General features: G+C 38.2%; 5 protein-coding genes and 2 non-coding genes across 7 annotated transcripts; 2 read left to right on the forward strand and 5 right to left on the reverse strand.

The window, feature by feature from the left end:
• Positions 1-28,607: 28,607 nt before the first annotated feature.
• Trnae-cuc lies at positions 28,608-28,679 on the reverse strand. The gene has a single exon. It is a non-coding gene; the product is annotated as a tRNA-Glu (tRNA).
• Positions 28,680-31,935: 3,256 nt separating this feature from the next.
• Trnae-cuc lies at positions 31,936-32,007 on the reverse strand. Its single transcript has one exon. It is a non-coding gene; the product is annotated as a tRNA-Glu (tRNA).
• Positions 32,008-42,318: 10,311 nt separating this feature from the next.
• LOC124169837 (pre-rRNA-processing protein TSR2 homolog) lies at positions 42,319-50,963 on the reverse strand. Its single transcript, XM_046548624.1, has 4 exons — positions 50,737-50,963; positions 50,569-50,659; positions 49,451-49,680; positions 42,319-42,635 (listed from the first exon to the last, which is right to left on the reverse strand). Exons 1-4 carry the CDS (start codon positions 50,809-50,811, stop codon positions 42,507-42,509), a joined length of 525 nt encoding a protein of 174 aa, XP_046404580.1. The 5' UTR covers positions 50,812-50,963; the 3' UTR covers positions 42,319-42,506.
• Positions 50,964-51,048: 85 nt separating this feature from the next.
• LOC124169835 (maspardin-like) lies at positions 51,049-58,197 on the forward strand. Its single transcript, XM_046548622.1, has 7 exons — positions 51,049-51,500; positions 51,579-51,713; positions 51,897-52,002; positions 52,078-52,198; positions 52,580-52,688; positions 57,039-57,287; positions 57,690-58,197. The coding sequence occupies exons 1-7, from the start codon at positions 51,402-51,404 to the stop codon at positions 57,753-57,755; spliced, it is 885 nt and encodes a 294-aa protein (XP_046404578.1). The 5' UTR covers positions 51,049-51,401; the 3' UTR covers positions 57,756-58,197.
• On the reverse strand, positions 57,001-71,540 carry LOC124169834 (stomatin-like protein 2, mitochondrial). The gene is made up of 10 exons (XM_046548621.1): positions 71,408-71,540; positions 71,131-71,250; positions 70,899-71,046; positions 70,639-70,759; positions 65,326-65,453; positions 65,084-65,239; positions 61,683-61,798; positions 58,588-58,716; positions 58,294-58,456; positions 57,001-57,463 (listed from the first exon to the last, which is right to left on the reverse strand). Exons 1-10 carry the CDS (start codon positions 71,453-71,455, stop codon positions 57,423-57,425), a joined length of 1,170 nt encoding a protein of 389 aa, XP_046404577.1. The 5' UTR covers positions 71,456-71,540; the 3' UTR covers positions 57,001-57,422.
• Positions 71,541-71,623: 83 nt separating this feature from the next.
• LOC124169836 (outer dense fiber protein 3-B) lies at positions 71,624-77,274 on the forward strand. The gene is made up of 4 exons (XM_046548623.1): positions 71,624-71,839; positions 72,054-72,272; positions 75,391-75,586; positions 76,866-77,274. Exons 1-4 carry the CDS (start codon positions 71,824-71,826, stop codon positions 77,125-77,127), a joined length of 693 nt encoding a protein of 230 aa, XP_046404579.1. The 5' UTR covers positions 71,624-71,823; the 3' UTR covers positions 77,128-77,274.
• Positions 77,275-94,620: 17,346 nt separating this feature from the next.
• LOC124168667 (transient receptor potential cation channel trpm) lies at positions 94,621-141,697 on the reverse strand. Its single transcript, XM_046546931.1, has 20 exons — positions 141,669-141,697; positions 137,915-138,110; positions 135,752-135,965; positions 133,553-133,712; positions 131,805-132,098; positions 130,866-131,013; positions 129,271-129,457; positions 124,789-124,919; positions 124,536-124,663; positions 123,652-123,847; positions 122,791-122,980; positions 121,792-122,003; positions 120,590-120,781; positions 118,215-118,271; positions 113,146-113,343; positions 107,123-107,280; positions 106,243-106,531; positions 104,590-105,290; positions 101,905-102,568; positions 94,621-97,680 (listed from the first exon to the last, which is right to left on the reverse strand). The coding sequence occupies exons 1-20, from the start codon at positions 141,695-141,697 to the stop codon at positions 96,433-96,435; spliced, it is 5,592 nt and encodes a 1,863-aa protein (XP_046402887.1). The 3' UTR covers positions 94,621-96,432.
• Positions 141,698-144,179: the final 2,482 nt, after the last annotated feature.

A 144,179-nucleotide genomic window follows, 5' to 3' on the forward strand; every position in this document is an offset into this window, starting at 1 on the left:
ATGGTGCTCCGCCCACTTTCGGCTCTATGGATGTGGGCAAAGAAGGCTTCAGACTTGTGTTCCATTGGGAGTGGGAGGGGAAGCTAAGATAGTATTCATGTCCCCCGCCTCCTACAAAGGCTTCCGAAGCTACCATCTACTCTTACTGCCCACCCCCAACCCCCATTATCACCCCCCGCTTTTCACCCACGAAGTCTTCCTTCCATTTCGCGTCCCTATTTCTCTCTTCTCGTCTCCTCCCACCCTGCGCTGCCATTACGATGTCTTTGAAGACACCGAATGGGCCTAGATCAGTGGAGATGGACGCTGCGAATACGAACGATCGGGACGGGTGCCGAGCTTTTCCACAAAATAACCCCAATGGGTGCAATTCTAGTTTGGTTACATTAGTTCATTATTTAAAGACAGTTTGCATCGTAATTTAGTGGAAAATGTTCATATATATCCGGCCTCGGCGGTAACGTCCTCGCCTGCCAAACAGGGGGTCACGGGTTCGAGTCCCGCCTGCGTAGATTTCCCCTATCCAGGTCATGATTGTTCGTGTACGTTTAATTACAGTTCAATTTGATGAATACCCCGATATTAAATGGCCAACATGAGCTGTATTCGGTGGTTTGAGAATAATTTTTTTTTAAATAAAATAACATATATAACGTAATGAAACCACACTTCTTTAATGCAATGTAAGATTTCACACTTCGCCGGTGAACAGAATATTCTAACTTTTATCGCGATTCCCTGCCGGTAAGATTTTCCAAGAACGCCGAGGTTTCGGGTAAAATAAAAAAATATATCCAAATATTCATTCAGTGGCTGTGGGAATGGGTAACGAATCGGAACCCGAAGTTCTACAGTTTGGTTACATTAGTTAATTATTTATAGACAGTTTACATCGTAATCTAGTGCAAAATTTTCCTATATAACGTAATGAAACCACACTTACTTTTCCACACTTCTTTTTATTCGATTTCCCTTTTCTTCGGTTTTGGGGACATAATAATAAATTGTTTGTTTGTTTGTTTATTACTCCAAAAAAATATAAAAAGTACAGAATAGAATTACTTACATAAAATGGAGTAACTTTAGGTAGCCATTAAGGACAACCTGATTTTTGGCTACCATCATTTACATAGATGGATCATTTGGCTACCATCATTTACATGATTTACATAGACTGACATATAAACATTTTAAGCACAACATTTGAATTGAAGCTAGTACGTTGCATGGTATTATATCATATGTATTACATGGTATTATATCATAGAAGAAAATCCTCCACACTTTGCATTCTAAATAACCAAGACTGAATATTTTTCATAATTACGTTATTATTTTCTGCTTTCAGACATGAATCAGGAAATAAGTTGTACACTTTTGAGCCTATAAACAAGAAACAACGTTTATACAGCGTAAGATTAGTCCTTGGTAAAGTAATACGTGATCTTCGTAGGGTGAAGGAAGGACGGTTGTATAATAATAACCCCGTATTTCCACTTATCATGAAAAATCGATGTAAAACCTTGTAAATAAAAAGATGTCTCAAGGGAAGCAAGCCTATACTATGAAATAAAGGAAAGGAACATGATGCAAAGTAAGATTTTACACTTTCCAAGCGAACAGAATATTTAAACTTTACTCGGGATTCCGCGCGGGTAAGGCCGTGTTCCAATCCACCGTAAATGCGCTCTTGCGCTCTTACCCGCACTTTTGGATCGTCACATTTCGGAAGTGACGTCACGTAGTGCGATTCCAATCCGCTCTACGTTCTGCTCTGAAGAGCGCATAGTCGAAGAGCACGAGAGAGCGCATGGATCCACCCTTACTCGCTCTTCAGCCCTTCGTCTACCGCCGTTGAGGTGGAATTTTCGTGGATTCGGATGGGATTTTCGGAGCAATGATTCGGTTCTCTAAATCGTTTATAAGGAATCGAGTGAATATCGAATCCGAATGAATCTTGAATAGATGCGAATTTAAGGGTGTCCAGCGACCGAGAAAGTCGGAAATTATGCATGAATTTTTGATCCAACCCGGGACTGTAGAAACGTTTATATCAAATTCATTTCACGGATAATTTTTCCAGTTCAACGCCCATTATCTGGTTAAAATGTAATTGTTGTAGATTTAGGTGCAATAGCTAAGAAGAGTTTTTTCAGCCGCAACGAAACGTGCAATGTCAGACGAGACAACAGAACCGAAATAGACTAATATATGTACTCTATCTGAATGAATGTAAATATCTAACTATGTACTCAAGTAAGACTCAAAAGAATGCCAGGTGACGTCGACATCTAGTTACGAGTTTGAAGCAGCTCGTCAGGCTTGCTTTGAATAATGCCAATGCTAACAAACGGATTTCTTTTCCTTGTAAATATATTAATATGATATAACATGAAATCACTTCAATGGTTTAAAAATCATGTAAGAGATTCGGGTGTATTAAAATTCGAATATATCGCAGTAATCACGTAAGATTAATCTGGGAATTTGTAAAATTTCCCTGGAGAAGCTGGAATTATGCATGAAGTTTTCTGCTTTGGCTGGATGCCCTAAATCTGCCGTATTTCAAATATTATGACGGGTACCTATTTACAGTGATAATTTTTCATTTTAACGACATCTTTAATAAATTGTTTTCAGATATAAAAACCACTTAAATTTGTCTGAATGTACGAAATTGGTTGCCTACACGAAATTAGTAGCCTACAATTGATAAATCTCGCCTATGCCGTATTTTATTCGTTTTAACTTCTGCAATTCCATTTATAAGTACATGTAAGCATATATATAAGTACATATGTTTATAAGGCATTAAATCATTGCAACACTCACTCCATAACAACAACAACATTGCACTATTTTCTTACCCTCCAAATTTGTTACTCAACTTTTTTCAGTTTCGAAATCTGCCACTTGACAGTAGTGGCACTACTTGCAATAAGAGCAGGACAAGGTCGGTAAAAGGCTTTTACCGACCTTGGAGCAGGAAAGAGCGAAAGAGCCGTTTAGAGCGTAAGAGCGCAAGAGCGTAGAGTGCACCCTATGGATTGGAACACGGCCTAAGATTCTCTAAGAACGCCGACGTTTCGGGTTAAATAAAAGAAAAACATTCAAATAGTGCGAAAAATCCACAGAGGAAAAATCATTCGCCTTGACCGGGATCCCGGTCAAGGCGAATGATTTTTCCTCTGTGGATTTTTCGCACTATTTGTGCATTGCGGGTGACTCCGTAAAAAGTTATCACCGTGGCTAGTCCCGGTATGCTTAAATAAAACATTCAAATATTCATTCCGTATCCGTGAGAATGGGTAACGAGTCGGAACCCGAAATTCTACAGCTTGGTTACATTAGTTGATTATTTAAAGACAGTTTACGCCGTAATTCGGTGGCAAATTTTCATAGTATATAACGTAATGAAGCCATACTTCTATTTCCAAACTTCTTTTAGTTCGATTTCGTTTTTCTTCGGTTTCGGCACTTAATTCTAGGTAAGACTTTACAATTTCCCAGCGAACAGAATATTAAAACATTTTTTGGGATTCCACGCGGGTAAGATTTTCTGAGAGCGCCAACGTTTCGGGTAAAATTTAAAAAAAAAATCAAATATTCATTAAGTAGCCGTGAGAATAGGTAACGAGTCGGAACCCGAAACGTCGGCGTTATTAGAAAATCTTGCCCGCGCGGAATCCCGACTAAAGGTAAAATACATGATGCAATTTTCAAGGAAAATTTATTTTATGTCAAAATCTGGGTCGGTGGAAAATTAGAAGCATGGAAATAGCAAAGTGCTTCCATTATTTTAAATATATAAGATTTCCACTGAATTGTGCTGGAAACCATCTTTCAATAATAAACTTATATAAATAAACTAGAATTTTTCGGCACGTGATGCCTTTTTTGAAGAAAAGGAAGAAAAAAATGGTGTATGAACTCTGAACGAGTATTCACTTGGAAGTGGACGCGTCAAGCTGTGATACTCCGTTTTATATGTTATTATTCGTAAATATTTCAATGGAAATTTTCTTGGCTTCTTTTAATTCTAAATGGGTTGACCTAACTGTACGTTTAACCTCCCCAAAGATAAGTTAATGTGGGTTATCCCTATTAACCTTTTAGGTCTTCTCTCCAGCTTATAATTAATTTTTCAAGACACGTTTTAAAACGCCCGGGTTAATTCTACAGTCATTTATCTAGAGTTTTAATGTGACATTTTTACAACTTTCCAAATAATCCTATGATTTGTTGCTGCCATACACCCAGAATTCAATTCTCAATTTCAACATTTGCTCATAGAAACTTTAATTCGCAACCGAGTTTGATCAAATGCGTTTTAAAACGTTCGGTTTGATGATACAATTATTTCTTTAAAGTTTCAATGCGAAATTCCTTCAACTTTTCAAAATAATCTTTGATTTGTGCCAGTCATACACCTATAAATCACTTCTCAATTTGAACATTTGCTCGTAGAAACTGTAATTCCCAGCCGATTTGGATCAGATACGTTTTAAAACGTTTGGTTTGATGGTAAAATTATTTCTGTACAGTTTCAGTGCGACATTCCCACTACCTTACAGAATAATCCATGATTTATGGCTGCCATACACCCAAAATTCACTTCTCAATTTTACAATTTGCTCATAGAAACTGTATTCTCAACCGATTTCGATGACATACGTTTTGAAACGATTGGATTATTAATCCAAATGTTTCTCTGAAGTTTCATTGTAAAATTCTTACCACTAGTGGCGCCGACTCCATGGGGCCTGAGGGGGTCCGGGCCCCCTCAAAAATTCGTTACAGATGTGAGGAAAAAATGTGTCAGGCTTGTCGATTTTCCCCGGAGTGTCCAGATATCGAGATTCGAGTGATCAGGGTTCTAATGTTGATCAGATGACTCTTCTAAAATGCTTAAGAAACTTAAAATTCACTACTTATAAAACTTACCGGGGCAAGGTCCCCGATTTGGGACCCCCCAATATTGTTTGTCAGTTGGCACCCCTGCTTACCACTAATAAGTAACCTCCTAGTAATTTCTAACCTCCTTTTATCCCGTAATAAAATTGCAGAGGCTTTGAAGCCACCAAATATCTGTCCAAGATCAGTGGAGAGAGACGCTGCAAATTCGGACAATTTGGATGGGCGCCAAGTTGTCCCAAGTAACCTCTCGAGTGGGTGCAGTTCGGTGGTTAGATTATTTTCGTCAAATAATTTTGATCCTCGCTCTATTCCGATGATTTCCTAATAAATGCCACTGAGTATATCCTTTCATGTTTTTACATTCGCGGGAATTTTCTTCATGCGACTAGCCGAGGTATATTATCCTAAACAAAGCGTTTATTTGAATCAGAAATATACAACCCTTAAATTCGTAGGGCTGCGAGTATAAATTAGCATGGTTACTTTGGATGCAGCATTGTTGTTTGAATTGTATTTTTGTAAATAAATCATGAATTAATTAATTAAAATTAAGTTTTACACTTGGTCATTGAGCATTCATTTGCGCTATTAAAGTAGCTGAAATATTTGTTATTATAGACGCTCGAAACATTTTCTACTTCATTATGCAATTAAATTGCCGAAATTCATCGGTGAGCCTACAGCTGATGGGCAATAATCTTCAAAAATCTTCATCGACTGTTGAAGATCAAATGGAGGTCAATGATCGTCGATTTGCATGGTTAACTGTTGGTGATAGTCTTCGATTACTCAACAATAGTCGGAAAAACATTGACGTTCGGTTGATCCATCGACCTATGGAATTGTTGCTAAGTTGGTAGTTGTTCATTCGGAAGTGACCAGGCATTGCATTATATCTTATGACTTGTGTCTCCCCTGGGTGTTTATTTATTTCCACACCACCGAAAAAAGTACATTTTGGCATTGTACATCGGTTTTCACTACAAACTTAACAAGTACACGTGCACGAACAACAATGCCGTGGATAGAGACAACCTGCCAAGGCGGGAATCGAACCTGAAACCTCTTGTTTGGCAGGCGAGGACTTTGCACCTTTAGATCAGTGTTTTACAACAGCGAAATTCATATTCTAGTGGTTATTTACATTTCTGTACCGCTATGGAAGCCTGCGAAGGAAATTCATTTTCTTTTTTTGGTGCAGTTTCCAATAAGCAGAAGAGAAAGCCCAATTTTTACACACTTCCCCTGCATCTCCCTGTTTCCTGGGGGGCTAGCCCCCATTAACCCCTCTCATCCCCCCCCAAAGCCCGATCATCCCCCCCAAAGCATATTCCTAGTTACGCCACTGCTCCTACTTATCCGCTAACCTTTTTATAGCGACGTATTTTACGTCCCTTCTGTTTTAAACCATTTAAAACGTGTCCTATGAAACTCATTCAGGGCCGTCCCCTGCACTTTCTCCTTTCCAATTGTCCTTCAACGATTGTCTTTATCAGGTCTCATGCGTCATAATGTAGCCAACTAAGATGTCCGTCTTCTGCTTAAGGTTTTTAGAAGACTTCTCCTTTCTCCCACTCTCCTTAGCACTTCCTCGTAACCGGTCGATCCATTTTACCAGGGCCTGCCCTAGCAGGTGCGGGGCTAGGGGCGAACCTTCAGTGCGGGGCCCTTCACTTAAAATATTAAACTCTATACCCCATCTACAAACTCGATCATTTTGAATCCCTACCACTCTATGGCTAAGTATGTGTTCCCCTCCCAAATTCAGACTTCGTAATTACGCTGTTATGATACCATCACGCAGTTGAGTTCAAAATAGTATAATACAAATAAAATTTATATTTATATTTATTCATAAAATTATAACGTAAAATAAACACAAAAAGCGCGTTTTTTCAATAGGTACGTATTTTTATAAGTTAGATTATGAAAGTTAATTATTTGTAAGCCTAAAGCAATTACTTAGTTTAGTTTACAAAAACGCTTACTGACAAACGCAATTGCACAATAAAAATTACTGCATTATTATTCCTTTTTCATAATATTATTTTTTGTCTAGCACGGACTTAGCAATACAGTAATAGTTGAAATTGCGTTTTCAAAACTATCGTATATTTTTTTTCACGAACGCGGGGCCCGGGGCGGTCGCCCCGCCCTAAGGCCGGCTCTGCATTTTATCTTCGGTAGCATCACATTTCGAATGCTTCCACTCTTGACTTCTCTGCAACTATTCCATGTTTCATAGAGAAACATATTCCGTTTGTTGGTGTGGTATGGTATTTGGAGGAGACGACCGACAGCTGCGCAGACACTCTGGAGATAAACTCTGGGTCGAAACGGAATCGGAGTCAAAACTACTTCGGATCGGAACTTAACTAAAACTCTGGGACGAAACGAAACGCAGAAAATGTTTCGTACCGGAAAGACCACATGCTTCACCTTCGAACGGTTTAGTTTCGAACCACACGCCGAGTACGAGGTATGATTGAATAAATGGCGGTAGGCTCGACCTACCGCCATTAGATGCATGGGGCACTCATATTTTTACCACTAACAGGAGAACGGTGAACGCAAACTGGCCATTCGATTTTTAAGCTCAATTTTATAACCTTTCTACACGTTTGTCACACGTAATGAGTCGAAACTATTCCCTCTCATTCCCCTTCACTCAGCTTTTGGGATCGAAACTTAACTATGAGCAGAGGAGTTTCGATTAATTTAGTTTCATTCCTGGGAGTAAAGTTTCGTCCCGGGTCGAAACTAAACTTCTTGGTGATTTTAATTTCGTGCGGGAACGAAACTAAACCTAGGCCTCGTATTTTTGTCTCCCTCCGGTTCGCAACGAAACGTTTTCGTTTCGTTTCACTTGCAATCCTAGCTTATCCCATCCCAAACATCCCTTCCCCATCCCACTGCTTTTCAACCTTGCCACCCTACCGCCACATGCTTCCCACTCCACTCCTCGGACCTTTTAACTCCACCCACGCCTTCGGAGTGTCGCTTGTCTGGCATATTTACTTCTCGGGAAATACGGTGCGTTACCAGGGATTTTAGGCGCGGTACCAGCAGGTTATGCCTTGTTCAGATTACGATTGTTCCAGCAATCGTTGGAACTGCATCGTGCATTTATACAACGATGGTTAAAATCTGTGCTGTCCACTAGTGAACGAGAAATTGACGGTTAGCAAAGCTGTTGAGGTATGCAGGGCCAAGATATAACTGTGCTCAGCGTGTATTTAACGAATAATTTTTCTCCCGCCCATATTCTTCCTCGCTTGGACAAATCCATGAATAAAAAATATCGCGAAGGGAGCTTCACGAACTATTCGTCCTTCTCTTGCAGTGGCGCCAACTCCATGGGGCCTGAGGGGGCTCGAGCCCCCTCAAATATTCGTTGCGGGTGTGAGGAAAAAATGTGTCAGGCTTGTCGATTTTCCCCGGAATGTCCAGATATCGAGATTCGAGTTATCAGGGTTCTAATGTTGATCATATGACTCTTCTAAAATGCCAAAAAAACCTAAACCCCACTACTTATAAAATTTCACCGGGCAAAATCCCCGGTTTGAGCCCCCCCAATATTTTTCGTAAGTCGGCATCCCTGTTCTTTTGTCACTTCCTTTTCCGATTTCGCAGCGCCTAACCATCGTAAAGTGGCAACGTTCGGAACTACGGTAACTATTGTGAGGACATGCACTCACTCTGCTAGTTCGGCCAACTATCGTTTGGACGATCGTTCGGACAATCGTAATCTGAACAGGGCATTACCGCGGTGGTGAAGGGCCCTCGGCCTGTGCCTTCTGCCACATGCCAAGTTCTAGAAGGCAATGCATCATTTATAGGAAGGAGCTTCTGAGAGGTTCGCTATGTAGGAATTTAAAGAATAGGTTTGTGAAAACACTGATCTGGAATGTAGCGCTTTACGGAGCGGAAACGTGGACACTTACTGTCTGTAAAAGAAAGCAAGATACCCGAGTTTGAGGAGCTCTAGTAAGAAGGAGGACGATAAAAGGCTGGAGGCATTCGAGAATTGGGTGTGGCGAAGAATGGAGACGGTGAAATGGACGGAGAGGAGGAGGAACAACGAACTACTGGACATGGTGGGCGAGGAGAGGATGCTTTCAGATGAGATACGGAGGAGACAGAAGGTAGGTATGAATAGAGCGAGTACTTAGCGGGGAGGAAATGTTTAAAACAGTGTTAGAGGGTAGAATGTTAGGTAAACGAAGGAGGGGAAGGAAGAGAATATGATTTTTAGATAGATTGAAAGAAAGAAGGCCTTATTGTGAATTGAAGAGGGAAGTGGTTGATGGTGAGGGAGGATCTCAGAATTCTTCTCAAGTACTCCACGGAAATCTACCTTAATCGGTAGAATACTTTAATAATAATGTATAATTTAGACGTTCACGAAAGGGGTGGAACTCATTAGTTACCTTTTATTTTAATAGAAATATAATGCTTAGTAATCCTTAGTAATATAATCCTTAGCAAGAATTTTCTGTAAAAAGTTCACGATCGACTATTGTAGGCAGAAGGAGAACAGGTGCCTCATTAAAATGAGTGCATTTTGCACTTGTCAACGATTAGAGTTAGTCGTTCTTCGCGAGTGGGTCTTCATACTACCTTATTTTCTTTCATAGATGCATCCTGGAGTCGGAAGAGCATTTCAACTATTTGAGAAGCACCTTAGAGGAAAACGGATGTAGCAGTAACGACATCAGGAAGAGAATTGCCTGAGCAAAGGAGGCGTTGATGAACAGGATGGATCTTGTGAGAGGATCGTTATGTAAGAATTTGAAAAATGGCTAGTTCACTCTTCACGAAGAGTTTGATCTGGAGTGTGCGGAAACGAAGACACTCAGGAAGGAGGACAAGAACATTACTTTCGCCCAAATACGGAATTATCAAACTTACGTAGGAATCCGGATTTTCAATGGATTCAACGGGAAGGTTAAGCCTGAATCACACGATCATTTTTTTCGTCGCGAAAGTGATCACTATCGCGATGACTAGAGTGATCACTCGCAAAATGATCGTCGCCGGCAATTGTTTTTCGCGATCGCGATGAGGATTCCCATCGCTATTTTTCATCACTCGTCCTGTCGCTTTTTCCGTCGCTAAAACCGTCCCTAAATCCCCATCTCAGCCAATCGGAACGCATGACTGCATGGTGTGATTGCAGCGCAGCGGTTGACAATTGTGGGAACGACATAGACAAACAAACACGCTACATATTTTCGTGATGCGGGTCCTATGACAACGAGCTGTGATATTGGAAATGATGCGAAAAGCGACGGCGAGAGTGACCGTGTGATTTCGAAAAATGATCACTAGAGCGATCCCTTTTCGCGACGGGAAAAGTGATCGCGATAGTGATAACTTTCGCGACGAAAATAAATGATCGTGTGATTCAGGCTTTAGTTAATCAGTTGTTTTATTTTTCAGATGCTAATAGGGTAGTTTCCTTCGTCAAAGAAAACGAAAGGCATTGATTGCGATTCGTTACCCACCATTAGTGTATTCATAATACACAAATTATTTGGTTTTTGAAATACCGGTTTTGACGAATGGCAAGGGTCAATTTTTATCCTCATTTGAAAAAGGCCAGATTGGCGCCCATGCGATTCCACTCCACGTGACGTCACAGGGACCTAGTTTCTACAGGAGAGGATAGGAGTTATACATCGTCTGAGGTTACCAATGCATGCATGAGGCACAGAGCTCAGGGAAACATGTCTTAATAATCACCTATTAAAACTGGCTTAGGTCGGAAAGTTTCCTTCGTTTGATAAGGTATTAATAAACCTTTTTTAAGCCAAGCGCTACCAGCCAGCAAGGTACTCAGCTACCCGCTAGCATCCTGCGTCCGATCAGCGCTCAGAGCCTCGATCAAGGTCACCTCACAAGGCGGGAGGGGGAACCAGAAATGCGTCGCACGGACTTTTTCCCATCATTCCAACTTACGCGTCGCGTTTTCGCGCGCTTGAAAATTTTCACTTTTCATTTAATAGCGAAAAATAGGTATCGTCATTTAAAAATCTAAAAACGTGAAATACGTACTCCAGGAGAAATAATGTTTCGATTTAGGCAATAAAAAAATAATAGGAAACCACCCTATTGTAACCATACCTGGCAACCTTGCTTCACAGAGGATTCCGCGGGAAGCATTCATAATCTTGGACCCATTTTTATTTTCCGGTGTAATGAAAAATTCAATAGTAGAACACGCCATCGCTACACGTCGCTGGAGCTTCTCAGCCAGGGGAAAATATGATTAGGTGGGTTATTTTTCGCCCCCGGGCCATGGAATGATTGGAAGGCGGCCTCCCGCGCTTTATGGCATCTCGAGCCATCGTTATCACATCCAGGGGGGTCTCATCCATAAAATCCTCCTCTTCCCTTCCTAGTCATAAAACAACGGTTGCCATGGCAAACTAGAGGATAGGGACGAGGGGAGATAGAATAGGGTAGTTTCCTTCATCAAAGAAAACGAAAGGCATCGATTGCGATTCGTTACTCACCAATAGTGTATTCATAATATAAAAATTATTTCGTTTTAGAAATCCCAGTTTAGACGAATGTTCATTTTTAACCTTATTTCAAAAAGTCCAGATAGGTGCCCATACGATGCCACACCACGTGACGTCACCGGGACCTACTACGGTGGCAACCACGCGCCTCTTTTCGCCTCCCCCTCCCACGACGGAGCTGCCGGTACGCGCATAGAAACATCTAGATAAATAATAAGTGATATTGACGTTATTATTGATATTTAATATACATTTCATATGTGCTTGCATTACTAACATTCTACGGAAGACAACAGTACCAATCAATTTTCAATTGACTCACTGGTTTTGAAGTTAGCAGAGGTTTGCGTTGTTTACAACAACTCCGTTAATTTTTGTGGCATAAACAATTTGTTTTCGGTAAACTGCTAGTAATAGATGTGGCTTCTTTATATCAAATTTTCAAGTTATAGGAACAAAAACTACGGGAATGCCAAGCGCTCAAAGTTGGGCACCTTGATTTTACGCGCAAAAAACGGGTACATTTTTGAGAAAAAATGAAGTACAGGAAATACTATTTAGCCGAAGAATTTTTAAAGTACATGATATAACGTAGAACTAAATTTTCTTTCGTATGCTTTTTATTGCATTTAAATCGATTGCTTTGTTTAGACGCTAGAGCTCCTCAAACTCGAGTATCTTGCTTTTTTTTACAGACAGTAGATGCTATACGAGTAGATAAGAGTTTTACATCGTCTGAGATTACCAATGCACGCATGAGGCACAGAGCTGAGAGGCTCCCCGGGAGCCTCTGGCGAGTTCTGGGTTGTTTAAATATCTTTAAATAATATCTAAACAAGCAAAGAGCTGCACAATCAAACATATTGTATTTTAGACTAAAATATTACCTTAAGTTGTTATTACATTACACTGAAAAATTGGCTTAAATGCAAAATTTATGCATTTTTAATGATCATGATCTTGCGCGATCAGAAAATAATTCTTTAAAAAAATAATGCGTATAATGTATAAAATATATATCTACAGTTTGTTATCATATCCTGTTGTAGTGTAAAAAATATACACTTTTAAGCTTCTGTTTCTAATACGAAAAAAAATAATTTCATCATTTCAGGGGGGCTTAAAACTCTAGATCCCGCTTTCCCCTCGCTCGACATAGCCTCGAAATAGGGACTCTACAGTTTTTTTTATTACTTCTCCACTTAGAAAATCACGTTTAACGAAATAAAATTGAAACAAATGTGACTTTTTATTTCTTTGCTATCATAGAGCCCTTCCTCTACGTCACGTCAAATGCATTGGACGAGTCTACAAGTTTCACTCCATTGTTGAACAATACTACTTTTGATGACTACTGATGCACGTGCACTAAAGGGAAACATTTACTCTCGGTAAATATGTTTTCTGAGTTGAAAATGAAATCACTGTAAATCGAATTCTAAGCTCGATTACTGGAAGTTCCTCGGAAAGTCAGAAATACAAGGGCCTTTTTTATCAACCTGGGTCATGAATAGAAGGCGAAGTGATTGATTAAAAAATATTTCATTGCTAAATGTTGAGCACACTTCTGGTATCCTTTTAACATAATCGCCTCGGTGATTGAGGAATTAGTCGTGCCTGTGGACAAGCTGTTGTTTTGTAAGATTTGAGAGAGCAATTCTCATATGAACACTGTAATATGATTTCATTAATTGGTGTCCTCTATCGGTAGCCGTGTGTGGTTTTGTATTATGGTGTGTGTTTTGTTACCGATAGTGTACTCATATGATGCTAAGGTGTCCTCCATTTTGTGGGTTCAAGCGAGTGAAATATAAAAGATCAAAAAAATACTTAAAACACTTTTATTTTCAACCTGACCCTTAAAAAAACAAGCTTTACCATACCTTCTTCGTAGGATGTTGCTGCCAATGATTTACAATGAGTTTTGCCTTTTTTCTGAAGCTCAACGCCCGTTTAAAAATGCTTCCCTCCCAGCCGCATCGTCATTTCAGCGTAAAGATGGAAGTCCCCCGACACTAGGCCGGCATTGCACGACGGGTGATGAAAAAAATGTTCCGTTGAAATTGCTCAAGGAGCATTTGGGCTCCTTGGACAATGCGTTGCATCAGCGCTGAGATGACGGGCGTTGTCATGGATCAGAACACTTCCAGAAGTCAGCATATCCCCTCTTTTGTTTTGAATGCGAACGGAAGTAATGTTTATCACTGTTTCACACTCTATCCGCATTGCATCAAAGTAAAATTCTATTTTATCGCCATAAATGTGAATACAAGTCAATGCTGAAGCTATTCGGCGAGTTTTCTGGCTGTTGCTACGCAGTGCACACTTGGCGGGAGAATCAATAGGGTGGTTTCCTTCATCAAAGAAAACGAAAGGCATTAATTGCGATTCATTACCCACCATTAGTGTATTCATAATAAACAAAATTATTTGGTTTTTGAAATACCGGTTTAGACGAATGGCAAGGGTCAAATTTTATCCTCATTTGAAAAAGGCCAGATTGGCGCCCATGCGATTCCACTCCGCATGACGTCACAGGGACCTAGTTTCTACACGAGAGGATAGGAGTTATACATCGTCTGAGGTTACCAATGCATGCATGAGGCACAGAGCTCAGGGAAACATGTCTTAATAATCACCTATTAAAACTGGCTAAAGTCGGAAAGTTTTCTTCGTTTGATAAGGTATTAATAAACCTTTTTTAAGCCAAGCGCTACCTTTCAGCAAGGTACTCAGCTTTCCGCTAGCATCCTGCGACGTATCAGCGCTAAGCCTCGCCTCAAGGTCACCTCACCGGACGGGAGGGGGAACCAGAAATACGACGTACGGGGATATTTCCCGACATTCATACTTAAGCGTCGCGTTTTCGCGCGCTTGAAAATTTTCACTTTTCATTTAATCGCGAAAAATAGATGTTGTCGTTTAAAAATCTAAAACCGTGAAATATGTACTCCAGGAGTAATAATCTTTCGATTAAAGCAATAAAAAAATAATAGGAAACCACCCTATTGAGGCAGAGTAGTTAATGAGATTGCTACCAACCTTTAACTAACAACTTACGAAAGTTGATGGTTTGAGGCGTTACTGAGTGGAACTTACTCATGATGAATAAAAAAATTTAAACTTTGTTTTTCCACAGAATATATTTATAATTACACGACAATGGTTTCGACGCTCCGCGTCATTCTCGGCTTGACGCTCGCGACGCATTTTTTAAATATATTCTGTGGAAAAACAAAGTTTAAATTTTTTATTCATAACAACTTGCGGTCAGAAACTACTTTAGCGTGTGATGCGGAGGGCGCGCAGCTGCCCTATCAGCACAGTAACCGCCTCTCACTTGTTGGCTGTTTTTGCTGAGCTATCGGGAGTTGAAAAAAAAACTCTCTCGTAACTTAAAGAGGCAGATGATTTCGAGTCAAATAAATCATTCGGCAGGATACTGATAACTTTTTGGGAAAACTTGTTCGTAAAAGAAATTGAGGCAGATGAGATGTAGTGGAATGGCATCCTAACTTAATGAAAAAGAGAGACGGCAATTTTCCACAAATTTATTTAATGATTTACGACGCGTTTTGACCGTCATGTCATTCTTAAGCACGATGCATAAAAAATCATGAATTTTTTTTCACATTGTATTTGAGAATGACCAGACAATCAAAACACGTGGTAGTTTATTTAAAAAAATGCGTAAATTTGCCATCTCTCTTTTTCATGAAATCAAAACCTGTTGGAAATAAAGGAATATTACAGAAAAGTTTCTCGGGTTTTCCACCGGTTGATGTCGTCCATGTCTCCCGACGTTTCGATCCGCGACTTGCTGATCATCCTCAGGGGATCTTCCGAAGATCAGCAAGTCGCGGATCGAAACGTCGGGAGACATGGACGACATCAACCGGTGGAAAACCCGAGAAACATTTCTGCAACTGATACGCCGGGAAAACCTAAGATCATACATAAAGGAATATTACTTTGTAAGACTCACTTACATTAGTATGGGCACGACCCGGGTTTCGTAACGTAGTTAAATCTTCAGGTGACTTTTGTCGGCTCTGCCGTACTGGCTTACAAAATATAACTGATAACTTTAGGATTGACTTTGTGAAACCTCTCCATATTGGAAATAAAATAATAAAACTTTGTAAGGTTCACTATTATATTAATATGGGTACGAGCCGGTTTTCGTAACGTAGTTAAATCTTCAGGTGACTTTTGCCTGCTCTGCTGTACTGGCCTCCAAAATGTAACTGATAACTTCAAACTTGACTCTGTGAAAACTCTCCATTTTAGAAATAAATGAATAAAAATTTGTAAGGTTAACTATTATATTAATATGGGCACGACCCGAGTTTCGTAACGTCGTTACATCTTCAGGTGTTCTTACACTAATCGAATATTTTTAACCATAGACATTTGAGTCGTCAAACATGCGAATTAATGAAAATAAATATTTAAGAACGGCTCGGTTTCCATCTGCATCTTGCACGATCTGAGTATTCCGAACAAAAATATCGATGTGAAACATCGAAGTGAGTTTAACCCCTGAACACCGGTACCAAGTCCATCGACTTTCTTTATCGGCTTCGCCCCTTCTCCACGTACCCCACCCCAACCACCCGTATCAGCCAATCACAGTCCAGTACCCCATCCCTTATTCGCAATAGCGCATGCATGAAAATTCCCCTCTCCCATACCTCCGCCTGAGAAGAGTATCATCTCCTTCGTATACGCAACTCATCCCATACCGGCCCCCCATCCCATCCCAGCCCCTGAGCCCCTAGGGCATAAAAAGGGTACGCCATCACGTCCCTACTCAATGCCTTGCGCCCCCTGGCTTATTTCCACTTTACCCCTACCACGCTCAATACCCCCACACGATACCCCGACAATGCCCTCCCCTTACACCACGGAAATCTTGCCGACACTTCCCCATTCCACGAGATCTCCCCTTCTCTGACCCTTAAAAAAATAAACACCCTTATTCTCCCGCCCTTAACACTCCAGAACTTCACCCCCCCTTCCCCTAGCTCCCCGCCGACCTAATCGTATCACAATTGCTCCCGAGGGAACCGCCTACTCTTCGAATTAAATCTGGCCCCAGCACCAGACCCTGACGTACCCCTATTTCCCTTCCCCTCTTTATTTAATCTTTCCTCCGCTACCGCACCCCTGTCTCGCCCCGGTTCTATTACACCCTAATCTTCCCCTCTGGCAGTTTTACCCCCTCCTTCTCCATCCGAATATCAGATATTCTTTCCTTCTCTTTTCATCCTCATCTTCCGCTCTTCATTACGCGTCTTCAGTTCGCCATCCGTTTATCACTACTCCGACGAACGCTTTTACGCGGACAGGAGATTGTTACCGGTCTTCAAGAATGGTTTCCTTGTTTCCAAGCCATGATCCGGTAATAACTCCGGTAAAAAAAAGATATCCCCAACTTTCCGCTCAGATTCTATGAAACAAGCGCGTTGACCCTTTATAACCCAATGTTGCTTTAAAGCAGCATCAAAAATGTTTAAACTTTCAGCTCCATTTAGGAGATATCTAAACTACCTATTATTTTAGTGTAAATAGTGTAAATTTTTATGAAGAAATATTTTGCTGTCAGGATAATGTGTTCAAAATGAAAAATCTTGAAATTTGATATTTCCCAGAATCAGCTCTGGTTTAGAAAGGGTTAATGATGCTTAACTATTTATTTTCGAGACAGGAAACCCGTTAATTCCAGCAATAGTAGCTAATGGTGACAAGGCCGGATACAGGATTTTTTTCTGGGGGGGTTCACTAGGGTCTGACAGGCAAACGGTCTTCTCACATTTGGAATTAAAAAATACATGCAACAATTACTGTATGAAATATACTCTTGATTTTAATAGAAAAGTTATTGTTATGTAAATATTTATAACTATTATATTAAAATAAAAATTTATTAATAATTGCATTAAAAATCTCGTATATTTTTTAACCGCCTGGGGGGCATGTGCCCCTTTTCTCCCCCCCAAAATCCGCCAATGGTTTGTGATGTTTTTTCGCTTGTTTCCCACATACTTTTCGGTTGTTTTCCCGTTATTTTGTGGTCGTTTCAAGTCACTTTTTCTTATGGAATTTTATTATCTTGATTCCGGTTCTTTGCACCCTAATCTTCCCCTCTGGCTGTTTTACCCCTTCCTTCAACATCCGAATATCAGATATTCTTTCCTTCTCTTTTCATACTCATCTTATGCTCTTCATTACGTGTCTTCAGTTCGCCATCTGTTTATCACTACTCCGACGAACGCTTTTACGCGGACAGGAGATTGTTACCGGTCTTCAAGAATGGTTTCCAAGCCATGATCCGTTAATAACTCTAAAAAAAAGACATCCCCAACTTTCCGCTCTGATACTATGAAACAAGCCAGTTAATGATGCTTTAAAGCCTGGTTACACGATACATTAACACGTACGAGTTAATGTCTGTTTGCGTGAATATATTTTTGTCAGCATATATTTTTGTAATTATAATAAAACAAAACTAAGTGTAAGCAACATGTTGTTAGGTTCACAGGTTGAGCAACTTACTTGTATTATATTTTCATAGATAAAGTTTTAAATATATATATATGGTAATTTAATTCCATTGTTTTAAAATTAAATATGTAAAAAAACAACTCATATTTTAATATAATATTGCTTCTTTAAAACACACATGTTTAACTTAAACCGTCTGTAAAATGTGCTTCCATATTAAATAAATTGATTTTCCCTTGAATCCAAGTCTTTATCTGACCCTAGCTATTCTTACAACGCTTTTACGTGGGTAAAACCATCTTGGGCCGATGTAACTCGAGGGTAACATTGCCCCAAGTAAAAATATTTTTTTTAAGATTCAGTTTAAAACGATTCAGATACTGTACTAAAGACATTCTATACGGGTTAAAATGTTTTAAAAGCCTAAAAAGGTAAGGCAGAAAATAATATGAGAAGAATCTTTTAAAAATGTGTGAAAGTGGGGCAAAGTATCCCTCACCTACCTCACCTATGTATTTTTTAGAGTCCAGTGGTAGACACGGCTATCACCACTGTATTTTCCGTAAATAACAACCTCTCTCTCCGGGATTTGGAAGTGAGCCACCGATGCCCTTATCCTCCAACCCAAATCCCTAATCACACCTTCTGACTCTTTTCGACCTCTTCTCTCTACTTCATCCAATATACTATATAATCCTATCCCCTAAAATGAAGGAATCTAACGCTTCACCTTTCTTGGAGCTCAAATAATTACGCCTTCATCTGATCCCAGTACCCCCATCCCTCTTGCTATAACTCGGCTGCGTTTACAGCCGATTAGTTTTTAATTATACTTCGAGGGAGTGGGAAGAGAAAAGCTTTGGGGAAAGAGATGAAATCCTCGCGCAGCGTCGCACAAGGCGTGATGGTATTCGCGGACCACTTTTAAAGGCCTTCCCTCCGCCGGCAAGCGTAAATGCGCTGGCGGCGGAGAGTAAAGAATTGATGGGCCGAACGGAAGGAATGATGTGGAGCCTTAATCATCCTTTCAGGCGAGGGAAGTAAAATTTTTAATGAGCATTAAGCTTTAATCCACCTGGGAAATTCGAGAGGCGGCGGAAAATATTATAAGGGCGGGAAGGGAGCGGGGAATTCTGGGTAACGCGGGTCGAATGGGGGCGTTCTGAAGGGGTCGAATGGAGAAATCCGAGGTAACCAACGCCTCCCACAGTGCTCGGGCGTTTTCTACAATGAAATTGTGTGTGGTGTTGGGAATGAGTGGAAAGAAAAGAAAACCAGAAAGAAGGGTATTATGGTATTTCTGGTACTCAGTTGGTCTCATATTTCGTTGGTCGGTGTTCTTGGTAGTGATATTAGCTGGATAACCTGTCAACGAAGGAATATTTAAAAATGAATATTTACTCAATTACGATCTGGAACACCAATGTCGTCGACTTATTTCGGATATGTACTTCTTTTCGTCTACGTTTTGCCTCTGAATCAAAAAATAACACCAGATATCACTATTACATTAACTTTTTAAGCAGCATGATACCCTCTCATTTTCCATGGCCAATACAATTCATCGGTAGTGATGATTCAAATAGCTGTTGTAGTTTTCCACACAACTTTAATTGCACAATCGGTTTCACTTACCAATTTCAATTAATCGGTTTACCCGTCATTATCAAGAGCGGTCTCTATATTATGACGTGGTAGTAACGATGGTGCCGATAATAGTGTGAAAAATAACTATAGCTGTTTATATCATTACTATAGATGATTTTCCACAAAAAGGGCTCGTCAACAATCGATCCAACACAATACCTGCTCACAAAAGAAAAAATACCAAATTTAATGCTAAAAATGGATATTTTTAATACGAGGCATGTTTTTAGGGTAAGTACCGTTTTGACGTAAAAAAAAAACACAAGTAAATTTTTTTCAAAAATAATTTATTCACTTGAAAGGCCATACTTTACTCTACTTTTCTACATAATTCCCATTACTATTGAGGCATTTATCGTATCTTGGGACCAGCTTTTGTATGCCATCGTCAAAGAAGCTTGCCGCCTGATTAAACAACCACTGCTTCACGGTCGTTTTCACTTCGTCATCATCGGAATGGCGCTGTCCCGCCATTAAGGGTGTGTTGCTGGTCGATTTTTTGACTTGCGGCGACACAATCAATGCAACAGCGTACTGTGCGACTTTACAAAAACTGCGCCGCGCTATTCAAAACAAAAGGCGTGGCATGCTGAGTGCAGGTGTCGTTTTGCTCCACGATAATGCCCGTCCACACACAGCAAATCGAACACAAGACCTTATCACTTCTTTTGGCTGGGAACAATTAAACCACCCTCCATACAGTCCCGATCTAGCGCCGAGCGACTACCATTTGTTTATGCACTTGAAGAAGCATCTGTCGGGTCAGCGCCATTCCGATGATGACGAAGTGAAAACGACCGTGAAGCAGTGGTTGTCTAATCAGGCGGCAAGCTTCTTTGACGATGGCATACAAAAGCTGATCCCAAGATACGATAAATGCCTCAATAGTAATGGGAATTATGTAGAAAAGTAGAGTAAAGTATGGCCTTTCAAGTGAATAAATTATTTTTGAAAAAAATTTACTTGTTGTTTTTTTATGTAAAGACGGTACTTACTTTAAAAACATGCCTCGTATGTCTATTTGTGGTTATTTTACGGTACGGAAAATTGGATGCTGAGGAAGGATGACGAGAAAAGACTGAAAGTTTTCGGGAAGATTATTAGGTGTGAAGGAAGACGGAGAATGGGAGGTGAATGGGAAGGAGGAGAACAATGAAGTGCTAAAGGATTTGGTGCTTTCCCGGCGAATCTTGCTGATGAAATCTTCTCGGGATATCAGCCGGGTCAGGATGGACATCGCTGCCAACGTTTCGACGGCCTTCTCAGCCATCGTCATCAGGGCGAATGATGGGCCTGATTTGATGCCGGGCTTATATACACAGTTAGGGCGGACCTATCACAGAAGACTTGACCGCCCCAACTGTTTATATAAGCCCGGCACCAAACCAGGCCCATCATTCGCCCCGATTTCGATGGTTGAGAAGGCCGTCGAAACGTTGGCAGTAATGTCCATCCTGACCCGGCTGATATCCCGAGAAGACTTCATCAACAATGAAGTGCTAGACATGGCAGGCGAGGATACGTGTAGGATCACTCACAATCAGTGATCTAACGCGAAGGTTGGGTAGAACAAGTGAGGGTAGAGCTCATCCCAGACTAAACCGCGGGTGTTTTAATATTTTATGCACAGGTGCGTGAAGTTGGTTTTAATCCATCCCAAACGCTGATTAGGTGAGGGTGGAGCTCATTCCTCAGGCATGCGATTACCACGAATCCACCTATGTAGGATATGCGTTGGAAACGGAGGGCTTGAATGAAGCGAGTGCTGAGCTGGGAGATGTTGTAAAAACCATTTTAGAGGAAAAAAATTCAGGTGCAGTATTTTCCACACTAATTGAGATTTCTTGAACAAAGAACGTGGAACAAGTCGTCTTGAACGCTAAAATGATATTCGAGACCATTCGAGATGCTATTTAAAGTTTGATTCTTCAATATATCTTGGATCAAGTTTAACGGACTTTCAGACTGCTGTAGAAAGCATGAACTGAATTGAAAAACGATAGTAAAAATTTTCGACAAAGAAGCAATATAAAGCGTGACCGAGACAATGGTAATCATTATTTTACTCACAACCAACAAATCTGTAGCAATTTGTTGGAGATCCGAACTTCTCTTCTGGTTCGTATGGTAGTCTGGGGAGCGCACTTCATTCAAACACCTTTGCTCCGCGCAAAAGTCAATGAGAATTTCAACGGCGTTTCTCTCCCAAGCAGCCATGATGTCAATACTCAACCATCTCCATGGTAGAGCGGGGAAGCTTGGAAAACCTTCACTGATTTATGGAAACGATTCAACAGCACTCGAAAGCCAATAGAAATTAGAATTGTTCAATACAGGAAGAATTTGATGGAAGCAAAGAGATTCAAGAACATTCAAGACAAGATTTTCGCAGCCATGGCGATTGAGATGACGTCATATACATTCGAGGAAGATTGTTCAACGGAATTAACAGTATTCAAGTTCAACTGAATGGACGGAATTTGACAGTAAAAACAACAACCTTAAGCGAGAAAGGGGGAGAAAGGGAAAAGGACCCTGAAAGCTGTCGTTTAACGTTTTCGGCAGAATGAAACCGCGATATAAGATAACTAAATTCACTAATACGTTCTACAATGACAATTTATTACCGATATTGTATACTACTGCATCCATTTTACATTTCGGCGGTATATTAGTGAAATTTAAATACTACTTTTTTTTAAACGAATGTCATCAATGTAAGCGTTGATAATGATATAGGTGTCGAAACTATGGTCGATAATAAATAGTGCGGGCTGTGGATGGTTCAAAGTGAATTTCGTTTTCTAAAGACGTTATGGGAGTGTGGCTCTCTAGCGGGGAAATCACTTGCCTTTTAACTGAAGGGTCCTGGGTTATAATCCTGGGTGAAGACGTGTGACACCCCTAAAAAATCTCTGAGTGCGAGGTGTACCTGGGAAAGAAACTGGCTACCATCCTGAATTTGTGTCATTCACATGTCTGAGGCTTAATCCAGGTTGATATCTACGCTCACCTAATCAGCCTTTGTGCTGGTTTGAAACCAATCCTCCGCAATTGCGTGTAAAATATTAAAACACCCGCGGCTTAGTCTGGGATGAGCTCTGCCCTCACTTGACCAAACCAACCTTCGCGTTTGATCACTGGGTGAGCGATCATTTTAATATTTACACATTGTTTAATCCACATCAAAAGTACGTTGTTATAATTAAACCCCCCCGAAAATATAAATTTTTAATCGAAGTGGAGGTGTCGTCCTCAGCGACTCTTATAACATCTTTGTTAAAATGCAAACATTTAAGCATTATGATGTTTTTTCCCAATTTCCTAATAGGGTAGTTCCCTTCATCAAAAAAAAAGAAAAAGATTGATTGCGATTCGTTACCCACCATTCGTGTATTCATAATATACAAATTATTTGGTTTTAGAAATCCCAGTTTAATGGTCAATTTTAACCTCATTTGGAAAAGGCCAGATTGCCGCCCATACGATGCCAGTTCAAGTGACGTCACAGGGGCCTAGATGCTAAGCGAGTTATCAGGAGTTTTACATCGTCTGATATTACCAATGCATGCATGAGGCACAGAGCTCAGGGAAGTATCTCTTAATAATCACCTATTAAAATTGCCTAAGGTCGGAAAGTTTCCTTCGTTTGATACGGTATTGATAATCCTTATTTAACCCGAGCGCTACCTGAAAGCAACCTGCATCGTAGCGGCGCTCATAGCCTCGCACCAAGGTCGCCTCATAAAGTGGAAGCCGGATCCAGAATGACGTCACACCGGCTTTTCCCAGCATTCATACTTAGCCGTCGCGTTTTCGCGCGCTGAAAATTTTTCGCTTTTTATTTAAATGCCAAAAATAGATATCGTCATTAAAAATCTAAAAGCGCGAAATGCGTACTCCGCGAGCAATAATCTTTCAATTTAGGTAGTAAAAAGAAAAGAGGAAACCACCCTATTTAAGGACGCTTAATTTATGCATTTAATTGTTGAGGCCTTAACCTTATATAATTCCATTTAAGGTACAGAAAAATTACAAACTTTGCTTTCTACAACTCAACCTTTAATCGTCGACTTGTTTCGATGAATTGTATTATATTCAAGACTCGTTGTATAGTCTTGATACTAGTGGTATAGTCTTGAAACTAGTCAACGAATAAAGCTCACGTTGAAGACAGCAAAGCTTGTTATTTTTCCTACCTTAATGCTTGTTAGAATAGAATTTTTTCGACTCCCAGTATATTTCTAATCGAATTTTTGTAATATTATTCATTATATGCACTTTTTTCATGCGGTATGCATTTCACCTTAATATTGCGAAGTAATTCTCTCATATGATTAGGCAATTCATAAAGGCTCAAAAAGTTTCAAGCAAAATATCGATGGTTAAGTTCTAACAACACGTATCTAAAAAGTAGCAACTTTTCAAGAGAGCGGAAGAAACGATTCATATTTTTAATTGTTCACTGAATTTAAAAACCAAAAATTCATAAAAATGAAACATACATTTGCAAATAAAGAGTTGTTTTTTGCTTGAAATATATTTTTTTAACGTCGTTACACTTTCTTTAAAATACCTATCTCAAGCTGGCCAAATTTTGAGATACGTGTTGTTAGAACTTAGCCATCGATATGTGAATATTAACATTTTAAAAGTATTTCAACATACCACGTAATCTCGGAGTAGCGTTCTTAATCAATGTTTTTTCATGTTAGAGTACGCAATAGAACAGTGAGCATAGTTTTGAGAGAAGTTCGTGAAGGGAGGGCAAGCTACTCGGCCCGTTCCTTCGATCGCGCCCTGTTTCGCGGCAGGAGGAAAAGGTCGGGGCGAGAAAAAAATATTTAAGCGTATCCTAGGGTACGTGGAGGGGTTAAATTGGAAAGGGGGGACGCGGAGGGGCGAACAGGGGTGTAGGGGAAGGGTGAGGAGATGAAAAGCGATGGGGAATAAGGCCCGGGTCCCAGGGTCTCATCATCTCGCCCTATGATGCTCAATTATTAAACAATAATCCGGGGCGTAATGCCGCCGTCCTCCGCCGAGGCCGCCACTTACCTACTTTTCCTCACTGCTCCCTCCCCTCCCAACTTCCCCTCCTTTCCTCATCCTATCCTCTTCCCTTCCCCTCTCCTACTCTAAAATCCTCTCCCTCTCCTTTTACCTCCCCTCCTTTGACTCAACCAGGGCGATACGTTACGACATCGATTCTTGTATCGGCCCCTGATTAATTTTATTTAGTCTTCATTTCCATGCATGAACGAAACGAAACGGACGAACGGAAGGAAAGATGGCCGTTGAAATTCAGTGGTTAATGAATAGCAATAATATACTAATTTTAAAATTCCGGGTATCGCAAATGTATGTCTATCATTCCATCCGGTTATTTCAATAATGCCAATATATATTAAATTAATAATGAAATTAATTCAATTGTGTCAGGCGAAACATGATGGAACTCCTTCATGATGTATCAGACTGTAGAACAGCCCAAATGAATAGCGTGGTTTTAACGCTTTATAACAATTATTGCCTACACTAAAATTAAACTGCAGCTAAAAGTGATACAACAAGTGAAGGAACGACTCAAATAGTTTTTTTTGTTGGCAACAATGCATCCAATTTTTCCGCCTCCATCCGTAAAGGCAGTTTAACACGGTGCACGTAACTGCGCAGGTTGTAACTGCATTAATTTCTAAAATGGCGTGGAATTGCGCGAATGCAGGAACGAAATTAGGACAGGGGCTATTTTGCCATATCACGTGCATGCATTTTCGCATGCGTTCTGGCAATTCACCGCTTTACGCGACGCAATTTTGTCTGCGCATTCGTACTCACGTCATGTTGTGGAATTATGTGTACCCGTGTAAAACGGCTTTCAGAAAGCGCTTGCAGGAAAGATGGCGACTATTGGATAGAAATATTTTTGTGTTGTACGGTTTGCAAAGACTCAATCTGTAGTTGCTGTGCAACGTGAATTCCGCATTAAGTTCTGTTGTGATCCTCCAGGTGATAATGTCTTTGATGACCTTTCCAAATTAAGAAACAGCATTGAAGCAGCTATTGCAACAATTACTAAAAAGCGCATATTGTGTTGACGTGTGCCGTGCGACGAATGATACATTGATCACTGTAAAACTGTTGAAGCTGATATTTCATTTTATGAATGATTTACAGAGAAAATAAGCATATTATGCTGCTAATTACCGACCAGGTGTAATAAAAAATCCCCTCACGGGGAATCTGTAGGATATTCAGTCCAAACTCAAAATATCGGTTGTGAGGGATAAAAAATAAAACCACGCCATTATTAAATCGTTTCCAGGTTGTTGTTCAAGTGAAACAAAAACGAATCACTTTATTCGTTACAAAAAAAAACATAATCATAACCCCTTACACAATAATTACACGCCACACTATCATGCATTCAAAAGTAATTGAGTTCGTTTATCCAACACCTCGCCTCGATCACAAATAATTTACAAATACAAAAAAAAGGAACACTTCACTGACACAAACAAAAAAAATTAATCAGAAGGCAATTCTCTTAATCCTAATTTGGGAATTACTTCCTTTATCCTTGGCCCAGTTAAAACTTTGGTTAGGATATCAGCTAAATTATCTCTAGATGAACAATAAACAAATTCCACATCTCCCTGTTCCACAGCATCTTTCAAAAACATACAATCCTTATTTACAAGTACATGCTTGGTTCTTTTGGATACCATTTCACGTTTTGTCTGACTAATAGCGCCAGTATTGTCAGCAAAAATCCTACATGGCTAAGGCAAAAACCTATCTTGTCCGATCTCAACAAGCAAACTAGTCAGCCAATTAACTTCCTTGGTTGCCTCTATCATGGCCATTGACTCTGCTTCCACTGTGGACGCAGCTACTCTACCTTGTTTATAAGTATAACTTACAGCACCACCCGCCAGGATTACAACATAACCACTGAAAGATCTTCTATCGATTCTATTGTTGGCCCAATCAGCATCAACATATACTTCAATAGTGCAAAACTATAATAATAGTACTTCCGGGAATAGTGCAATGCCAAGCGCTCGGTAGCAAAAAAAAACACCATTCGAAAGTAATTGAGATCGTATAACCAACAGAATCGAACCCGGGCCTCTCGGGTGAGAGCCAGGTGTCCTAATGACTATACAATACATAACATGCTGGAATATGGAAGAAAAACTAAATTTACTCGCAGTTTATGGTTTCAAAATCCCTCTTTATTGTGTTAGTGAGATTCAGGCGCAAATGCTTTCTTTAAATAGTCTTTTTTCATTTTAGCCTCATAAATGACGTTACTTGATATCCTTACAGCAAGTTAATTGTAATTGCAGTTAGTACTCTTGGGTATCCTTTAAATAAACTCGATTGTTTCTGGCTTTACTTTGTGAAAATCCATTCTTAATAATAAAACGTTATTGTAAAGTTATTGTATCGTGTGGAAAAGTACAATAACGTTTTATTATATCCTTTAAATGTTAAAGAATCCACTTAAATTCTTATAACATTGTTCCTAATCTCCATAAAAACCCGTTATTCATTTTAAACGCCCAGTATTAAAAGCAGTAGTTTCTTTCACCAGTGGATCACATGCATTTACATACCACCCCACAAGCTGACTCAATAGCTTTTTCGGGCATACAGACAGCATTACCCAGAAAGACTTAATCGGCAAACTGAATAAAATAGGAAGGAAGGCTGCGCGGTTCGTCAAAAACTGCTAGGGGCGTACAGACAGCGTTACCGAGATGTTAAGCGAATTAGGCTGGGAGCCGCTGGAGACTCGGAGGCTGCGCGCTAGGCTTAGATTTCTTGAAAAATTGAGAATGAATATCTTTGAGAGCGACACGGAGAACATAATTATTAGAGCCCCACTATATTTCCAGGTCCAATGGAAGCGATAAATTAAGAGAGATATTTAGCCGAACGCTACATATTGGAATTCGTTTTTCCCCCGAACCATAAAAACATAAAAAGAAAATTCTCTAACGAAATGACTTATCATAAAGGACTTTAATAAATGCCATTCGTAATTTCGTAAGAGAATTTCCTTTTTATGTTTTTTTCCTAAAACCCCCTGCCCCCTTCCTTTTAGGCAGCTTGCTGGGTAGTACGTAGATGTAGATGAATGGCGGTGTGGTAGGGGGCGTTAGAAAAGTAGCCGTTCACAAAAAAATAGAAAGAGAAGATCAGGCACGCGCACTGTGTCTTTTCTGACATTTATTAAATACCTATATCATTTGGGTACAAAAGCCATCCATCAGATCATAAAAATAATTTGAGGAGATAGATTTGAGAACAGATTTTTTCCGCGATAGATAGAAGGTTTTAACGGCAGCGTTAGGGCTTAGAAATTGGATAGTTGACCGGTTGAGTAGCTTACTAACTCACGTACTCCTTACCAGGGCCGCAGCTAGGAATTAAGGCTGGGGGGGTTTAGGTGGAAGGTGGGTACAACTAATACCGGGGAGTATGGGGTTATGGAATACCCACCAGGATGAGGTAGGTGCTAGATTAATAACTAGCGGAATTTTAAGATAAGCGGTTCAAAATGGTAAGTTTTACGGCTTTCAGAGGATATTTTATTATTGCTTACACTATTCTATTAGTAATATCAATCCAATTAAATAAAATGGATTTATCTTTTAAAAAAATTTAAACTCCGAGCTCTGGGGGGGGGGGGGGGTTTAATCCCCAAAATCCCCCTTGCTGCGCCATTGATCCTTAATACATGTTTCTGTATCTTAATGCGTGTTCGTAGAATTAAATTTCAATCCTGTGGCGAATGTTGGTGATGGTTCAATCCCTGCCATACATCTCTGTAGGTGTATGGCTGGATAATATGTAGGTGTAGAAAAAATAACTCTCTTAATTTATGGTTGTCATCCCACCAAGAAATTTAGAAGTTTGAGCGTTCACTTATTTCGGCAATATACATCGCCGTGAGTAAATAAACATATTTAGCTACTTATTACCGACCTGATGTAAAAAGATTTCCCGTACCGGGAATCGAACCCGGGCCTCCCGGGTGAGAGCCGGGTATCCTAACCACTAGACAATACGGGAGTTATCAGATGCTGGAAGCAATTTACTTGTAATACCGTAGTTTCCTTCATCAAAGAAAACGAAATGCATTGAATGCGATTGCTTACCCACCATTAGTTTATTCATAATATACAAATTATTTGGTTTAAGAAATCCCATTTTAGACGAATGGCAATGGCCAATTTTAACCGCATTTGAAAAAGGCCAGATTGGCGCCCAATGCATTCGGCATTAGCCTTCTGTTAACTAAAGGCGCCGAGGTGACCACGGCTTAACGTCCCATCCGACGGACTGAGTGCTGTACTTGTGAGTGCACTGTTAAGTGCTCTCGACAAAGCACCTAAGTACAGATCGGGCAGTCTCTGAAAAGTATATGCCACCACCGGGATTTGAAGCCGGGCAAACTGGGTGGGAAGCCAACACTCTAGTCACCACATCAACTCTATGACCCTTGACCCCCATTATGGCCTTCAGAGGCCAAAAAATCAACAATACGGATCTATGAACTGCAAAACCAACTGGGGCATCCTTAAAAACCTATGGTTCGACACGTTGGTCGTCCCGATATCCCGGCGTTCAACTCTATGACCTTTTACCCCCATTATGACCTTCGGAGGTCAAAAAATCAACAATACGGATCCATAAACTGCAAACCTGACTTGGGCACCTTTTAAAGCTTATGGTTCGACACGTTGCTTGTCGCGATGACCCGACGTTTATCTCTATGGCCTTTGACCTCCACATTTACCTTGGAGGTCAAAATAGTGGATAATACGGGTATAAGAACAATACCATCGACTTGGGCACCCTTTGAAACCCATGGATCGACACCTTTGTTGGTATGCTATTATTTTTGCCATTATGACCTTGATTGTGACCTTCCTTGGTCATCGGTAGAATTTTCGTAAATAAAAGTGTTATTTTCGGTTTTCTCGTGTCCTAAAATCTTAGAATTGACATCTCGGTCGATGAAATTCCAACTTTTTCCTATCTCGATTTATTTTAACATTGTAACCCCATAAGGCAAATTCAAATTTTTCGTGTGGACCCACATTAATTGTGAGGTCAAAAGATCAAACTTTTAAAATTTTGCTCACACTCAACAAAATTTGGGACCTTTCCCCATGAGTATGCAAATTTTCATGAATATTTCTCGATGCAAAGTTACTAAAATTAGAGGTCAAAAATGAAACACGACCTGTGGGACAATCCTTGTATGTAATGTAGCCAAAATACCCATCATGTAATAACATCGTGTTAATTAACCTTATTAAGAAACCCGATGGATATCGCGTCTACTAACTACTCGGGTAGGCTCGAACTCAGTTCACAATTCTCCCCAGACAGGAATCGAGCACGCGTCCTTCAGCTAGTAAGGAGAAAGTTTAACCACGTCGCCATCGAGGTCAACTGAAGTTATATGTGTTTATTTGTGTTCGTTGTCGGCGTCTTACGCGAAAGAATCTAGTTGCGTCAATCAAAGTAAAATTATCTCATTATTTACTGTTTACCTCGTACAAAGAACACATTTTCTCTCGGCGTTCTAATTTTATTCATTAGGGATTGAGTGTCACCACAAAACCGCACGAGTCATACGCTCTATAATGCTGCCATCGGTCAAGTTTTCTTAATGTGGCAGTAATTACTTTTTGCTACAAATATAACCACAGACGGATGAAGCGCGGTGGAAAAGCAAGTTTGCTTTTACAGAAGCATTTCAAATTATAAATCAGCCGAATTGACCTAATCTACAGTTTTAAAACGAATTAGTCAAAGTTAAAAATACAGGAAAAAACTGACTAATTTTTTTCAGATGTCCTCAGACGTTGTTCGAGAGCCCATGAGAATCGACATTTACAACACATTGTATTCAGTATTAGCAAATAGTTCATACAGTGTGAAAAAAGCTTGAGAAACTTATATTTTGTACATTGTATCTGTATGAAAACTAAGATATCTTAAAAAATATAACCTGCCTCGTTAGTTAGTTAGTATGTTATGGATAGTTGCAAAGAAGAAGAAAACGATTATAATGAAAGCGAAGTAATGTCGCCAGCATAATGTTACAAAGGTGTTATCAGAACTGCTTAAAAATTGAATTGGATGGATGAGGCAGATACTTTGTGGAGATCCATTATGAGATATGAAGTGAAACACTTTGCACTTTCCACATAAAAAAAATAATTTATTACACTAGAGTCGACATTTTTCGCTGCACTGCAGCATTATCAAGACTCAAGAAATAGGGTCTTGATAATGCTGCAGTGCAGCGAAACATGTCGACTCTAGAGTAATAAATTATTTTTCTATGTGGAAAGTGCAAAGTGTTTCACTTCATATCTGCTTAAAAATTATTTTACAAATATATGTTTTTATTTTTGAATGGGAAAATATCAAAAACCTGTATTTGATATCCAAATACAAATTACAAATGTACTTCAAACACGTATTTTAAAATACTTGTATTTGAAATACTACCCAGCCCTGCCTATCAATACTATTATCACAGAGTATATATACTTTATGCTAATACAATGTGTTCACTTTGTGATTGAAAATTGAACGTGCTCGATTCAAGTTTATAATTTTAACCGCAATCAGGTAACCACGATTGACGAGGCACGCGTTATTTTCTCGTAATAAGAGCCCCAAGCATGTGGCTGCGGTCAATAGAATATTCACTTTTTCTTCCTCTCATAGGCACGTGAACGGTTGAATTCTATAATTTTTATTCCATGGAAAGATAGTTACACTAAGCGCTTTCTTTGAAGTAAAGATCGACTTATGACATGCAAGGGGAATAATCGACTTCCGTGAAGAGTCCAAATAGAAATGGCAATCAGAGATCACGTGATGTATCTGATGGGCCTGATTGGCTTACAACGACGATAACGTTTGCATTCTTGATGTTGATTTCAAATGAAAATTTTGTCTCTCATAAATTTTATGCTGACCAAGAAGTATCAGAATTTTGGTAGCGACTGTATATACATATTTCATTTGCCAACTAGGGCCATTCTCAATCCTGAAGTTAGGATTACAATGATGGCCTATTTTCACCTATTATCGCCTAAATTTTGCGGCGTATTGTGTAGGACTGTCTGGGTCGGCCAGGGAAACAGGAGTTGAGGTTGACACTTTAATTAATTGCAACCTTTCTAACGTATTGATAAAAGAATATTAGACATTTGTCGAAAAATATTACAGTTAAACAAACTACTGCATAATAAAAACATGTACTACAAAAAAAACTACCAATACCCATAGAAAAAAAGATTTCCCGTACCGGGAATCGAACCCGGGCCTCCCGGGTGAGAGCCGGGTATCCTAACCACTAGACAATACGGGAGTTGAGAAGACGAGTTTCTAATATACATTAAATACAAAGGAAGTAACAAAACTCAAACGAATGATTGCTTTTCGTATTTTGGTTAATTTTAGAGAGTTTATTCACGCTTGATGTTGTGAAATTCTAACATTACGTGCATTTGAGAAATTACTTAAAATTTTGTTCACACGACCGGTTTCAGTACCTTCATATTTTCGTCAATTGACTTTCTCGAAATGAGTCATGCCGGGTGTTTAAACCTTGTGTTTCGTCAACAGACGTTAATACGAATTGTTCTGATATCGGTGGCGTGATTAATATTGTTTGTGGAAAAATGATGTTAAGTTTCTAATTTCGGCGAATCCTGATTTGAATAAATTGACCCAGTGAAGTGTTGCGTGAAGCGCGTTTTAAAGGAATTTAAAAAATACAAAGTGGGCAACTACACTTTTTAATGAATGACCATTTAGTTGTAAGTTATATTTATGATGTGAAAACTCAAAATTGTTAGCGACCAAAACTAAATCGAGCGTGGTCTATGGGTTCAAAATCCCCCACCAATGTTTTGGAAATATTCGTACACTTTCTGCTGTGACCTCCGACGCCTTGCTGTCTGCTGTCTTTAAATAATTTGGCAATGAAAGGTTTTATTGATTGTTTTCACACGAGTGAGTGAGTGTTGATGTTTCTTTTTCGCTGAAGGCCTTTAAAGACCAGGAAAACACTTTAAGTGTGGATCATAGTGCGGGGAACAGTATAGCCATATTGTTTGTGCAGAACGAAGTTATTTTGCCGCGAGTGAGCGTTCTTTTCAAAATGTCAACTTGGGGTGATTCTGTACTTGACAACTTGAGAGGAGCGTTTAATTGATTAAATAAAAGTTAAACGGCATAATTCTACTTTAATATAAGTAGAGATAAGCTGTTGTTGCCTTTAATCCTAGCTATAACTGGATTGAAGATAGATATCTATTTCGAACTACCTAGCCACAGACCTGGACATAGGCGGATCAAGGGGGGGGGTACGGAGGGATGTGCCCCCCTCCCCCAGACCCTTAAAAATATGCAAGATTTTTATTACGGTCCCATTATCATTGCGTTCGTTTTCTATTACGAGATATCCTTGTGCCCCCCAAAAAAAATCCTGGATACGGCCTGTTTGTGCCCCCACCCAGAAAGAAATCCTAGATCCGCCCCTGGACCTGGATACTATTGGAAGTGCCCAGATATCGAGTTAATGGCTGATTTACGGTCTAGGTCAGCGTTTCCCAACCAGTGGATCGCGGGCGGAATTTAAGTGGGTCGCGGCGTGGCTCTTGAAAATGTACCAAATTTAACTGATTCACCAGATAATTTTAATTTTATGTATGTGTCATTTTTATTATTTTTTTAACGTAAAACATCTTGGTGCAACGCTTGCCTATTACATTGAAACGAAAACAATAGCGAATATAAATGTATACAAATACCAATTAAGTGTACATTATGCATACATACGTATTTGCATGTGTGTGTGTAATCATGGGTGGGGTAGGGGTGGGTCGCGAAAATGGAAAAAATTATGAGGTGGGTCGCTAGACATAAAGGGTTGGGAAACTGGTCTAGGCTATGGAATTCTTGGTAAAAATGAATACTTTTTGGTGTGGGCATTATACAAAATGAAAACAGTCCACGTCCAGTCAAGATGACGCGCATCTCTCTCTCTTTCTCTCTCTCTCTCCCTCTCTCTACCGGGTTCGCCTATTTAGCCTTTTACTGTGAGCATTTCTTGTTTAAAACTTAAGCTATCGTTTTGGCTTTGCTAGGCAGTAGAGAGTAAACCTCTGCCAACATAAGTCTGTATCTTGCTTACATCCAGGGGTGGTCTGGGAAGGTCGGCGATCGCCGAGGGCCCCGAGCTTAATATAATAGGGTGGTTTCCTATTATTTTTTTATTGCCTAAATCGAAAGATTATTACTCCTGGAGTACGCATTTCACGCTTTTAGATTTTTAAATGACGATATCTATTTTTCGATATTAAATGAAAAGTGAAAAATTTCAAGCGCGCGAAAACGCGACGGGTAAGTATGAATGTCGGGAAATCTCTCCGTGTGACGTATTTCTGGTTCCCGCTGCCGCCTTGTGAGGTGACCTTGAGGCGAGGCTTAGCGCTGATACGACGCAGGCTGCTAGCGGGTAGCTGAGTACCCTGCTGGCTGGTAGCGCTTGGCTTAAATAAGGATTATTAATACCTTATCAAACGAAGAAAACTTTCCGACCTTAGCCAGTTTTAATAGGTGATTATTAACACATGTTTCCCTGAGCTCTGCACCTCATGCATGCATTGGTAATCTTAGACGATGTATAACTCCTATCTTCTCGTATAGAAACTAGGTCCCTGTGACGTCACGTGGAGTGGCATCGCATGGGCGCCAATCTGGCCCTTTTCAAATGAGGATAAAAATGGATCATTGCCATTCGTCTAAACCGGTATTTCTAAAACGAAATAATTTGTATATTATGAATACAGTAATGGTGGGTAATGAATCGCAATCAATGCCTTTCGTTTTCTTTGATGAAGGAAACTACTCTATTATAATACAATATATTTATGGTATTCAAAGGTACATCCTTCGGTATTAAAAGGTATGTCCATATAAAAATAAAATACAATAAAAAATATATAAACAAGAAAATCAATTAAAATTCCCAGCCAAGACTTGTTGATCATGAGGAAAAAGCTTGACTATCAGCAATACATTCCTTTAGGGGGTCCAGATTTGTTGAACCAAACTTTTTGTTTGATATTATAAAACTCACTTTCATTAATGCTTTATTTACAGCAAACTAAGGGTAAATTATGTAAAAAGTTAATAAAATTAAGGTGTTAGAAACAGTGGCAGATACATATGCACGTGCCCCCCCATTCCGGGGCCGACCGCATTGCCTCACATTGCAGAACCACGTGCATGTAAAGTTTTTATATCATCAAATGGAACTGTCTTGTATAAGTGTATTATCAGTTAAAACTTTCTTAACCTTTGCATGTACCTTGATTATTTTTCATTACGATAAAAGTATAGGTAGCTCAAAATATCTTTTGCGCCCCCCCCCCCCCCAAGTTTTTTAAGATTATAGTGCAATTAAAAAGACCAAATTCACTGGATAGATAGTAGAACCAGGGATGCTGACTAACAAAAAACATTGGGGGGCCAAACTGGGGATCTTGCCCCGGGAAATTTTATAAGTGGTAAGTTTTAAGTTTTTTTAAGCATTTAGGAAGAGTCATATGATCAACATATGATCATCATGAACCCAGATAACTCGAATCTCGATACCGGACATTCCAGGGAAAATCGATAAGCCTGACAAATTTCTTCCTCGCATCCGTAGCGAATAGGGTGGTTTCCCATTATTTTTTTATTGCCTAAATCGAAATATTATTACTCCTGGAGTACGTATTTCACGATTTTAGATTTTTAAATGACGATATCTATTTTTCGCTACTAAATGAAAAGTGAAATTTTTCAAGCGCGCGAAAACGCAACGCGTAAGTATGAATGCCGGGAAATCTCTCCGTGTGACGTATTTCTGGTTCCCGCTGCCGCCCTGTTAGGTGACCTTGAGGCGAGGCTTGGCGCTGATACGACGCAGGCTGCTAGCGGGTAGCTGAGTACCCTGCTGGCTGGTAGCGCTTGGCTTAAATAAGGATTATTAATACCTTATCAAATGAAGAAAACTTTCCGACCTTAGCCATTTTTAATAAGTGATTATTAAGGCATATTGCCCTGAGCTCTGCACCTCATGCATGCATTGGTTATCTCAGACGATGTATAACTCCTATCTTCTCGTATAGAAACTAGGTCCCTGTGACGTCACGTGGAGTGGCATCGCATGGGCGCCAATCTGGCCCTTTTCAAATGAGGATAAAAATGGACCATTGCCATTCGTCTAAACCGGCATTTCTAAAACGAAATAATTTGTATATTATGAATACACTAATGGTGGGTAACGAATCGCAATCAATGCGTTTCGTTTTCTTTGATGAAGGAAACTACCCTATCCTTGAGGGGGCTTGTGCCCCCTCAGGCCCCATGGAGTCAGCGCCACTGAGTAGAACCACATTGCATCATTATAGTTTTTAAGCTGTGATATTCTCAATTTTGATAGCATTATTTTTTAACTTTTATCTAGTTTTTTTAAGAGCCAGAATAGCGTCAAAACCTATTTCCGGGCAAGCAATCTCCAAACATTTACCAGGGGAGGACCCCCCATCATAAGCCCCACTCAAGGGCCCCCAATCATCCCAGACCACCCCTGCTTAAATCGATTTCAAATTTGAGAAAATACTAAAGTTAAAATTTCTTAATTTGAGATACGGAAAAATGCTGACAAGGCAGTAGTGTAACTATGGAAGGATGAGGGGATAGATCCCTCCCCCCAAAGCCTCAGAAAATTTTATAGTATACTGTTTTCCCTGCTGTGATGATTGCTCAAAGAATAGGGTGGTTTCCTATTATTTTTTTATTGCCTAAATCGAAAGATTATTACTCCTGGAGTACGTATTTAACGCTTTTACATTTTTAAATGACGATATCTATTTTTCGCGATCAAATGAAAAGTGAAAAATTTCAAGCGCGCGAAAACGCGACGCGTAAGTAGGAATGAAGGGAAAAAGTCCGTGCGACGAATTTCTGGTTCCCCCTCCCGCCTGGTAGGTGACCTTGATCGAGGCTCTGAGCGCTGATAGGACACAGGATACTAACGGGTAGCTGAGTACCTTCCTGTCTGGTAGCGCATGGCTTAAAAAAGGTTTATTAATACCTTATCAAGCGAAGAAAACTTTCCGAACTTAGCCAGTTTTAATAGGTGATTATTAAGACATGTTTCCCTGAGCTCTGTTCCTCATGCATGCATTGGTAGCCTCTGACGATGCATAACTCCTATCCTCTCGTGTAGAAACTAGGTCCCTGTGACGTCACGTGGAGTGGCATCGCATGGGCGCCAATCTGGCCTTTTTCAAATGAGGTTAAAATTTGACCCTTGCCATTCGTCTAAACCGGTATTTCAAAAACCAAATAATTTGTGTATTATGAATACACTAATGGTGGGTAACGAATCGCCATCAATGCCTTTTGTTTTCTTTGATGAAGGAAACTACCCTATTACGAGTAAGAGACAAATTTTGAGTGCCTAAATGGTAAAATTGGTGGTTTGAAGCGCGACTTAGTGAAACTGATTCATGTTAAATGAAAAAACTTGTAAAGTTTGCCGCTTTGCCGTTCGGCAACAAATGCCAAAATGGAGTTACATGTATTTCCAGGCATGCCAGTTTTCAAAAAAAATTTCAAAAATTTCAAAGGGGATCCCCTTCCCCAACCCCCGAAGCATATTCCTTGTTACGCCACCGTGACAAGGTAGACTACATATCGAAGACTAAGTTCTACCAACACGTATCTCAATAAGTTCTTATAAAAAAAATTTTTTTTTAAACCAGCCTTTATATTTAGATTACAGGGGATGAGCAACGTTTATATATGACACAAAGCAAAAAAACTCAGTGACCCCGAAAAACCAAAAGTGACGTATTAAAAAAGTCACTATATTTATTAAATTTTCAGTGAATGGTAAGCCCCCTATGTTTCAAAATGCCACCCCTATGCTTTTAAATGCCTACTATGTGGATATGCCTAAAGTGGATAACTTTTACTGTGGTCGCAAAACACGAAAATCGACCATTTGGAACTTCTTAGATCAAAAACATGTTTTGGGGGGCTATAGGTTGACTGGGGGGTGGTTAAAGGGGGGTTGGAGAGAAAAAGTTATATTTTCATGTATTGTCATCGGAAATGAAGAAGTGTGCAAAATTTCAGCGTTTTTGCTTCACAGGAAGTGAGTCAAATTTGAGTTACAAGATTTGTACCAGACAAACAAACAGACAGGTTGGTGAGTTGATATAAAGGCTGGAAAAATAGCAACTTTTCAGGGGAGCAAAAGAAACGATTTATATTTTTAATGGTACACTGAAATTAAAAACAAAAAATTCATAAAGCTGAAAGAGAACCATACATTTTAAAACATAGAGTTGTTTTTTCCTTGAATTTTATTTTTTTAATGTCATTCTTTTTGTTTAAGATACCTGTCTCTGACCGGCCAAATTTTGAGATACGTGTTATTAGAACTTGGCTATCGATCTACCCTGAAAAAAGATGGTAAAGCTAATTTATTAAGCAGTCATACTTAAAAAATATAAACAATCGAGCGCGAGTGATGCTTCGTTTTTAGTTCATTTAAACCGGGTTAAACGGCGGAAAGAGTAACTTTGTTATGTGCGAACAATACGGCTGAAATTTTCTCTCCACATAAAATGCTTTTCTCCTCTTAAAAGTCAATAACAAATAGGATAAAAAGAGTCAACATAAACACTCTCATTTAAACATCAGTATCCTATCATTGGCAAGTTTATTGAAGCACAGTATACATCAAGGCGAGGAGGTACACGAAGTACAGAGATACAGCTATATATCGTGGGATTAAATAATTAAAAGCACGTATCACTTCCGTTCTACCGGTCTGTTTTGGTGACGTAATATTCATATAAAAATTATGCTACCAGGTGGGCATTTTTATGGTATACGAAGAAGAAAGCTAAACTTTGATCGTGATATTTATTTAAAAAATTTTTTGTTGCAATGTATTATTCGCAAAATATTTTACGCTGATAAAATATATCGTTTTTGACTAAGAAAAATGGAGACCCAGAGAGCATTCATATTATTCAATGCTACGAGAACCTTGTCAAAATTTACCTGTCTCAATTTTAAAACTTTCACCTTTCAATTAAAGTATTATTTTCTCCAATATTGTGCGTGCATACAGTCAAAGGCGGATTTAGAGGGGGTACAGGGGCATGTCCCCCCATCAGACGCTTAAAAAGATTTTTTATACGGTCTTGTTATCATTACGCTCGTTTTGTGTAATCAGTAATAGAGTAAAATGTAGAGGGTACTTGAAAAGCTTTCCTTTCGTACGTAAATTCTGGTATCAAAAGTTAGGTATACCTACCCTACTGAAATAAACATATAAGATTGTGAACCGAGATAATATGAAGTGAAAGTCAAAAAATCATCTCGACCACAAGAGCGCATGCCATGCAAAGGTGGAAATAATCTGCACTGATTTATCCGCTATTGATCGCGAGTTAATAATAATAATATACACCGTCTGAAGGAGACATAACAGAAACCTGTCGTCATTATACGTGTAACATATTGATATTTTCATATAAATAACTTTTATATTAAAATGAAAGGTATGTTGTTCGTGTTATTAAATATTTCGTGCAGTAATTCATGCATATCGCTTTTAAATTTTGGGAAAACCGTTGGCCTGTCACACCTTTGTGCCCACCTAGAAAAAAACTTGGATACGCCCTTACATACAGTTTTTATATTGAGATGCAGGTAATTGCGAACAAACGTTTTCTGTATGATCTGTAAATTTCTAGATGATTACGTAAATTTTAAACGAGTAACGCATAGCGAAAAATACAAAATGCGACCGTTAGAAAGAGTGATACGTCCTCTTAAGGTGAGCTTATACGGCAGACTTCAAAATTCCGCGCAAATTCCCCAAGCTCGTTCAGTTGAGGTGATTGACATGTTTTCAAGACCGAAATTAGACTGTCATCATTCATCGAGAAGATATGTTAATGGTCAATTTCTTGGCATGTAAGCCTGTTTATTCTGTCCGCTAGTAAAGCTCTCTTCTAGTACTAGCTAGTTGGTAGCAGTTTGGCTGCAAGCAAATTCTTGTAGTGGGAGGAAGTTAATGGAGCTTGGACATCGTTGTTCCATATTGCGGGAAGAGTGCGCCCTGCGGCAAAAATACCCCGTTTCCTCGTGACCTGAACATTTCCAAGTCACAAATAGTGAGATTAACGTGTCTATTTTCCTGCTTATGAGTGTGTTATACATTGGGTTTCCTCACTCAGATTTACCATTTTGTTAAATGCTGCTCACTCTCTTTAGCCCTTAATTGCATTTTGTATCACATATGATACCTACACTACACTCATTGTCGGTTATTTTTGTAGGGCACAATAGGGTGGTTTCTTTCTATTTTTTTATTGCCTAAATCGAAAAATTATTACTCCAGGAGTACGTATTTCACGCTTTTAGATTTTTAAATGACAATATCTATTTTTCGCGATTTAATGAAAAGCGAAAATTTTCAAGCACGCGAAAACGCGACGGCTAAGTACGAATGCTGGGAAAATCCCGCGTGACGTCTGGCTGCTGCTGTGAGAGACCACCTCGGTGCGAGGCTATGGACTCCACTACGTTGCCGGCGGACAAATATATGCTCTGCTGTATTAATTAAAAGTAGGATTAAGAAAAAAGAATCAATAGATTTAACTCTTCCATTGATAACAGGCCAATTTTCGTGAAAGCCCGGACATTCCCGGAAGGTTTCGCTATTGGGGAAGCGGTAGTACGTGAGAGAGAGTAAGAGCAAACTTAACGTTGCCAAATCTACATAGCCGCCTTAGTTAGTCACTGAAAACGACGGTGCCAAGACAATATACGTACTCATTTGGAAGGTGTTGAGGATAATTTTTTCACAGAATCCCATAAAATTCTCATCTACCACGCTGAATGAGGCACCATTGATGAAAGGCATACTTAAAGACATACAAGGAGAACGCGTGAGGTTTGGCAACACTGCTGCAAGAGCAGATTCACAATGTTAACTCGATGGAGGTCTGAGAGCAACTGACTGAGGCCACCCCTACTGCCTGCTGATTGGCCAAGGGAAAGTTACATGTCGAGGATCTTTCCCTTCCCTCACCTCCACTTGCTTTAGCCACACCAGCTCACCCGCAAACATAAAGTGAACAGAGTATAGTGCCGCTATCTTCCAGTCAAAGGGTCCCTACTCAGTGCTGTAGTTGGAAAAAAAAATTTAGGTGGTACTCACCAAAATTTTCCAACAGCTGAGCATGTATTATATATACGGCCACGATTGAAATGTCAAATTCCAAGTCTTATCCTAGTTCCATGTTGTGCCAAGAGATAACTCTGAACAAGTAAATTATCATTTCAGATTTTTCTTCCTGAAATCCATTGGACAATTTACAGCGAGGCTATTTTTTACAGATTTAAAAAGATAGTTTAACCAGTATGCTTATAACGAGCTTGGATTTTAGTGGGTACGCCATACCGGCCCAACTACAGCACTGCCTACACTCCATACGCAATCAGCCAGGGTGGATTTCACATTGTGCCTATCGTGCTTTATATACAGTGGAGTGTTAAAATGAGCACTGAAATTGAAATTTCCGCCAGTTGTTCAGTGCAAAATGTAGTTTTTTTGGCAAAAAATCACAAATTAAAATTTATCGCCATATTTACGATGCGTACGGTCTAGGAATAATCACTCAGAAAATTGACTCGCACAACACAAAACTAGCTTTGGGGAAAACTCCGCAAAAAAGTTTTGTTTCTCCATGACAACACTAGCCCACACATGGCAATATGAGCCCACAAGCTCTTCATGGGAAGTTTTTAATAACACTCCATACTGCCCGGATTTGGCGCTGAGGGATGTTCCCATCGATGAAATGGCTCGTTACACAACGATTTGACACTGACACGCATGACAGTGCACCTGAATCGGTGGTTGAATGCTCAGATTTCTATGGGAAGGTTATTGAAAAGCTTTTAACACAGCATGATAAATGCCTCAATTGAAACAGCAATTGTGGAGAACAGTTGCCAAAGAGTCTTGACTTCAAAATGATAAAAATTGTTACTTTTACTTTGTTCACTTTTATTTCAAAACATCTGCTTCTTTCTGGATAGCCCTTGTATTTAGATCTAAGAGGTAGTTGAAATCTGAGGGAAAAGTACTGATTATGGCAGATTGCACACAGCACATGATTGTAGGCCACTTATAAGTACTTTCCAAGTTTTACCTAAAGGTGAAGATTGGAAAGGCATAATTGAAACTTAGGAATATGACCTCTTAACACTTAAGAATTGGTTTCCATTTGGCCTCAATTAAAATAATTAACTAGGTACTTTTCTAATTTACGGCATTGTATAGATTAAGGCCTATTTCTCTACTTAAAAAAAAAACTCATCACCTTCATAGAGCTTGTGATGTGAGTGATACCCTTATGTGGTTTTTGTCGAAACACCTAAATTAATAACACACAGATGTATAGCATTGATTACTTAAAGACACGATTTTAAGTGTAAATTTTAAAAGATAATAACAATTGGTCATTTTAAGTTGCGATATTGAAAGCACACAGCATGTATATAATGGAGTTGGAAAACAAACTTCTAATTCTTAGACATTTCATTTGCTTCATTTTTAAATAAAAATAACAAACACTTCATAACATGATCAATCAACTTTTCCTTCTTTAAAATGTATAAAACTTCAAAAAAAAAGAAGTAATTAGCAGAGATTTTCACTGCTACATATGAACAGTGCGAGTTTTACACACATTCACTCAAAGCATATCCACACACTCATGTCCGTCTCTTGCTCTTCACTGTAGTCCACCCATCATCAACTTCCATTTCTTCCTCATTAACAGAACCATTAGCATCAACGTCATTTCCACTTCCTTCACCATTTACCTCAGAAGTTGCTGGTTCCTGGAAAGAATTTTTGCATCGATTTTTAGTTGAAAAGAATTATTTTCTTTCTATTTTATTTATAAAATAATAAACATTTTCTATCACTCTTCGTAACTCAAATCTACAATTGAAATATGTTCTATAGAGAATTCCTGGGATGTGTATAAATTGTAACTGTGATACTGTGTAATTGTAACTGTGATAACTATGTCAGCTTCTATTAATACAATGTGATAGTAACCTCAAAAAAGTATAATATCTACTGAGGTATCCAATGCCCCATTGTACTTGGAAACAGTATTATTGCTTCATAAGTGTCACAAAAGGTGGAATTAATTCATTTACATTCAAGTGTAACAGGCATAAGGAGATGACTATTGAGTTCCATGAACAAATATATGCTCTACTGAAATTATTAAAAGTAGGATTAAGAAAAAATAATCAATAGATTTGTCTTCTTTACAGCTAGCAGGCTAATATACTGGCCCTTGTAGGATGTGCAAATACTACTACCACAGACACATTCATTACCCCAATTATTTACAACAGCAATGATAGGTAATACAAGAGCCACTTATTCCTTAATAAAAATAATATTCAACCCCTATAATTTTCCATGGTTTTAGTCCCCTTAATTTAAGAAACTTGCATTCAAAATTTGAAAAAAAAATACATAGAATAGCAGTTAGTGCCTACTAAAGATAATAAAAAATCTGAAATCCGGCAAACTTCCCGAATACAGCCTTGGCAGCCATCAAACATTCAACTTGAAATATGCTGGCAGTTATGCGGTTAAAGAAGAAACTCCTACAGACATACATATGTGGAATTTCATTTTAATGAAAAAAAAACTGGTACATCGCAGATTAAGTTAACTTAGTAACCAAGTTTCAGCAAAGAGTGAATACCATCATGACCTGCTGATGAGATAAGATGATGAGATTTGGAGGTATAAAAATTTTGGAGTCTATTTTCTTGTTATTTTTTTATAAATGCACAAGAAAACAATTAGGAGATGATAATAATGTACATGGTGGAAACATAGCATTTACGGCAAAAAAAAATAGCATCAAATTCATTACATTATAACTTAATACATGTATGTATATTGTATGTATGTACTTTTAACACAAGAAGAGACCTGTCGATTATTGTGTCATACCTCAGCACTTAGCTATACTCAAGAACCACTGTTTCTCCCAATTTGCGAGAAGTTATAGTAAGTATAAGTACCTTTCATAACGAATTAAAAATTTTTAGTGACCAAATGCCATAGATGTTTTTTACTAATCATACGGTATCCTAACATTCAACCTCATCCTATCCAACGACTAAAGATTCAAAAAACTGTCTAGAGCTTAACGTAATAGTGGCTACTGAGACAATTCTTTGGAACTTGGAACCATGGGCTCATTTGCAAATAGTCAAAGATTTACAACTGCTATCTTAGGCACAGTTTGGCCCTTTTTTCGTTCATGTCTTCACAAGCTTCATCCCGGGTAGCATAGGATAGTAGTTCATACCAATTGACTAACCATCTATTGAATAAATATATCAACTTTCATAGCTCTTAACTTCCATTTGCCTTCATTGTGACAGCTTCAAATGAAGAATAATGGGTCATTCCATGTCAGTTCATCCAGGCATGACACCCACCGACTCGGATTTTGATGAAACTTGCCAATTTTCATCCTTCCATGCTGGAATGAAAAAGTATTAAATATTTCTTGGCTATCTCTAATAGTTTTTTTTTCACGACCATTTGAAGTTTGGGTGAAACAGCTGTTTTTCAATGGATGCGGTCTCCAAAGGCACTTGCGCCTCCAGAGGGAAATAATTTGTCTTAGCCATAGTTTTCATCCGATTCTTATGAAAATTTGCAGGTTTACTATAGAAGTCATGAGAATTCCAAAATCTTATTGAAAAATATCCTAAGGAATATTGGAAATTCTCTAAACTCGTATGTTTCATAAGATTTTAGAAAATTTTGCGTCAAAAACATGGTTCTATAAAACATCAAATTTTTACCTGAGGCAATATCTGAATCAAGCTAAATTATTTTTTCTAATATTCCTTAAGGTATGACCCACCACCTGTAAAAATAAAATTCATGGCTTTTTGCTTGCTTTGTTGTTAAAAAAAATTTTATGCAAAAAAAATCCTTTTTCACGACTCTGGTCGTCAGTGTTGGGTCCTCCTCCAAGTGTGATGAAATGCTTGTGTAAACTGCTTTCTATATCTAAGAAAATATTTACAACATGTATCTAGTGCATTATACATTCAAAAATTAAAACATTTTTTTATGTGTAGGTTGTTTTTCTCCCGATACGAAAAATATATTTTTGAAATAGAATATTTTAAGGAATTCATAGCACTAACCCATCATTGCTGGGGATAACTTGATTGTTGCTATATAAAACACATCAAAATACAGGATGCATGTCAATGCAAGTCACCTTTCTCAATTTTGTATTGGCAAAAAACTTCACGAATGTTTTTTACCTCATTAATGTTTTTCTACTTTGAACAAAAAGGTTTTCGAAGTACTGGAAAAAGATTTCCTTCCAGAGCATGATTCAGAAGTTCTTGATAAAGCGAGTGATATGGATGTGCTAGTTGGGTTACTAAAAGAAAAACTGGTGACAGCAGGCATTCAGCGAGAGATAATTCAGCTACTAACACTAGCTCCGACTTCATGGAGTAGGAAAAAAGTAGCCACCAAAATTAATGTTAGTGAATATACAATTCAGCATACTACGGAATTCTAAGAATGAAAGGCATCATAGCCATACCAGATCCAAGGAGGGGGAAAAACATAGAACAAACTGCAGTGGACTTAGTTCAGTCATTCTACCAAAATTACGAGTATTCACGCCTTATGCCAGGAATGAAAGATAAGGTGAGTGTGTCCAAAAATGTCCACAAGCAAAAGAGGTTACTTCCAAGTAATCTAAACGAGCTGTATGCAGCTTTTTAATTTGAATTCCTACATGTAAAAATAGGGTTTTCAAAATTTTGTCTGTTGCGGCCTAAATGGTGCGTGTTGGCAGGCTCCTCTGCAACCCATTGTGTGTGTCTGTGCTATCCATCAGAATGCATCACTTCTTCTCCATGGATGGTCTATAGAGGAGACCTACAACGACCTATTTTACTACTTGGTATGTTCCAAAGATAACAGGGATTGCATGGTACGGCACTGTTCAGAATGTATGTATGACAAACGCCTGAAGGAACATCTGAAAAGTAAATATGAGGAATGAGACCCTGAAGATGAAGTGACATACAGTGCATGGGTGACAACGTATCGAACCCAACAAATTAGATTAACAGTGACTCTGGATGAATACATCAATAGTCTGGTGAACAATCTGGAAAAACTTCTCCCACATTCCTTCATAAACAAATCCCAGGCGAGATACCTAAAAGAACTAAAAAATAACCTACAGCCAGATGAAGCCATTGTTTTGATGGATTTCGGTGAAAACTACCATTATGTAATACAAGATGAGGTTCAGGGTCATCACTGGAATCAGGATGGTTGTTCCCTACATCCAGCGGTAATTTATACTCGTGGACAGCTGAAGAAAGATGTGTGTGTCAAGTTTGTGTGTATTTTGTGATGATCTAGAACATGATGTAGCTTTCGTATTTGAAACGCAAAAAATAGTCACTCAGTTTTTAAAGGAAAAGTTCCTTGAAGTAATGGAAGTGCAATATTTCAGTGATGGTTGTGCTGGTCAATATAAGAACTGTAAAAACTTTATAAACCTGTGCCATCATCACCAGGACTTTGACTTGCATGCTTCTTGGTCTTTTTTTCTACTAGTCATGGAAAATCTTTATGTGATGGGATAGGTGGAACAGTTAAGTGCATTCTTACAAGAGAAAGCCTTCAGCGGGATCTGGGTAATACAATGACTTCCATTAAAAAGGTGTTTGAGTTCTGCAAGTACAAAGTGGACAAAATTTCATTTTACGTTTTAAAAAAAGAACAATTATCAATGATTCGGCAACAATAAAAAAACTCGCTGGTACCTTGTAAAAACAATCCCAGGTACTCGTAGCTACCATTCTTCTATACATTATTGCGACAAAAAAAATTAGCTTTGATACCACATACAGTTCTGTCCACAATTTCTTGATAAAGCCAAGTAGGGAAGAAATTTTGACAAAAACTTGTACTAATTCTTTTGTGGCCTGCTTGTATGAGAATCACTGGTTTTTTGGGCTACTTATGTCGATGTTGATCCATTTGATATAAAAGTGAAATTCTTTATCATTTTACTGGCCAAAAGAGAAAGAAGATATTTACAATGTTCCTGTAAATAATGTCATTTGTTATGTGGAAACTCCAACCACAAGAGGCTCAGGACGAATGTATTACTTCTCGGAGAAAGACATTAAACGTGTGAACCGACGGCTGTTGGATTTAAAAGGAAAACTTGGAATTACCACTACTGGGAAAAAAATGTAACTCTAGTGTTACTGAAATATTAGCTTTCTCAGAGATAGGCCTCAGTGAAGACCTTGGATACTATCCTATTTAACTACAAACTGATGCACAGACAAAAGTGACTATATATTGTAATTGTTCATTTATAAGTTGTGCAACATTATTGAAGTAAAACACATTTGTGAAGTTTTTTTGTCAATACAAAATGGAGAAAGGTGACTTGTATTGACATGCATCCTTTATTTTGATGCGTTTTATATAGCAATAATCAAGTTATCCCCAGCAATGATGGGTTAGTGCTATGAATTCCTTAAAATATTCTATTTCAAAAATATATTTTTCGTATCGGGAGAAAAACAACCTACACATAAAAAAATGTTTTAATTTTTGAATGTATTATGCACTAGATACATGTTATAAATATTTTTTAGATATAGAAAGCAGTTTACACAAGCATTTCATCACACTTGGAGGAGGACCCAACACTGACGACCAGAGTCGTGAAAAAGGATTTTTTTTGCATAAAATTTTTTTTAACAACAAAGCAAGCAAAAAGCCATGAATTTTATTTTTACAGGTGGTGGGTCATACCTTAAGGAATATTAGAAAAAATAATTTAGCTTGATTCAGATATTGCCTCAGGTCAAAATTTGAAGTTTTATAGAACCATGTTTTTGACGCAAAATTTTCTAAAATCTTATGAAACATACGAGTTTAGAGAATTTCCAATATTCCTTAGGATATTTTTCAATAAGATTTTGGAATTCTCATGACTTCTATAGTAAACCTGCAAATTTTCATAAGAATCGGATGAAAACTATGGCTAAGACAAATTATTTCCCTCTGGAGGCGCAAGTGCCTTTGGAGACCACATCCATTGAAAAACAGCTGTTTCACCCAAACTTCAAATGGTCGTGAAAAAAAAACTATTAGAGATAGCCAAGAAATATTTAACACTTTTTCATTCCAGCATGGAAGGATGAAAATTGGCAAGTTTCATCAAAATCCGAGTCGGTGGGTGTCATGCCTGGATGAACTGACATGGAATGACCCTAATAGTAAATTTGCCATCGTACCTGACAGAGAGGAGGTTGGTCACACCACAGCTAAAGATGGTTGAATGTCAAATAGATTGAATGTTAAACAACTTAAGGTCGTTTTCACGGGGCACAGAATTGTGCAGGTTAGAGCTGCATTTATTTCTAAAATGGCGTGGAATTGCACGAATGCATGAACGAAATTAGAACAGGGGCTATTTTGCCGTCTCGCATCCACGCATTCTCGCATGTGTTCTAGCAATTCACCGCTTTACACGACACAATTTTGACTGCACCTTCACACGTACGTCAGATTGCGCAATTCCGTGTACCGTGTAAAACTGTCTTTAGACCATGTGTGTGTTGTACTAAAAGTGGCAAAATCTGCTGCAGGCATACAGTAAGTAAGATGCTAAACAAATTAGGCTAAGAGCCACTAGTTACTCAGACACAGGCTATATCTGCTGCGGGCATGCAGTAAGTAAGATATTAAACGAATTAGGCTCTGAGCCACTCGCGACTCGGAGGCTGCCCACTAGGCTTAGATAGCTTGAGCAATTGAGAATTTTTCAGAGCAACACAAGTAACATCATATTGGAACCCCAACATATATCAGGGTCCAACAGAAAATATAAATCAAGAGAGATATGCATTGGATACGTATACGAAGTCGTTTTTTCCCATACAACAAAGGACTGTAATAATACTAAGCAGAACTCCGTTAGAGCATTTCCTTTTTATTTTTTAATGGCTGGAGCCCTAACACCCCTCACCACAAGCTTATCGAGGCGGCTTGCAGGCTAGTATGCAGATATGCATCAGTTGTTTTCATTTAATTATTAACGAGTTTGTTTTTATTGAGTTGACTTGTTTCTTTGCTGTTAAATGAACAAGCTGTTAGATGATCTCTGCATTCTCTTCAGGTTTTCACCATGTCCGTTGAGTTTTGGTGACAACAGTTTCAGCGTGTCAGCGAACAATGTCAGCGAAACTTTTGTCGCCAAAACTCAACGGACGCAGTGAAAACCCGAAGAGAATGAAGAGATCATCTGATCAACGCCACGAAAATCTTCGAACTTACAAACAAGCAGTTAGATGGATATTATCTTGATGGATAGAATACATTGGAAGACTTTACATGGGTTCATTTCTGCATGTTGGTCACATTAGTAATACTGTTTCCCATTCACGCGATTTGTGTTTTCCTTTTGTCTTATTTTTTGGATTTTTGTCATTTTTGAGTCCAGAGAGACGTAATAATTAGAAAGAATAAACTAACATTTATGTTATACAATCTCTTGACTAATTAAATGTTAGACATCATTACTTTTAATTGTACATACCTCTATGTTTACTCTACGACTAGGATTCCTTTGAGATGCTGAGGCAGAGAGTTTCTTGACATTGCCTAACTCTAAGTCGACTAAATGTTTCTCCCCAGCGCAGCACTTGGAAAAATACTTCAGCAATACTTCTCCAACTTCCTCTGGAGAATCATCTTCACAAACGGTTTGGAAATTTTCATCCAACATATCATGAAGCATATCAGCTACATCATAAGAATCTATGTTTTCTGGAATGGAAATTTGAATTTCAGAATAGCAGTTACATTTTCAATGAAGACAAAATTAAGATATTAGAGTTATTTACTAATTTAATGGCAATTTTTTACGAGATTTGCAGGATTAAACCCATACATGAGGATTGTCAATGCTTTCGCATGCCAAGAAAAAACGTAGAAATGTCACTAAAAATTACAACGCAACAATTGCAAAAATGTTTAGTGCAGTAGGGAGCCTTTGAACCTCTGAATTGTAAAATTATAGACTCTTTAGCATTATAATGAGACAAGTAAAACATTGACTGTGGGAGAACCACAGGTAAAATTAAAACAGAGGTTAACCTTTCTCTTCTCTGATGAAACTTACCCTCGGAGTACTCACACATTAAATGCCACACAAATGAGATGAGGAGGAAATAATGAACGTAATATAAGTACCCTAAATTAACTGAGATGAAAACAATTAAGAATAAATTTTATCACCAGTAACATACTTTTGTTTACACATGTAACCATGAGAACACTAAAAACATAAGGAATGGAATCATTTCAGCAAACGTTAACGAATAATTACGGATTCTCCAACCATGTATTTACACTTGAAGGAGGCATGTAAAATCTATTCTTCACTGCCGTGAATGGTACAGTGGAAGACGTCAATTTCTGAACCCTCACCAAAAACAATAAATAATATCATTTTATCAAATACCTCAGATTCTCAATTTGGCCGAATTTTTAGCAAACGGGGGAGCACTAACCTAGGGTAAAATTTCTGATTACTTCATATATGTATGGTAAGGAAATTAGAGTATTAGCCAAAAACATCGATTCGATTGCAGGCCATTAGTGAGATTAGCCAGACACTAAGCCGAACGTAAACTTAAGGTCAAACCAACTCACCGTTACTACATATGGATTGGGTGACACTGCTGATCATGTTGCTCACAATTTCTTGGCTCTTCAAACCACCAGGGCCATTGGCGATGGCAAGCTAGTAATAAAATTGAAATCAGTCAACGAAGTAACTGAAAAATAAACTTCCGATTGAATGCATAATCAAGTACTCACCTGAAGGGCAGTCCAGTTATCAAAAACGGCAGCGACGACTTCCTGAAAGTCACTGTTTAATTGCGATTGAGACATGGCGTGGATATTCTCGGCTGTATTTGAGGTTTATAATTACTCCCACCCTGGAAGAGTAATTCTCCTAGAAAGTCCTTATTCTGCTCAATTGTCCATTATAGAATTTATCAACTTGTCCTCACGGGTCCACATGTTCTTTAGATGCGCAGTTGCATCTCTTCTTTTAAACAAATCAACGGGCGTGTGCGGACAATGTAAACAAATGAGGTTTGATTAAAAGGATTTTCTATATAAATTAGGTCAAATAACAATCAATTGAGGAAAATTGTATTGATTACACCGTACATTTACTAAGGATATCATGGTTTTTCATTGAACTTGGAAGTTAGGTTTTCTCCTGGTGCTGTACACATTTTTTCTTGTCTAAAAAAAAGCATATCGAATGTGACGTTTTTGTGGTCATGCGCTTGTTGCCAGCCCATATTGTTTTTGTTGTGAATAAGTCTCGAATATCTGGGGCAAGCCACTAGTCCTGGATATGCGTCGTAGCGTCTATTTTTTTATGTGTTGAGATTCACTAGTTATGTCTATATATTGTCAGTGAGCTTCTGGTTTCGTGTTTATATTAAATTCCCCATTAATGTGGAAACATGAGTTACTTGAGTGACCTGTGTCAATCGAATGAGTACCTTAGTTTTAGGAGTAATATCCCTTTGAGGAGAATAGCAGTGGACTCGGACAGCACTAAGGTTTGAAATTAGGTTTATGGTCTTGTAATATTTGACTGGATGCTTAAGTAACTCAAGATGTTTGTGTATGTGTTCCAGGTGTGGAAATTGTACGACTCGGGTCCAAAAACTGTCGCAAACCCTCTTATATGTCTTCCACCGGTTAGCGGCACTGCTGACATATTTTTCAAGCAAATTCTCGCCCTACACGCAAAAGGTTATAGGGTTATTTCGGTGGGTATCTTATGTTTTAACTCTTATCTGTAGTACTTGAATTACCTTGGCCCAAACTTTTTTCCCAAAATACACAGCTATCTGTTGTTAGTTGATGGAATACCGAAGCAAGAACTGATTGACATTTATGAGTGCTCAGCTGGTATTCATGCACTAAGCCATTAACTTATTGCCATTTTTTAGGCAGAGCATCCTGTTTACTGGACAGTTAAGGAGTGGAACGAAGGATTCAAAAAACTTATTGATCATTTGGGATGTAGACAGGTTCATATATTTGGTGCTTCTTTGGGTATGTACTGGATGGATTTCGGCGTCTGTTGTTTGGCTTGTTATTGATTTATTAACCGCAGCGAACCTTTCACAGGTGGTTTTTTGGCGCAAAAGTTTGCAGAATATACAGCCAACTGCCCTCGGGTGGCATCATTGATTTTATGTAATTCTTTCACTGACACTTCTGTCTTCAATTACAACGATTCCGCTACAGTGTAAGTAATATCGAAATTTCTATGCACGCCATTTAGTTTGGTTCGTCTTTTCTGCTAAGCATAGTTTCTTTTCACTGAAGTATGGAAACCCAAACACTGGATTAAGTATCTGAACAAATAAACTTAATGTCCTATCAAGCTACATATTTCGTCTATCCTCTAGTTTAGCAGGCTTAGAATAATTGCATATTTGAAGTTTATATAGGAGCTAAGTTTGGTAGGGGTAATGGCACGACCCCATTGAATAACTTAGTTTGGAAAAGCTGATTGAAATGTAATCAGCCAGAAATGTGTCGTTAAAGTGAAGGGATGCTTTGATACCTAGCTACCAGATGGATGAATTCCCAAGTGATACTCAGTACTTGCCTTCTCCTTTACCAGGTTTTGGATGTTTCCATCGCTGCTCTTAAAGAAAATGGTGATGAGCAACTTCACTTCTGTCACAGTTGATGCAGAAATAGCCGATTCCATTGATTTCATGGTTGAAAGGGTGAGTATATTTTCAGTACATTCTATGGAGCACTTGCCTTGTAATTATGCTTCAAGTTGTTATGATTTTTGGCGATTGAATATTACTATGTGTTCCTCTCTTATTTGTCAATAATCTGTATTCCATAGTTAATCAAAAAATTCTCATGCCTCAATGATCACTCCTTTCCATTTTAGTCATACCTAATCGAGATTATTTTTGAAGCATGGTCTTCATGTCTTTACAATGGACTTATCTATCCTATATATTCCAAAAATCCCTATTAAGCAGCCACCCCTCCAAACGACCATTTTTCCTTAAATCAGCAGTGGCCGTCTTAGGGTATGCTGCATATTCATATATCCAATCTCACAGCCAATGGAATGAAACTTTCAACATATCTCTCCAGTATAAAGAGTTCTTGGGATTGCCACCAGATCAGGAACTGCATTTCTGTCGAAGTTTCAATGTTCTCAAATGACATCAAGTTGTAAATGGCAGGGGCAGTATGGTTGCCATTGGAAATTTAATGCTAATTTTTTTCAATTCTGAAATGAATGCTAGATACTTCCTCAGGGGATAGTTGCAAAATTGTAGAATGAGACTTAAGTCCTTCATAATTACCTAAGTAAACCTGCAATCAAATGAACTTGATTGAGAGCTTTCCAAAATGCCCTCAACCTTTTCCTCACTAAAGACGAAAATGGACGTTTCCTGACCCGGGAGACTAAAGCAGCAAATTTTTGTCAGAGATTTTCCTACGTAGGTGAACAAATGCTGAATATTTACGTTTCCTAGCTCTCCCCCTTTTATGGCGGTCACGGGTGTGCAACGTCTTTGTTTCGGGATCCTACACTGCAGGGCTTAGGCTTTACCCTCAAAATTCGGGAGCAGGTACCCGGACCCCTCATCTTATATTACCCCTCTTAGCGGTAAGGGACCGTGGTCATACAATTGTTTATGTAGTCATTTTGCAAAGTAAATATTCGTTCCTTTCTCAAAAAATATTAACTAAGAATTGAATTCTTTGTCTTTTGAGCAGCGTTTACAATTTTTAATAACTTAAATCTCAATTTCAGTATCGACATTAACATGGAAATTGTTGCTGCATTAAATGCGTTGAAATTGACGGTAGAGCTATGTTAAGAATTTGAGAATTTTTAGAATAAAACGAAGAATTCAATTTGAAGTCTGCAATTTACGTTCTAGCAACAATTATCCATATGGGTAATTCATATAAACAAAGCATGATTGACCGCGAACCAAAGCCGCTGGTAGCTATGATAATTGGGAGTATGCCGTAGTTTGTAATCAACGTAGAACAGTGAAATAAAAAGTGATTATTAAACATCGAGAACACAGCTATTGCTACTCGTAGAAAATCATTTGATTCCTTCATATTTAATATATGCATAATGCATCATATTTCATGAAACATGAGTTCTTTGCGTACATTATGGATGTTTCAATATTTTTTAACTTTAAAAATATTTATATTGTTCGAATTTAAGTATACCAGGACTAGCCACGGTGATAACTTTTACGGGAGTCACCCGCAATGCACAATTGTGCGAAAAATCCACAGAGAAAAAATCATTCGCCTTGACCGGGATTCGAACCCGGATCCCTCGATTTCCGGCCGAGTGCTTTAGCCAGTTAAGCTACCGAGGCGTCATTCATCCCTGTGGAAATTTATATTTATTTATATTGTTCCCCTAAATAGTCCTTAAATTAGGAAAATCTGATGATGAGCTATACTCGTCATGGTGCAATTTGGCATTTGAAGTTGAAGACTAGCTAGACTCATCATTTTAGCACAAGAGGTTAAGTGGATTCCATGAAGCCATGCCTGAAACAACTGATTACAGCATAACTTGGTCATAATATCAAATCATGTAACCGTCATCATCAAGTAATATCAAATCATAGTCGTAGTATTAAATTGACTTTGCTGATGCTGAGACTGGTTGACAGGAATCAACATATTGGAATCATACTTAAGTATTTTTGTCTCAACGTTCCCCAAAGCATTGCCTTATCAAATGGAAGTTAATCATTCTTACAAGTGCAGTTGAACAGGGCTCCCACGCTACTGTGAAAACCTTAAAACCGTGAATTTGGTAATAAAACCTTAAAAATATCTCTCAAACTTGATTTTAGATCTATGATTGACAGGTCAAAAGAAAAATCGGTTTGTAGATCATATTTCAAGGTCAGTCGCGACACTGTCCATGCATTTATCTGCACTAGTATACATATTCTAAGCGCAATTGGTCTGTGCGCCATGATTACACATTGACCTAAAGCCTGTACCAAAGTCATAAGACTGGTAACGAAAGTGTTCATTTACCCTGGTGAAAATTCAGAAACTTCTTAACTTCCCTGGCACCCTGATGCCTCCATTTTCCCACTCGCAACCTTTAGCCAGAGCTGGAATTTACAAACGATATATGACGTCATGAGAGATAGCACTTTCATTGCTGCGTTTGCATTCATAGCATATGTCGCGTTTGTTAAATTTTTAGTTAAGTTGCGGCCAATCAATATTTTTGCCTAAGATGGTTAAAGTGCAAACTCTGAATTTGATGGCATGCAGAGCGTGAAAACCTTGAAAAAACCGTGAATTTTATAATTTAGTTTAAGTGGGAACCCTGTTGAAATTATTGCATTAAATACTAATTGAAACATTCAGAGTAGACCACATCAATTGACATGGTTCCTCCTCCCTCTGACGATTTCTGAGCTTTCTATGTTCCATGTATCTGAGAATCTTTCTCAGTAGGATCCCATTCACATCTTTGACACTGAGTGAGTTCCATTTTTCCTTTATGTTCGCTTCTGATTCATTATCACACATAAAATCGTAATTTGCTAAAAGGAATGCGGTAACGGTAGAAAAATATAGGTAAATTACGATGAATAAAATCTTCCTCATTCAGCCATTCTAGCAAAAGTTTTAAGTAAAAACATGCTATTGTTGCCTCCCATTTGTCATGAGTTTTTGACAAGATTAGAATTCCTGTTCGGGAAGTGTCAATTTTAACACTTTTTAGTTTTCCAGTCTGTTTTTTTTTGTTGTAATATTAGTTGCTGTATAGTCATTTATGATATTGAGCTAAAGTTGGAGTAAAAAATTACCAAGTGTTTCTGTCACCTTGTCTAACCTTCACAAAATCAATTCATCTCTCTGTCCGAAGTATGTAAGTTTCAGACCTGAAATTGGATGGCAGAAAATTTTGTTTCCATGGAAATGTTAGGGAACCAGACGGGAACTAATTTGAAAATCATAGAATTGGTGTGGCTATATATGTTTTTTCTTCTGTATAGTACATCTAACCATCATCAAACATCATTTATGTTCCGAATCTGATGTGACAGTTTTAAATCTAATTGGAATCTTGGGAACTGGTGTATAATTTTTGATCTAGCCGAGTTGTATTTCAATTTACACTTGATGCATATCAACACTACAGTGCTGGTGCAGTTGCTCTGAAATGCTGATATGCTGTGGTATACTTATGTGTATCAGTGAATATAAGTGGATTGTACTTATTTTAATGGGCAATGTGAGTCTCTGTAAACATCAGTTGCAATTCTCTGCATCATGGGTATTGGATATTTTTCATGCACTTTATGTGAGCTGCAGTTTGCTGGTAATACTCACTCCAGGGCCAATACGAGCTCGTATAATTGTAAGTGCTCTAAGGCTTATTCACATCTGTATTTTGAGTATCATTTGGATTGCAAACTTAAATGAAAGATTGGTGGGTAGATGACAGTGTGATAGTAAGTCAGCCAAAGTGAGCAGGGAATTGTGTACTGGCCTTTAGTTGCTAATATTGAAGAGAGTTTATGATTTTTCTGTGGTAATGAATTTGCTTGGATAGTGGAAGTAGGTCTTCTGTGCCCCGTTGAAAATTGTATGCGATAAACAAATATTAGATATTAATTACTATTAATATTAATTCTTGTCAGCCAGTTTTGATGTGAATTGTCATTTTTATAAAGAAACGATGATGAAACTGACATTGCTGATTCTGTGACCGGTTGACATGAATTAAAATGTTAGTATCATACCAGGTAATTTTATCACTACGTGCCCCAAAGTATTGCCCGAATTTTTCTCCTACATACTTTTGAAAATATGTATCTCCAAGTGATTTTGGTGACATACAAGCAGCGATTGATTGAATTCAATTAATCTTTTTTCTCAGTGTTTGAAGAGTTGATTTATTGGCTGCCATTTATGTTTAGTGGCACCCAATATAAGTTGGCCTTGATTTTTTTAATTGTACACTAAAACATTTCACAGGGGTACAATTAAAGAAAGAAATACCTTTCAATAGAGACATTCCTCCTTTATTTCTACAGATTGAGAGCCTATCACAGCAAGAACTGGCATCTCGGTTAACATTGAACTGCACCAATTGCTATGTCCAGCCTCAGAAGCTGAGCAATACACCCACTACAATATTGGATGTATTTGACAAATATGCTCTCTCAAGTACTGTCAGAGAGGACTTGTATAAATGCTATCCAAATGCAAAATTGGCTCACTTAAAATCTGGAGGCAACTTTCCATATTTAAGCCGCAGCGATGAAGTCAATCTACACTTACAAGTGAGTATGGTTTGTTGAGATCTCTTTGCAACCTGATCACCTCCTGCACATTGGTTATTTCTGCTTGTTTTTGTCAGATAATACATTTTTTAGCATTGTTAAGAATGGTTGGGTCATTTTCTTTCGCCTTCTTCCTTATATATTCTGTGCATGAAGATCACTTCTCACTGTCAAAGCTGCAATAATATCAACCAGTTATTAGATAGCTTGTTTGTTGAAACTTTTTTATAGCTTTGGCTGTTGTAACTTTATTTTTAGGGTTGATTATAATTATTTCTTTCATTATTGGTGCTTTACTATTTTTTGAATTTATGACATGGATCATGATCCATGTAGATTTGCCTAGCTTTATTTTATGTTTCGTAAGTGGTTGTTGTGCCTCAATCAACATGTTCGTTTCAGATCCACCTTCGGCAGTTTGAGGGCACTAATTTAAGTGCATCTGAACCATTGCCTGACTCCACGTAGTGACGTTCACTGACTGGAATATTTGTGAGTTATGTTGGGACCAAAGTAAAAGAAAGAGAAATTTATTTATGAAGATGGTAAAGAACGAGACAGCACAGTACTATTTTCCAAAGTGGTGGTGGTGTGATGTAAATAGGACCATCAATTCTGTGCTCAAATACTTAAAACCCAAGTGATACTGCCTATGCTTTTATATGATATTGTTGTGGCCACCTGTGAGCATTTAAGGATGCTTCATTTATTGTTAAGCGAAAAGTTGTTTTGCTGCTGTTTGATTTGTGAGGAAAGCCACATGTGGAATGCTACTGCCCTTATTTTCCTGAAGCAGGAAACGTGGAAACTCAATCACATGTTTTATAGCTATCCACTGAGGGTAACAAATATATGTATTTAAAACATCACTGTTGTATTTGTAATAAAATATTTTTTCATTTGCACAAGACATGTCTTCAAATACCATTCTTCTGTTAAATACCACATCCAAAATGATAGGTTACCATTACTGTCCACATTTATATAGTTGGAGAAGTAGTTTTACCATTAGGTGATTTCTTCTTCTTAATAGACTTAGTGAGCTCACTCAGTTCTTCGTCATCACTGAAAAATTCAGCCAAATTCTTTTCATTTTTTAATGGGCCAGCTTGTAGTTCCTGTATGCCTCTTGTGTCATTACTAGATATACTCTTATATATTGTCATAGCCTAAAATGTAAGAAAAATTTCATTTACTTAGTGCTTACTATGGAAGCAATGATAGAAGGCTGTTTGATGAACACAATCACTCCATCTTAAATAATGCCAGGGTGGAGATATGGTGAAGTTCAATGGCATACCTGAGCAACAGCACCAGTGATGTCTCCCACATTGTTGGGCAGAAGTATTGTATTGTTAGTTTTTGCCAACTTTTTAAATGCATGGACATACTGTTCAGCAACATTTAAAGAAGCTGCATTTTTACCATCCTAGAAGAAGAGAAAAGGCTTTCAATGTTTATCTTTAGTATCCATTTTATATTTTTACTCAAGACTTAATTACAAAGAAAATTAAATGAAGTTTACATATGGACTGAGAAGTCGAGAGACTTCAGTGAATATGTACGAACTCTTCGAAAACAATAATGGCCACATAGCCTCTGCCTTGCATTGGCCTTACATTTGATTGTAGGGTTAGACTTAGATGGGATACATGATTATGTACTAGATTTATGTAATGAATATTTGCTCAGATAAAGAAAACAGTTAACACAAGCATTTCATCACACTTGAAGGAAGACCCAACACTGACTACCAGAGATGTGAAAAGGGATTTTTTTGCATAAAATTTTTTTTAACAACAAAGCAAGCAAAAAGCCATGAATTTTCTTTTTACAGGTGGTGGGTCATTTCTTAAGAAATATGTATTATAAAAAATAATTTAGCTTGATTCACATTTTGCCTCAGGTCAAAATTTGATGTTCAATAGAACCATGTTTTTTTATGCAAAATTTTCTAAAATCTTGAGAAACATCTTAGTTTAGAGAATTTTCAATATATCCTAGGATATTTTTCAATTAGTAATTGGAATCCTCATGACTTCTATAGTAAACCTGCAAATTTTTATACGAATTCGTTGAAAAGTATGGCTGTGGCAAGTTCCCTCTGGAGGTATAAGTGCCTCTGGAGACCGGATTTATTGAAAAACTGCAGTTTCACCCGAACTTCAAATGATTGTGAAAAAAAAAACTAGTAGAGATAGCCAAGAAATATTTTATACCGTTTCATTCCTACATGGAAGGATGAAATTTGCCAAGTTTCATCAAAATCTGAGTCGGTGGGTGTCATGCCTGGATGAACTGACATGGAATGACGCGGAGGGTATTTTAATAAAGTGTAGCAACTAGGAAAAAAAATAATACAAAGCTATTTTATTACATATCCATATGCAGTTTCTTTTTAATTGATGAGGTTAAACTGATTAATATTGACAAAATATTTTTATGTTTACTGAAATAAAATACATATATCAATGTAATAATTTATAGCAAAATTAAATAATGGACTATGTAAGAGCCAATATACATCAGCCCGTCGCACTTTTCACGCAAGTGGCAAAAGCCAATATATGTATCGGCCTACCGCACAAAAAGAGTTCATAATTGAAACAACATAAAGATGGGGAAAAAACAGCTATCTTCAGCGGCATATCCAAGGTTGTCATGGTAAGACATTCTAGGACATCACCATTTTATTACACTACTTAAACTTTGTCCAAGCATAAAATAATAACTTGACTTACATATCCACACATTAACATATTAAATGCGGGCCTGATCTTCATTAAAGTCCATGATAAAAACACAAATGGTAAATGTCATTTTCAAGGCCCACAAAGTGTTGAAACCATGGTCAGTCGTTGAGTGTTAAATTCAATAGTGTGGAAATTATAATTTGTGTTTTTATCATGGATATAGCTAGTAAACTTCCACAAAATCAAGCCTGAAACAATTTATTCATTAAAGTCGTAAAAATCGGCCGTAACGATAAGAAAGAAAAATAGAGGGAGGTTTCCGTGCCATAACTTCCGTTCAAATACTGCTTTTTAAAAATGTTGCACAAGGCTCGAAAGATGGAAGCTTGCTGAAGGCCATACACACGATTGGAAGACTCGGAAGTGGATATTAATCACGTACGGAGGTAGAGAAAGGGCTCCAGGCCCGACCGGCAGAGCATGTCAATTGACGTGCTCCGTATCTCGGCTTGGACGGAACCACGTAAATTGACGTTTTCTGCGCTGAATGTGTTTACCCTCTAGGCGTGAATTTTTCTTACTTTCAGGTCATTTAAGAAATTACAGTAAAACCTCTTTACATCGTAATGGAGGGGACCAAAATTTGGGCAATTTGATGTATGGAGGTTCACTACAGAGAGGTTTCAGTGATAGGCACCATTTTTTCATATCCTTTGGAAATGAAATGCACTACTGTATTTTAATCCATTATAAATATATGTGTTTAAACACACATGCACGCATCAGTGAACAAATATTTATTCTTTAATAATTACAGAAAGTGAGCGGTATTGCATGATTTTTACCATGATTCGAGAGAAAGCGATGTGAGCTCTCTGAATTCAACAGTCACTTAAAATGATTAGGATAGTTGGATACCTTTTTTTTTACTTACTGTTAGGTATACTCTCATATTGAACAAAATGGCCACAACTAATGATTAACGTGAAAATTACAGCATAATAAGGTATATAAGAAAAAAAAGAGAAACATTTATTGCTGAAAATGTCATTCCATGTACATAATCGCGGCTGCATTAATGGTCTCTTGTTGTCTCGGTACAATTTGCGGAGGTAGTTAGGCCGTCTCGGGGGTATCTCCTTGGTATGATAAGTGGAGGTATTACGATATAAAGAGGTTCACTACAAAGAGGTTTGCCTATAAATTTACTTGTAAATCAGACGGGACCGTAAGGGTGGTATGATGTATGGAGGTTTATGATGTAAAGAGGTTCACTACATAGAGGTTTTACTGTATTTTCCTTGGAAAAAGATGAGCATATTGCAGCCCTAGAAAAAGTTACTCTCTATCATTGAGAAGATGGTATGTACTACGTCACCAATGAATGATCAGACTGAGGATATATGTAAGTGATATCTTTTACCAATGTGAAGCTCATAGTGTGTTGCTTTGAAGCTTGATCAGGCTGGATCTGATGGTCTAACGTACAAAAATTAAAAGTTACCGAATATTTTCCTCAAATATTTGAATTTCTCTTCACAACCAGTTTCAATACATTTTGAAACATGTTCTGAAGATAAAATAAAATTGGTTGTGTAGAGAAATGAAAGTATTTCTGGATAGTAGCTATAAAATTTCAATCAATTAATAATACAAAACTCATAGCTTAAGAAACAAATTCAATAACTGGATTGATACTTACCACACCTTTCAAAGATTTTCCAACCATATCTAATCCTTTAGCTCTAGCTTCAGCAACAGCTAATATCGCTGAAGCCTCTCCAGTGGCCTTGTTTATTTGTTCCTGCCTCTCAGCCTCTAAAGTTAGAAAAGTCATCCAAGATTAAAATTACACCATAATCTTACATCTCCAATGCACAGCGAGAATTATGTTATACTATACATAATTAGTCGCACTTGGAGGTAGCTAAAGCATAATGTACATAACTATGTATCAACTCAGAAATAATGAGCAAATCATTCTATGTTTTTTAACATCTCGCTGAAACTGAATTGAAAATTAGCAATCAAGGAGCAAATGCTCTTAGTTGATGTAAGATTATGGTGCCTAAACAGTTTTCAAGAATTTTAAGTCATAAAATATTAAACAAGATTTATAATCCATTAGAAGTTATTGATTCAATAATGAATCGAGGCACGAAAACATTTTTTTATTAACCTGCACAATTTCACCTGCAATCAAATCACTTAATCTGAAATGAAGTAAGAAATTATGGACTACATTTTTGTACAGATTTTACTAGTAAGTCTGAACTGTCTATATAAATCAGTTTATAAATTAAACTGTTGATCTTTTTAAAACTTCCTCTCATCTTTCCAGGAGAATGTTTTTAGATTAAAACTGAAACTTCTGACAAATATTTCTCGGGTTTGCATCCAGGTTAAAGCTTTTGTGTAAGCCGACGTTTCGGAAGACGACTTGTCTTCCATCCTCAAGGCTATGTTACTCTATCGAAGTTCAATTTCACACTGAACTGGATCGACCGTTTACCGAGGACAACAATACGGCTCAGGTGTCGTCCGATTGGCTGTAGGTCTTTTGAAATTCTTCACGTTTAACCCTTATGTTTTTAATACAGCTAATTACAGGTCTCCATGTGGTGCTTAGATGATAGCCGGTGTCCCGATTGAAATTTTTGGGATTGAGGCGGATCTCTATTGCTTCCTTAACTACGCGGTCCCAGTAACGTTGAGCATGGCAAAGGATTTTGGTGTCGTCCCATTTAATAGCATGGTCTTCATTAATGCTGTGTTCCGCCACGGCCGACTTTTCTGGTTGCGCTAATCTGAAAAATCTCCGGTGTTCTTTCAGCCTCGTCTCAATCGTTCGGCCTGTCTCCCCCACATACATTTTACCACATTCACAAGGTATTCCATAAACCCCTGGTGTCTTCAACCCAATCGGATCTTTCACCCTCACCAAGCGGTGCCTTAATTTAGGTGGTGGCAGATGGACAGTTTTGATATTATACCGTCGTAGAATGCGGTGGATCTTACCAGATATGGTTGACACATATGGGATTAAGGCTGTTGATAGCGGTTTTTCAGGCGGCTCATCCGGGAAACTCTTTTGTTTTATGTTGAATCTGCTTAGGGCCTTAAAAATCTCTTGTTTTCCATAGCCATTCCGTAAAAATGTTGTCTTATGGTGGTCTAACTCGGCTGAGATGCTTGTATTATCTGATATTAACTTTGCTCTATGGACCAAGGTAGATAATACAGCGGCCTTCTGCGATGGATGGTGGTGGCTCTGTCCGTTGAGATACAGGTCAGTATGCGTTGGCTTCCTATAAACGGAATGACCTAGGCTCCCATCTTCTTTCCTATGTATTAAGATGTCCAGGAAAGGAAGTCGCCCATTCTCTTCTACCTCCATGGTAAATGTGATGCTCGGGTGTTGGTTGTTCATATGTGTCAAAAATTCCTGCAATGCAGCTGTACCATGTGGCCAAACTAAAAAGGAATCGTCCACATATCTGAACATATAACTTAAATCGTTTAAAACTGAAACTGCTATAATCAGGTAGAACTGATCGTAACTAATGGAAGCTCCCAAGTGCAAAAAATGCTGATTTATCCTTGCTTAGCTGGTATGTTACCATATTTTAATACATGAAGATGCATATATAGGCTCCACAAGAAACATTAACTTCAAAAAGAAAAAAAAATCAACTTAGACAAAGATAGGACAAAAGTTCAAGTCCTTTTAAATCTACCATTTGCATGTTCTGCAGACATTAATTTAATTTATGAGGCAGCATTGCTTTTAATGCAAAGAAATAGCAGGTATCCATAAAGAAGAAACAACCTCATATGCAATCCTAACTGATACAAGTTTTTAATAGAAAACAGATTAGAATGAAATGAAGTTCATATGCTAAAAAATTTTCTTAAAAAATTAATCCAGACCACCAAATCTGAGGATCGAAGATCATCCCTGTCATATTTTATTGCCACATAATGCCATTCACCAACAATTTACATATGTACAGTGCAGTCTTTCAGGCTTTCTCCAGCAAAAGCCTGAACATGTCAATACAATAGAAAAGACTTTTTCCACAAAAAAGTTTCTGGAGTCGAGCCACCAGATAAAGAATGAATTGTATACTGTCTGAATCATTATCTGGACCTGTGGCAGGTACACTATTTTTGTGTGGATAATTGCCAGTGCTGTTGATAAAATATTGATAAAATGGAAACATGTGACCTGTTTAATAAACCCAATCAGATCCACAAGCATATCGGTATGCAGAATGCATAGTGACATCTATCCGTTGATCCTGCTGCTATCTTATAAGGTTTTTTTGTAAGTTTTTGGCCAGATAGTGTACCAGATAGTAGCTGCCATCTGGTGGCTATTTAGAATTTTTTTTCCATTTTAAATCACTTTAAAAATATTTATACTTCAACCAAATGTAAGATGACGAGGAAAGATTTCCATCCAAAATCTCGAGAATTGCACTGGAAAAAATGTTAACAAGTTGTGTGCAACGACCTTTAGAATGTATGTCATATGTCATTATCCCACTCGATCAGCTTAGAGACAACCGGATCAGGTTTCCTGTGTCACCGCTACCCAGCGCAGACCAACAACCGACCGGTACGACCAAGTATTCTCCCTCAGGATCGGCTCCCCTGTGTCACCGCTACCCAGCGAAGACTGATGGCCAACTCAACCTGACAGACCCAGCCCTCTGGGCTAGCAATCTGAGTGTGCCACAATCATGTGTACTTATTATACGTGTGATTTCTCTGTACTTACGATTATTTTTACATTAAAATCAATCGAAAATAACACCGACGGCTTCCTGCTCATTGAAGCCTCCTATGTCCCGTGATCAGCTAACTCTTAACAACATATCAAAATATAGTAAAAAACAGTCAACAAATACTCCATTAAATGTCTTATTTAAACAAACACTAAAAATGTGTTCAAATTCTTTAAAAGTCAGCAGTTTTTGGGGTCTATTTAAATACCAGGGGATGGATGCAAATGGCTTAAAAGGATAGCTTGGAATCAAAAGCTATTGAATTAATGTTTAAATGAAAGCAGGATTTTTTGAGTTTTTATAACGTGCTCACCTGATGCAAGTATTCGCGCCGCCCGCTTTCCCTCAGCTACATTAATGTCAGCTGCTCGCATTCCTTCAGACTCTAAGATGGCAGCACGCTTCTTTCTCTCAGCCTCAACTTGCATTTGCATTGCTTCCTGCACACGAGCGGGCAGTTTTATATCCCCTAGTGATGCACAGTACAATTAACAATGATCTGTTCTTACAAAACAAAACAGAAACCTAAATTCTACGAAGAAAAACACTACTTACTGATTTCGTATCTCAAGCATGTTATCCCCCACGCCTCACTTGCTTTATTTAAAGAATCCACTATTGAAACATTTAAGCTCTCTCTTTCCTTGAAGACAGTATCAAGGGCAATTTTACCAAGTTCAGACCTGTAGGGAGAAAAGTCATTAAAACATTGGGCATTAACTACAGTACAAGGCAGAGAATGCAGAAACATAGCTACAGTTGTTGCTGTCTACTCACTGCTACACACTGTCATCAGCTAGCAATAGCAGTTGCTAGCTAGTGACCAAGCTAATGCGTGGCACAATTCTAAATGAAAGTCCCTAAGATGTCAGGTTTCCCTGGCAATTTCTTAGGTGTCCCTGAGATCTAGTCGATGTTCAAGACTTTTAGATGGCCTAGATTGTCATTAACCAAATCACACTACGGATGTGACAACGTAAATGCAATCCCTACGAAGGAATCCATACTCACCTTTTTAGGATGTACCTAGATAAATGAAAACTAAAGCTTTTCCGACAAATTTCTTGTGATTACTGACAGTACCCTGCCTGTAAATGGACACATCTAAAAATAACAGTTTTAAGGTAATATCAGTCGAAATGGATACAGCAACTAATCTCAACTACGAGAAAACATCAGCGGAAGTGGATGCAGCTATGAATCGTGAATACAACGTAATTGCTAAGTAGCACTTGATAATGAAATTTGAGCACTTTCAATTCTAATGAATACTGCAAGTACCTAATTATTTAACCCATTTTAAAGTATCACATTTTCTTCGCAATACTGATGACAATAAATTACATAAAATTTTCCTAGAGAGAACTATCGTCTCCGACTGTCATCACCTTTCTGTAATGCTGCCTCTGATCAGCTCACCAGCCAATGCTGTAATCGAATTTTTTTCTTCCTATCAAATTTAAGTAAATCCCTGCATTCCTAGCAGACTCTAGAATGGCACAAGCTGTTCGCTCAGTCCCAAGAATTAGCCACACAGAGTCCTCTCAATTCAGCCATTCTCCCCTAAGTTAAAAATAGAATAACTTGGGTTACCACCCACATTTCATGAGTTGGTGACACTTTTCCACTTTCATTTCATTAACTCCTTCAGGGATAGCTGGTCACTGAAGGAAGGAATCTTTCACATGAGTGTAAACAATATAAACCATGACACACCCATGCACAAGGCCATGGGTAGCTGAGAATAGGGTGGTTTCCTATTTTTTTTATTGCCTAAATCGAAAGATTATTACTCCTGTCGTACGTATTTCACGCTTTTAGATTTTTAAATGACGACATCTATTTTTTGCGAATAAATGAAAAGTGAACATTTTCAAACGTGCAAAAATGCGACAGCTAAGTATGAATGCTGGGAAAAGCCTGCGTGACGTCATTCTGGTTCCGGCTGCCTCTTTGTGAAGCCACCTTGGTGCGAGGCTATGAGCGCCGCTACGATGCAGGCTGCTAGCAGGTAGTGTTTGGCTTAAATAAGGATTATTATTACCCTATCAAACAAAGGAAACTTTCCAATCTTAGCCAGTTTTAATAGGTGATTATTAAGACATGTTTCCCTGAGCTCTGTGCCTCATGCATGCATTGGTAATCCCAGACAATGTAAAACTCCTATCTACTCGTATAGAAACTAGGTCCCTGTGACGTTACGTGTAGTGGCATCACATGGGTGCCAATCTGGCCTTTTTCATATGAGGTTAAAATTGACCATTAACGTTTGTCTAAACTGGGATTTCTAAAACCAAATACATTTGTATATAATGAATAAACTAAATGTAATGAATTGCAGTTGATTTTTCTTTTCTTTGATGAAGGAAACTTGCCTAATGGACCCACTTATGACCTCATCAACTAAAGGGTTACAGTACGGCCGCCGAGAGTTGCCTGATAACAGGCTGAAGGATCTAGTTTGAGGTAGGGGGCAAGGTTGCCCAGTAAGAAAGCAAAATGCCAACGTCACATGTAAGCAAAAGGCTTCCCTGAAGAAAGGACCCAGAAGGGACAACGAGCATGATGACCCACAGGAAGAATCCCTTGTTTTGGTAATTCGAACAATGGGTTTGTTTTAGTGGTTGAGGCTTGTTTTTGTGAGTAATATGCTTGCGACAACATTGTATGACTAGGCAAGGGTGTGAGGTGCGTTTAGAGTACAGCTGGCTGCAAACTGTGCTTGCATGGGGTTTTCCACCCCTCCTTTTGCCATGTCACCGGACAATTCTTGCCAGCCGGGCTGTATGACTACATATTTTTCCCACTAACAGCTTGGGAAGTAAGCAAATGACTGAAAAATAGCTAACCTGGGGTCTTCATATTTTTCAAACTCAACCATAATCAATGATTTAAAAAATTTGGTGAATGAGCCCATAATATCCGTGAAAGTTTTCCTTTGTTCCAAATTGCTTGGGATTGTAGCAATTTCTTTGGATATAAGTATCATGTATCTGTATAAATATTGACAAAATATGAAAATAGCATTCAAAATTCTTTTTTCTCCAATTTTCATGGTAGTTTAGCTTTCAGCTGATTAAGGCATATATTATTATCTGTATAGTATATTATATATATCATATAGTATTATCTGAGAAATATTTTGGTTGTATTTCGTTATTTTCACAATATTATGATGGGTCAAAAATACATAAACTATAAATAATCTTTCCTTCTTGAATACTTGCTAGTACTGAATAATGAACTTGAAGTAGTATTGAATAAACACTTTTCAGAATTTCTCACTACTAGAGCAAGATTGTACCAGAGACCATGGAGTATTTTACCATTTCAAATGGCAGAATACTCCATGGTATCTTGCACAACCACTCACATTGCATACAAGAGTATGATCACTGCAGTAATAGGCGGATCTAGGCACCTGCCCCCTCCAGACCCTTAAAAAATATGCAAGATTTTTAATATGGTCCCATTATCATTGCGTTCATTTTGTATTACAAGGTATCCTTGTTCCCCCCCCCCCCCTCCTCTGGAACAAAATCCTGGATATGGCCTTATTCCCCCCCCCACCCTCCCCCTGTCTTCACCATAGCATCAAGTGTGGCATCTGTTGCATTTACTGTATTTAATTAAGTCAGCCAGGTGGCCCTTACCTCCTGATGGATCAAAATAATTTTAGTTGCATTTAAAACATTTATACCAGCAGGGTTATTCCACTAATCGTATGGCCGGGCCATAAGTCGAAATCGACCATAACTACGGCCTCGAGACATACGTATGGCTTCGAGCGATTCTACTCTGAGCGAAAGGCCATAAGTCGGGCAGTAGCTACGGCCTAAAGGCCGTAACACTATGGCCTGCCTGGGAGGCGGTCATAACTCGGGCCATATGAAATAACATTGCTCGCCTACGGAGTTATAGAAGAAATTTACGAAGTGTCGTCGATTACATAGCGATTGTTTCAAGAAATACATGAATATTGTGGGTGAGCACATACGGATTCAACGGGCATTGGCTAGATATATTTAAAAAAGACGTCGATTTCATAAGGAGGATACAGGATACGTGTAGGTAATCCGTTCGTATGCGAACGATGATGATATTTTCATTAACTATTTCCGTGCGTCAAAAGTTGTTACTTAATTTTTAAGTAGATATAGCGGATGAAGTAAAAGTTCGCTTGTAGTTAAAAAGTTAGGAATACTTTTAACGGATGTTCTGCTAAAGTGAACGGAGGAACGGGCCCGTTCCTCTTCCCGGAGCCGGCTTTTATTTGCTTTCTGTGCTACATTTGCTAGCAGATTCCTTACTTGTTTCGAAAAGCTGTAGGTAGTTTGAAATATCCGCTAGTAAATGTTTTATATTTAAGATTCTCGTAGCATAACGGTTCATGAGGGAGGATATCTAAGAAACATAGGGCAAGAAATTTTTTTTGGCAGTAAGGCAATCTTCAGTAAGTCGATGCGTAAAGGACAAATGTCGTCCACAAATCAAGGAAAGAATGATAGTCTCATATTGATGTTTTAACTTTATACAGCTACCGAAGCATAAGCCTCTGATAATAAAATTAATGAAACTTAAAGTTTCAATTTCATCTTTAGATTTCGTGCATTGGCTGGATTTATAAGGCTTTTGGGGGCAAATGATTGCAGCCATGAGACAATAGTTACACCATTGGAAGGAGAGGAAGGGGGTTAGAACTACAATAGGATGTCATGTTCTAACTCTATCCATTACATGCACAATTCACGAATATTATAATACTGCACGGTACAAATTTCTTCTGCTTCTTCTCGCCCGTGATTTGCGTTCTTCACTTGTTTTAAAGATCTTCAGCGTCTGCCGCTAGATTAGTGTTTAAAGAAAATCCAAATTTATCCTTTAATAAGAGTCCATTTCGGTTAAGGACCATATAATTAAATTTTTATTCACGTTGGAACAAACTTCCTTCTCAAAAAAATGACTAGTATATAAAAAAGTGAACCAAACTTATAGTACCAATTATAATTCTCATACTCGCCTGCAGAAAGGGTGTTAAGACTTTTGGCCAGGCCATACGATATGGCCCCTCGAGAGTGGAACCGGTTTAGGCCGTAATTTCGGGTCAGACCATAAGAAACTTACGGCCGGCCATACGTATGGCCCCGTTTAGTAGAATAGCCCTGCTGGTTAAGTATTCACCATTTGGATAGAGTTGTTGGGATACTAATTTATTCATGTTCTATGAATTGCGTATCATCAATGACGTCCTACATTTTATCCTTAGCCATTAGATCCACATTTTATCCACAGCCATTAGAGCTTACTCTAAACGCCTATTCACAAGATACATAAACCCATATGAGTTAATGTTTAAATGTATGAAAATATGACTGAACATGAAAATGCATTGCGTAACCACCCAATTTGTGCGAATGCATGTACAGAAAATAAAGACTGTTCTAATTTGGTTCATGCATTCGTATATGTTCTATTCCAGTCCACAAAAATCATTCATGCAAACAGACATTAAGTCGCACATGTTAATGTATCGTGTACACAGGCCTTAAGATGTGTTTTACACCTCCCCAGATGCAGAAATACATCAGTATTACAGAGTGCATTGCCAGAAAATACAGTTCAGGCAATGTCTGAAAATGTATCATGACAACATGGATGTTAAGAAAAAAATCGGGCAAACGAGTCCAAAGAAAATATTTGACTTCTGAAGGAAAACATGAATCATTTTAAGAAGAGAAAAAGATGGGGGAGTATGCCATTGGCTTGCTATAGACATGAATTACAGTGTCGACCTACATTTACATGCAAGGAGTACATTATATAGAATTCAGCCGTAATACTCAAACCAACTTTTAAAAAGTTATTTACCTCATGGTTGTCTGGGCCAACTGCGTGATAGCGAACTCAGGGTCTTCGACGCCATAACTCGCTTTAAAAGGGTCAAAAATCCTGAGGTACAGAACTCCGTCAATGTTTAACGACACATTATCTGAAAATATAGTTTAGGCATTATGTAAAGATGATGCAATGAATCCTTACGATAACGTGTGAGGTGTATCCAGACTCCATCAAAAGTTTTACATCCAAATTAAAGGTTGATTAGGACCGTACATAATAGATGATTGTACCTAAACTAATTGCACTTTGTTGAGGAACATCAATGGCAATTTCCTTCAGGCTCTGTACGTATTTTACTTTGTCAATAATTGGCACCAAAATATTCAAACCGGGCTCCAATATTCGATGGAACTTTCCCATTCGTTCGACGATCCATGCCTGCAAGTGTATAATTTCAAAGGTTTCAATTCTATTACGAGACTACCACGTTCGCTAAGATGTTTACACAGTAACAAAACTTGCCTCTTGCTGCGGTACAAACATGATGGCTGTATTAATTGGCGTAGTGCCTTTGCCCCGGACTTGAATGGGAATAACATTGTGGCATACACCGTCTGGAACTTTGAAAGTCAACAGGCAAGTCTGAAATAAGCACAAATACAAGTGAAGATGAAATACAAACGGGCCTTTGCCGGTAACACTATCAATGGGAGCTACTAAGACAAGGAACAGAACGTCGCAGCGAGATTAACACGCACAACTGTACGACTGAAAATTATCCTCCACCACTAATTATTACCTTCAGAGAGGTTAATTGGCGACAACCAACTCTTGCTTTGGATAACATCACTGAAAATTTTGGTATCTCACTAGTCGCTCAGATTCTTGTGCACCGCTTTTGCACCTTCATCCAACACCAGCACTACGTGAGTAAATTAATAACTAAAAGTCTGATTTACGTATCGAAGCGCGAATCTAAACATGCTTTGAAATGAAACATCAATGATATATTAGGAACGTACACACCAACAAGCTAGCATACATGGACTTAACACTATTTTTTGTTAATGATTAGTTTTTAAAATAGAATACATCGTTTCCATTGTAACGGCGGGGAATACAAATCGGAAGTGGTAAACAAAACTCACCCAGGACCACCTCAATTTTTCTGTACCGGCCTATTAGCTGGCCGTGCAAAAAAAGTCATCAAGAGTCATGGCCCGACAGACCGGTGGGTTATAAATTTAGTTTCCTGCGTATATAATTATCCTAGCATGCTTGAAATAACAATATCAATACCGTAAAATTGTTGAAAGTTTATTATTATAAATAATGGATTTTGAAATTATTTGCATCGATAAGTTTTGTTTTGAAGGCGATTTAACCAAGTGAACTAAAAAATGAAGACACAAAAATAAATTTATGCATTGCTATATTGTTGATAGGTCCTGGGCCTGGGGTTTACCTCATGCCACCTACAGTTGGCTATGAAGGTCATGACTTCACAAGACACCGCAACCCAGCATACTCAATTGGAATCAAGCCCCAAGCCCTAAGAAAATTTGCTGTCCCTGGGCCTATGTATATTGAACCTGGCACAACTAGATTTGGACCACCAAACAAAAATCCAGGCTACTCAATTGCTTCAAAACCTCCCATTGTCAGTAAGTAGTGAATTTCTTTACTTGGAAATATATTTACATACATGCCATATATGCTACATTTTTCAAAGTTATTTGTTTGCAAATATTCTTCCTGGATTATGTTCTTCGTTTATTTTATATTACTCTTTTACCTAATGACTGTTATCAAATATAATTGATTATATAATTGGATTTTGCAATCCTCTCTTTCTGCAAGGTTAGTAATATTTTCTGTGATATAGAGTGTTGAATATTCATCATCTAGGTCACAGAGAGCTAAACCTATGTAATTAGCATGGGTATAAGGTTATGGGCTGTGTGCAATAATCCATAGATATCCTTGGACTTAAGCCTTGAAGATTTTGCCCCCTCCATTATCCTTTTCACCTGGCTCTTTTAGTTGATACAAAACAAAATAATTGTGATATTTGTTCCTCATAGTTCAATCATATGATACCTATAATAAAACAACATTTTCATTAAGCTGTGATTGTCTTGAATTTAAGATGTATAATCTCTTTTCCCTTACAAGATATGTGAATTAGTCCTATAGCAATTTTTAGTATCAGTGAACAAGATGCTTACCATTGGCTTTATTTTTTTTTGCTTAACCCTTTTGTGTGGAATGTCAGCTACTACTGAATGGCATTTTCATATGCAAAAAGGCTGTTTTACACAAGGCGCGTACTTGCACATTCTGACATGTGTATGAAGGCGCAGTCAAAATTGCGACGTATAAAGCAGTGAATTGCTAGAAGGCATGCGAGAATGCACGGATGTGAGATAGCAAAATAGCCCCTGTTCTAATTTCATTCATGTATTTGCACCATTCCATGACATTTTAGAAATTAATGCAGTTCTAACCTGCACAATTCCGTGCCCTGTGTAAAACAGCCTAAAGACTTAAGGTCAAGAATAGCCGGCATGAATTTTATAATGCTAACAATCAAATGTCGGCTACAGTTGATGCAGGGGAAAGGAAGTGACCTCTGAGGTAGCAACGGTCAGAAGTATTTATACTGCCTGAAACCTAGCTTAGTGAGACATTAGTGACGCTTCTCGGCAATTGTGCCCAATTTTCCCACTCATTTACGATCCTCCTCAAAGCAGGAATCTGTGGTGGATTGGTTGAATTGTGAATGATATTTTCAAAGAAAAATTTGTTGCAAACCCCATTTTTTATATTTTGGAATTAATTATTTGTTTCCTTCTTATTTAACAAAATTTTAGTGCTATAAACAAGGGACTTCTGGAGTAAAAGTCTTACTACCTCATACTTACTGTTATTTTCAATGCAAGAAACTCTAATAAAACTGACTATTTAAGAGATCTTGACCATTGCTTCAAATCACCTTGTTACGGCATGCATCAGCATCAGGGTTGGTCAATAAAATTTTGTGGGGTAGGTAGTAATATCATATTAACTTCTCATTGTGATTCAACCAGGTGTATAGCAAAGTGGAATTTATCTCTTTTATTAGAACTTACAAAGTTATTTAATCAGTTTACCTGCTTTTCATTTATATATATTTTACTACCTAATTTACTGGATTGTGTAGCCAGTGGCGCAGCGAGGGAGGGGGGGGAAGTTTGGGGGATAAAAAAACCCCCAGAGCTCAGAGAAATATTTAAGTTTAATCCATTTTAAGTAATTGGATTAGGATAACTTATGGAATAGTGTTAGGATTGATCAAATATCCCTCAGAAAGCCATAAAACCTTGCCATTTTGAACCATTAATTTTAAAAATTTTCTGGAGGAGGGCCCCTGCCAATCCAACTTACCCTGGCAGGTATGCAATACCCCACACCCCTAAGTATTAGTTGAGCCTAAATGCCCCCAGCCATAATTGTTAGCTGCGCCCCTGTGTGTAGCTACAGTTAAGACTAATCTGTTGAGGTATCAGGAATCAAAAATGATTTACTCCATTGATGAATTTTTTTAACAACCTTTGACATGTGTCCTGTATTCACTTTATGTATTTAGTTTCTTTAACCTGACATGTCCTATATCAGTCTAGCATTTCTAAGTACATATGTACTTGATATCTGGATAAATAACACATTATGTATTATTATTGTTCTTTAAATGCCCAAAAGTGGCCTTTCACTGCTGCATTGAATTCCTACTCTTTGATTTTCTTGTGCCCATATAGCATTCGGCACATTTTTCGTGCACCTGTATGAACACATTTAAACTTTTGCGGTTGGATTTACATTCCCAGTTTGCCTTTCTCTGCTGGATTAAAGTCTAATTTTCCCTATAGTACAAGGGCGTACACAGGATCATAACTGAGGGGTGGGGGGGCAGACAAGTTGTGACATTTTAGCATGGAAAAGGTGAATGAAACCAACATTTTAAGAAAATTATAACAGCGCTTTATTAGTTCATAAGATTATTTCCTTAAAAAAACAGATTTGTTTTAGTTTCATATCTTATATTAAAACATATCATTTTTCGTGGATTTAAAGAAAATTTGTTGAATACTTTTGTTTCAATTCAGTACTGATTTTGCTTAAAGACTTATGCAATTTTTGCTTCTGGGGGGGGTGGCTGCTGCCCACCCTATCCCTCGCTGGGTACGCCCATGCCATAATGTTTGTTAAATTGATGAGCCCATATGGGCACATCTGTCATCCAGTTGAGTTTTTCACGGTGCCCATAAGGGTAGGGGCACAGCTAGGAATTCAGGCTAGGAGGGATTTTACGTGTAGCTAATACTGGGTGGTCTGGAGGGTATGGAATACGTGATATGGTATGCGGGAGGTGCATGGGCTGTGCCCCAGAAAAATTTGAAGGTAAAAGATTCAAAATTGTTAGTTTTACGTCTTTCTGATGGATATTTTATTAACCTTCACACTATTCTGTAAGTAGTATTAATTCAATGAAGTGAAATGGATTAAAGTTAAAAATTTCTCTGAGCTCTGGGGGGGGGGGTTTACCCCCAAAACCCCTTTCGCTGCACTACTGCTTATGGGCACTCTAGGAGTTTGCAGGTTAAAAGCTAATTATCCTTTGGTTCCCTTGAGTGATGAGTGAGAGTGTGGATTACAGTTTCTTGTGTATTTACCTACCATATTAATTGTGCTAAATTCGTGTATGCATGTAGTTATTCATGTCTACTGCTTTTTCTTTGAAAGAGGGGTTTTCAACACCTGGTCCTGCGACATATTCACCTGATGCATATGCCGGTGGGGTCCGACCTCCTGCCTTCTCCATCGCAGGGCGCTATGACATACGTCGGAAAGATATTTCCCCTGGACCTAATGCGTATGCCATGCCATCAACCATTGGGAATAGAGTGCCAGATAAGCCAACATCAGCTGCATTTTCAATGTAATAATGATGTTCACTATAAGTAGCTCTCAGTTTCTATGATTTTCTATATACATTTATTTACACATACAGAATATATTTTTAACTGACTCACAAAACTGACTCAACAGTCAATAATGTATATAGCCCAGTAAACACAGCATAATGCAGAAACATTGTGGAACGGTTGATAGAGGCTGAAGGGGTCATAGCAATGGTTTTGTTGCTTAGAAACATGTCTGAAATGTCTAAAACATGGTTTCCCCATGCCAAAACCTTACAGGGCTTTGTTTGAAATAGTTAGTAGGGAAAATTCCTTCTAAAATTGAATTCATAACACATTTTATAGTTCCCTAAAATTTGTCTCCAAGATTGGGGTTGCAACTCCTTACTTACTGTCCAATGGCAATGCAAACTTTATATGCACTTTGAGGGTACCAGGAGAATGGTTTTTCTCGGGTATCCAACCTTTTCAACATTTTATTTAATACTCTGGATTTTTAAGGAAATTAAATAATCAAGGTTGGACGAAAATATTTGATTAAAATTGTATGTAACAATCTCTCTGAAAATGGGTGAGACTGCGCAATCGTATTGTTGATACTCGCTCAAAGATCTAATAAAATTAAGCTCTGAGATTCATTGTACCTGTTTGGTAATGAAATCATTGCATAATTGAACAAAGCCTACTTTTTTAATGCAAAATAATGGACTTCCATTGAGTGAAGGTGTCAGTATTCTCTACATATTTATATTGTATACTTATGGAATAGAGTAATATTATGAATCCTACTTTTTGTATGAATTTTTTTGTTTGAATGTAATGATAACCATATTAATAGTCTTGCCTTTTAAGCGTAAGAATAGGGGCACATGCCCCCATCACCTCCCTAAATCTGCCTAAGGAACTGATTCTTTTTAGCTTTGATCTGGGGGGGGGGGGGGCCACAAGCAAGGCCATATCCAGGATTTTGTTCTGGGGGGGGCACAAGGATATCTCATAATACAAAACGAACGTAATGATAATGGGCCATTTTAAAAATCTTGCATATTTTTTAAGGGTCTGGGGGGGGGGGATATAGGGGGTCATAGGCGGATATAGGGGGGACATGCCCTTGTCCCCCCTATATCCGCCTATGAAATAGTCTATCCCTACTACATCTTTAAAACTGGCCATATGGGACAGGTTTTGGTTTAACTAGTGTGTGCCTGCCCTTTATTGTTGTATCCCTATTTTCTCATGCAAAATACTGAGCCTTAAATTCAAGTCCTTAATGATTCAACTCTCTCTTAATTGCAGTGCTTCAAGGCCGCATGTGCTTACGAGGCATCAAACTCCTGGGCCAGCTGCGTATGAACCTCCAAATCTTCATGTGTATAAGGAGCGATCCCCTGGTTACACGATTGCAGGACGGAATAGAATACTGGGGGAACGAACTCCAAAACCCGGACCGAATGCATATTTCCCTTCGTACAAAACATACCAGAGATCCCCTGAGTTCTCATTCGGTGTCAAGCATTCGGAATATGAAGCACCTTTCAAACTTAAGGATGAATGCTAGCGAAAGAGGATGGCAAAGTTGCAATCTCACCAATGTTGAACATTTCTCCTTGGATGGCCTCTGTGCCAATGTTATCCAAGAGCAATGTTATCATCAAACTAATGTAATCATTGATACCTGCCATAAAGAAGTCAACACTAACACAAACATTGGGTTGTAAAAATTTATTAAAAATTGTAGCAAATTATATAGAAATACCTTAGTTAGAAAAAAAGGATGGACATTAGCTTTGCTCTGCGTATCAAAGCATGCATATACCACTTTATCCATGTTTCTTTTACACTGTAAATATCGCTGAAGATTACACAAAAGGTAATTATATTTTTAATACTAATAATAGCTTACTTGATAAGCCAGTGGATTTTAAACTCTATCTTACAACTAGTCACGTCAGTTTACTTCATAAATATCTCATACCATACACCTCTCAAAATGTTAACCAAATAAATATTTTAAATTCTTTTCCTTTTGATAAAAATGACAGTAGTTTTATTTTGGTGATAGCTGAAGGCTTTGGAGAAATTTTCCAGAGTTCCTTGCGTAATTAATAGCCTATATATGCCTTCCATTTACACATAAGAATTTAAAAATATGTACCTAGAAGTGATGTCATTGCTTTAGGCATGACATAATAGAATTTATCTGCAATTGTAAGTAATAAGAATAGTTCTGTTTTTACCACAGATATTTATTACTGGTCAGGGCAACATTATGTTACACTTATCAGATATCAACTGTTATTCATGGGCATTTTTGCAATCATATTCTTGCTGTTGCGATTCAGCAGTTCTCTAACCATTGGTTCCACATTTTATCTATAATAATATGACCGCATTCCAGTCAATTATATGTGCATTGGATGAAGGCATATCATAATATCATATGTGCACAGTCAGGGCCAGATTTATGCAAAGTTACACTATAGGCACCTCTCCATTGAGCATATTTTTATGATAAAGCATTGCCACTTGCATGAGGTAACAGAAGGCCAGAAGCAGATACAGAAAAAACTCAAGGGGGGGGGGGGGGGGCACAAAAGATACCTTGAGTCAGTGTCACAGCTAGAAATTAAGGCTGGGTTCACCATTTTGAACCATTTATCTTAATTTTTTCTGGCCCTTGCACCTCCCGCTTACTGCGGCAGGTATGCCATATCCCCAGACATCCCACCCCCGTGTTAGTTGCGCCTGAAACCCCCCTCTAGCCTTAATTCCTAGCTGCGCCCCTGTACAGGTTTACATTTGATGCAATGCAATGAAATGGAAGCCTGTACAGTGTACACGAATTGCATAAATCACATCCCGGTGCTTGTGAAAACGGCTTAACCCTTTCATTGCGTAACATTTTCTCAGAGTTCTTTCACATTGGCGGAGAATTTTTTTCACTGCATTCACTTTATTTTTCGAAAATATGAAAACAATTTCAATAAAAAAAGGATTTTTATATTCATTTGACTATTTATTAAACAATTTGTTTATGGCATCACAGTGATGCCATCCGCACCCATGTGATAAATACTCCGGATATTTATGCAACCCGTTACACAAAAATTAGGAACGACGAACGACGGACTTAGCAACTAAGAAGCTTGAAATAATTTTTGAAATGATGGCGGAATTGAATTATAAAATAAGATAAATATTTTTTCAGATGTCATCCACTATCAATGCATCAAATTTCGGGTAAATAAAAGTTTTCTAATTTTAATTTTCACATTTCTAAATTTTTAAATTTACTTGTAACTTAGATTTGGGTGCAAACATATGAAAGTTATTTTATCTTTTTGACATTTTCTTTTGCGTTAATGCTGCAAAAATTAACTAATAATTGTGAAATTCTTTGAAAAAAGGGTTCAAGCACAGTCCTGGAACTTCTGCACATCATACACCATCAGAGGTATACTGATTCGCCACTTTTTAGTCGTTTTTAGGACGTGAAAAGGATTATTTCTTCTGTTTGTCCTTAGATTTTCAGTGGTGTGTCTTTTTTGAGTAACTCAGTAGATATTTGGACAGATTATTATAATTTTCCATGCATAAATTCAGTAGGGTAGCCACGGGAGGGGTGTTATGGGTTACAACCCCCGTTGAGGCGCCAAAAACGGGTAAAATTGCCCCCGCACCCTCCGGAAGGGCCCCAAAATCTCCGGCAAAAAAAAACATTTAATAATCGTGGCTACGCGACTGTATAAACTGTGCCCACAGAGAAGATATCTATCGATTAATTTTCGCACGACTTTGTTTGCATGTCCCCTGCCTCCAACATCAGGATCCTACGCCTCAGTGTAAATTATAGCATCTTGCACGAAGCCATTAGGCTCAGAAAGCATGTATATATAATGTTATGCCGTGTTTGTAACGCCAAAGCAACATGGACTCATGAAGCAGAGTTCTTTACCCGGATTGTAAATTTCTATCATTCTTTGAGCAAAAAATTCAAAAGGTGTCGAATTTTATGCAAGGTGTCTCTTGGTATCGAATTATCTACTCCATGGTTCCTGCCAAAATGCATGCAACGGAAAATTAGTTGAAATCGGTCTCGGGAAAAATTGCTGTGAAGGCAAGAAAAATCGAAGATATTTTCCTACCTTTTCCAATAATCTGGAATGGATGGCCATCTTACAATACTTCATAAAATCATACATTAGGTATATCAGACCAAAAATGTTTCCCATTCCCCACGAGTAAGATTTCTATGATCGGTTATCCTTGAAGAACTGCATGTTGAGATGCATTGGCAATATGGACTAAAGCCATTCAGACGAGAGTATTTCCTCCAGCTCCCACATACTTGCATCCTCAACGTAAACTTCAGTCGACACCTATAAAATATACTACAATAAAATACATTACATCTACGAAATACACAAGACTGACGAGGTGCTCTTTTGCAGTCCGAAAGAGATGTAAGCGTTTAGAACCGACGTACAAGAAATATCTAAACGTGTATGTTCCAGATTAAACGGCAACGTATAATAATCCAAAAATAATTGTTTCTTTGCGCATAGAAATTTTACTGAATTTCTTTTCTGATTATAATAGCTCTATTTGGTCGAAGTAAAATATGTAAATTGCTTCAAAGTTAAAAAGAACCTTGGCGGAGAAGACCCAATGCAGTGTTCCATCTATACACTTGAGTAAATTGTGCCAGAGGTAGTTTTATGGCGAGGAGATATTCTTAGCCTAGTTCACCACAGGCTGATACATAAACGGTCCTTAGGGTTCGAAAATAGGAATAAAATTAAAAATATAGGTTTCTCCCATATTCCATTTCCTAGAGCCTTCATCATTTCCCGTGAATAACGAATTGGTGGTCGCAATAATTCCCACTTTAGCAAACTCATACGAAATAAATGAGAAAAAGTCGTAAAAATCTATTTCTTTTTCCGTAGCCAATATAATCAAATAGGGGAGAAAGATTCGTTCAGAAAATGAGTTGCAAATATATTATGGAAGAATGTTATGAGTTATAACGGCATTATGTAAATAATAAGTTTAAATAATAATAAAAACAGCAGCAGATTATTCAACTGTGTTTAGTGTTACTCGGGGAAATATTGTGTATAGTGACCGTATTTTGAAATACGAAAATATTTTTTGTCAATAAGATGGAAGGAAGATTATGACTAAATATTGTTTAAAAAATTTTTAATATTACTAAAACGAGAATAATAACCTTCAAATGTGGCAACATTTAGTAAAAACATTCAGAAGAGTAAAGAAAATATCGCATTTATTTTTTTTTGTAATGGCGAAAAATCTTACAAATTAAAAAGTACTCCATAAATGTAAAAAAATGTACAAAAAAAATATAAACTATTTTTCAAAAACGGAAGGCATATCCAGGTAGCGTAATACAGTGCGTGTGCGGGAAACCATCACGAGAGTAGACAGAAAAGAGCGGAGGAGCGTAGGGAGCGATTGAAGGACATAGGCCGGCGTGGCATCAATGTGATGCCACCCGCCCGTTGGCAGGACCTACGCTGGGCATCAATGCTATGCCATCCGCACTCAAAGGGTTAAGGGTTTATTGTTGTGATGCGGGCTGCATAAATTCAGGGGGTTTCCTGGTAATTTCCGTCGCTATTACTCGCCTACGCTTAAAGTACCTCATGGGTATCCATTTTATATCACATAGCAAAATTTGTACGAGATCTGATGGTGAAACTTGAGGGACTTTCCTTGTTAGACTTACACCAATGTCGGGGAAATATGAGTGTAGCTAAGTGAATTATTATCCATCGCATCAGAATGTTATGGAAGGAACGCAGGCGACACAATCGAGGACCCAGTAGAAGAGGGAAATCATTCCACAACCTTGGTAACATGACAGAGTAAACCAAATGCGGTGAAGCAACGCGGTAACGGAAATACGTCAGCCACCGCGAACCCTAAATACGCATCAGGTACCTTATTTGCGCTTTATCATTATATATTTTTTTACTAGGAATTCCATTGAAATAGGATGGGCGGCTAATAAATGCATTTGTCTCAGGATACAATAATATATTTCAAAACTAAGAAACTTTCTTCGTACGCAGCGCGGAAAGAAAGACTCAAAGGCGACTATGTTACCAGCTCAATGTGTAAGAGAAATTTTTTTTCTGTTTCATAGTTGTATTGCTAGGAAAGTAATAAGTTAGTCAATGCTTTTAATGTTGACTTGAATCATTCGGAGCTTTGGAAAGTTTTTAAAGTGGATTCTGGTAAAAAGCAGACATCGCAGTTTTCCGTTCGTCCATCTATCCTATCGCTATCATCAAGGCCGCAGCCAGAAAATATTTTCAGGGGGGAGAGGGGAGGAATAATTTCGGGGGAATAATAATTAGCCAGAAAATATTTTCGGGGGGTTTTATGGAATAGTTGACAAACATAAAATTATTTTTATAAGAAAATAAAACAGCGTATACGGTTAAATATACATACTTATCATAAACCCTTAAAGGAAAATATAAAAATATTATTATAAAATTGAATTTAGCCTTCTAGCTTTCTTTGCAGCGAACAAATGAATTAACTCCTCGGTGTCGATGTCAATTTTGCGGTCCCTCAGGAGGATCATAAGTCACTCACCTCTCTACTAATTAATAGCACTATTATTTCACACACTTCACTAGAACTACACACACTGCACCTACAAATTCGCTTACAATTAGATAATTATTGACTTAAGTTTCATTGGACTACTAGATGTCCCTGCGCCGGTATACAAATCGTCGTTTGAGCGCCAAGCGAGCATAAAATATCTATTTAATTTTTTTCATTTCGGGGGGGGATCAATCCCCCTTGACCCCCTCGCCCTGGCTACGGCCTTGGCTATCATGCTCTGCTTCGGTTGTTTCTAGCTCACTGCGTTTCCGGCGAAGTCCAGTCCAAGTGCTTCGAAAGGTATAGTTTCGACCCACACACCGAGTACGAAGCATGGTCGTATTTTCGTTTCCCTCCGGTTCGAAACGAAACATTTTCGTTTCGTTTCACTTGCCATCCCAGGTAATATTACGCCATCCGTCTTCTGAGAAATCGTATTTTGCCATTTTTAGCAAAGTGGTTGCCATAAGTAACCACAAAAAACAAATGGGGAAAAAACAACAGAAAAATTCATTCTTTAAAATGATACCTAACTCCTATTCCTTGCGCCAAAGGTTGGTTGTAAAGAAATAGCACAGACGTGTTGAAAATAGCCAGCACCAGTGGCGCCAACTCCGTGGGGCCTGAGGGTGCCCGAGCCCCCTCAAAAATTCGTTATGGGCGTGAGAAAAAATGTGTCAGGCTTGTTGATTTTCCCCGGAGTGTCCAGATATCGAGATTCGAGTTATTAGGGTTCTAATGTTGATCATATGACTCTTCTAAAATGCTTAAAAAACTTAAAACTCACTACTTATCAAATTTCCCGGGGCAAGATCCCCGATTTGGCCCCCCCCCCAATATTTTCTGTAAGTCGGCACCCCTGGCCAGCACAGGGGTATACATCAACACAACTACGCTCCGTAAGGTGTTTTCTATCAAATTACAACTTTTCAATTCCATTCTTTGCGGATGTAATTACGATATTGTAAATAATTAGAATATCTGGATCAACTGGATGGAATAAAAGTGCCGAATTCGACTTTCTACGGGACAATGAGCCCCATAGATGATCAAGGAATTAATTTAAATTTAACCTTATTTCCCTTGGAGAACCTTTCATTGGTAGAAGGAATCGCTCAGAAGTTTGAGAACAACTATGAAGTACATGAGACCCATGAACAAGACGGAAGATTATTAAGGCCGGGACACAATGAACGCTAACGTGAGACGCGAGCCGTTAACGGGAATCGGTAAAAAGATGGTGGAAGGGAAAGCTTACGGAAGGGACACAACCATCGTTTACGGAGAGTACGTAAACGCGATAGATGGGCAACTTTCATCTCTTCTCGTGTCCCGTACACGGAAATCCAATCGCAGCGATACAGCATTGTTGGTGCCCATTGCTGAATATAGGAGTTGTTGTTGTCGTGTAACGTGAGCTGAAGAGAAGTCAGTTAAGGTAAGCCATTACTTAATTTAATTTACGCGCTTACTATCCTCGTCGATTTCGAACATTCTTCAAAACTCTTCCTACACACAAACGAAAAGACTGAAGACCACAAACAAAACCACTGCGCGGGCGTTAGTCAATTTTCTTTCCGGCCAAGGGAACGTCAATAGGGTAGTTTCCTTCATCAAAGAAACCGAAAGGCATTGATTGCGATTTGTTACCCACAATTACTGTATTCATAATATACAAATTATTTCGTTTTAGAAATACCGGTTTAGACGAATGGCAATGGTCCATTTTTATCCTCATTTGAAAAGGGCCAGATTGGCGCCCATGCGATGCCACTCCACGTGACGTCACAGGGACCTAGTTTCTATAGGAGAAGATAGGAGTTATACATCGTCTGAGATTACCAATGCATGCATGAGGCACAGAGCTCAGGGAAACATGTCTTAATAATCACCTATTAAAACTGGCTAAGGTCGGAAAGTTTTCTTCGTTTGATAAGGTATTAATAAACCTTTTTTAAGCCAAGCGCTACCAGCCAGCAGGGTACTCAGCTACCCGCTAGCAGCCTGCGTCGTATCAGCGCTAAGCCTCGCCTCAAGGTCACCTCACAAGGAGGCAGCGGGAACCAGAAATACGTCACACGGAGAGATTTCCCGACATTCATACTTACCCGTCGCGTTTTCGCGCGCTTGAAAATTTGCACTTTTTATTTTATCGCGAAAAATAGATATCGTCATTTAAAAATCTAAAAGCGTGAAATACGTACTCCAGGAGTAATAATCTTCCGATATAGGCAATAAAAAAATAATAGGAAACCACCCTATTGTGACCGCACGGTGGCGTTCGCCGTCTCACTTTCTCCCGGATCCCGTATACCGTCTCACGTTAGCGTTGATTGTGTCCCAGCCTTTAGCCAATAGGGGACGACCGCAACCACGGAGAAAAAGCAATGCCTCCATTGCATAAACGCTCAACAATCGCCCACCGAATCAGATCCGCTCATCAAGTAGCCCTAGCAGTAATAAATTCAGGGGGTATCGATAGAAGCCCTTCACAAACTAATTGTGACGTCATCAACGGAGTTCCATAGTCTCCTTGAAATCGGCCCTTTGACAAAATTTAGAATTTGCTCTCTTGAGAAAAACTCGGTGAGCCCGAAAAAGTTTATTTTATCAACCATGAGTCGCGAAAGCAACAATGAATAACTAAGTATCAAGTTCATCATATTTCAGTGCTATCCCTTGCAGATGTAATTATAATAATGTAAATATTGAGAATAAATGGATCGCTCTCCACTCGCATCGCTGTGGATTTTTTGAAATCAACTTCATATGGGACGGAGGCCTCCCCTATGTAGTCCGCTTGTATTCGACCCTTTGACAAAATGTGAAATTTTCTTTCTTATGAGCAGTGACCGTGCCGCGTCGAGGTGGGGCAAATGTTAATAAATGTAAGAATTCTGTCGAAGGAAAATATTGAAGCTATTTTAACAAATTAACCACAAAATTACCAGTTGGTGGAACCAATAGGGTAGTTTCCTTCATCAAAGAAAAGGAAAGGCATTGATTGCGAATCGTTACCCACCATTAGTGCATTCATAATATACAAATTATTTGATTTTAGAAATACCAGTTCAGACGAATGGCAATGGTCAATTTTAACCGCATTTGAAAAAGTCCAGATTGGCGGCAATGCGATGCCACTCCACGTGACGTCACAGGGACCTAGTTTATATTCGAGTTGATAATAAATAAAGTCGAGTAAATAATAGATGTCACTCGGTGAATTAGTCGAAGAAAATCCGAAATCCTTTTGATCGTACGCGAGAGAGCTTCAGGGAAAACATTCAACCGTAGATTCGTTATTTGATAAAGATGGTAAACTTGTCACCGAAAATATTGAAAAAGCCAACACTTTAAATTCCCACTTCGAAAGTGTATACACTACTGACGATACTCAATTCAATTTAGACATCCCATATACTGAGGAATCGATGGAAGAAATATCTATTCAACGTGATGGGATAACTAAACAACTACAATCGATTAATAATAGTAATCTCCGGGTCCGGAGGGAATACCCGCGCGTGTCCTCAAGGAGTTAGCTCCACAGATTGCACCTTACTTAGAGAGCATATTCAAGAAGTCACTCTCCGAAGGGAAGTTACCGCCAGACTGGAAAATTGCAAGCGTTACACCCATATTCAAAAAGGGAAACAGACATGACCCAGGCAACTACCGTCCGATTTCATTAATATCGATTATAGGCAAGATACTTGAGCATATCGTCGTTAGCAATATCATGACTTTCTTGGACAGACGTAACTTCCTCCTTGACTGTCAGCACGGATTCCGAAAAGGTAGATCATGCGAAACAAAGCTCGCGCTCTTTCTTCACGACGTTATAAAATCTGGTGAATCGAAAAGACAAGTTGACGCATTATTTCTAGATTTTAAGAAAGCTTTCGACACTGTACCTCACAACAAACTTTTATACAAATTACAGTCATGCGGCTTAAGCGAAACAGTTGTAAACTGGATACGCAAATTTCTCAGAGATCGTAAACAAAAAGTAGTTCTTGACGGAATTAGCTCTGATGTTGTCAAAGTTACATCAGGTGTTCCACAAGGAAGCGTAATCGGCCCCCTGTTGTTCATTATATACATTAATGATCTCTGCTCCCGCATTAGCAGTAAAATACGTTTATTTGATGACTACGCTGTCATCTATCGCGAAATTAGTGATCACTCTGACTATGAAATTCTATCATCTGACTTAAACAACGTTGATATGTGGAGCCAAGAGTGGGGACTCGAACTTAATCCGAGCAAATGTATGGCGGTACATTTCTTGCGGAATTCGTCAAACTCTAACCATGTTTATGCAGTGGATGGCATTAACATAAAGGCAACAGACGAAGTGAAGTACCTGGGATTTACGATAACCTCGAACCTCACGTGGGGAACACATATAAAGAATATTTGCGGCATAGCCCTGAAGAAATTAGGATTTATCAGTCGTATTGTGAGAAAATTTTCGGAGGAGACAGTAAAAGAAAGGCGCTATTCCGCTCTCGACCGACCGCACCTTGAATATGCAGCGAGCGTATGGGATCCGGTGCAGAAAGACTTAATCCGCGAACTGAATAAAACACAAAGGAGGGCTGCGCGTTTCGTCAAAAACTGCTACGGACGTGCATACAGTGTTGCCCAGATGTTAAGCGAATTACGCTGGGGGCCGTTGGAGACTCGGAGGCTGCGCGCTAGGCTTAGATTGCTTGAACAATTGAGAATGGATACTTTTAAGAGCGACAAAGAGAACATGATATTACATCTACATCTACATAATACCCTGCGAGCCCCCTCTAGGGTGTTTGGCAGGGGGTGATCAATCACCAGCATTCAGCATGCATTTGGACTCCCACATGCACACCACACCGTAAGAGCCACAATATATTTCCAGGTGCGATAGAAGCGATAAATTAAGAGAGATGTTTTTCCGAACGGATAGATATGGGAATTCGTTTTTCCCCCGAACCATAAAGGACTTTAATAAACGCTAGTCCCAACCTCGTTAGAGCCCTTCTTTTTTTTTAATAGCTGTAAACGGCTGGTGTCCTAACACCCTCTGCCACACGCCTTTTAGGCGGCTTGCGGGGTATTATGTAGAAGCAGTTAGGAGTTTTACATCGTCTGAGACTACCAATGTATGCATGAGACACAGGGCTCAGGGAAGCATGTCTTAATAATCACCTATTAAAACAGCCTAAGGTCGGAAAGTTTTCTTCGTTTGATAGGGTATTAATAATCCTTATTTAAGCCAAGCGCTACCTGCTAGCAGCCTGCATCGTATCAGCCATGGTCCTTATGTACGGACAGTATATAAGGACCATGGTATCAGCGCTCAAAGCCTCGGCCCAAGGTCACCTCACACGGCGACAGCGGGAACCAGAATGTCGTCACACAGTGTTTTCCCAGCATTCATACTTAGCCGTCGCGTTTTCGCGATTGAAAATGTTCACTTTTCATTTAATCGCGAATAATAGATATCGTTATGAAAAAAATCTAAAAGCGTGAAATACATACTCCAGGAGTAATAATCTTTCGATTTAGGCAATAAAAAAATAATAGGAAACCACCCTATCGAACTCAGATTGTAATAGTATGGTGGACGTCTTCATTGACACAAAAAGCTAAGGGGAGTTCCGAGATAATTGATAGTATTTGTGAAAATTGAAACTCGTCATCAAAAGAAAATCGAACAAAATCAATTTTATAGGAATCTTATGTTCAAATTGAAGTCTAAATTTAAATATAACGGCTATAAAACCGAGGTGTGAAGCAATAAATAGATTCATCCAACTTCAGTACGTATTTTTATAGGGAGCCTGAGAGCCACGTGGAAGAAAATGAATATGTTTGAATATTTCCCTAAAGGAATTAATGAGTTTACGCTAAAAATTTATGTTTTGAATACTATGGTGGATATTTCTGAGGTCTAAATAGAAGTCATTATTCTTAAATGAATTAAAATAATGAAGTATAGTAATGAAATGTCTCGAATGCATGAGACAACGGCAACGGCACGCGAGATAGAATTTTGGTCCTTAGGCTGATCATAGAGAAGAGAATGGAAAAGAGCAAATCGACGTTAATAGCATTTTGTAGACTTGGAAGACGCCCTATCCTTTCAATGGCTACTGATGAGAAGATATAGGCAAAAACTGATATTTGCTGCTAACTTCACCGAGATATTCTCAGTAATACCAAAAAACACTCAAAGTGTCTGTCTCTTATCTGCATTTCTTAGCAAGCTTCTAAATAACCGTTTGTCTTGGAAAATGATTCTATAGGCGGTTTCACACAATCAAATTCCGTTCGAGATTCGTTGAAAAATCTTTATGAAATCTATGTGACGTCATGTCAATCGTCATGACTGCGAACGTCTTGTCTTGAATGCTCTTGAATCCCTTATTCTCCATCAGATTCGTCTTGTCTTGAACGGTTCTAATTTCTATTGAATCTCAAACGGTATTTAAGCATTTAAGCAATTAAGGTAGATAGTTGTATAGTACCAATTGAAAAAAATATTAATCTTAAATACTTTAAAATAGATGTCAGGATTGATGCGCGGTTTTTTCTGTGATTGAGAGAATAAGTTAGCTATTGTTTTGATCCATAATTAGTCAATTGATTCAATTTTTTTGCGTGCAATGGTCTTGTATTGCAGTATAGTAGGTCGTCATTAATACGAACGTCGAAAATCCGGATTAAAGCATTTGGCAAAAAAAAATTTGACGTCATTATAATGAAAAATACATAAATATAAGGTTGTGTCTGATTCAAACACTATGTGAAAAATTCATATTGATTCACCTAAATTATGCCACTTTTGTACGTGCATTATATACAGTCCGTGTAAGGAGCAGCTGGCTGCCGTAAACATCCAAATAAGACTTTCTACTCTTGATTTCTATCTCTAGAAATAGCATTGCTTATGTCAAAACCTTGAAAGTCTGAAATTTAATTTAGACCTTCTCACTTTACAGATCAGTATCTATATTTTCATCCCAAATCAGGAGAATATTTTCTGGATATGAAGTGCATTAGAGCATTATTAACCCAGACGTCAAAACATTGGATCATTGATACTGTGGATTCTTATCTCATAAGAAGAAGTTACAACGAAGTACATGCATACATTAAAAGGAATGTACCAGCGGAATAGAGCGAAACAGGATAGTACATTTTTTTACCTGCTCTAATTACTTAACTTCATAACCATAGTCACGTTATTTTATAATAAAAGTTTTTTTGTGTTAAGGGGGATTTATCTCTTCTATAAATTGTATTCGTATATACAATCTCTCTCATACTGTTGATTTCTGCCAAAGCTATGCAGATTAGCGACTCTCTATTGTACTTCGAAGGAACATAATCACCTGGGAATAAATGGGCTACTGTGGACTTTGTGTCCGACCAGCCTAATAGTTAGAGGAAAGAATGACGTTTTAATAATCTCTATGTTTCGTAGTCTTTTTCTTTAATTTTCTTCTCGTGATGACGCCGACTACTATACGACGGTAAACGAATGATATGATTCACGTCGTCTGAGAAAAAAATCTACTCCGAATTTACCAAGAAAATGTAGTCTATACTTTGTTCTGAGCTCATGTAAAGATTCCCATTCTAACTCGCTTAACATATTGGAAACGCTACACTTTTTCCAGCCTTTATATCAACTCACCAACCTGTCTGTTTGTTTGTCTGTTTGTCTGGTACAAATCTTGTAACTCAAATTTGACTCACTTCCTGTGAAGCAAAAACGCTGAAATTTTGCACACTTCTTCATTTCCGATGACAATACATGAAAATATAACTTTTTCTCTCCAACCCCCCTTTAACCAACCCCCTAGTCAACCTAAAGCCCCCCAAAACATGTTTTTGATCTAAGAAGTTCCAAATGGTCGATTTTCGTGTTTTGCGATCACAGTAAAAGTTATCCATATACATTTAATTTGTGAAAACTGTACAACAGCTAATTATGATCTTCATATATTTATTAACAATTGTAAGGTTTTGTAAATGTTTGAATATTGTTTTACCGTTACATAAAACGTACGGAGTGGCATTTTTAACATAGGGGTAGGCATTTAAAAGCATAGGGGTGGCATTTTGAAACATAGGGGGCTTACCATTCACTGAAAATTTAATAAATATAGTGACTTTTTTAATACGTCACTTTTGGTTTTTCGGGGTCACTGAGTTTTTTTGCTTTGTGTCATATATAAACGTTGCTCATCCCCTGTAATCTAAATATAAAGGCTGGTTTTTAAAAAAAAATTTTTTATAAGAGCTTATTGTCTTAACGACTCCTAATGATGACGGCAGTCAGGGGCGGGTCCAGGATTTCTTTCTATGGGGGACACAAGCAAGGCCGTATCCAGGATTTTATTCTGGGAGAAAAAGGATACCTCTTAATGCAAAACGAACGCAATGATAATGAGACCGTATTAAAAATCTTGCATAATTTTTAAGGGTCAGGGGGGCACGCGCCCTATCCGCCTATCAGTTAATTAATGGGACTTGTATTCCGGGATGCCGACTTGCAAAAAATATTTGGGGGGGCCCAAACCGGGGATCTTGCCCCGGGAAATTTTATAAGTGGTGAGTTTAAAGGTTTTTAAGCGTTTTAGAAGAGCCATATGATGAACATTAGAACCCTGATAACTCGAATCTCGATATCTGGACACTCCGGGGAAAATCGACAAGCCTGACGCATTTCTTACTGACACCCATGACGAATTTACGAGGGTGCTCGGGCCCCCTCAGGCCCTATGGAGACGGCGCCACTGCTTCCATTTTAATACTAACGTAGTCACGATTACTCACGTGGATTTCTACTCCCCACACACATCCGCACGATACATTCCCCTCAATTCGTAAGCACGTTCTCTGAAAGCAGTAACGAGACCCGATGTAGATTCCTTAATCTCCTTTGCATTTATCTTTGTTTCGACGTCCTCCGTGGTGTTATCGGGTCAAAACTGTTGGTAGCATCGATTGCCCGTATATTTTTGTAGGATTCATTTAAACCATGTGATACAAAACTAATCAACATAAAGGCCACTATGAGAACACCATGGATCTAAATAAAAACATATCGATGGCTAAGGTCTAACAACCCGTATCTCAAAATTTGGCCGGTTCGACACAGTTAAACAAATTGTAATAACATTAAATAATAAAATTCAATCAAAAAACAACTCTTTGTTGGCAAATTTATGCTTCTTTTTCAGTTTTATGAAATTTTGGTTCTTAATTTTGGAGTACAATTAGATAAAATTAATCGGTTTATTGCTGTCCTGAAAAGTTGCTATTTTTGAAATACGTGTTGTTAGAACTTAGCCATCGATATCCAGCACTATTTGAAAGGAACAAGCCCTAGCTCCAGAAATTTATATTTTTGAATGAAATTAAAATTTTTAGGAAATAAACATACGAAACACTGTCACGAAAATCATCTAAGCATTCCGATGTTACATATAATAAATATACACAATATATGTTGTATGAGTTGATACCTTCACGAGGTAGGAATCGGCCATTGGTCGAAATGCTTAAATACCGTTTGAGATTCAATAGAAATTAGAACCGTTCAAGACAAGACGAATCTGATGGAAAATAAGGGATTCAAGAGCATTCAAGACAAGACGTTCGCAGTCATGACGATTGACATGACGTCACATAGATTTCATAAAGATTTTTCAACGAATCTCGAACGGAATTTGATTGTGTGAAACCGCCTATAGAATCATTTTCCAAGACAAACGGTTATTTAGAAGCTTGCTAAGAAATGCAGATAAGAGACAGACACTTTGAGTGTTTTTTGGTATTACTGAGAATATCTCGGTGAAGTTAGCAGCAAATATCAGTTTTTGCCTATATCTTCTCATCAGTAGCCATTGAAAGGATAGGGCGTCTTCCAAGTCTACAAAATGCTATTAACGTCGATTTGCTCTTTTCCATTCTCTTCTCTATGATCAGCCTAAGGACCAAAATTCTATCTCGCGTGCCGTTGCCGTTGTCTCATGCATTCGAGACATTTCATTACTATACTTCATTATTTTAATTCATTTAAGAATAATGACTTCTATTTAGACCTCAGAAATATCCACCATAGTATTCAAAACATAAATTTTTAGCGTAAACTCATTAATTCCTTTAGGGAAATATTCAAACATATTCATTTTCTTCCACGTGGCTCTCAGGCTCCCTATAAAAATACGTACTGAAGTTGGATGAATCTATTTATTGCTTCACACCTCGGTTTTATAGCCGTTATATTTAAATTTAGACTTCAATTTGAACATAAGATTCCTATAAAATTGATTTTGTTCGATTTTCTTTTGATGACGAGTTTCAATTTTCACAAATACTATCAATTATCTCGGAACTCCCCTTAGCTTTTTGTGTCAATGAAGACGTCCACCATACTATTACAATCTTAACCTTAAAACCCGTATAATTTATTATCCTACAGGGAAGTAGAGTCATTTCGAAATTAAGAAAAACGATAGTTTTTAGTTTGCAACACACTGAAGGACAGCTGAATCATGGGGTTGTAAATCTGCGGTGCAATAGCGTCAAAGTTATGACTGTGGTTTTGCAATGTTTGGAGGGGGGGTGCGCGCCCCCTCCGCCCCCATCTGTTTCCGCCACTGTCCAGGAGCTGAAATATTTCCCGATTTGTCGTCGAATTGTCAAAGACGCTGATTCACGCCTCCGTATCGGGGAACAACAAACCCTCTGAGTTGGGAGGGTTGGCATATTGTCCGGTGCTTTCGAAAAGGAGACCGTAACTCAATAAAGAGAATTTGACCGACCAAGTGATTGTTATGATGGGATGCGCACCAGCCTTGGCCTTGGGGCGAGCGTGTTGGCTCATGAGTGTGCGCTCACGACGTTGGGTCGCGAAGTATTCTGTGGGCGTCATTACCTTCGCAGAAAGCATTTTCGTGCGCATTGCTGGGTGGGATCAGGGGCGCAGCTAGGAATTAAGGCTTTGGGGGGTTTAGGTGCAACTAATACCGGGGTGTGTGGGGGTATGGAATACCCACCAGGATAAGCGGTATGTGCGAGATTAGTAAATTGCTGAATTTTAAGATAAATTGTGCAAAATGTTGAGTTTCACGGCTTTCTGAGGGATATTTTAATAATCCTCAAACTATTCCATAAGTAATATCAATCCAATTGATTAATGAAAATTCAAGTAAAATGGATTAAACTTAAAAAAATTCTCTGAGCTCTGGAGGGGGGGTTTATCCCCCAAAACCCCCCCTCGCTACGCCACTGCTGCTTATCATCCCGGCAAATTCCCCTTCCCACATTGTATCTCCTAGGTAAGTTTTGTTGTTTCACATTAACTTAAAATTCTATAATTCTGCTAAGGATTGTCATTAGTTGATGTAAGCTAAAATTTCTTTTATGATTAGATGGTAGCAATGGCACGGGAGGATTTTTAACAGCTCATTTCGCCGTTATATTTCGCTGGGGCGAAGGAAAACATAGCGTTCGCAAAATTCTAGAAAACCTTCCGTTAGGGATAGATATTCCGTAGTTCTTAATCCCGGATTAACGACCGTCTACTGTAATTACAATAAATATGTTATAAACAGCGTCGATCAATAAGTCGAATAATAAACAAAAGGTGATAATGTTAATATCTCCGGCGATCATCTGTCGCATACACGGCGATAGCCGTATATTTTAGGTTTCGATATTCTTCTACGGCAAATTTTAACTAAGAGCGATATTCGCGTTCGTAAAGGAGCCTGAAATACTACTGAGAGGGCGTAGGGGGAAGCAATAATTAGATTCGCGATGTTTTTAGTTTCACGCTCAACAGCACGACGTCATTTCAACCGTTCTTGTATTCATTTTTGCAACTCATTTAGACGAATAAATAACCTAACTTCATATTGCTCCAGTCGGGATTTTCAAAACAAGTCGAAAGACAACTGCGTAAAATCAAAATTAGCGGCCTCAATGGGGCTGAGGTTATGCTGCGCAAAATCGAAAAACTGCGTAAAATCAAGAAAAGATGTAAAATCGAAGTTTCACCATTGGAATTCCCTATGCTTTCCGGCCGAACTTGAGTGTCGCTGCGTAAAAACGAGACTTCATGTAAAATCGAAGTGCGTAAAATCGAAGTTTTACTGTATGTCTAACACAGCTAAACAGGGTTAATAAATCAACAAAGTTTCATCATCATGCAATTTAGCCATTGTGGTAGGATGTTGAACTTAACTTAAGAGAGCATATCATAAATGCCTTTGAATCATTAAATCAATACACGGCTTTGATCAGCTTTGATGTACACAGACTTCACACCATCTACGATTAGATTCTAAATAACAATATGCATTACATTAAGATCATCCAATCATGATAATTACAACCAAAATGATTAGTTTCTTCATATCTAAAACAGTTTTATTGTTATAAGGGTTAAAAATGATATTACAATTCATTAAATCTTCAATTTCATTAAATCACTGACAGCTATAACAAATCCTTGAGTACCTAGCACAGAATCACTTTCTTCACTCAAATTTCTTCAAGAATTCTTTTACTTTTTCGGCACTAGAAAAGAAATTTCACATCCAATCTCAATATTTGATCAAATTTTACTGGTCGCTATGGTCAAGCAGAATGTTTTCAAAGAAATCATTTCCACGAAAATTCATCTCTTATAAACAACCCTCAGCATCGTCAACGTGGATCAGCCATTCAGAATGGAAGACGGGAGTATAAGACACTTCCTTACAATCCTTATTTTTCTGAATTAAATGTTTAAGGAAGAGTTCACTAATTATTATTACAATCAGATCTTGATTTACAAGAAACATTGGAATTTTTCAGACTTAAAGATTTCACAGATAGTGTGAACATAATTATCTCATTTATTGCAGAAGAAAAAGGTAGAAAAATAATGTACCTGAGCATGTCAAAATGTTTCACGAGAGGTTAAATAAGCTGATAACATGAAACATGATTGTCCTTCACGATTGTGACAGCATATTTGATGAGATATGTACCATAGCTTACTTATGTGAGTTAATATTTTTTTCAAGATAAAAAATTAGGCTTTATTTTCTAATGATAAATAATTTGAAAAAACGACACGAATCTAAGAGCTCAAGATGGACCACAATCATCACGATTGTGATGTGAAAAAGTACACAATACCATATCAGCAATCACTAAGTACATGAAAAATACAAGAAATAATTTCTTAATATCGAAAGGAGATACCTAATTGACTAGAGTTACAACATACTGTGCACGTTTTTGTACATACTTTTCCCGAAATTATTTTGAAATAATGTCAAATATTAGTTTCCCGACAGATTGTAAAAGCTACCTAAAGGCAAGTTTATCAAAATTATTACTCAGATACACAAAATTGAAATTATACACGCAATTAATTGCAAAATCCAATCATATAAAAAATAGATTTCATAGTGTGAATGTACAGTTTGATAATTTTTTTTTGTGATATAACCTCCCCTATCAGTTAGTATGAAAAGACATATCAAAATTGATCTGAATCGTCAATTGATGATTGTTTGCAGGGGACCAAAGGCTGTCCACTCTCTACGGCCTTGAATTACCCAAAAGCTCAGGGAGTGGAATGATAGTTGTACCTACACTTCCTTCTCGGATAGGCAGATAGACAAAGCAATACTTACCACTCCCACATTTTCACCACCATGAAGTACACCAATTTTCATGCACTTTTTGAAACTATTTGCTACCCTCTGCTTTTTTGATGATGTACACATTCCTAAAGTGTTTTTTTTTATTTTTTGATGCACCTGTTGCAATTTACTCGAGTAAAATGCATGGATCTATAACGGTTTACTTGCTAATTCATTTTTTTTTTTCAAAGAGTGATGTCATTTTGTGCCTGAAAATCAAACAGTGTACTGTCAACATAAAATTAAATGCATACAGTGAGCACTTGTTATGCATGGGTCAGTTTAAGTTCTCGCACTGACGTGCACATTACAAGAGAAATATCACTGGAATTAAAGCTTATTTTTTTGTGTTACTAGTAGCAACAATATGAATTCAATAATATTTAAGTATATATTCCCATATACTCAAAAGGGTTGCTCACCAGGAAGCAAATACTATTCACTACAATGGTAGTTTGCACAAACTCGAAACAACCTGTAACAGACTTTTTTTTAAATCATTATTCTTACTTTTTTTCTCAACAGAGGGACTCGGTCACTACGTTAATTTTCGTCGCATCATCGATCGCACTAATGGAAGGCCGTCTTTGCCTCGGAGGCACAAGTTTTTCACTTCCATCGGCATCTGCGTCCGTGCAGAATATTTGGGGGCACTGGGACGTTATTCCAGATCCCCCCGCCGTCGGCTGCGAGGGCCCAGCCCTAGCAACATGCACTTCCGTACTGGAGTGTTCGGATGCGACGCACCCACCTTCGTCAGTCCCGGAGCTGTCCCGCTTCCTTTGCGCGTCTGCGTGTTCGTTCATCTCCACCGCGCTGCTGCGACGCAGGCGCGGGGGGCAACGATATTCCGGTGCCTCGTTCGTGACGGTCAGGAAAGCGACGCTCGTACTCCCACTCACCGATCCCGGACCCACACTCTGGCTCCTGGTGCGGTAAGCCTGCTGGAGCCTTTGCTGTCGCGTTGGCGGGGCCACAAAATGGAGTTCTGTGGGGTCATCACTGCTGCTTCCAAGGTCATCGTCCGCTGAAGAGCTTTTGTCCATGCCGTCGTTGTCCTCGTGCCGCTGGCGGGCGAACCGTCTCTGGATCACGCCCTCCATCAGCTGGTAGTCTATCTCCTCAGCATCCCGGAGGTTCTCACGTTCCATATGTATAGCCATCTCGGGATTGGACATCTCGGAGATGTGCCTTGTACGGCTTACGGACCGCGGTATGCCTATGTGCTCGCGGGAAGATGCCAGCATGGCGGAGTCAGACTTGCGGTTCAGATGGGGCCTTGGAGGGGACAGCAATCTTGGCGTCCTTGGCGGACTAAGTAGACTGCAGACCGTCTCCAGCTCGTCCGTGATGCTGGTATACTCTGCATGCATGGCAAGAAGCATTGACCGCGGAGGTGCTGGGAAGACCTGTATCTTGGGCTCCGCCCACGTGACGCGGGCCCCAAGACCTCCAGGGGCAAGGGACGAGGCCCCCCCTATGCCACCACCAGGGGCATTGTGCCCCACAGACGAAGACACGCTACGGCGTTCCTCCATGTCTGGTTCTGACTGGGTCTGGCTGAGTTGCCTTCTGGGGAACCCACCATGTGCTGCTTTCCCTCCCCGAGACGGTACGTGCGGCGGCTGCTGACTAGTGGATGATGGGGCCTGCGAATCGTCCTCTGTGTCGCATGAACTGCGCCTCCTCTTGGCCTCTCGTGCTTGCTGTTGCATGCGCCTCTCGTACAGGTGGCTGGAGAAGTCTAGCTGGATGCCATCCTCATCCTGGAAGAATAGCAGAGGGTAAGTTCATGCCAATGGTATGTTACTTGATAAAAAGAGCAATAAGGAGAGTCAGTTATTATGCCTCAACAATGCCTTAAACCATGTTTTCACACCAGTAAAGAAAGTTTAGCCAGTTAAAATTCCACTTCTGATGCCCAATTGAATTGGCTGGGAATTTCATTGTAATCACAAAAGTTTAACTTCTATGTAGAGGAAATTTAAAAAACTTCAAATGCTTGGGAAAATTTTGCCAAGACTTGCAAATTACTATCGCTTTATATTGTTTAATGGAAAATTGTTTTAATTTTGCACTAGATGCTAAATTTACTTTGAGTATTACTAATACTGATATAATCATGTCGAAAAATACAACATTCAACAGTTTTCAAGGCAGGGTAAAACCTTCACTCTAATACAAATTGCAACGAAATTTAGTAATATTAGCTAAATTTACTTTGAGTATTACTAATACTGATATAATCATGTCGAAAAATACAACATTCAACAGTTTTCAAGGCAGGGTAAAACCTTCACTCTAATACAAATTGCAACGAAATTTAGTATTTAAGAATAGATTTGGAAATCGGTACTGAGGAGGGAAAACATCAGATTGAATCAACAAAAATGTGACGCCTCCCAAAAAGCACAAATACATGTTTACTATTGAAATAGCAGACCAGTCAGTAGAGAACCTGAATGAAATTAACCAAAGTGCACTTGCTGGGTGAAAATTCTGCTGAGGAAAAAATCAATCACCTGAACCAGGACCTAAAATAAGTTTCCTTTATTTTTTACCAAGTTATTTACCAAATTAATCAAAACCACCCTCATTCTCTGTGATCATTGATGCCTTTTGTGGACAAAGTGTGGCATTGTTGCTGGACATATTATACCGCATGACAATACTTTTCCATGGTCGTTTCCTAAAATTTGTCCCTCGGATGTCCAAGATCTTTTTTCAGCCTAGAGACAGAGGAAGTTTTGTACGAACTCTGTATCTCTTGATTAATTTTCACTCACATAGTGATTCAAACCAAAGGTTGATCTTGTTCTGTGAGGGTAGAGCACACCCCAGACTATAATGAGTTCCAGGTTAGAATCCCAGCAGAGCCCAATATTTTTTCATTGCTAACTTCATCCTTGGCAAAAAATACTTCACACCCACGAACTTGACTGCGTACATAACCACTTGTTTCATGCAGTGCTTTGAAATTCTTCATAGCTGAATAGTGGTGAAGTCAGGTTTATTTCTCCAACAGTGGCTTAGTAAGTACAACCTCCATCCCATGTGCCAATAGTGTGGACTTGTGACATCAACACCTTGTTCGGTAAACTCATCCAGAAGTTTGCTCTGAGAAGATGGCTTGGTGGTGTAACTGGCTTACATGCATGACTAGCAATTAGGAATTCCAGGTTCAAATCCCAGCAAAGAGGAATATTTTTTCATGGCAAACTTTATCCTTGGTGTACAAGGACATGACATGTTCAGAGTATGGGGACCAGTTCATTTCCCTGGGTCTCCTCAGTGGAGGTGGCCTAGTGGGCAGTCGTTTGGCTACTGATAGAACAGAGGGTATCAGTATTTCTTGATTAAAGCTTTTGCGGCTCATGTTGATTAAAGAGAGACGTGACGGGTGTATGCCGCGTGATGTATCAGATATTGCCCTGACATTTCATGACCGACTGCTGGCCACTTCTTCAAGGGAATGGTTCCTGACTGACTGAGCAAGTGACAATGTCAATATGTATTAACCTTTGGAAAAATTCCTATCGTTTTGTAAACCATAGAAATACTTCTCACCTCTAATGTTAACACAATCATACTCATTTTCTAAGTCAAAACTACTAACTGCCCCCCAGAGGCAAATACAGTGCAACCTCGATATAACGATACCCCACGGTACACTAATAAACACTCGCTATAGCGAATTGTCGCTTAACCGGAGATGGAGCAAATAATAGCCAATATACCTGTTGCGAACAGATATACAGGAACAGGAGTGGTGCGGCGACATATAAACATCTATCCGATAAACGTAAGCATAAATCCAGACGAAAGGCGATGTTTTTTTGCATCACTAAATTTCCTTACTCAAATAACGACTGACTATTCAAACAATTTATAAGCACCGCACTGAATAAAAATCGTGCAAAGCATTGTTTCGTCAATCATTATATTTATTGAACGACAGTTTACCACATAAATTTAAGACTGAGCACTCCATTAACTTCATTTCTAACAGATCGCTAGCAATTACAGAGGTTAAGGAGTCTTGATGAAAGTCTTCCGGCGGTGAAACCCTCGCTATGGCGAGAGCCAACGCCGAAAGGGTCTCGTAAAAACGAGTTTTTTAACACGCTTATTATAGGGTCAATTGACGGTGCATCGGCTATCTCTCGTTATAGCGGGGGTGTCGCTATAGCCCGTACTCGCTTTAACGAGGTTCCACTGTATGTGTGTAATTTTGAATCAAAGAAAAAACAAACACACTGACATAAAAGTATAAAAACGTCTATAAAAATTCTTGTAATGCAAACTAAGGGGAAGACAAAACAATCATAATACTCATGCAACATATAAACGATAAAAAAAAAATTATAAAAAAATTGAGGCAATCTTTGAAACACCAAAACATGACAGATTGAAACATATAGATGAAATGCAGGCTGGAATAGAACAGGATTAGTCAATATTGGCAGTGAAATATTGATTTTGAAATATGAAAAAGAATGAAAAAAAAAACAAAGAAAAATTCAACACATAATGAGTCTTGAGTGAATAAGCTTTGGTTGAGGTTTTGATCAAATGGTGTATGTACAAATAGAACTAAGATTTAATATATAACACCAAATTCACGGAATTTAGTAGGGTAGCAAGTAAGTATAACAAAAAACAGAAAGATAAGGAAACTTGTTTTTCAGGGCATTTAGGATATCAGTGGTTTACTTGGTATGTGTAGTAAATGAGGTTGAATTAGCTTCCATATCAGCCTTACATAGCCAGCCCCAACTGCTCCAGTTGAATTTCAGTAATAGTTTCTTAAATTACCTTATTCCAATGTTCTACAAATGTACCTGATAATGTTTGAAGGATAAAGTAAACCTGAAATAACTTAGGCTAACAAATATGATAACTTCTTCAATCAATTATCTATGTAGAGTATGAAATCATTTATAATGGTTTTGTGGTACCTATATATTTAGTTTGAGAAAAATATACCCATGCATAAATTTTCATCAAAATTGGATGTCTATTTGACAAAACTTGTTTGAATGATAAATTTTATCTTTGAATTAACTAAAAATGGGAGACCACGCACCTTGCTGCCATGCTGTAAATAATAACACTGCTTAAATACCTAAAAGTCATTACGACGATAAAAAAATCTTCTCCAGCCTATACTTGCTGCGATTAAAATTAAATATTAACTTGGAGCAAAAAATCCTCTGAGATCCAATCCTGGACGAGGCAAATGATTTTTTCTCTGTGGATTTTTTGCACAATTCCAGCTTTGCAAGTGACTCCTGTAAAAGTTATCACCATTGCTAGTCCTGGTATACTTAAAACTAAAAATAATAAATGCTCTACAATTTGATTCTCATCGACTAATGGCTTCACATTTTTATTTTATGAAATTGTATTTTTATACTTCCCCTAATATCGATTTTTTTCTAACTTAATGCCACATAATCAAAATGAAGAGATTAAAATATACCACCATGATGGAGTTGTGAACTCTGGTACCTGTGGTGGGAGTTAACAAAACAAACCACTACATCAACTGACCCACACGATTGAAGGGAATTATTTTGGAATAACATTAGGCATGTCATAAGAACTACATAAAAAATAACTAATTATAACTAGCCAAACTAAGGCCCATTCAATGAAACCATGACCACTTCTGAGATACTTTTAGCATTCTGAATACAAAAAAAGATATGGCATTGAAACAGGAATAGCAAGGTATTAGGTCTCCCCTTGTAAAATTTTCTTTAAAAAATAAAAATTAAATTTTCCTAAACCTGTTTGAAAAAATAATGGTAAACTGTAATTCCCTGGAATAAGTTGGGTGAAATTAATGACGAATCATGCTGCACACTGAGAGACTATGCATCCACGGTTTGTCAACACTGATGATGGTGATGATGACGACGATGAGAAGACACCGATCACGAACACACACCATCGAATATTCACTCGAAGGGGAGACGTACATATACCTCGAGGTTCAACGCTTCCTCCGTCCGGTCCACGTGGCTGCCCCCGTCCACCTCGTCGCTCCTCTCTGCCGCACCCTCGCTCAGCTTCGTCCCAGAACCCTCGCCACCCGCCTGCCAGAAGCTGTCCTGTAAAGACGTCTTGGAGGCCCCGTGCTGGGAGGACACAGGCCTCTTGCCACCACGCAAGGAAGCACCGGATCCTCCACCACAAACACCCAAAGTTCCGGTGGAGGCACCGGGTCCGCCCCCAGTCGCTGCACTATCTTCCTCCTCCTCCTCTTCGTTCTCCCCCTCGACGAGTGGCTCCACCTTCCTCGTGTCCTCATCTATCGATGAGGCAGTCAGCAAGGGGTGGCGGAAGTGTCTGTGCTCCCCGGCTGCCATTGCGTCTGGCCACCAGTCAGGTCTGACCTCAGTCAAAGACCTCGTGGGTGGCCTGCGGAATGGTCTCGGTGGTCCGGGCATGAGAAGGCGGTCGTCCTCCGGTCTCCGGATGCGGTCTTCCGAGGGGGACCTGCCCCCACCCCCACTGCCGGCATCGGCATCTCCGCCCCCTATTGCATTCACAGCCCCTGAAGTGCCCCCAGCCCCTCCAGTTCCTCCTCCACCACTGCTGCCACCGCCACCACCACCTCCGCCGTCACCAAGATGAGTGGCCATGAACCTGTACAAAGATAAGGTTGTAAGCCATAATATATAAATATATACATTAGAACCATAAGGTAAGATAAATTACCCTGGCTCATATTTTTGTCTGTAAGTATGTAGGTCACCGATAAAAAGCACCAATTGTCTTCTCATTGGTTCACAAAATTTATATGTGCATCTAAAGAGCTTTACAATGTTTTAATATAAATAAATATAATTGCTCACCTCAGTGGCACCTTGGAAGAGTCTCCTCTAAGAGGATAAAGCCAAACAAGAGGTAAGGCTGGTTTCAAAATGTAAGCCTGGTTAGGTTGCCTCTGTATAGGGCATGGTTGTTTGAGCTCCAGTAATTGTTAACTAATTGAAAAATTCAGATGTTACAGGCCAATATGTGCTGTTTTTGTTGGTGTGGTAGTAAACAAAACATACATCTGAAATTATTTCAACACTTCATCACAACTGATTTCATACTAATGTAAAGTTTACGTTTTGAATTTTAAAATTTTGGATCAGAACAGGTAAGTATGTATGTATTTTAAATTTTTATTGATAATACTTTGCACGGCTAAGATATAAATTCAATAACTTTTGAGGCCAGTTAAGAGAGAAAAGCATTTTCAAGAGACTTCTTCTCATGTTCCTTAAAACAAAATTCTCTCAACTGAAAACTGAATGGGAAGTCAAACTCAGAATTATTTTATAGGTTTATGCGATGATATGAATAGTCATTGAGGCTTTTACATTCTCTATCTGTGTTTGCTGACAATGATTTTCGAAGCCAGAGGTGAAATATTTGCTTCTGCCTTCAGGTTGAGGATCCCCAAAAGGTAGGTCTATATAGTCTTCAAATACTTCACCATACAACAAGAAGAATGGCTGGAAAAACACTAACTAGGTTAAGATACAGCTGGGGGCCAATGTTTGAGAAAAGGATAGCCTAAAATGAATGAAGTTCAACCTAAAGACAGAAACAGGATGGCTTTCAAAATTGTTGAGGCACCCTAAATTCTCAAGTATTATGCACATGTTATAAGTGGTGTTTTGCAAAGTTTTCAAAGTCATTTAATGCACCTTATACGTAAGGTGAATGTGCAAAAAGAGAAATATCTTTAAAGCATTCCCTCATTTAATTTCTTTGGCTTTTCCTCCGCTTCATTGAAAAAATGGGAATCTGGCATGGTATTTGGAGGAGGCGACCGACAGCTGAGGTCATTTACGCCATGAGGTTAGGGTATGGAAGGAAGGGTGGAGAGAAACCCGGCATCGGCATTAGTCTGCTCTTAACGTAAGGTGCCAAGGGGACCACGGCTTAACGTCCCATCTGACGGATGGAGTGTTGCGCTTGAAATGTCCTCCACACAACACTCAAGCAGGGATTGGGCAGTCTCCGAAAATTCTCTGCCACTGCCGGGATTTGAACCCGAGCCCACCAGGTAGGAAGCCAACACTCTAGCCACTACACCAGTCCGATCCCAAAAGGGGGAATCTTAATGGTTTTGAGAATACGGATGTCAGTGTTCTAGATTCTGTGGATGTCCTGTGTGCAATATATGATAGCATGTTATACTTGAAATTTTGAGAGTTAAACCTGCACATCATTTGTGAGTGGGAATCTCCCTGGGAATTAAGGGTATTTTCTTAAGAGTTCCATTATTACCTGTTGTTGTTTGTTGTTAATTGTTGAGGTACCCCAAATTCTCAAGTATTATGCACATGTTATATGTGGTGTTTTGCAAAGTTATCAAAATCATTTAATGCACCTTAAACATAAGGTGAATGAGCAAAAAGAGAAATATCTTTACGCATTCCCTCATGTAAATTCTTAGGATTTTCCTCTGCTCCATTGAAAAAATGGGAATCTTAATGGTTTTGAGAATACGAATGTCAGTATTCAAGGTTCTGTGGGTGTCCTGCGTGTAATATATGATTGCAAGTTATACTTGAAATTTTGGAGACAAAAGGTAAACCTGCACATCATTCGTGAGAGCGCAATCTCCCTGGGAATTAAGGGCATTTTCTTAAGTGTTCCGTTATTACCTGTGAATGACAGCCAAGTGGGAGGATGTCTTTTCCGCGAGGTCCTCAAGGTTCCTTAGGCGGTATTCGAGTGACTGGACTGATTCAACCTGCCTATTCTCCTTCTGATCTATATCCTCAATCTTCTGCTGCATGTTCTCGACCCGCTCGTTGGTTGCTTTGATCCTCTCCTCGGTGGAGAGTTGGAGTCGCGTCTCTTTTTCCCTGAAATAACCCTCAACACACTCCTCTTCAAAGTCGTGGAGACGCTCAAGGTCCACAGAGTCCAGGAAGAGCTTCAAACCATTGTCGTAAGTCTCTTCGACACCTTTAACTTTCCGACGGCAGAACTTGACGAGGAGATAGATGTGACAGAAGATTATCAAGGGAGGGGGCAACACTGGCTTCTGCTCGTACTCCATGACGACAGTGAAACGCTGGAACATCCACACCTGGTGAGAGACTGCATTGACCTCATTGAAGATGTTGTTGAACACTGCAATGAGGAGGTTGATGAGAAGGATGTTGGCGACTAGGAGGTAAGTTGACATGACAGCAGGGGTGATCCATCGACCGGTCTGGCAAGGTTGCTGATTTGGGCCATCCCCGCACGGTGGGTCTATATAGTCCGCAAACACTTCACCATACAACATGAAGTATGGCTGGAAGAACACTTCTTTGGCCAAGATCCAATCGGGGTCGTTGTTTGGAAACAGGATTGCCTGAAAGGAGCAGATGCAAATAAAGAATTATGAAAATTTATGGGCTATGGGATGCACTATTTTTACTCACAAATTTTTGTGTGTTACTCTTGAATGGCAAATGATTGTATTTCATATGAAACCAACTCAAAAAAATAAATTCACCATAGTAGGATTTTTCTCGGGGTCAGATCACCATTTCATGAGAAAAAGCACCAAAACACGAATTTTTGCAAAATCGAGTAAATTTTGCTCCTTTGTCCCGTTATCATTGTTTGCAAAAATAGCATACCTCTACCAATCTAGAAATGATATAAACTGCCAGATCATGATTTTATTTTTTTCCATGAGTTTGGATCTGATTCCATTATCTGGCAAGGCATAATATCCATGGATATTTGGATCTTACAAACCTCATCCAATCATCCCTAATTTATGGAAAATTGCCGGTCTCCTGAATCAAAATATATGATTATAGAATAAAATTTAATGGCAATTTTATTACTCTCACTTAATTATGGCCTCTCCTAGACTCGAGAGAAGACTTCTCCTCATGAACAGAAGTCAATGCGAACGGTAGTAGGCCTGCTTACGGGACACTATCATTTAATGAATGAGACATATGCACCCGCTGGGGGTAACAGACTCAGATATAGTGTAGATAGTGTGAGACGGGAGAAGAAACAACCACCCATCTAATATGCGAGTGCCCCGCAATCATGAGGACTCGATATAGACACCTGGGCTCACCTTTTATAGAGCCCAAGGAGGTAAGAGATCTTCCCATTGGGGACCTTTTGTCCTTCGCTAAGGACATAGGCCTCTATGGGTGATCCATTATCGGTGGTTAGCACAATGTACCTACAGGTCTAAGTGCCCTGGGTGCTGATCCCCCATCGCATCATTGAATCTAATCTAATTATGGCCTAGGTTGTGTAAACAAAAAAGGTTAAATTATTCTCAAGTTTATTACCTGTCGGCATACACCAAAGGACATGAGGACAACCAAGAGCAGCACCACGAAATAAATCATGTTTTTTATCATCTTCCCCATCATGGTCACAAGTGGTCCCAGGTATTTATTGACGCCAAGGATGTGCAGTATCCTCAGGTACCAATATATTATATCAACACAGTAAATAACACGACCAACTGACATGGATGAAGGCTTGAGTCTTAACACCATTCCAATTAGGAAAAACACAATCGCTGACGCATCACAAGGGTTCCATGTATTCCACGCCCAAACAGCAAACTTGTGACTGAAATGAAGGAAAAGAAAATTAAAATAGGTGAATGAAAATTCTCAATCTAAAGGCCTGGTTACGAGATACATTAACATTTACGGGTTAATGCCTAAATGTATGAACGCGAGAATGAACGGCAAAATGCACTTTGCTAGATTTAGACTAAAAAGATTTCATGAAGACACACAAAGTGACACTAAAGTGACAACAGGGTGAAGTTAGCACTTTAATAAAGTAAGACTTACACATAAGAAGTATAAAATCTAAGTATAAAAAGTAAGTAAAAATAAGTATAAAAAGCAAGGCTTGAGAATCCAATTTCATCAGATTTTCCTTGAACTGAATCAACATAACTTATCATGCAGCAATAACCTGAATGATGAAAAATCAACTCTAGCAAGACTTGAGTCCACAACATCAAGATTAAACATTACCCTGCTACCACTGAGGCCTGCATATACAATTTATTGCAAAGGTTGTAATGCATTACTAATTACATGGCAAGGAATGCGAGCCTAAACCTAGAAATAGATGAGCACAAACTGAGTAGGTGGAGCAATCAACAATTTGGGTTGCACATTGGAGACGATTATAGATAACGTTTACCTGATAGCAACTGGTTCAGAAGAAACAATCTCCCTGATTTTCTCACACCCGAGAGTGCAAATGTAAGCAATGGTGTAAAGCTCTTGCCAAGAAGGAACTGCATGCATTCTCACAAGAACCACATAGCTGAACAAGCAAAGGAAGAGGATGTAGGCAATCTGAAAAAAGAGAGATAGTTCACTTTGAAACATGAAAGCAATGCAATGACCAAGAATTTCCAAGCTTAAGGTCCTTGAGATAAAGATGTAGAGAGTGCATAGTTCAACAGAATGTAATTCCCCCAAAACAGGAAGTATTCCAGCTCATTCAGAACACTATTTTAAGCCACCAATTAATATTTAATAGGCAGTATTAGCTATTGATTGAGAACAAGATGGCTGAATTCCAAAATTAGACCACATTATTATTTTGCTGTGACTATTGAAAAAGACATTTTTGCTCAGAGCATTTTCTTTGAAAACTCTAATTTTTTTAACTTCTGGTATCAACCAAGAGTATTCACACAACCAAATATGAATAAAACCAAATATGAAGACTTTCAGATAAATAGATACATATGTAGTAGGTATCTCAGTTTGTTAATTTCATAAGATGATCATCAGCCACACAAGATTTAGCCAGAGCTTCTCATTCACTGGATTTCTGTATAGGTAGCTTGTTCCTTCAAAATCATGTGGTTCATATTCATTTTTCTACTTCAGCAATGATTCTTTCGGCATCTATGCCCCTAGAATCCCATTTCATCAGAGAATCCATTTCATCAGATAAACTGAATCAACAGAATATAGCATGCAGCAATAACCTGAATGATGAAAAATCAACTCTAGCAAGACTTGAGTCCACAGCATCATGATTAAACATTACCCTGCTGCCACTGAGGCCTGCATATACAATTTATTGCAAAGGTTGTAATGCAGTACCATTTATATATGATTTAACACTTTCCCGGCGAACAACTTTTGAAAAATCATCTCGGGATACCACACGGGTAAGATTATATATAAGAGCCAACGTTTTGGGTACCGACTCGCCCATTCTCACGGCTACTGACAGAAAATTCGAAGTGACCGTTGAACCCAGCGTTAGGAGGGGCCGGATTGGTCGAGATCCGATTGTTGTCGCGGAAGACTGTGGACCAGCGTAGACTTAGCTCTGGCAAACACAACTCTTTTAAGGGTTCTATTCCAAGAGCCGCTGATCGAACATCCGGTGTCTCTGTTCACTTTTTTATTTTCAAGTTTTATTTCAATCGCCTCTTTGGTTAAAGGATTCCAGAAATGATTCGATCGCCATAAAACTCTGGTGTCATCCCACCGTATTTTATGGTCCTCATCCAAGCTATGCTCGACTATGGCTGATTTTTCTGGTTGACCAAGTCGGAAATGCCTTTGATGTTCTTTAAGACGAGTAGATATTGTTCGCCCAGTCTCACCCACGTAGACATTATCACACTCACAGGGAATTTTATAAACTCCAGGAGTCATAAGGCCAATTGGATCTTTTACACAGACGAGGCAATCTCTTAAACTCGTCATAGGTCGATGGATGGTTTCGATATTATACCTCCTCAAAACCCTAGAAATTTTGCCCGATATAGTGGAAATATAGGGTAAAAAGGCCCTGGCTGTCGGTTTAGGTTGGTCTTCCTTCATAACCGAGCTCTTTGCAGTTGCGGAGGATTTTCTGAAGGCCAAAGTGATCTGCCGCTCTCTGTACCCATTCTGGCGGAAGGTATTCTTAAGATAGTCAATTACCAATTACATGGCAAGGAATGCGAGCCTAAACCTAGAAATAGATGAGCACAAACTGAGCAGGTGGAGCAGCCAACAATTTGGGTTGCACATTAGGAGAAAATAGACACATCAGTTAGGAAATTAGGCATTCATGAATAGGAAAGAGCTTAATTGAATGAGAGGATCGCAAGAATTTAAAGAAAGGGTTGGTGAAGAGTCTGATCAAGGGTGCAGAAATGTGGGCACTGAGAAAGGAAGATGAGAGAACACAGGAGCCATTCCAGATGTGAGTCTAGGGAGGAATGGAGGTGAAATGGACAGAGAGGAGGAGGAATGATGAAATGCTAAAGGGTGAGGAGAGGCGGCTTCTAGGTGAGATAAGGGGACAAAGTAAAAATAGAGTGAGGGGACGTTGAAAACAGTGTCGTACTCATTAAATAATTGTGGAAAAGTGAAACTACCTTACATTTCAATATGTCAAACTCTCACTATATCACACCTTAAAATTGGTTTGAATCGGTTGTACTTATTCGAAATAACAGTTATCCACTTTTAACTAAGTTAATGAACCTACTGGTAATAATTCAACTTAAATGTTGAAATTTTAGCACAATCCCACCTTTATAAAGTTAAATTATTATAGAATTATTCTAGCGAATTGGATAGGTTTTCACGGAGTACTTAAGAAGTATTTAAAGAAAAGGTTAGTGAAGAGTTTGATCTGGAGCGTAGCGCTTTACGGTGCAGAAACGTGGACACTTAGAAAGGAGGACGAGAAAAGACTGGAAGCATTGGAGATGTGGGTGTGGCGAAGAATGGCAAAGGTGAAGTGGACGGAGGGGAGGAGGAACGAAGATGTGCTGGACATGGTGGGTGAGGAGAGGCAGCTTTTAGATGAGATACGGAGGAGACATAGTATAAATAGAGTGAGGGGATGTTGAAAACAGTGTCGCACGTATTAAATAATTTTGGAAAAGTGAAACTACCTCATATTTCAATACGTCGAATTTTCACTATATCACACCTTAAAATCGGTTTGAATTGGTTGAACTTATTCGAAATAATAGTTATCCACTTTTAAATAATTTAATGAACCTACTGGTAATAATTCAATTTATGTGTTGAAATTTTAGCACAATCAAAAGATTTCACAAAAAAAAAGTTTATAAAGTTAAATTATTATAGAATTATTCTAGCTAATGGGATAGGTTTTCAAGGAGTACTTAAGAAGTATTTAAAGAAAAGGTTAGTGAAGAGTTTGATCTGGAGTGTAGCTGTTTACGGTGCAGAAACGTGGACACTTAGAAAGGAGGACGAGAAAAGACTGGAAGCATTGGAGATGTGGGTGGGGCGAAGAATGGCAAAGGTGAAGTGGACGGAGGGGAGGAGAAACGACGAAGTGCTGGACATGGTGGGTGAGGAGAGGCAGCTTCGAGGTGAGATACGGAGGAGACAAAGTATAAATAGAGTGAGGGGATGTTGAAAATAGTGTTAGAAGCTAGAATGTTGAGTAAATGAGGGACAGGCCAGAAGAGAATAGGGCGTTTAGATAGACTGAAAGGGAGTAGGGCTCATTGTGAATCGAAGAGACTGATCCAACCAGGGCACTCAGAGCTAACTCGCAAAATGCTCCATGTAAAACTACCTTACCTGGCCACAAATAAATACCTGGCCCACCCGACAAAGTGCTGGACATAATGGGCAAGGACTTTTAGATGAAATACAGAAGAGACAGAAGGTTTGGATCGAGTGAATACTGAGGATGGTATAAACAGTGTTAGAAGAAAGAATGTTAGATGAGAAGGAGGGAGGGGAAGAGGAAGAGAATAAGATTTATAGTTAGAATCAGAGGGAGTGAACCTTGTGGTGAATTAGAAAGTTAAATTTTGGAATGGGTGACAAACGGTGTTTCGCATATTTCTCTATGCAAACCAACTTCAACCAATAGATCACATAGATAGGGATAAATCACCATGTGTGAATATAATTCTGAAAGGTACAATGAATATTTGACAGTACTGTATCATGGGGATTTAGATGTAGGTCAATAGGCATCAACTCTGGTCTCTCCCTTGATTTTTCATGGAAGTTTTGACAATAGAAGTCAAACATTTCAATTACCTATAAATACTATCTTAGTGCATTGATCGATTTGATGTCCTTCTAACAAGACAGATATTCAGAGCATGAGTATAAAATTAGAATGAAGGGGAATAGGTGTCAATTAGATTAAAACTTTGTGGGGAAAGGGTTTCTGGTAGAGATGTGCGAATAGTATCCGCGAATACTCGAATACCTCGAATACTAGAAAGTATTCGATATTCGAGGTTTCGAATAGTTATGCGAAAAGTACCGCCTCGAATACCTCGAATACTTTGAATTTCGCGTCATACACTGTCGCACGCACGTCGTTGGTAGTTGACTCGGAAAAATGTAGAGAACTGTAGTCATTTAGTGCTCGCAGCGCCGTTTTACGCAAGTTGACGACTTACATCAAATTTAATGGATTTTAGCGGTGAAAAGAGTTCGACAAGGGGAACCGAAAATGGTCGGGTGAAAAAATCCGAAAATCCCCAATTCCCCCCACCAGGAGAACCTCAGTGCCATGGGATAGCATCCTTAGGGCATTTCCCACGATCCGCTATCCCCCTCCATTCAGCACTCGCCTCACCCACTCTGAGGCTTTCCTCTTCTTCGAAATAAAAAAAAGGTCACAGCTCGTGCAGGGATCATATTACGAAGACCTTAGCTTCGAAAAAATACCAAGTTACACGAGAACAATAGAAACATGTTTCGGGCCCTCCCTTTTCTCCCCCACTGACCTTTTTTTTCCTACCAGCTTCGAAGTTCCCCATTTCTGTGGAGGTCAACTGCTGCATGAGTCATCTACTAGCACAAAAGGTGTCTAAGAATAACTTTCGTCAATTGATGTTACACCTTTATTGAATTGAAATATTAGTAATGTGCGCGTAATTTCAAAAAGAATAAGACCAAACACGACGTATTTCTGAGTTTATTTAAGCATTTTACGCAAAGAAATAAATGTCAAAATACGACGGAGACTTAGCATTCTGGCGAAACTCGATATGAGCAGCAGAGCTTCTCAGAAGTTGATGCGGTATTTTTTTCCGAAAACCTATATCAAGTTAAAATTTATGAGTGGTGCTATAAATCTTTATTGTTACAGTCCCAGACAAAGGGATATTTTCTCAGGATATTTGGATTCTCCCTAATAGCAATTCCAATTCATCTTCTTATCTCGTGAGAACTCCCAAAGATGGACTGAAAATAATTGAAGAAAATCCGGTGGAAAAGAGCTTGTATTTTGCAAAATGCCTCAAATTGTCAGCTAGCACTTGGCAGCAGGAGTGGGGGTAAAGCGATGTTAGTTGAATTAATTATATGCCCAATTGTTTCCATAAAATTAAAATATTCATTAATCAGCTAAATTCCTGTTCGAATCCTTTGAAGGAAATCAAAATTACTCCACAAAATCTTGTGTTGCCTGCTGCATAGGCAACCGAGTCAAACATTCCAGCATTCATCATTTAGTATTCGAGGTATTCGAAATTTGAGGTATTCGAATATTCGAGCAATGATTTAATACTCGAATTCGATATTCGAATTCGAGAAATCTGCTATTCGACCCATCTCTAGTTTCTGGGAGGCCTGGGGGAATAGAATATCTCCCAGTGAAAGTGGACCCTGGCCCACCCTTGCAAATAAAGAAATCAAGGAAATTGTGATTTCAAAGCATTTTTCAATCCATTTTACACCCAATTTTATATCCCATCAGGAGAAAAAACACTAATAACGCTAATTCAAAATAACTGCATTGAATTCTCTGGGGGGCATTGTAAAAATTATCAGATATTGGGGGACGTATGAGAATTTAATAACAGACATATACAGCTAAATCATTCTGGTACTTACTGTGCCTAATTTTCCAACCAAACTCTCAACACTTGTGTAATCTTTGCCATCATATCTTCGCCTAGATGGCCATATGCATACAGGTTGAACAAACTGATTAAACTCATAATAATTAATAAGAAAAGGATATTTACAGGATGGACTCAGTGTGGAGTGGAGTAGGCCTTACTGGGAATTGAATAGGAGGGTCCAATTTGGGCTTGAGACAGACTTGTAAAATTGTTGTTGAGGTTGAGGTTAAAATTGAGGTTGAAAGTACACTTACCTCAATTTGAGCAATACCCTAAATGACATTACATTATTGCATGATCGCAAAATTTAAAAAAATGCATTGGTAAATTACTAAAATGAACTCACCGAGTGACCCCAGAACTTAGTGATAGGTGCGGTGTAAAACTCATAGAGCTTCTTCTTAAGACGCAGGGGTCGGTTTGCCTTGGCATCAAAATAATCCAGGGGAAGGTGGAACAGCTGATCCATGTCGTCCGTAATGACTTTCCCGTTCTCCTGAACAATTGTGTCCCTAATGTTGTAGTGCTCTTGGTTAATGAGTGCCTGAAAATGACATCACACAGAAAAATCAATACATGAGGCTGAACAGAAAGTAAGCACATTGTCTTAAACTTCACGGTACATAAGAAGTCAAATCAGTGAAACAACTCTTAGGATTGTTTAACCCATGAGTTTATGAGAACAACACAATCCATTTCCAGCTTCGGGGCTATGCATAAACTGCAATGTCAATTACTTATGGTTACTAAGGATGATTGCGAGGCAGAACGATTGCCTCTTCAATGCTGCGAGCAAAGCCAAGTTGCATTGCCATAAAGCCACTAAATAGCTCACACCTTATTCTAAATTACTCTGAATAATGAATTCAACTCAGTAATATTCGAGGAAAATTATAAATAATAGAATTTATGAGCACATGATAGTTGCCACCTGGCAGAAATCAATATCTGATCCAAGGTTTGAAAGAGGAAATTTTACCCAAATCCTTGCAAATTTATTTTTAGCCAAAGAATAAAAGTTTGATTAAAAAATTTGAAAATAAAAAAATATGGAACTTAGCATCATACTAAGGTAATGAATCAAATTTAGCCAGACTGTCAGTCCTGTATTTATGAGAATTAGACTTACAAACTTTCAGAGATACGAACATTAAAAAAATTCAAGCGTGCCCAAAATTTCAAATTTTGTGCTTCTGTTATTGGCCGATGCAATGTGGTGTGGCATGGAGGAACTTGCACTTTGGGCATAGTCTAATCAAAGAATCAACTAAACCATTGTGAAGTTAGAAACTGCTCTGTATTTTGCCCATTTTTCCTTAAAGCGGTCTGCAAAATTTTTTCCGCTTCAGCCTTGTCACATGCACAACTAGATCAGGCCCAGTGCACACGGAGCGACTATTTTGTAACCTCAGTTGGGAATCAGTTGCGTCTGCAACCAGTATGCAACTGAAACAAAACTTCTGTCCGCACATGGGTGTAATGACAAAGGGCTGGTTGTGAATCAGATGCGTGTATTGTGCAATCAGTGGAGTGTTTATTTAGTGCGGTACATGTTGTTTTTTAGCCCTTGCCTTGGCCGTCAGCGCTTACTATCACTGAGTCAGGCAAAGAAGACGCTGTGAAATATTGTCAATACCAAAGGCATTAGATAGTTTGTATTTGTTGAGGACGTCATGCTTCCCTACTGCTGCAACGAGCTTCATGTTGACTTCTTGATCATTCATTTTGAGATCGACACCATACGGCCGTCAAAATACCACCGAAACACCACGTGGTCTCGTGCAACTGAAGTCTGCAACGCAACTGCAACCGCGGGCCCACGGTTGCATGTGACTGGTTTCAGACTGTTTTGAGATTGTCAAAAACCAGTTGCGTCGTGTTCGCCTCCCCATTCAAAAACATTGTCGAGGTCACAAAACAGTTGCCCGCGCAACTGGTTTGCAACGGTAGTTGTAAAACAGTCACACTGTGTGCGCTGGGCCTTAGTATGTGAGTTAATGCAAAATTGTAATGCGGTGTTGCATTATGCAGGATAACATCACTTTTCGATGCCTTTCTTAGGTTTTCAACTTAAAAACAAGGTCTCAGAACACATATTGTACCTATTTTGAAGACTTACTTTAGTTAGTTTAGACCCTCTATCAGAATACATAAAAATTAATTGAAATTACAAAATTGGACATAAAAAAACCTACATCACAAAAAATAAAACGTAACTTTAAACAAATTTTCCACATCTATTACAGCATGCGGATGTTTCTCTCAAAAAATTATGCCTGAATTTGCCTTCGTAAACATTTACCCGCACCTCAATAAATGAAAACAAGCATTGGAGCCAAAATTTCAATTTACAGAGACAGTTTACAACTTTTGGTTTTTACAATTACAAGTAAAATTTTTAGAATTATATACAGGTTTTGGGGTTTCATGTGGAATTGTTGTCTAAATTGGAGGTCAGAGAGAAAAGAAAGCCAAAAATGTTACACAGTTTATGCACAACCCCTAGCATATGAGTAAATTTCAGTCCCTGGACATTAAGAAAGATCATTCAATTTGTTGAAGGCATTCAATTTTATATGACTATGCCCTCATCCATATAAAAAAAAACAGTGAACCAGAAAATTTACAAAATATGATTACATTTGAAAAGATTAGATGATGAGTAAAGGCAGTGAAGATTTGAAGAGAGAAATCTTTCAGGCAAGAAATAGGTTAAGCTTTAACTTCTTACATAAATTTTGATTTCTGAAATAGGGTTTACAGAAACTTTCTGATTATCAATGATTTTTCCACAAAAGTATATTTCAAGGAAAATTGGCAATAGATAAGATGAATATTAACATGAAGAACTTGAGAAATAAAATTTTTTAGCTCCTTATATGTTTTCCAGTGATGTAACTAGTCAGAATAACCTTTTAACCACAGAAAGTGCCAAAGTTTTTCATCTTTACTCAACCTTTAATTCCTCAGACAAGTTTCCTAAATACTACCCAGACGGCACAGAAATTTTACGTATCTTAATACGAAGGTGGGCCATCAAGATACAAGAAATCGCGCTTAGGAAGTTACTAAAAAGGTTTTGTTCCTTTATTTCCTTTAATGATGAAAAAATATACAAGAGGACTGGCAAATTCATATGCATCAATAAAATTGTATCTTATCGATAAAACTGTATTCGGTCTAGGACTATTTTCTTTCGCGGGTGGTGCCATCGTCCCATATCCTCCTAGAAAGAAGGCCCGATCACAAGCCTGCACAAGCCTTTGGAGATTGCGTTGTTTACGTTACGTCCCACCACGTTTCAGGGATTTTTGTGGTTAGGTTGGTGAAAAATAGAGTGTATGGTAATGGTGAAGTTTGAGAGGTAATTTTGTTAAAAATGCCTTTCGTGTGTGTATTGTCGGGATGTAAAGGAAACTCCGGGACATGGTCAAGTTTTTAGCTTTCCAAAAGATCCTGAGTTGAAGAAGAAGTGCATTTGGGCGTGCATAAGAAGAAAAAATTTCACCCCTACGAAAAACAGCAAGGTATGTACCCTTTCTCGCTGTAATTATTTGGATGTAATTTTAAGTTAGAAGTGGCTTCGGGATGTTGATGCATGACTTCAGTACTGAAAATGGTGATTCAAAATATTGTAGCAGCAATTAATTTGAAAATTCTTGCATTTTAGTTGTCTTTTTTGAATTAATTCGTTCGGTAAACGTGTGGTTAAAAGAGAAACTAGGAGTAAGTAGCCAAGTTTATAGAATCGAATATTGTTTCTTAGCTTGCCCTGTGGTGTGTGTGTGTGTGGTGTCGGCTTTCATCATTTCAAATTATCTTATGCTATAGTTTAAAATGAAAAAAATATTCAGGTATACAATTATTTACTATGTTTACTAGCCTAGTAATTTGAATTCTCATGCAGAAATACTAAAAATTGGAAATGATGTGACCTAGAAATGTGACATGGTATTTTATTATTTATTAATTTTAGGTGTGTGGGCTTGACATCACACCTTGTGATATCAGAAAATAATCTGTAGCCTTGGACAAGAAGACGGGGAGAAAATTCTTGTTGAATTGAAGGTGCCCAGATTGGAGGAAGGTACCATTGCTTCACTGTTACCTGTCGTCAAGAAGACAGACATTGTGGCAGAAGTGACATATAGATCGATAGTGGATGTGGATATTTTTTTGTGCAAGTGGATGCTTTGATAGTGGACGTTCATTGGAGAAAGTATTGAAGATAGTTATTATGTATCGACCAGTCCTCTTTTAAATAATTTTCTATTCGAAAGAGAATAAGAGTAATTGTTTCGCCAAATTAAATGTGGGTTAGAAGAGAAAATTGGAAATATTATTGTGATTGACTAAAGAAAATACATAATATCTGTATTGTATTTTTGTGGTTTTTTTCTTTCCTGCCTCTTAAAATTTCTTGTGGTGATGACTTCATACAAAGTAAGTATAGAATTGGAGGTGTGATCTAAGAGATATCATGTTTTATTTTACAAATGTTTATGCGGGTGTGATATGGCAGGACTTTCATATTTTTAATAGGTTGATACATCTACTGCAGTGACATGGAGACTTTTACTCATCCCAAATAATTTTTCAAATACTTTAGCGCCTGGTACAGGTATGTTTCAGTAGCTGAGACTGAACTATACGTAAATTTTTGCTCGCATTTTGATGAATTCAATCATAATAATAGCAGATGTGTCAGCAATCCTGTTTCATCGGCCATTATTATTGAAAAAAATCTTATTTCGTTAGGCTCTAGGGTAAGGAGCAAATGCTCATGGGCTATGCAATGTCTTTTTTAGTGTCATAATTAATATGTAAGAATTTACTCTTAATTAACAGAACTACTTGAGACCTTGTGCCTCTCATAGAACTTCCAATTCCCAACGTTCATTGCTGGCATAATGGCGTCGCTACTGGCACTGCTGTATTTCTGCACGCTTTGCATCCTTTCGTACGTGCTTCCTAGCAGACATTGACATGCTTCGTACACGCTTTGTCGACAGGCCGTGCATGGATAGCATCCATTGACGAAAAGCGACGGAGCAGCGTAGTATCCCCTTGGTCAATGATTACTATCTAGATACAAATTAGATATTGGGGTGCTGTGCCGTTTGGGTAAGGACCAAAATTTCATTTAATCCCACAAAAAATTGTGAGAATATTCGGAATGAATGATTATTTGGGCAAATGACAATGCGTGACCCTAGATTAAATGAATGAATAGAAATAACAATGGAGTACTCATAAAAAGACTTAAGTCATGAGAAGATGATAGAGTGAAAATCATTGAAATGATAGCCTTAGTACCCCAAACACAGACTGCTAAAATTCAAATCATGCAATCACAAAATAGCAGCCAAATGTGCTTTCATTTTGAAGAATGATCATGGTTGCAGTCTGGATTACCTTAACCCCTTGTTGGCTTGGAGACTTGTTCTTGATGCTAAAGCCTCTGGGCCATTTCTATAAGAAATTTTGAAGCCACACATGAATATGTTAGTATTAAGCAGTCACCTAATAAATTACAGTAGATTCCGGTTAATTGGGACATATCGGGACTTGTGCACTTTGCCCCAATTAGGCGAACTATCCTGTATATGGGCATAAACAAACGTTGAAATGATAGAAAGAAGACTAAAGAATGTTTATAATGCAACATAAGTAATTATTAAACCATTAATTTGACTAATAAATCAGCGAGTTCAGTTATTTTACAATCATTTTTAAGAATTATAACATTTTTGTTAAAAATATTTTTCACAGCCTTGGGCGACGCTGAATGAATATCTTTCACTAAGTCCTATTAAAGAAATGTCCTATCCTCTTGCAGATAGTATAACAACATGAGCTTTCAAAATAGGGCAAAAATAGGAACATTTGTGAAAAATAAGAGTAAATCAAAGGAGGAAAATGTAAAAAAATAGTATTCTGAAAAAAAATTTAATTTCGACGCGAGTATAGAGTCTATGTCGCCAACTCATGGCCCAATAAAGCGGCATGCTGTCCCTACTAAGCAGAGAATACTCTGGGATATTCCTCTATTGGGTTCTGTTCTTCAAGATCTCCCCCAATTAAGCGGCTGCCCCAAGTAACCGGTGGACCCATTAAACGGAATCTACTGTACTTTCTACTTAAGATGTTAGTAGGTTAATTTCAAGCCAGTTAATTACCCAGACAAAACTTTGATCCCATCACAAAACAGGAAAATGAGTGAAGGCATTTAGCCAAAGGTACATTGATTGAAATTCCATAAATGGTCGAGAAATCTCCAATCTTTTCTCGGCCATTGTCACAGTATGAATATGAATGGTTACAGAATGAATATGATCAATGATAGAGCCAGTGGTACTTACTACATAGGTCTAAGACTGGAACAGATACAACAAAAAGTTTTAATCAGTTTCAGTGTCAACTGGCACATTTACTTTTAATTTATCAAAGCAAAAAAGCACTACTACATAATTTATCACTCAGAAAATTAGGAGAAAAAAAATGAATAACTGGCCTTCATCATTATAACAGTCACAGACAGTACTCACAAGTTTAATTTAGCAGATCAAGCATGCACAAAAAAAGAATACACGTTTACCACAATTTTCCAATTGCATAAGTACCCAAACACTTTTTTTTACTGACAAAATTACATAAAATTATCAATTTTGTGTATAATGTGCACATATGTTTAATCTATCAAGTTGTTTTTATAAGTAGCTTACCTTACTGAATTTTTATCAGTCTCATTTTATTATTATTTTTAAATGATTACAAAAATAATAATGGCCATAATTAAATAGGTACTTTTTTAAAACTATTATGATAATACTAACTTATCGATTACCAAAAAAAGACAGCATTAATGAAAGATAAATACAAAATAGTAAATTGGTAAAATGAGTATACCGGCAATTTCCAGTCCCTCCAATGGAAGATGATTTTCAATAAGCCGGCAAACCATCTTTTTAACCCAATCAGTTAACAACTTGGCTTTACAGAGAGAGAATTTATAACATTTAACGTTGATTAACAATTTGGATAACAATGCTATTAATTTCCAGCCATCCACTTAATGCTTAAAGTACACAAATAAAGTTGGAATGGTGAACAAAATGAATGTCTAAATAATTGATTTCAAAATAATAGAAAATCAATCACTATCATATTATTATTTTTAAACTTAGAATCTTAAATAGCACTTTTAATGAGATTTAGGTAAAGTCGAAGTTTAACTTTCAATAAGGAGTAGTCTGATAAATCCATTGAGGGATAATTCAGATATAGGTAAGTGCAAATTAAGTGAAAATAACATTAAGTCACAAAAGTTTAAAAAAATCTCAACCACCCATTCATAATCATTATCCATCGCTTAAGTTTTCAACTAAATTAATTAGAGAAAGAAGGATTGAAGATAAGGAAAATTGTGGTGCAAATAGTACCAAAAATGAGAGATCACAGCATGGATGCCATAGTACCTCAGAAATATAACTGGTAAAGTCATTCACCATGCAAGTTTTCCAAAAATTCTCCATTGCACCCAAACAACAGTGACAGAATCTGATCACTTTAAATCATGCACACACATAAACTATGCTACAGCATTAGGAATGCTTTGTTAGTCTGATTTTTTTGAAAGAGCTCTTTTATGCTTGTGAAAGATTAGCCATCAGCCGTGATTATGACACATAAGCTCCACACACATTTTGCAGCAAAAGATTCCAGACAGAATGCAGAAAGATTGCAGACAATAAATGCATGATAAAGAAAGAAGTTGATCAAATACATACTTCGGCATCAGGTTCTGTATTACGGTGAGTCATTTCTGAATGTTCCGACGATGGCTTGACATCTAAACTGTCGTTTTCCTCTTCGAGTCCAATCATGTGCTCTTCTTCCGTTTGCGGCATTAACTGAAGCTCCTCCTTCGATTTGAAATCTAACTGTACAATATATACAGGACAGAGCAGGCCTAGAACAACCTAAAATAATATATGCCAGATTGTTAACATCACGAGAGAATCAAAACCCAAACATATATGCATTTTGATTAGAATTTTGGAAATTCCATAACAATAATTATTCAGATACGTATGGCTAACAATATGGATATTGGCTGAAAACATTATAAAAGCAAAATAGTTAACCAGTTATGCATTTGCACAATCTGATTTTGGTTGAAGAATGACTTACATATTCTTTCATATGGCTCTAAATTCGATAGTAACTAATACTGATATTAAGGGAATCTGTTAAAAATTTGTTGAACCAACTCTTCAACTCAAAGAAATATCACCAAACATGCTTGTTTATGAAATATGCTACATTTGCAAAAATTCAATAATTGAAGTCAATCTCTTAAGAACTATAAAGGAAGTTGTTTATTATCATGTGAAACTTGCATTGATCACTGAATGGTGGTCTGGTTGGTAAGGTGCTCAAATCTGGTTAAGAAAAAACATGGTGTCACCAGATCAAATCTCAAAAATCAAATTTGGCAGCGAGCAAAAATTTAAAAGAAATTTATACTGATGTTTTTTGTACGTGAATTATATCTTTAATCTTTAATAGTTTGCTCATCAAAATTGTAATTACTTTTATTTTAAGCAAATTCTAAGCACTTGCCTTATGTTTGTACACAAACCAACGGAGCCAATAAACATTATCATTATTATTCTTTTGGTGCACGTGATTGGTAGCTCTTCAGATGTTGAAAGCAATGCGATGGTCTGAGTTACTATTAGTTCAACTGAGATTTTCACAGCACAAGTAAATCACCAAAAAGAATATCTGCTGAATGTATGAAACTTAAACACATTTATTTCTCTTCCATATCCCTGCTCTTTCCTAAATATAAAGAAAGAGATTCCCGAAGGAGAACACATTTCTATTCATATCTGTAGTTTTTACACGCAGAAGTGGGACACTTGGTAAATTATGCTACTGGGGCAAATCATACATAAATGAAGAGTAAATATAATGAGGAACCCACCTTCAAATTTGTATTTTTCCGCGTGCGTAGTCCACCCATCCATAAATCAGCCAGGATGATCTGACTGCAAGGATGAGCCAACAATGCACGATGATTGCCCGCCACAGCCAATGAAAGACATGTCTGACCGCTCCAGTTTTGAAGTTCGCACGTGAGCAACTGCTGAGTTTGATCGTCATCTTGTCGGTAGCAGAAATCAAGCAAATCCAATGCTGAGAAAATAAAACACAAATTAGGAGATACCTACATAAAAACAACTAAATTATACATTCCTATCTGAATCAGAGGTATGTTCAATACTCGTAATTGTCCTGCTATAAATGGGTATTCTATACACAAAAGCATGATTAGTTTTAAAACCATTGTGAAGATCTATATGTAGTTTAAAGTATACCGGGACTAGCCTCGACCGGAAATCGGGGGATCCGGGTTCGAATCCCGATCAAGGCGAATGATTTTTTCTCTGTGGATCTTTCGCACGATTGTGCATTGCGGGTGACTCCCATAAAAGTTATCACCGCGGCTAGTCCCGGTACACTTTAAACTAGTCTAGAGCGAACACCTCTTTGTGTTCTATTTCCGGGCCTGCTCTCTGGCCGTGGCGCTGTGCGCACGATTTGGACTGCTTGTGGCATCATATGCTCAGCAGTCCAGCTACATCTTGTCTGGTAGTGTCCGAAAATATCCACAGGGAAGAATGATGCCTCGGTAGCTTAACTGGCTAAAGCACTCGACCGGCAATCGGGGGATCCTGGTTCGAATCCCGGTCAAGGCGAATGATTTTTTCTATGTGGATCTTTCGCACATCTATATGCATTTTTTAATTGGAATTTGAAAATAAAAAAAAATAATTTACAGTAAACTACTAATTATCCATGTGTGCATTATCTGTGCTTTGGATTATCCAATTATGAGTTCCACTTTTCATTGATGTTATCAGCTATCTTTATAAAAATTAAATTTGGATGCAAAAACATCATGGTTATCACATTTTATTACCAATGTTTTCAAATTCCTTCCCATAGTTTCTAAGCTCTTCATAAATCTCAGTCTCTAGGTCATCTTCTGCAGCTTCATGCGCCATGGCTTTGTACAACTTGCACGCAACCAAAGCCTTCGCCAGAGCTTCCTCTCCATGCTGCCACATCAGCAGAGCCATCTGCTGCCTCTTGGTAAGCACAGCCCATATCTAAAGATGAGAAGAGCAAGTGAAGTTGAAATGGAGCCAAGCGAGTTAAAAAGGGTGCCCAACAGTCCTATCACCGAAAAAATACAGGTAAATTTCCTAGTGCAAGTAATAAAGAATAATTTGATACAAGAAAAGTAATGAAAATGAAATGCATTTACTAATTGAGCAATGAGGAAGTCCTTAGAGGAAAGAAGAGAAGCCTAACTGAAACCTTAATAATCACTCTTCAATACTCTATAGCTGATTTCATCAGCTTAATGGACATTAGTTCTCAACTGCTTCCTTAAACTGCAGGGTGTAAACTGCTTAAAATTCTAAAGAAACTGGATCATCCTTAATATACATCATGAACTCAAATATTAGTAGATAATGATATACACATAACAAATTCTATTAACCAATAATTCTTATAAAGATTTTATAAACACTGAGACTGATTAATTTAAGCAAATTAGTTGACTTTTTTCATACAACGAATGTTAGATTCAAAATACATCCAGATTTTTGAGTGAGTTTGCATAATGTGAATAGGAGTCATATCAACAATTATTCATCAATCATAATTTAGCTTCCAATAGAAAGCGAAGGTTAAATTTGCAGCAAATTAATCAAAGCAGGCCGAAGAAAATTCACCTCACATGAAAATAAATAAAAAATAATTTGATTCTCACCAGTAATTCATTAAATGGATAATCAAAAAGAGGCATTTCTCTGCTTGACGCAGGCAGCGCTTCAGCTAGAAGGCTTAGGGTGAAGTTTGCATTTCCATAGTAACGGATAAACGAAGAACTGTTTCGATGAACATGGGGAGATTTTTTCATTACTTTAGCATAGATCACCCTAAACTTTCTCCTCGTGTAGTGAGCTCTGTAAAAGAAAAAGAAACAGGAATTAGGTTTTCCTTGTAGTAATACTAAAGATACCTGTGCCAAAGTTTTACGGTGCAGAGTACTACAAAAAGGGTATACATATTTTGGAAAGTATAAAGCCTTTGATACACATACTTCTTCCTCACAAAAAATCTAATAATGTGGAAAACACTGCATATTTTCCAAACTTTGGTTCGAAATATTAGTTATGACAAAATAATAATTCCAACGTTACCACACTTATGAAGCTATAGTGCTAATTATACGTATTGCAAATTATTTTAGCTCAATCCCTTCAAGTTCACATTACATTACATTTAGTTCACATAGAATGGGATTTATTTTAATGATTTCAAGTGAAGAAAAAAATCTGCACCAATATTAACAATTGCCACCATATCGTTACCATGATAATTAACGATACAATAAATTTAGTTTCGAGCAGTAAAAAACATAACTCCCTGGCTATTGCCTATGATGGCTATTGAATCTAAAAAATTGAATTTTTTTTAAAGAAAGTTATGAAATCAATCTGGACTGCATTTAGTATTGAATACCCCAACAGTGAAGTTTAGCATAAATGCCATAGCATGGAGGCATGAAATATGAAACAAAATTTCATACAAGTAAGGTTAAAGAGTTCATCCTACTTCATACTGAATTAGGGATAACGGACAAATTCTTACCGGTATGCACCACCCATTAATTTGTTTATCACAAGACCAATATCATGTAAAGTGTATTGATATCCTCGGGGAATATGAGGCCTTACATCCAGCAAAATATATCCTAAGGTATTGGTAGGCCCTTGTTTCTGGAAAGTAGAAGAAAAATTATTAACACTAATCTGTCACTGCTTGTCCATCAATATTACATTTTACTAGAAAAGGAGCAAAACAGAACCAGTCAATGGGTATTATTTAAGGATGGAATACTTACAGTATTATAAAGTTCTTCAAGCCTTGGGATTGTGAGAAACTTTCTCATGCTGACTCCATTTTCAAGAAGAAGCTTCACGAAATCTATCCTGTCATGCTCCAAAGCCTGCATCATGGCTTCATCGAGAGCCCCTGTGCACAAAGATACGAAGATGTCAGGATTGGATAAAAGTTATGCAAACAGATTTTTCAAGTGAGCAAAGATTGGTATCACTAGATAAATATAATAAATGTCTTGCTTCTTGGATTGTCTTCTACACTATAGAGCTCACTGCAGACCACTGTTTCTGAGATTAAATCTATTAACAGGACCTTCTATTTATGTTTATCACTCTGTAATTTATGTTAAGAAGCACATATCAGATTTTGTAAAGAATGATGAAATCCATTCCTACGACACTAGGCTAAAATATGATATGCATGTGATGTCATCCTGCTCCACTAAACATCTAAGGAGTCCGAGAAACATGTGCATAAAACTTTATAACAAATTACCAGCCGATAGAAAACAAGAGGACATATACAATGTGTTTACGAGAAAGTTATTTAACTTCCTTGTCATGTGGCCCAGATAGCACAAAGTAAGAGAGTTAACCGTTTCTTATGGTTTTCTTACGGAAAAAATTGATAAGCAGCTTATCGTAAGCTAAGGGACTTATATAAGGCAAGGGTAAGATGTTAGGGACGATTAGGTAAGGAATGCCGTCAAATATCCTCAGGCAATGTAAGTCACTTCTGTTGGAGCGCCAAAGGCGGCTGAACAGCGTACTACACATGCTACGCGGCTCATCTCGACATGAATTTAAAGGCTATTGGTGAAATTAAGCGAGTTTTTATAAGGCCTTAACAACTGATAACAGATTTTCCCGTAAATAGAAAAAAATTAATAACTGCAAGCGACCGGCTGGTGTAGATATAAAGTAGGGATGGGTCGAATAGCAGATTTCTCGAATTCGAATATTAAATCATTGCTCGAATATTCAAATACCTCGAATTTCGAAAACCTCGAATACTAAATGATGAATGCTGGAATGTTTGACTCGGTTGCATATGCAGCAGGCAACACAAGATTTTGGGGAGTAATTTTGATTTCCTTTAAATGATTCGAACATGAATTTAGCTGATTAATGAATATTTTAATTTAATGTAAACAATTGGGCATATAATTAATTCTACTAACATCGCTTTACCCCCACTTCTGCTGCCAAGTGCTAGCTGACAATCTGAGGCATTTTGCAAAATACAAGCTCTTTTCCACCGGATTCTCTTCAATTATTTTCAGTCCATCTTTGGGAGTTCTCACGAGATAAGAAGATGAATTGGAATTGCTATCAGGGAGAAACCAAATATTCTGAGAAAATATCCCTTTGTCTGGGACTTAAACAATAAATATTTATAGCACCACTCATAAATTGTAACTTGATATATGTTTTCGGAAAAAAATACCGCATCAACTTCCTAGAAGCTCTGCTGCTCATATCGAGTTTCGCCAGAATGAGACTTGAACTTGTTCTTTTTGAAATTACGCGCACATTACTAATATTTCAATTCAATATAGGTGTAACATCAATTGACGAAAGTCATTCTTAGACACCTTTTGTGCTAATAGATGACTCATGCAGCGGTTGACCTCCACAGAAATGGGGAACTTCGAAGCTGGTAGGAAAAAAAAGGTCAGTGGGGGAGAAAAGGGAGGGCCGGAAACACGTTTCTATTGTTCTCGTGTAACTTGGTATTTTTTCGAAGCTAAGGTCTTCGTAATATGATCCCTGCGCGAGCTGTGACCTTTTTTTTATTTCGAAGAAGAGGAAAGCCTCAGAGGGGGGGCTAGTGCTGAATGGAGAGGGATACCGGATCTTGGGAAATGCGCTAATGTAAGTATCCCACGGTACTCACGCAGCAGTTGACCTCCAGAAATGGGGAACTTCAAAGCAGGTAGCCAGAAAAAGGCCAGTGGGTGAGAAAAGGGGGGAGGGCGTGAAACACGTTTTTATTGTTCTCGTAACTCGATATTTTTTTCGAAGCAGTGGTCTTCGTAATGCGATCCCTGCGCGAGCTGGGACCTTTTGTTTGATTTCGGAGAAGAGGAAAGCGTCAGAGTGGGTGAGGCGAGTGCTGAATGGAGGGGGATAGCGGATCGTGGGAAATGCCCTATGGTTGCTATCCCACGGCACTGAGGTTCTCCTGGTGGGGGGAATCGGGGATTTTCGGATTTTTTCACCCGACCATTTTCGGTTCCCCTCGTCGAACTCTTTTCACCGCTAAAATCCACGAATTTGATGTAATTCGTCAACGTGCATAAAACGGCGCTGCGAGCACTAAATGACTACAGTTCTCTACATTTTTCCGAGTCAACTACCAACGACGTGCGTGCGACAGTGTATGACGCGAAGTTCACAGTATTCGAGGTATTCGAGGCGGTACTTTTCGCATAACTATTCGAAACCTCGAATATCGAATACTTTCTAATATTCGAGGTATTCGAGTATTCGCGGATACTATTCGCACATCTCTAATATAAAGCATAATACAAGTACTCTATCCATGCGGCGGAAAGAAAAAAAATAACACCGGGGTGGATCCGAATGTGCGACCTACGTAACCAAAATCCTGTACGCTAACCACTGCACCACGGCAGTTGATAAGAAGAATAGTTACCAATTAAATATCCAATTATGTAAAAAAAACTTGTTTGGCATGTGCATGAAAAACTGAAATTATTCAAGGTCCATAAATTTGAACATTTATGAATTTTAAATTATGGCTTGATAACCCGATGACTACAATACATATATTAGGTGTTCCTTCCGGCATTTTTATATTATTCTACGTCGGTATTCTTGTGAAATTGTGTTTTTCTTACGACCTTCGTTTCGCTATCAGTTCATAAATGTGAATGATTTTCAAATTATGGCGGTATGATGTTATTTCTCCTCATAATATAGAAGTGCCAATAATAAAAACATTGTTTTAATACATAAAGGCCTTAAATAACACTCGGAAACGATGGGATAATAACAGCATCTACGGAAGTGCTGAAAGTTTGGCATCCATTTTGCCATTACTCTGGATGTTTGTCGCCCCGGCCGTAAGAAACTCATAACAAGCTTACTTGAGAAGAGACTTCCTTATTTCTTCCTTTCACCTTATCTCAATGACTTATAATGTGCTAGCTGGGTGGTGTTTTTACAGTGTGAAAGAATATCTTATGCGATTTTGTGATTTCCTCACTCTTTCTTTTGACGTGTCCTATACACTTACTCTATACTTTTATTTTGTACAATGTCTTTTGGACTAATAAATTATTCTATTCTATTCTATTTAATTCAGGTAAATAATAAAAAAAGTAAAGAAAATTTGTCAACAAGATATCTCATTGAAGGGAAGTTATTTTGATACTTCAATGCAATTCTCTAGAAAAACAAAATTACCAATAAAGTCTTAATCTTTTTCTCAACAAAGCACACCAATCAGAATACTATTAATGCATTTTAAACTAGAATGAATAGAAAATTTTTTGTAAAGAGGAGTTAAACATTACACAAAAAAAATTCAAGCACATTCGCAAAATTTCATTAAAATTCATATACCGTATTTGACCGCATATAAGACCCAATTTTTTTTTCCAAAATTAAAGCTCTAATAGATCGCCTGAGTCTAATATGTGAAGGTTCGACCTTCATGGGTTAATACTCCATAGTGAGTCCATTACATTTACTAATATACATATATTTATTATTCCATTGAAGAATGTCGTCAGGGGCGGATCCAGGATTTCTCTCTGGAAGGGGCACAAGCAAGACCGTATCCAGGATTTTGTTCAGGGGGGGGCACGAGGATACCTCGTCATACAAAACGAACGAAATGATAAAGGGACCGTATTAAAAATCTAGCATATTTTTAAGGGTCTGGGGGGGGCACGTGCCCCCGTGCCCCCCCCCCCCCTGGATCCGCCTATGAATGTCGTAATTGTTCTTGTCATTATTATGTTCATTTTTCAACTGATGTTAATCATTTGTTCATTATATTACGCATTACTCACATTTTGCTAGCTTCTGCGATACCAATGGAGTTGGAGTGAGATATCGAACGAGTTTGTTCATATTTATATAGTCAAGCTTGTTCGATATCTCATTTCTATTTACTATAAAATCGAAAGCAATCTAAGAGGAACTAAATTATGTTGTTGGGATGCCAAGCCTTAACGCAGACTTTTTTTTTCTTTTGTCTGCCATACTGAAATGACATTGCATCTTATATGCAGACACATAAGGTACATTTTTTCATTCCATCAATCCCCATAAAATCACTAATTAAAGTGACAAATGGGAACATTTTTAACCATGGTAGCTAAAATTTTTCAAAGGTTTTCAACATATAAAGTTCCCACTTTGCCAGGAATGAACACTCACTATAATTTTTTCACTTGCAGTAACAATAGAAATAAATCATTCCTTCATCAGCAATTGAGTATACGTCTCACCTGGTGGCCATTCTTGCCCATAGACAAATATTTCAGATCTAGCAATGTCCACTCGATTCCAGGCAAGAGCTAAACTAAGCTGCTCAGAGGGAGAAAGATGCTGACTCTTGAACAGGGCCGTGAGGATAGTTTGGTCCAACTCTTGAGTTTTCTCCTCAGGTCGGTCTGTTATCCTGAAGACAGTGATCTAAACATAAAAGAAAAAAATACACAGTGTTGTAATTATATATCCCCATAACATAAAAGACAACAGTTAGACATAAGAGCTACAATCTTTTAAATATAAAATATTTACAAAGGTTAAATTCTAGAAAGACACATATCACCGAATTCAAAAATATTTATATTTAATAAGTACATAAATGTATTACTATTAAAGCACTTTTTTCACATAAAATTGTGAATAAGATAAAAAAGACTTCCATTGAATGAATATATTTCAATCACATGTGAAGAAAGTTCATAAAACAACCTAATATTTCTTTTAGCAATACATAAAACACATATGTACTTTGATGTGTGAGGCAGAAAAGCATTTTTTGGCAAGAAAAAAATACAGGGTTTACTTGGTAGGAAAAAGTGTTGTTCAACACAAACATATTTTGCAATTACATAATTAATATTTTTCGTCACAATGAATGAGGCAGATGACTGGTGCACTGACTTTATTCTTACAGTATTACCTATACATTTTTAAGTTAGGCCAACAATGAGGAAAACTTTAACATGTTTGAATTAAATAATTACAAAGGTTGCAGTTAGGCGACCCTCTAAAGTTTTCTGAAAAAAAAATTATTCTCTAACAAAACGAGAAAATAAAATGAAGGTAATTACTTCCTCCACGTAATTATTAAAACTTTTCATTATAAATTTGGCCTAACCAAAAAAATGCCTGGATAGAACATATGTATATAGTATGTACCAATCATGTTAGTTCCAACACATAATGGATTCAATGTTCGATTTGAAGTTAACTCACAATGTAACTAGGTCTGCAATTCTTTGATCGACCAGAAAACTAAGTAACAACATCAAAGTGAACTAATATGAAAGCCCAATAAAAAATTTTATATTCAGCCACTCATTAATATACGTATATTTTACAGTCCTGAGCGAAGGTTAGGAAAATAAACCATCCTTTGCTTATTCTACACTAAAACATATTTTTCTAATTACAGTTGAGAACCTCAAATCCAGAAAGCTTGCAACCGAAGGGCTTCTGAATTTCTGGTCTTCATAGTATATTTAGTAAATTAATTAATCTATACTTGATATTTGATATCCTTATGTGTCCCTGACAAGGTTTTTAGCGTACGTCCATTGTTTTCCATTGTATGTGCTAACTTTCTACTCATCCCAGAACAAGGCTTGGAGAGTGGTGCCACGAGGTGGCAAGTCGAAACACTAAGCAGAGGAATTTTCAAATGTTCTGGATTTCGGGTTTTCCGGGTTTGAGGTCCTCAACTGTACAATGATTGAATTATTAATTAAATTATTTAAAAAGTAATTCATTAAATTAATATAAAAATAAATAAATAAATAAAATTTTTACAATTAATAATTATTCCCGTCAGCTCAATTTTTAAGTTTCATACCAGATTTTTGTTTCTTGTGCACTGGACCAATTCGTGGTACAGCATTTCAGCTTGTTCTAGGCCAACCTCAAAGGTGCGCTGTATTGTGCCAACAAGGTAGTCCTTCATACTCTCCAGCACTGTTTGCTCCCCTGAATCAGTTGCATACCTTAAAAAATGAAATGTTAACATTTTAACAACTGACAATGAAGGAAAATGCATTCTCCTTAAATACCTGATGGTTAATATTTATTGTAGAATTTTGTTTAAAATTGTAAACGCTGCTCAAAAGACAAATAATTCAATTCTTAGTTTATATTCTTTGAGAAAGGAAGAAATATTTATTTCGCAAAATGACTGGATAAACAATTGTATGACAGCAGTCCCTTACAGCTAAGAGGGGTAATATAAGATTTGCTCCCGGATTTCGAGGGTAAAGCCTAAGCCCCACAGTGTAAGGTCCCGAAACAAAGACATCGCACACCCGCGACCGTCATAAAAAGGGAGAGAGCTGGGAAACATATATATTCTGTATTTGCTCACCAGCGTACGAAAATCTCAGACAAAAATTTGCGGCTTTCAACTCCTGGGTCAAGAAACGTCCAGATGCATATTTTTGTCTTTAGCAGGGAAAAGGTTAAAACAGTTATTTAAACCTTTAAAAAAATATAAAATGGATGTGTGAGTCAAAAAGAGTTCATTTAAGAGTAACAGTACTAAAATCTAGCCAGGAAACAAGTAGCTCAAGAAGAAATGGCAATGTAAGGACTGCAGTAGTCATGACTCATGAGCCATTGACCTAGTGGCACTTGGGCTTTGTGTGCACGAGAAATACCATGAATTGGCAGGGCTGAGTACTGTATAGGCATTGTACAGAAAGCGCTGGGAATATTACAACTGAAATCCATAATCAGGCTTTGCTCATGCGTATTTTCTAGAAAAAGTGAAGGCCCAGCTAACTTGTGAGAGAAGGCAAGCAGATCAGCAGCTCGGCCGGAGCCATCACAGACGACAACAGGAACTGGTGGTGTATCGGTGACATACTCCAGCACCGCCCTTATAGTGTTGGTGCCTCCCTCAATCACCAAACACACCACTGGGGTGCTGCAGTGGGTGCAGGGATGCAGCTTCTGATTTGATATGTACTTCTCCAGTTTCCTCCTCAAAATTATCTCAGCCCCATAACGCCCACCCGATCCATTATCCACCAGCAGGAAATAGGCATGCCTGTTGTTGAGGACAGCATACTTTGATCTGGTAGCAAAATAAAAAATGTGGGTATTAGAGCACATTATGTATTTATATACACAATATAATTAATTCTTTGCAATATAATAGAAATCATATCACTTCCAGTGAATTCACAATAAAATAAAACACGATAACAAGTTGTGAAAAGCACAGAGTTAACTTCAAGAACTTCTTGGAGTCCAGCAAGTCATTGTGGGTAATCTTAGTATAGTAAAAACTTAAATGCACAGTTCTACCAATAGTTTATAATAGGTTATGTTAGTAGAAGTTTATAAGTATGAACTAACTATGTAGTTCAAAATGTGGAATATTATTTAGAGGCTACTGAAAATTATTTAGTACCAGCTAATATTATTATTACTTTTTAATAAAATAATTGCAGAACACTTCCATCTATTTTTTCACTTATCCACACAAGTTACAGTATGATATGATAAAAGCTCATTAAGCATCCAAGAATGAAAATTTTTTACTAACATAAGTTCAACCATTGAAAATGAAAAATTTAGCTGCCTCCTGAGTCAGATATGCTACCAGTGAGTCTTTAAGTCTTTAAGATACAAGCCTAAGAAGAATCTGCGTAACTTCATGAAATTTTCCCACTAGGCATAGATGCATGAATTTATGAGAAGAAATATGAATTAATAATTTAATTCTTCAAATATGATATTTGGTATTAAACAATAGGGATGTACGGATCCAGGATTTTTTTCCGGATCCGGATTCGGATCAGATCCTTGATTTTCGGAGCCCGATCTTTCGGATCGGATATTTTCGGATCCAAATGCATTTTCAAATTCCTGCTATTAAACGAAGTAATTATTCAAGTTTATTCTGGGCACGTACAGTCAAAGGAATGGTTTTTACATTTTCATACACATTTTAATATTTTTATAAAATAAAAATCATTTTTATAGGCTTTCAAGTTGTTTTTTTTAAACATCTTTACATGCTCAGGACCTAAACTGTTATGCTTGGGTTTGGAAATGAAAATAGGAATAATCTTCGGATAAACCACTGACTAGTGGCATAGGACAAGAATCGCATGCGACGGCACATTCGAAGAGAGAATCGGAACTCTTTCCACCCTTATTTGCTGTTGCATTCACTGAAGCTATTATTTAAAATTTTGGATCCAGATTCGATGCCTTCTGCGACTTTGGATCCGATGAAGGGCAATATCTGCGGATACTTGAATCCAAGGTATCCGATCCAAACATCCCAAGTAAACAATAATCATCACTCAAAGTCTAAAAAGCTCAGGTATGTATTTTGAAACGCTTATCCTTGGCAGAAAACTAAAAGAGAATTTATAATCTATAAATCTTGAAAAATAGTATTACCAAATGGCATTCATTGCAAGAATAAACCCTCTCTTCCTGAATTCAACTAAGCATAAAAATGTTATCACTAAAAGTTTAGCAAAAGTTAGCTGGTTAATCAAGAGTGGTATTTACCTTGGAGATGATATTGAATGGTATGGTACATCTCTGTTGTGGCCAAGAAGTTCGTGGTTATTTTCAACAATGCCCCATGGTGCTATTCCTATGCTTATCACTCTCCCACTGCGTTGAGATCTTTCCAGAAGCAACGCATCACCAACTTGTCTCGTCACACCTGTAATAGTAAAAGGACATAATATTGTACTCAGGATCAAATTTAGATGAAAAGAGGCTTCCAAACTTGCTAACTCACTCATCAAGGTTTGACTGCATATTGTAAGAACGTCTTGAAATCATTTTAAAATTATTTTGAAAACATATTAGCTGTCTCTGTTCAAACTTCTAATTTTTTTTCATTATTTCAAAACGATTTTAACATAAGCTTAAAATATGTTTAACTCTCGAAGGAACTATGAATGATATATTTTAAAATTGTTTAAAAATATGCTGCAACTATTTCAGCCTCCTTTTAAAACGATAAATCATAATGCTAACATGATTTACCTACATATGTTTCAAATTACGAGCTGTAGCATTACGAAATGGGTGTCATGCTTGAAAATCAACATGAATATCTTAAAATAAGTAGTAAAAACATTGTGAGAATCAAGAGCATCTCCTTAACTGTTTGTGCCCATGTAGTGCTGGATGCAACGAGTACCACAGATGGGTACTCTTGGCACAACACAATCAGGCGCGCAGCCAGGAATTAAGGCTAGAGGGGGTTATAGGAGCAACTAATACTGGGGGGTATGGAATATGGGAGGTTTGGGTGCCCTTCCCCAGAAATATTTTTTTAGGATAAATGGTTCAATGGTGAGTTTTGCAGCTTTTTGGGGGATAGTTTTATTAATCCTTACACCATTCTATAAGTAATATTTATCCAATTTAGTAAAATGAATTAAATGCAAACATTTCTCTGAGTTCTGGGGAGGGGGGGGGTTTAAACCCCCTCGCTAAGCCACTGCAACACATTGTCACCCCTGGTATTCTGACGGATTTCATTATGGCCGACTTTCATTTAGTATTTTGTATTTTTTTGACAAAATTGACAATGATCTTTCCATTCTTTTCGGTTTTTTTCACCGCGTTTGTTGTTATTTTAAAGACAACAGTTTCGCTGGCGTTACAGTCAGCGTCTTCAGGTCGAAGGTAAAATTTTTGGAAAATTTTTCCGCCTTTTATAGGTATAAAAGTTTTCGCCTTATATAGGCTGCGGCGGCTGCTGATCCGCTGCCGCTCTCTCATTGGCCGGTTGTCCATCTCTCATTGTTGGTGGTCGGAGAATCCTCTTCCATGCAGTATGCAAGCTGTAGCCTTGATCTCTACCGATTTGATCGATAGATTTTTCTTCCTCATAGGAAAATCTACTAAAATTGGTAGCATATTAATTGCGTAAGCTTGGTTTCGCTGATGGTAGGACCTGCCCGCCTTTGTGACGGTGCAGGATTCCTCGTCCCTTCCTTCCTTCCCCGTCCTTTCCCTGGAGGCGTCGTCGGGCTCTCATCGCGGCGGCGCCTCCTTTCCTTGTTCCTTCCCGTCCTTCCCCTTCCGGTGGCAGAGGAGAAAAGCTGATCGCTTCTAGTCCCTGCCCCAGGAGTGTATCCTGCGAACCCGACCCAAGGGTTTCGTTCCTATTGTAGCCTTGATCTCTGTTGAAATTTGCGGGCGTTTTCGCTATCTCAATAGCTTCTCTAATCAAGCGAGGGAAGTATTTATGCTCTTTATCTATTATCCTGGCGTCTTTTTATGCCTATAAAAGGCGGAAAATTTTTCCAAAAATTTTACCTTCGACCTGAAGACGCTGACTGTAACGCCAGCGAAACTGTTGTCTTTAAAATAACAACAAACGCGGTGAAAAAACCCGAATAGAATGGAAAGATCATCTAACCAACGCCGCGAAAATCTTCGAACCTACAAAATTGACAATTACTGAAGATTCGGGGTACGTAAAGCCTTTTTAGTATGCAATAAAGCACATATCGGGAGTGTTTTTAAGTGTTGCGTGGTTGCATTGTTGGATCATTCTGTACCCCTTTTTCAGTGATAGGCTTTCATTTCGGGATTTTTCTCCGTAAATTCATTATTTTAATTTATCCGATTCGACAATGGGCAGTGGGGAAAAACCAATTACAAGATTACGTAAAAGAGACAGACGAAGAAAATTACGAAAATGCGAGTTACTAGTCCAAAAGATGAGCAGTTCGCACCCACCTGTATTTGTTCCCCCAGTGAATATCCACGCCCCAGTGGTCTTCGCCGCTTTCAGGAGACCCTTCCGAAGGACCTTCTTCAGTTTCGGCTGCAAGTCGAAGTTTGCCTTGCCACCTTGAACGGTGATCAGCAGCTTCGGCAACTCGAGGCCCCACTCACGAGTGAACAGCTGAAGAATGAGCTCCGGGCGCGTGTCATAAGCCAGTCGAACGTACTGCAAAGAGAAATTGGGCACAGTCAAATGGGGCCGTCCCCTCATATTCAAAATCGCAAGTCATGAAATATATTAAATTTAAAAAGAAAAAAATTGAGGAACACATTTCTACTAGAAATCAGAATTTACTACGAGAAAGATCACGAGAACAATTTTCCTCATTCGGGCACTCTCTCATAATCATAATTTCCTTTATATGCATAGACAACTTGGTTCTTCTAAGCCATAAGGCTCATCTGAAGGTTCTATTGAAACTACATAGTGGCATATTGCAAGCATAACATTCATATCACATAAGTTTTAATTTCATGAATTAAAAAAGGAACTATAATATATTATCAATTTTAAGGAATATTGAAACCAAAATTGGAGAATTTAATCTAACTTACAATATACCAGGTTATTTACAGGTCTTCAATGTTCACAATTCCGCTAATAAACAATTTTTCACTTTTCTTTTAATTTCGGCCAAGGCTTTTAGATTATACAGAGTTTTTGACATGCAATTCTGTACATATCTGTTACGTTTATCCATAGAATGCGCATTATAACTTGATCATAATTTTTAAACGAATGAAAATAAAATAAAAGAAGATTAAAAAACCACGCGTGTTCCAAAAACAGTATAAAATGCACTAAAAAGTAAAAAAAATAACCTTTTCATCACCCGGCAAATAAAGCGAAATAACTCCGAGTGATGAAAAACCTATTTGCTTCACTTTTAATTGCATTTTATAATGATTTCGTAAAAATCACATGCTTTTAAATTTTTTAATTTTTTTTTGTATTTTATATTTTTTAATGGTGATTCACGTAATCGATAAAATCAGAGATGTTAAAGAAATGTTTATAACTAACGCCAATTATCGAGAAGATTTTAAAATATATTAAATATGAAAATTTAGTCATTCACTTAAGAGTACAATGGAACAAAATTTCCAATGCCTTATTACAGATTGATATTATATTATCATCAGTAGGATGCAATGTGCAAAATTTCAAGCCTCCGACAATGGAAAGTGGGTTAAAATTCAATTGCACGATTCCATCGACAAAACTGACAGACGAAGCAAGACGAACCCATTGTAGGATTGCCGCGTCTCAATTTAGCAACACGAAGCGCGTATTTACCTGGTGCAAAATCCTTCATTCTAACAAATAAATACTTAATTTATTAGTTCCGCACGAAATTCTCCGAAAAAATTAAATTTCTGCAGAAAAATCCAAGAAATAGATAAAATCGAGTCAAATTATTTATTTGGAAACGTAGATTAGCCCAGAGCTAAATTAAATTCATGTAATGAAATCCCCGAAACCCATTAAAAAGGTAAAGTCACAGCTGGCTACTTGGCTAAGAGAAACGTTTTAGGTGGCAATTTTTCTACGCCGTTAAAGCTAGATAGTTTCTAAAACAGTTGGCGTGGAGGCATAATCGTGCATGAAATAGAGAAGTTGGCGTGACGGAAAAAGTCCGCGGTTTTCGCCAAGTCACGACAAGAACTAACGCAGGGGGGGACAGCTAAAAATGTCCTTGACTCTTCATTCACAATGGTTTTCTTATAGATATTCGTTACATAGCCCTAGGAGAGCCAAAGACACCGCGGGATGGATAGAAAAATGAAGTAGCCACGTGATAGTAGTTAGGAACGCGAAGCTAAATCCGCTATATTTACGAGGAGTACTTGAAAATTTAGATTAATAAGGTCTCATTTTTCCCTGATGGATTTTTTTGCGGTTTTCGGGGACGAAGTGTCCTCAGAAAATATAGCAAGATGATATTCGAATCCTGAGCATGGTATTGAGATTGAAATGACAAAATCCGAGATCACGTGATGTGTGTGTTTGGCTGACTATGACGATAGCAACGTTTGATTGTCAAGTTGGAGCCCCGATGCAAAAGGCCAATGGTGCTGTTTTCGGAGTAGAGGCATAAATAAAAATATACTCACCTGCGCCTTGCTGGGGTGCGGTCCGCCTTGGAACTCGATGGTGCCGTAGGCGTCCGTGGGTGAGGGTTGGGTGTGGCGGGAAGGGCTCCAGATGAGCGGAGGGTCGTCGACGGGAACGGAGCCATTGGGGTCCGGCCTCCGACCGACATCCACGCCCTTGCCACAATGGAATGCCAGAGACTGGCCACAGCAACATCTGCAAAGAACGGAGGAATAGAAATAATCAGTCTTTTGAAAGGAGGATCATCATGAAAAATATGGTGCGCAATAATATAAGGTCGGGGACAAAAGTAGTCCATTATCTTTGCGTGAAATTTGAGAATTATTTTAATTTTCAGGAATTATTTTCGAGTTTTACACCAGGTTGATTCAAACGCATAGACCCATCAGGTTAATTCAGTCGTATTGGCTCATCAGGTTGATACAGTCGTATAGGTCGTATCTGGTGTAGAACCAGAGAAAAATTCCTGAATATTATTCACCAGGAAAAATTAAAATTTTTATTTAATACGTTTGGGATTGTGCCATTTGGGTCAAATATCCACCGTTTTTTCTACAATTTGTTGCCCTTTTAAAGGTAACTTCATAATTTCGCTCTCATAGATTTCTTGGTTCTTACAGTGCATTATACGAAAATCGGAGTTCTTACACTTAATGCGAAAGGTGATAGCTCCATATACGGTTTTACCACCTGTCGCGAAGTGGGTTTAACTGTCAGCGTAAAACCTTCGATAACATGTACGTAACAGACCTATTTTTCACTATGACTATCCAATAACAAGAATATGGGAATTGAAAATTTAACATGATGAAATTTTCCAAATTCGTGTTTTGGCGGAAGGCAAAATCACGAGAACAATGTTCGCTACATGGATAGCCTAACGTGAGTTAGAAACCATGAGAAATGATATCTGGTGATTTTTCCGGGTATTCTTCCGCGTTTATCCATTACCCGGAAGAATACCCGGAAAAATCACCAGATATCATTATAATCTCCGCGGAAGCCTACTTGGAAACCATGAGAAATGTTTGCATTTACAAATACATTGAATAATTAGAATGACAAAAACGCCGGATAGCGTCACCTGCGGCGAGCTAGGGTAATTAGAAAGAGACAACCGCTCAGCGAGACGAAGGGGTGGTGGTGAAGCATTATCAGCATTATTCAAGGAATTAACCGCGTAACAGCTTGCGGCGAACCTTTACAAAGTCACTCATGAGTGTACTTTAGGTACGAGGAATGCATATGCGTAAATACCATTGACCGGGACGGAACTCGAACCCGGATTTATCGAATTCGCGGATTCTCGCACTTCGAAAGCATTGAAGCTCCGAAATTTGAGCTCCGAAAGCTCTTTGACTCTTGGTGACAAATGATACATCAAATAAACTAATAAGCGATGCTTCCCATAAAATACCATAGTAAAATAATAAAACATAAGTAGTAATGAATACCCTAATATTAATAAGCTCTTATAAAAATTTTTTTTTTAAAAACCAGCCTTTATATTTAGATTACAGGGGATGAGAAACGTTTATATATGACACAAAGCAAAAAAACTCAGTGACCCCGAAAAACCAAAAGTGACGTATTAAAAAAGTCACTATATTTATTAAATTTTCAGTGAATGGTAAGCCCCCTATGTTTCAAAATGCCACCCCTTTTGCTTTTAAATGCCTACTATGTGGATATGCCTAAAGTGGATAACTTTTACTGTGGTCGCAAAACACGGAAATCGACCATTTGGAACTTCTTAGATCAAAAACATGTTTTGGGGGGCTATAGGTTGACTGGGGGGTGGTTAAAGGGGGGTTGGAGAGAAAAAGTTATATTTTCATGTATTGTCATCGGAAATGAAGAAGTGTGCAAAATTTCAGCGTTTTTGCTTCACAGGAAGTGAGTCAAATTTGAGTTACAAGATTTGTACCAGACAAACAGACAAACAAACAGACAGGTTGGTGAGTTGATATAAAGGCTGGAAAAAGTTGGCAAACATTGCTGTCTCCGTCAACTACGGATTTAAAATGTTTACTTAATCTTAATATCCATAATTAACGGTAAGAAAAGGCGCAGGTTCGCCAAATATTCAATGAAGAAAGGGGAATCATCAGATTTTTCCTCTGAACTTTACAAGTGTGAGACAAGGGAGCGAATCTGCACTTTTTAGAGAGCTTTAAAGTTTTTTTCTTATCACAATGCGCATGGTTACCTACCTATGTGGCCACTCAAACCTCAGGAGGTTTTTGGCCTCACCAACAACATGTCGCCATCTATCTCTATCCGCCATCCATTCTGCATCTGCTCTCATCTTCCCTAAGTCCCTTTTCACTTGGTCCTGCCATCTTAGTCGGGGTCGCCCAAGCGGACGTTTTCCTCGGGGTTGATTTTCAGATACCATTCTTAGCATGGACTCATCTTTTCTCCTCTTTACATGACCGGCCCATCTTAATCTCCTGCTTTTTATTTGCGCTATTATATCCGGATCTGTATATAATTCTCTGAGCTCTTTGTTGGTTCTGATCCTCCATACTTCATCTTCATTAATAGGACCATATATTGTTCTGAGGATCTTATTTTCAAAAACTATCAATTTCCTCTCCTGGTTTTTTGTTAAAGTCCAGGTTTCGGATCCGTAGAGTATTACTGGTTGTATTATTGTCTTGTACAGTTTTGATACAGTATTATCGCATGGTTACAGTATTTATCCATTTTACATCCATAATTCTTCGGTAGCATCACATTTAGAGGAAGCATTAGAAATTTTCCAATATTAGCTTGAAAATGGCCAGCAAATACGGAAACATTTCATTGTCACATCGTAGTCGCGTCTACCCTAGTAGCACCAAAAGGATTATATCTAGATTTATTATGTATTATTGTATACACTGTATACATATTATATCTGTATAAAATATATGCAAATGTCCTCTACCACGAAGATAATATCTGGATATTAAACGTATTATATATGCTGCCATAATATGGATTTTAACTAGATTTAATACGTATAACTCATCGTAAATCTGTATATTATACTTATCTTATGCATGTCTGATGATCCCTGGTTACGCCGTTAGGATATTATTTGTATATTTTAAAGATTATGGTATACATCACGGATCAAAGATCATGAGACATGTATAAAATATGTTTAATATACAGATTTGCAAATCTGTACACTGATGTATTTCGAAATCTTAAAAATATACAGATATAATCCTTTTGGTGCTACTAGGGTACATGCTACCACAACTTCCAGGTATTTCATACACGGCCACCCAAATATCGTCCCGTAACTCCACGCAAGAATACGTACAGACTCTTCAGAAATTGGAGACGTAGTGTTACTTAAGCCCCTGAGAGGGAGGATTAGGATCTTCCAAGTAGATATGAACACAACAGGTGGCTTTGGATGGCCATCTTGAACGTGAGAACGAGCGGGAAAGGTCTTTGGCGAGGAAGACGCAGATGGTGGCGCCAACAAGTGGTCCAGAGTCGAATTTCCACGGCTAAAGAGCGCGCCGGGCCCCACGGAGGGCTCTTGAATACGAAGTGGATACTTGACTTCTCGTAAGAAGCGAGGACTCGAGGTAAAGGGCCAAGTTGCTAGGCTACTGGCTCTCCTACTTAATTTCTTAAGGCAATGTAAGTACTCTGCCTCAGCAGATACATGCCCTATCCCTAACGATAGCGTATTCCCCCAGAAACAAATATCCTTAACCTCGTTTCACGCCTATGTGTAAAGCTACTCACCCAAGGATAAATTCTGCTGGAGAATCCATGCGGGGACCTGGTTTAATTAACCACTTATGGTTTTAAAGATAATTATCATTACAATCGTTCGATTCGTGCACAATTTGATTGTAAAACGGTCAAAAATTTTAGATCTAGCGAATTATTTCTCAGCATCAATTTTAAAATTCTCATGTAAATATTTTATTCACCACATTTTTTGTTTTAATGGCGAAATTTGCAGAAATTTTCCAACAGGCGGCCATGGATACTATTTAAACTAATATTTCCCTATCCGTAATAACAATATTTCTTTTACCAGAGGTTTTCCTTAAAAAGTTTCAATCTCGCGAAATATTTCTCAACTTCAATTTTTAATTCTTGTCTAATTATTTTATTCCCCACATTTTTTGTTTTAATGACGAAATTTGCCTACAGGCGGCCTTGGATATTAATTAAACTAATAATTTCTTATCCTTAATGACAATTTTTCTTTTACCAGAGGTTTTCCTCGTTCATTTTCTTCTGCGTCCATCCAACATATTTTAACTAGCTCTAAATTAATACAACTTTCTTTCTAAACAACTACCTCCTATTTTTCATGTGTTATACACAGCTTCAGACTCGTTCGCTTTCTTCCCAAATTCTTTCTGGGTATCTGATGAACTTAACTTCGAATCATACGGATTATCTTTTCTCAAAGCAAGTACCACATAATCCTTTCTCTTAAACATCTTTCGTTATCATTCATAGCAGTCGGACCTTCAGGGAGCATGTAGAGAAAGAAATTGGTTCACTTTCCCTGAAAGAGTGAGATTCCTTATAAAAACTTAGACTAGGATGAAATCTGTCCTGGCCTCAACCAATAAAAACTCATGGGATATATTCAAGGATATACCCAGGGTCAAAACTAGGGGAGGGGAAAGCCATGGTTGTTCAAGTTGTAGGTAAGATTTAAGCATGGAAAAGGTGAATGAAATCAACATTTTAAGGAAACTATAACAGGTATTTATTAGTTTTTAAAATTATTTGCTTGAAAAAATTTATTTTCCTTAAAGAAATTTGCGATTTTTGCCTCTAGGGGGGCCAGCTGCCCCCTCCTACCCCTCGCTCTATTAGCCCATGGGTATATATAAAAGAGTGCTCATCTGATTTTGCGAACCTTGTTACTTAAGTATGCTACCTATTCAGGTAGACCTATTCAGGTAGAGAACTGAAAAAGGTGAAGCACTTAAAAAGTCGCCGGACACTGTTAATTATGTACTTAAAAAGTGTTCTGGCAGGCTCCTATTCCTTGATGCACTTCCGTCTTCAATTCACGATAAAGCCTACTCCCTTTCATTCTAACTAAAAAGACCCTATTTATTCCTTAGTCTCCCTCGTAAACCCAACATTCTACCCTCAAACACCGATATCAACATCCCTTCCCAATCAGTACTGGATCCATCGTTACCTTCTGTCTCTTCCGTATATCATCTTGAAGTTGCCTCTTCTCACCCACCATTACGAGTACTTCGTCGGTCCTCCTCCTCTCCTCCGACCACTTCACCTTCTCCATTCTTCGCCACACCCACATCTCGACTGCCTACAGTCTTCTCTCGTCCTCCTTCCTAAGTGCCCATGTGTACACACCGGGAAGCGCTTAACTTCAGGATTATGCGTATGAAACTATGTTTCAAATGGTAAAAAAACTATGTTATGATATGGATTTCATAGGTTTAATCATCTAACTACGACGATGGTGTTTGCTTTCATGATTTACTTCGATAGGAAATGATTTTATCTCCATTAAAATTGTATACTCACGAAGGGGGAGAAATATATTTTGAGTATACAATTCTATCTATACATCCATTTATAAATATTTAATTTACAAACTATTTCCATACTAATGCGGAGGTTGGGGTTACAATGCAGGCCTCATCTTTTGAAATCTCCGCAGCCGTCTTACGCACTGTTGTATTTATTTCTTCCGAGAATAAAACCAAACTTCGCGTTAGGTGGCAGCACTGGGTTAATGAGAAAGGATTAACAAGCCCTTAAAGCAAGAAAATTTGGTAGATTCTCAAAATTATTCGTGGTTAATACGTGGCGGCCAATATAACTTACAAGATCGATATTACAGCTTTAACTAAGCCATCTAAGCTTGACATGAAATTAAGCAATATTTGTTATCCAAATAAAGTTGGTAGTGACTGATATTGACTCAAAATTGTAAGTGACTGATGAGTGTTCAATATCACATACAAGATAGACATTACAGCTTTAACTAAGCCATCTATGGTTGAGAAGAAATTAACCCATAATTAGCATCCAAATCAGCCATTTAAGCCTCAAGTTATATCACGTACAAGGATTTAGACCGTGAAATTTGAGCTGATTAGGGCTACCGGGCTGATATTTACGAGCCCTTTCCGGGCCTGGCTACCCAGGTTACAGGCCTGCCATAAATTAGCAGATAAGGGAATCCCACAGTCATAACGGGTAGGCCTCTCACGAGTACCCTGGACGAGATCTTAAAAAAATATAACA

This window comes from Ischnura elegans, chromosome 12, assembly GCF_921293095.1.
Source record: "Ischnura elegans chromosome 12, ioIscEleg1.1, whole genome shotgun sequence".
Lineage (NCBI taxonomy): Eukaryota > Metazoa > Arthropoda > Insecta > Odonata > Coenagrionidae > Ischnura > Ischnura elegans.

Bases quoted from the DNA above. Each gene is read 5' to 3' on its own strand.
- LOC124169835 (XM_046548622.1), top strand. From the start codon at position 51,402: ATGAGTTACTTGAGTGACCTGTGTCAATCGAATGAGTACCTTAGTTTT. The intron at 51,501-51,578 runs GTTTGAAATTAG...TATGTGTTCCAG, and splicing joins TGGACTCGGACAGCACTAAG to GTGTGGAAATTGTACGACTC. The intron at 51,714-51,896 runs GTGGGTATCTTA...GCCATTTTTTAG, and splicing joins AAGGTTATAGGGTTATTTCG to GCAGAGCATCCTGTTTACTG.
- LOC124168667 (XM_046546931.1), bottom strand. From the start codon at position 141,697: ATGGATTCTCCAGCAGAATTTATCCTTGG. The intron at 131,014-131,804 runs GTTAGCTGGGCC...TCATTTTTTAAG, and splicing joins CTGCTTGCCTTCTCTCACAA to GTATGCAACTGATTCAGGGG. The intron at 105,291-106,242 runs GTAATAAACTTG...TGCTCCTTTCAG, and splicing joins CCTTTGGTGTATGCCGACAG to GCAATCCTGTTTCCAAACAA.
- LOC124169834 (XM_046548621.1), bottom strand. From the start codon at position 71,455: ATGTTATCCAAAGCAAGAGTTGGTTGTCGCCAATTAACCTCTCTGAAG. The intron at 71,047-71,130 runs GCAAGTTTTGTT...ATACACTTGCAG, and splicing joins TGTTTGTACCGCAGCAAGAG to GCATGGATCGTCGAACGAAT. The intron at 70,760-70,898 runs GTACAATCATCT...CTATATTTTCAG, and splicing joins ACAAAGTGCAATTAGTTTAG to ATAATGTGTCGTTAAACATT.
- LOC124169836 (XM_046548623.1), top strand. The intron at 72,273-75,390 runs GTAAGTAGTGAA...TTTCTTTGAAAG, and splicing joins TTCAAAACCTCCCATTGTCA to AGGGGTTTTCAACACCTGGT. The intron at 75,587-76,865 runs GTAATAATGATG...TCTTAATTGCAG, and splicing joins ACATCAGCTGCATTTTCAAT to TGCTTCAAGGCCGCATGTGC.
- LOC124169837 (XM_046548624.1), bottom strand. From the start codon at position 50,811: ATGTCTCAATCGCAATTAAACAGTGACTTTCAGGAAGTCGTCGCTGCC. The intron at 50,660-50,736 runs GTGAGTACTTGA...TTTTATTACTAG, and splicing joins ATAACTGGACTGCCCTTCAG to CTTGCCATCGCCAATGGCCC. The intron at 49,681-50,568 runs GTGAGTTGGTTT...TTTCCATTCCAG, and splicing joins CCAATCCATATGTAGTAACG to AAAACATAGATTCTTATGAT.